Source organism: Eleutherodactylus coqui, chromosome 3 (assembly GCF_035609145.1).
Source record: "Eleutherodactylus coqui strain aEleCoq1 chromosome 3, aEleCoq1.hap1, whole genome shotgun sequence".
Taxonomy (NCBI): domain Eukaryota; kingdom Metazoa; phylum Chordata; class Amphibia; order Anura; family Eleutherodactylidae; genus Eleutherodactylus; species Eleutherodactylus coqui.
Window position 1 is genome coordinate 230,866,131 of NC_089839.1, and position 100,932 is coordinate 230,967,062.

General features: G+C 43.5%; 2 protein-coding genes across 3 annotated transcripts; both read right to left on the reverse strand.

Moving 5' to 3' along the window:
* Positions 1–462: 462 nt before the first annotated feature.
* On the reverse strand, positions 463–82,846 carry ATF6 (activating transcription factor 6). The gene is made up of 16 exons (XM_066597070.1): positions 82,683–82,846; positions 72,991–73,073; positions 71,772–71,859; positions 70,283–70,383; positions 61,189–61,315; positions 58,957–59,157; positions 56,805–57,019; positions 26,942–27,127; positions 24,742–24,833; positions 23,060–23,185; positions 22,145–22,264; positions 19,114–19,210; positions 17,054–17,115; positions 15,858–15,969; positions 11,903–11,987; positions 463–4,210 (listed from the first exon to the last, which is right to left on the reverse strand). The coding sequence occupies exons 1-16, from the start codon at positions 82,771–82,773 to the stop codon at positions 4,008–4,010; spliced, it is 1,989 nt and encodes a 662-aa protein (XP_066453167.1). The 5' UTR covers positions 82,774–82,846; the 3' UTR covers positions 463–4,007.
* A 3,569-nt stretch (positions 82,847–86,415) lies between these two features.
* On the reverse strand, positions 86,416–100,026 carry DUSP12 (dual specificity phosphatase 12). 2 transcript variants are annotated; one of them, XM_066597072.1, is made up of 7 exons: positions 99,981–100,026; positions 96,744–97,026; positions 96,193–96,306; positions 95,380–95,498; positions 91,940–92,030; positions 91,342–91,519; positions 86,416–87,741 (listed from the first exon to the last, which is right to left on the reverse strand). In XM_066597072.1, the coding sequence occupies exons 2-7, from the start codon at positions 96,998–97,000 to the stop codon at positions 87,595–87,597; spliced, it is 906 nt and encodes a 301-aa protein (XP_066453169.1). In that variant the 5' UTR covers positions 97,001–97,026; positions 99,981–100,026; the 3' UTR covers positions 86,416–87,594. The 2 variants fall into 2 exon arrangements, with proteins under 2 accessions (XP_066453169.1, XP_066453168.1); XM_066597071.1 differs by lacking the exon at positions 99,981–100,026 and adding an exon at positions 99,911–99,976.
* Positions 100,027–100,932: the final 906 nt, after the last annotated feature.

Sequence of the window (100,932 nt, forward strand, 5' to 3'; positions counted from 1 at the left end):
TACAGACTGAAGTATGAAATTCCTCCAGAGTATATGGATTAGGCTGACTGGTGATCAAACATTTAATATTGTATCCATTTGTCTGAAAGTGATTGTCCCCCTAGTGCGATTAAAAATTCCCAATCATTTTTTTACAGACTTGTTAAAAAGCCATACATTGATTTGAAAGAATGCTACCATCCAATGAGTGGCGCTGCAGAGGTCTTGCTCCATCTTCCTTATTTGCATAAATTAGAAAGTTTAATATTCAAAAACACACACAAAGTTTAAAAGCTCAAACACACTTTCCCCCACTTACAGGGTTAAAAGAATATATACACAATAAACACAATCGGCAACATGGGCTATTAATAAAACCTTTATTCTGCACGGCAAGAAAAAAACAAAACAAAAAAAAAACCAGAAAACACACCACACTGCCAGAATTACTGGTTTTGGGATACTTTGCCCCCCCCCCCCCCCCCCAAAAAAAAGCAAGAACAAAAAATGGAATAAAAAAAAAAAAAGTGATGAGAAAAAAGGTACATGTATTTCAGGATGGCATCAATAAACACTACCACTTGCCCTGCAAAAAAAAAAAAAATCCACAGGCAACATAAAACAAAAACTATAAAAACAGTTAATGGCTGAATCTAAATGGCCTCTGCTCGTATTAATCTAATGTGTATGGGCTGCCTATAAGTTCTTCATGCTTTATTTTTATAACAGACATCTGTCTGGGATGATTTAGTGAATCCTGGACCCGACTACCCTGGAGGTCCCTTCCAACTCTACCATTCTAGGATTTTTACAGTAGTTAAGGAGGCGGACTAATATATGGAAACACCACACAAAATGCATGTCTTAAGTTACATGTGATTAGAAATCATATTTTAATAAGACCTGTAGAAACAGATTTTAAGAGGCGGTAATATGACACATACGCTCCCGGGCAGAAGTGAACATCTGCCCAAGCTACAAAGTTCTGTTAGTGAAGGAAACACAAATTTGTCGGGAAAGCTCTAAGCCAAGCTAAGCAGTGGGCAAAGGGGCAGCTCAGTGCTAATGATCAAGATCCCACACATTTTATATGGTGTTTCCAAATTGTTGTGCGACCCCTGTATATCTGTAAAAACTACTGAAGGGCTTGTGCCATGTCTTATAGTTATTCCGTAGCCATAGGATAGTGGATAACGTTCCATTTGGTGGGGGTCTGACCATTGGGACCCTCACTAAGCCAGTCATAGGGGCTCCAGCACATCCTAAAGTGAGGGCAACAGGGGTCACACATGTGCACTGCTGCTCCGTTCATTTCAATGGGACCGTCAAAGACAGCCGAGCACTTGAACTTGGCCAGCTGTAAAGGTCCTAATGAACTTAATAATGGACCACTGTGCTCACCACAGGACGTATCAGAGCCTCGTTCTCTGGGTCGGTGGGGGTCCCAGCAGTTAATTACTTTCAATAGACACTAACATGTGAAACAACTTGTGTTTATAGGATAGTGTAATAACTAATAAAACTGATATTTACTTAACATTTTTGTGCTGTTAATTTCTAAAACATTATCTACCTTCTTCCTAACTTGCTATTCACTATCAGCTCTCCAATGATTGATGCTAGGTCAGCAGAACAGGGGGAAGGAGAGACACACACAGACGTGCCTGCTGGAGCTAATTGTGAGACATCTGCTGCATTTATCCACATGTACACCGCTAAATATGATAGGTATGATGATAGGTCTGTGTGTGTTATAGACCAACAGCAGCATCTGCATTTCTCTGTGCCCCAGTCTATACAACAAGGCACAGCAACCAGGCTCCTCCCGCGAGTGCTTAGAGGATTGATGGTGAAAATACAGAACACAAGTCATATAAGGGCCAGAAATGCATTTTGATCTCATTTGCACACAAGCTTATTCTGAAAAGGTAGGTACGCTTTTAGTGAATCCTACTGTAAAGCTTAGTGGTTCTTTAAAAGAGGCTAGACTGAAGTATAGGTATTACTAAAAATTGCACGTATCCAAAGTTAAATATTGTCTCAAAATATACAAAAAAGAAAAAAATTAAACACTAATAAAAAAAAGTTCCAATAAACTGGGATCCGTGTAAGCAGAATTGTGCATTAACATTTTAAAATGGGTTTTTATTATTCCTTATGGAGGGAAAAACTCAACCCTTTCCAATCCAATTTGTATCCTGGTTTTCCTAGGGGGCTTACTCTTTTTACTGCCGTTATACAGCGGCGCTATATGCTGGCTTAAGCCAGTACTGCATGAGGTGACATGTTGGATAGGCTCCGACAGCAGAGAGGCTGGTAATATACAGTAAGAAAACCCCAACGGACGTCTTCCAACATCGGAGCTGTACAGCCTTAAATCATAATGTCAATGACAGTGGATTGGAAAGGGTTAAATGTTTAGGGCATTTTATAATAGTCTAAGAGGTCCGTTAAAATTTTAATCGCCACGAATCTCAAGCTTACCTCAAAAACATATACAAACAGTTGAATATATCTGTTGCCAGGCTTACTAAACACATTACATTCCCTGTAAGATTATTATACCTTGAATTAGCAATTTACTTTAATTAAAATATAAAAAAAATCAAACTTGTAACAGTGTATCAGCATTAATTAGGACAAACCACTTCACAATTCACTACAATACACAAAAACATTTATCCAATCATATTAGAAAAAAATGCAGTGCATTTAAAAAAATAGAACTGTTCCTTCACCCCATGCACAGAGAAACAGGTTATATTAAAATGAAAGCGACCCTCCAGGTTTTGGGACAAAATGGGGAAGAGCATGAGTACCTGCTGTCGGTCTTCTCAAGCAATGTCCCTCCGATCCATTAGTTTGGGAACCTTTTTACATCTGTCAAGGAGGTCACTGCAATTTTCTAGCCGCCTAATGTACGCTGTGCACTGCTCTCTGATTGGCCAGCGCTGATCATGTGAGCAGTACTGGCCAATCAGACATGAAGTTTAGTGAACTGCTAGTCTAATGCTACCAATGCAGTGTGGTGATTAGGTAGTCTGAAGATTGCGCCGAACATCTTAGGACGGCTAAAAATGGGACTCAGCACCGGTAGATCAGAGGAGCATCAGCGCAGAAGACTAACTGCAGATAGTATAACCACTTCCTCTCATCCCAGGACAAAATTGGGTCCCAAAACCAGAAGGCTACCTTAATACACTATACAATTGTAACTCCCATACTCGAATTGTCCTACATAAACCCATGAGTAACATAGTGCAACAACATTATCAGGAGGATATGCACAATGGATAATCGCACATTTCAACCATATACTTACCGATATGGCAAAAAAGGCAGCAAAATATTTGTCAGTTTATAGAATGATATTTAACGTGACGCCCTGGCCGTCCTCACATGAAAATAAATAAATTGAGGGCAAGGTCTGATGAGCTCGTCATGGTGCAAAGTCTTGGAGTGGGTTTAGAAATCACACAATTAAAAGGCAAGTCAGGCTTTACAAACACTTAAATCTTTAACCCTTTCCACTCCACTGTCAGACGTCTAAAGACATTCTGTATGAAGCCTGCACAGCTCCAATGTCAGAAGACGTCCGGCAGGGTATTCTTACTGTATATTACTGGCTGCTCTGTTGTCGGGGACCTCTCCAGCATGTCCAATACCGCAGTACTGGCTCTAGCCAGCAGATGGCGCCATTGTATAATGGCAGAAAGAGAATGCCCTCTAGGAAACCCTGACTCCAAAATTGAATTATAAAGGGTTAAAAAGTGAAGTTGTGTTTCCGGCCAACAGATTGTTCTATAAGCATAACATACCCAGTCCCTTAGATGGAAGGAATGATCACAAATAAATACAAGTGTGATATTGGCTTGATCAGCATTGTTATCGAACGGAAGATCTGCAGGAATTAGAAATAACTTATTGCCACCACTGAAATAGATAACCTCCTGCACACATTCACACCGCCACCTCCAGACCAAGAGATTCTCCAACGTCATCCAGAAACTGGAGCGCCAGCATCTTCATTAAAGTGGAGCCTCTGAGATTGTGCTTACAACGCGGGCGTGTTCTGAGGAGCCGGAGTTGTAGAAAGGATTGGTTTGGTTCTCACGATGTTCTCTAAGGAATGGCGGGATAGTAGCAGACTTCACATGCAAAATCTGCGTGTCCATGACTTCACAGTCTATTTGCATCATCACTTCATGCTCCTGCTCATTAATCACATTGTCTACAGGGAGATACAAAATAACTAGTTGACAAGAATATAAAAACACACAAAAAAATAAAACCACACATTTCACTTCCAGTAAGGGGGAATGAACACACTTATGTACAGTATGTATGTAACTCTGAAATGCAATGATGAACACACGAAAATAAAATGCTGTGTCCTTAACCCCTTAATGAGGCGGCCTCGCATCCCCCCATTCCCCACACTTGACTTTTAAAAAAATCGTTAACTCCTTTATTTATCCATCAACGTAGCTGTAGAAGGGCTTGATTTTTGCGGGACGAGTTGTATTTTTCAATGGTACTATTTATTGTACCATATAATGTACCAAAAAAACTTTAAAAAAATTCTAAGTGGAGTAAAAGAAACAAAACAAAATTCCGCAATCTTTCGATGCATCTTGGATAAAAAGAGGAAGACCTGAGAAAACTCAGACCTCAAGGTTGGATTTCAAAAAGGCAGATTTCAATGAACTCAAGAACATCCAGCTATTGGATTCTTCCTACCCTTTTTTTAAGGACAGAAATGTCCAAGAAGGTTGGGAAATATTGCAAAATGAGATTCTCAAAGCACAATCATTAACAATCCCTAAAAGAGGGAAGAATGGGAAGCATTTAAGGAGGCCAGGATGGATGAACACAGAGCTTGCACACGTTAAACTAGCTGATATACCCGGCTTCGCCCGAGTTAATTTGCTACTGGTGTTTATCTGGTGTTCACACGGAAAATCTTATGAAGTCGTGGTTACTTTAGAGATACAGAGGAAAAACATATGTTCACCATTTTGCATAGTTCTCTGCGTTACCCAGGAAACACCATGTGGAGGCAACCATGCGACATTTCCTTTATATAAAATGACATCAGGAAGTGAGAGAATTAGATTACGTACATAAAATTTGGACACATTCTTTTGCACTTAGAATTGAATAATCGAGTTGGGACCCATTAGCTTTTCCTATTTATGACATAATCAATGCTCGTGCCAAATTTCCCGTTTCTATGACACCGGAAAGTGAGAAAATTACATTCCGCACGTAAAATTTCGATGCCAATTCTTTTGCGCATAGAATTGAATAATCGAGTTGGGACCCATTAGCTTTTCCTATTTATGACAATCAATGCTCGTGCCAAATTTCATGTTTCTATGACATTGGGAAGTGAGAGATTTAGATTATGTACGTAAAATTTGGACGCTAATTCTTTTGCGCATAGAATTGAATAATGGAGTTGGGACCCATTAGCTTTTCCTATTTATGACATAATCAATGCTCGTGCCAAATTTCCCGTTTCTATGACACCGGAAAGTGAGAAAATTACATTCCGCACGTAAAATTTCGATGCCAATTCTTTTGCGCATAGAATTGAATAATCGAGTTGGGACCCATTAACTTTTCCTATTTATGACATAATCAATGCTCGTGCCAAATTTCATGTTTCTATGACATTGGGAAGTGAGAGATTTAGATTATGTACGTAAAATTTGGACGCTAATTCTTTTACGCATAGAATTGAATAATGGAGTTGGGACCGATTCGCTTTTCCTATTTATGACATAATCAATGCTCGTGCCAAATTTCACGTTTCTATGACACCGGAAAGTGAGAAAAATACATTCCGCACGTAAAATTCGGACGCTAATTCTTTTGCGCATAGAATTGAATAATTGAGTTGGGACCCATTAGCTTTTCCTATTTATGACATATTCAATGCTTGTGCCAAATTTTAAGTTTCTATGACATTGAGAAGTGAGAGATTTAGATTGTGTACGTTAAATTTCGACGCCAATTCTTTTGCGCTAGAATTGAATAATCGAGTTGGGACCCAATTACTTTTCCTATTTTGGAGATAATCTATGCTTGTGCCAAATTTCATGTTTCTACGACATCGGGAAGTTGGAGAACTTTTGGCGAGTCAGTGAGTGCTTTCAGCTTTATATATATAATAGATAAGAAAAATAGGTTTATCAAATGGAAAGTGTGGGCATATCTAAAAAAGAATATAATGTGGTCTGCAGAAACTGTAGGGCAAGTGTCTGAAAAGCTAAAGCTCAATAATGAATTTAAGCTTACAAGAGAGGCCAAAAGCAATAAAAAAGGATTGGGGGGGGGGGGGGGGGGGTATGTCAAAAACAAAAGAAAAGTCAAAGATGCTATTGGATGCTTACAAGATGAAAATGGTGAGTTGGTTAAGAATGATGTTGATCTCTCAGAAAGTAGATGGAACACCAGCTAAACTTCCCCGTTCCATTGGGGGAATAAAAGAATGCATGCCATCTATAAGCAGAGAGATGGTGAAGGGACATATAACTAACTTAAATGAATTCAAGTCTCAAGGTCCAGATGAATTACATCCTAGGATACTAAAGGAAGTGAATCCTGCACTGAGCAGTGGGTTGGACCAGATGATCCTGGAGGTCCCTTCCAATTCTACCATTATATGAATCTACGGCACACAAACTGCAACAAAAATGACATGATAACTTTATACTATTGATCAGTAGGATTAGTACGATACCAAACTTATATAGTTTTTTTTTCGAAGTACTTTATTTCTTCAAAGGCTTTAATTTGTTTTACATTTTCTGCCGCCATCTTCTGTGCGCAATAGCTTTTATTTTTCTGTCAACATAGTTATGCGAGGACTCATTTTTTGCAGGATGTCCTGTAGGTTTCATTAGTACTATTTTGGAACACATATGGCTTTTTGATCGCTTTTTGTTGCATTTTTTTCTTGGAGATAGGGTGATCAAAAAAGTGCATTTCTGGCGGTCTTAATTTTTTTTTTCTGATGTTCATTTTGTTGGGTAAATAATGCAATATTTTCAGAGATCGGACTTTTACGGATGCGGCAATACCAAATATGTATTTTTAGGATTTAGATTTTTTCTTTATTATATATATGACAAAAGGTGAGTGATTTAAACTTTTTTTTTTGATACTTTGATCGCAAACTAAAAAGAAAAGTTTTTCCCCCCATCAGTCTACACTCAATGCCCCATAATGATAAAGTGAAAACAGAATGTTAGAAATTTTTATAAATTTTGCATTGACATAAGTAGTCAGACCTTTTTATGAGATTTAACTCTTGATCATCTTTGATATGTTGCTACACTTTGACTGGAATCCATTTGTGGAAGAATTCAGTTGATTGGACATTATTTTAAAAGATAGACCCCTGTCTATATAATGTCTTACAGCTCAATGTATTTCAGAGTCAAAACCAAGCCATGAGGAGGGAAGAACTGCCTGCAGAGCTCAGAAACCAGATTGTATGGAGGCACAAATCTGAAGAAGGCTGCAAAAATATTTATTTTGCACTGAAAATTCCCAAGAGCCATGGGGCCTCCATAATTCTTACATAAAAGACGTTTGGAACTACTAAGACTCTTCGTAGAGCTGGCTGATCCACCAAACTAAGTCATAGGGGCAGAAGGGACTTGGTAAGAAAGGGGACCAAGAACCCAATGGTCACTTTGGCTGAGCTTCAAAGATCCCATGTGCAGATGGAAGAAACTTCCAATAGTACTGATCAGAAAGCTGCCTTGTCATTATTATAGAGCTGAAAGTATTATATTATATGAGGGTGTACATATAAAAATGTACAAAAGAAATGGACACCGTTCCAGAAACATTTTCCAAAGGCTTTTCCTTTACAAAGGTAAGGATTTTTGCTGTCATACTTGGAGCATTAGGTGTGTCATTTTAAGTTATACCACAAAATCCCCAACTGAACTATGGGTGCATTTAACATGGATACAAACTTACAAGTACAGTATGGCCCAATGCCAATAGGGCCAGCAAAATGTTTTTTTGGAATGTTTCTGGAATACATAACGATAGACTGGAGAACAAAAGCGATTGCAACCTTATAGGAATTGAGTTGTTTAAGGTCCTGAGAATGCTATACTATTCTCCACAGTTATATTACTGCATTTCAGCCGTTGTGCTTTTTAACCCCTTGAGTGGCGGGTTTCCTATCACCCTGTCGTGCCCACCAGGGCAGGTTTTTTAAAATGGTCTAATCATTGAATTTCAACTAATTTTGCAGTTGCGTCTCAAGAGCCATAACTTTTTCATGTTTCCATTGACATGGCCATATGAGGGCTTGTTTTTTGCGGGACAAGTTGTGATTTTTTTAAACAGGGGGGAGGAAAAAAAGAAATGGGGAAAAAAGAAAAAAAGGGGCCATGTCATTAAGGGGTTAAATAATGTATTAACTTCCTTCTCTGGGTCATTACGACGCATGGATACCACATGTGTGATTATATTTTTGATTTTTTACAAAGTAAAGGGAGACAAGTGTTTTTATTATTTTTTTTATAATTTTTTTTTTCTTTCTTTCTTTTGTCCCTTTAGGGGACGTCCACAGGGACCCATCAGGACCCCTGATCACATTCCGGGGGTCCGATGGTGACAGCCCTTTACATGCTGCAGTGACAGCCCTTTACATGCTGCAGTCACAGACTGCAGCATGTAAAGGGTTAACACAACAGAGATCGGAGGTTTTCTCTGATCTCTGCTGTAAGAGCAGGTACCTAGCTGTCCTCTGACAGACAAGCACCAAGCTCTCCCTGCCACAGAGACCATCAGCTTGCTTCTGACAAGCCGATGGTCTCTATGGCAACCTGTAAACAAAGCAGGAGATTGCCGGCATGTCAGCAATATCTTCTGCTGGTTTTTCAAAGCCCTTGCTTTGTTCTCTGTGGGACTGTGCAGGCAGAGCAAAATGTCACAGCTTGTGGCATTGTGCTCTGCAGCTCCCATAGTGATACATAGCCCGGAAATCTTCCGGGCTATGGTGCTATGAGCAGTGGAGCTCGTCCCGGAAAATTTCCGGGCGTGCCACTCAAGGGGTTAATACTATCTTCCTTGTACGGAGAACAAAAGGCATTAACACTACTATGATGTGTGCCATTTCTCCACTAGTGTGAAGTGGGCCCACGTTTCACATGACCCATGGGTTATGTTTCAGATTGACTTCCGCACAGGAGACCTAGGATTACATTTTCCCTTGTACACCAATTTGCCTTTATAACAACGATCCACAAAAGAACCAAGTTATGTTTTACTAGAGAACTGCTAAAATATTGAATTTTTTTTTTTTATTTTTTTAAGCAAAAACATCATATTGGCTGTAAGATGTTGATAAGTTTTACTTATGACACACATTTTAGGAATGGTTATTGAAATGCAGCTATAGCCTAAATAAAATCCCTTTCAAGGGTCAACTTCTCAGGACTCTTAAAGCGTAGCAATCGGCCCATTAGAAAGAGAATGTGGCTCGTTCTAGTCCCAAGGGGTAATAATGTGATGACTGAAAGTCAGATTTCAGTCTCCGGCTGTAGCCTCGTGCTGATATTCCAGACAAGTTTTATGCACTGCAATTGGACTTCAAACATGCTAGTTCTTCTGTTTAAAGCTTTCATTTGCTACAAACCATGGACAAAATCAGAAAGGACAGTTATAGCCCATCAACACAAACCCATGAGATTTTATTTTACGCCTTTAATGTAGCAAAGTAGAAATTGTAATAATTTGGCAATTGGTTCAGGCACAACATTTAAAATGAATCAGAAAATTAACCCCTTCCCAACATGATGCCAATATATCTCTAATGTAGCAAAGGAGTGTAGGTCAGTAGCTAAGCCGCTCCTTACACAGTAGGTGCTAGTTGTCTTAACCGTTTCCAATCCAATTTCCTTGCACACTCCCCAGTTTATTTATTTTGGGTAAAAAAGTGCTTGTGGATTTCTTGGAATTGCTCGGCAAATGCATAAATACTGTATGAACTGTAATGTTAATTTTATTAGCAATTTTTTGAAAATTTTTAACTGTGTACAGATATATCAGGGGACAAAACAGAGCTCTCTCCCATCATTTGTTTATACATAGGACTGAGGCTGTAATAAGGTGGCATCCTCTACGCCTAGAGGAGAGAGCTTCTACACCAATATAGAAGGGGGTTCTTTACTGTAAGAGCAGTGGGACTGTGGAACTCTCCGCGTGAGGATGTGGTGATGGCAAATTCGATAGAGAGTTTACAGGAGGGGCCTGGATGCTTTTCTTGAGCGATACAATATTACATGTTATAAGCACTAATTACTTCAGAAGGGTTGTTCATCCAGGGATTATTCCAATTGCCAGATTTAGAGTCACAAGGTTTTTTTTTTTAACTTTAGAGGAAAATTGGCTTCTACCTCATTGTTTTTTGTTTAGTCTTACTCTGGATCAACATTGGGGGGTAACAGGCTGAACTGAATTGGCATGTCTTTTTTCAGCATAACATTACGTTACTATGATTTAAACTATATTTTCTGACGATACATTTTTTTAAATCCTTTTGTGTCCATGCAGGGAAGTTGAAGTTCTGTATCAGGAAAACATTGTGTTGATTGTATAAATATACTCGCTGATATACCCGGCTCGAGTTATGTGATACAGGCATTCATGTGCTATTCGCATAGAAAATTTTATGACGTCGTGGTTACTTCAGAGGAACCGAGGAATAAAATTAGATTCTCCTCAGGCTGCATGTACCAATGTCCTTCTGCAGAATGTGCCACCCCTCCAATTCTCATCACTATTTACCCTTAAAGGTAACACCCTTTTAAACATGCTTTAAAGGCATGTTTCATCCCTCCAGTTCATTGCTGCTTTCTTCTGCTCAGTAAATGCACACAGAGGTGACTCTTTCTTAGTATATACACATAGAGGAGCGTAGATTCTTCTCAGTATATAAATCATTTCCTTAGGCTTTAAGATTTCTGAGAAAAGAACTCATGTATTGCAGATTTTTTCATGCTTAGGACTCATGTTTATAAAGTTCAGATGTGTCTTACTAGTTACATTATATGGGGGATGAGGGGGGTCACTTACTTTTGCACTTAAAATTGAATATTAAGCTGTGACCCCTTTACTTTTCCTATTTAGGACCTAAAGAATGCTTGTGCCAAATTTCATGCTTGTACGACACCGAGAAGTTACATAACAGAGGTGCACCTACTTTTGCACTTAGCATTAAATAATCAAGTTGTGGCCCCTTTACTTTCCCTATTTAGGAACTAAAGAAAGCTCCTTCCAAATTTCGTGGTTGTACGACACTGGGAAGTTTTACATTTGATGCCACGATTTATACAGGTACGCTAAAGACAATGGCCAAACATGGTGTGCACAGAGCCTGAGCCTGTATATTTTGTTTCTCAACGAATGTGTGTAAGCCTTTCTTAAATCTATATTCTACATTCAGCCATTACCAAAGTCTGTGGCAGCATGCTTAGAACGTAATGGTTTAGACTACATGTTCTTTTTCAAGTCCATAAAAGGTTAGCACATTGGTTTTGATGGTGGGCCATTTACATACAGAAGATTTCATTACAGATTCTAGGGACTTCACTCTTTGACTCACCCTGTGATTCCTCTTGATTTTAGCATTGTGTTAGTGGATGGTTAAAAAGGTATTTCTATCCAGACTTTTATGGCATATTGACTGTCTAGATGGGTCTGATAGGTGCAGGACTCAAAGAATGGAACTGCCCCCCACACCTTTGTACTACTGTATGTAATGGGGGAGAATTACAGAAAAAGCTAAGTGGGCATCGCTATGCCATTTCTGAATCCCCAACAGAAGTTTGTGAGTTAGCTCACTGTACCACACGTTTTGCCAATTTTCCATATACACTACCTAACTTACCATTTACATTTGTTGATGGCAAAATAATTGACATCTTTGGCCTGCTGGTTTTATTCCTGTTGGTAGCTGGCAACAGCAAGTGGTCCTGAAAAACACACAAATCCAAAATATAGAATTACTACAAATATTAAAAAGAAAACCACTTAACATATTATTTAGGTTTCATGTATAATAAAATGCAACCTTCCTCTACGGATACAGGAAGACTTGAAGACTATGGACACTTTTGGGGGGGGGGGGGGTTTAATGTACCGCATTCTATGTAACAGCGCTGTTGGCAGACAGCCATGTGTAATAGTCATTGTTACTATGCAGGTAGACGGAGGTTGAGCTGTTCTGTCACCACTTATGTTATATCTGCCTTTATAAAAAGGTGTTCTCATAGCAAACCTGTGCAATCAAGGCTATGTGACCACTGTTCTATCAGGTTGTCTGGCCATCCGCATACGAAATGTCTGATGTCACCGGGGGGGCTCTAGTGCTCAGCTGCACAGTCCCAGGCTGCCTGCTTCTGCTAGTCATCATCACCGCTTCCTGCATCGCAGAACTTCTGTGCCGTTTACACACTAAATGGGAAACCACTGGGAAACACTGACTTGGAAAAGGACTTGGGGATTTTAGTTAACTGTAAGCTTAACTGGAGCAACCAGTGTCAGGCAGCTGCTGCCAAGGCTAATAGGATCAGGGGGTGCATCAAAAGGGGTCTAGGGGCACATGATGAGAACATTGTTCTTCCTCTTTACAAGTCACTGGTCAGACCACACATGGAATATTGTGGACAGTTTTGGGCACCGGTACTCCAGAAGGACATATCAGAGCTTAAGCGGGTACAAAGGTGGACAACTAATGTAATAAATGGAATGGGCGGACTACAATACCCAGAGAGGTGATCAAAATTGGGGTTATTTAACAATTCCACCAATGTTTTTTGCCTTTTCTTTCCCCTTTGCCGTCTTCTGTGCAGTAAAAGCAGGTTAACCTTATTCCACAGGACGTTACAATAGTAGAAAAGTATCAAATGTGCTTTTTCATGAAGAACTATTTTAAATAAAATAACATTGCCTTCTTATTAAGCCAATATAACAGTTTGTAGATCTACATATCTAAGGAATTTAAGGGTAGAGATAAGAGTCTATATGCCATATGGATATAACATAACTACCTTTTTTCTTCAGTTTTTAACAGTAGGTGTCAGTCTCCTCTCTGAGCTAGATGACAAACGTGTATAGACACAGGGTAGCGTCAAAAGTCTGTGTTGAAAATAGGGGATCACTAAAAAAAAAATCTATCAACGATCACATGCCCAGAAAGACACTATAGTGCGTCATATCACTGAGCAGATGGTGGGGAAGCTGCCCACCCAAGATATACACGGCTGCGGCGCGGTGTACTACGTGGTGCTGTGACGTATATCCAAGTACTGTAGAGGTCAAAGAGCATAAACATCAAGTTCCAGGAACACAGCAATACAGAACACCTTTCGGAACGAATATGCACTGCAATGAAAGACTAACGTCAACGTTTCTTTCGACCAATCTCAAGGTTTAGGCGTTGGAGGATTTACTAAAGACTGGCAATCTTAAACCAGTCATTTGAGGTACACTGATGCATGGCGGTAAGAGTCAGGCATTTCTAAAATGTGATTTGTAGAGCTAGCAAACCCTGAAACAGCCAAAATATTTCTTCCACTGCTGAGAAGGCAAAATCAGCTGTAGGAACAGTACTGTAGTAAATCACATGTGATGATAGCTCTGCGGAGATCCATCAACTAGATAACCGTTGTTAGAAGCAGAATGTCTCATATACAAAGAACGTTTACTAGATGGAGCCAAAGTATATACACAACAATCTGATATTTTGTATTAAAAGTTCTGAGTATTCCTTGCTAGTAAAAAATAAAATCCCCAGAGGACAAGAGACCTGGTCACTAAGATGTTAAAGAATGTCTAGGACAGACGGCCTAACTATGTGAAATTGTAGAGAATTCTGTGGATACAACTTTCAGAAACAATGCATAAAGACAGAATAGATACATTTAACGCATGGCAACCAATCAGATTGCAACTTCCTGGAGCGATGCGATTAGCTGCTGTGAACCAATATATATATTTTTAATTAGTATCTTTAAGCATGGGGCCGAGAATGTCTGACTTCACGCATGGAAGAAAGGTTGCAGAAACTTCTACAACTGTCACATTCGTCTGAAAGAAGATTGCAGAAATCCCTTTGCTCGCCCCAAAACCCCCCCTTCAGATGAAAGGAAACCATTTTCATTCACAAATTTCTGCAACAAGTCTGCTGTATGTGAATACCCCCTTACAGTAAGAAGGCTAAGGACAAAAATGGTGCAGACAGGGAATAATATGAACTCGGATTTCTTTTACTGCAATTGTAGAGAATTTCTGGAAGTATTTGTTTTCCATCAGTAACTTACATCCCTATGAAGGATACAATGACAGCTGAGCTCTGGGCATTCCCACAGTAACTAGTCTCCGTGTGCTGTGGCTGCAGGGTAACTACTTGGCACTATTGTGTAGGCAGGTAACATTAGATTGGGAAAATGGCAACTGAAAATAGGTTTTTATTTATAATTATGGGGATCTTACAGTTTAAGAGTAAATAATCCCATATGCCTAAATGTGCGAGTACAAGTAATGTGGCATATGGGATTTTTTACTCCCGTGTTCCTCAACATTACATATTGAGCTGGGATTGCAATGACGACACTGACCTGGCAGTTTCTGCTACTCGTCTCTACTGGATACATTATATATACACATTTTTCAAACCTGGGGATGATTTTCAATTTTAGTCTAGGTTTTATTTTTTTTGCTAAGTGAACTGATTAATAAATAAATACAAACTATAAAGTCTCATCGGTGGCTGAGATGCAGCCACTGGTAGCTACTTGAAAGAAAATGGTGAAGGCAGCAGTTGCGGTGCAAGACATAGATTTATCCTTTATTCCTCCCAAAGCATACAAAGTTTGCAAACTACACACGTGATTACAGGTTATCATCATATGTAGTTCGGTCACAGATAGGAATCGACATATTGAGTAATAGTGATCCCTTGATGTCATATAATGGTCAAATGATGGAAAGAGTTAAGCGACATATGTATAGCTGGTAACAGGCTAGAGGTGGAAACAGATAGATCTGCATCCTCAATTTTGAGATCAAAGAGTGGAAATTATTCACCTCGGCGATCTGTTTTATTTAGTGTGCGACTACGGTTACATTGAAGATATACGTAACTTACGCCTTTTTAAAATTAATCAATAAAAGTTACATTTTAGTTTTTGTGGTCCTTTCGGTGACGAGTTCCTTTTGTGTTAAATTGCCACGGTGATGGTGTAAAAATAACTGAATGAATTTGATTTATCGCCCAGTCTGATTATATGATATATGTAAAAAAAAAATATCTATCTATCTATCTATCACGCACACATATATTTTATAGTGGAGGATTAGCTCTGTAGCCAGAGACGGTGACACAAGTATACAGTTCAAACCAAGGCTTGTCATTACTTTGCTGCAGCCTTTGTATTCAGGGACAAAAACAGCTAGTAACTCTTATAGGGGTTCTGTCTATGGCCTGAAAAAATCACTTACTAAAAGCCCTTGGTAGATCCCATATAGCTTTCCTTGGAGGAGACCCACTTCCTAGAACCTAATAGACATAGACAAGATCCTTGGGAAAAACAGCCCCCCCCCCACCCCCCACTTTTCCTATTAATGTCTCACTGTTAATCCAGCCCATCCATTTACAGCGTGACTATTTACAGGGAATTAACTCATTCAAGCTGTTTAATGCATACAGACGTTGAAATCTATCTAGAGCTTGGTGGAGGCTGTTTTCGTAGTACACAATATGCAACTAAAAGCAGATTTCAGGAAAAAATTAAGTTTACAAGTTATGAAAAAAACTTTTTTCTTGAATATGTCATACTTACCCTACGAAAGGAAACAATATAAAAAGTATCGCCTCTTCTACGGATCGCTTCCAAAAATGACTGATAGCTTCTTGGTGAGGAATAATATATCTGTAACTCATTTACAGGGTTCCTAGGAAAGCGAAGAATGAAGAGATAACTGTTCAGCACACGACTTATAAGGAACAATCCCATTCTAACCAACTTACAGGGTGTGGCCGAAGTGCAAGAAATTTATGGGGAAAATATGCAGATACTTATTCTTCATTCACAGGGGACGACTGGCAGCTAAACGCTCCGTACAAGTGGGCAAAGTCACCACTAGTTGTTCGCGTAAACCATTTAGTCTACCTGTACATGGCCGTGACGGAATATCGCAGGGGAGGAGGAGGGAGCACGGACAGGTCTCCGCCATGAGCCTATCTAGTAGATAGGCTCACCACAGAGAATCGCAGCATTTTAATCCTGTGATCGGAGAATCGCTATGATTCTCCGCTCGTGGGTGTCGGGCTGCGCTTTCCATAGTTAGCCTATGGAAAGCTTTTCATAGCGTGCTCCACGGGCGATTTATCGCCACGGATCATGCTATGACCATCGTCTGTGGACAGGCAGCCTTAAACAGGCAAATATCCACTGGGGGGGGGAAAATCGCTCAAAGCTGTCTTTTGAGCGGTTCTGGTTCTGTCTAAATGCAGGGACATCGGCAGTTTTTGCACACGAGTTGTTGAACCCTGAATTCTAGCGTGCTAGAACTGAGCAATCAGCTGTTATCAGTGGAGCTGGCCGTTATCAGCTGGCTGCACTGATAAGATTCTCTCTGCCTGGGTCCTGCTGTGATTTCACAGCAGGGACACTGGCAGTCAGAGTGGAGAACACTACAGCTGTTTGCATATGCAAAGCAGCTGTATTGTTCTATTAGGGGCCATGGCAGTGTCTCACTCCAGCTGCATATCCTATAGTAGCTACTTAGCTACTATAGAGTATGCAAAGATGATCACTCAAAAACGGCACTCAAACTATCATTTGAGCGATCATCTGTCAGTGTAAATGGGGCTGAAGTGCGGAATTAGTGCTTGGTAGATGTGTTAGCAGGATCTTGCTCAAAGCAAACCCCACCTCCACCCACCCAGGAAGAGATAGCCAATGCACAAGTATTTTCAGAGTCTAGCGACCTCTCTGGTTTTAAAGCAAAATACGGTCTCAGAAGATTTCCTTACTTCAAGCTGCTCTCTGTATATTGCATTGTTACTAATTGTGTATCAGCTTTTCCATCTGATTTCTGAAATATAAAAAGCATAATACAAAACATTACACAGGTGAAAAAAAAAATTCCAACAAGCACCAAGGAGGAGGAGTCGTTCTGCAGCATGCAGTTACATCTCACGCACATATGCAAATAATTAGAGTTGTGGCGTGATTAGATGAATGGTCTTGCCACCTGAGACCCTAAAAGTAGATCCCCCCCATGGTCTATAAAGAGGCTCTTTGCGTGTAGTGGACCTCTATTTCCACTTGTGGAGCTTGTTGACAACTAGACGCCTCCACCACTGAATCAAGAGATTTCACCCTAACAGACTTTGAGAAGGGCGCATTATCATAATGCAAAAAGCTGGATAGTCATATCAACGAACTGCCCAACACTGGGGCTGTTCTGACAAGACAGTTAGGAAGTGTTGGGACCAGTGGATGCCTAATGGCACACATCCACCAGGCGACCGGGCTCAGGGTGCCCTTAACCGATCACCAGTAGAGAGGATAGTCTAATGTGTTGTCTCTCATGGCCGGGCTTCCAAGAGACATTTTCCAGCAGTATAATGTTTGTCCGTGCACACAATTGTCACAGTTCCAGATTGATCGCCAATAGAAGATGTATAGGACCATCTGGGTTACCAACATAGATAGCCTAAGGGTTCAGTTACAGCAAATGGGGGCCCAACAGGGTACTAGAGCCTCCATGCCGGCCCGTATCACATCTTGTATCCAAGCTAGAGGCGGCCCAATAGGGGACTAGAGCCTCCACGCCTGTCTGTATCACATCTTGTAGCCAAGCTAGGGGCGGCCCAACAGGGTGCTAGATCCTCCCCCCCCCCCCCATGTCATATCTCGTATCCAAGCAAGAGGCTGTACAACAAGAGTGTGTAAAATACGTAAATAAAATTTTTCGGTATATTGTAGCCTTAGTGCTCCTATCACGAAATTGCAAAGTAGAGTCAGTTGGAATGTTCGAGATGACAGATGGAGGCCACTAGTAATAGTACATATGGATGTGTGCAGCTATTTTTTAGGAGCTGCTGTATTTTTTTCAGTGAATGCAATTTATCAGTTCAGACAAAAGCAATAAAAATAACCAAATGCGCACAGCGGGAGTTTTTGAGAAATAAACACAAGTATTTCCTTTTTACTGATACCCTGTTGTCACATAATTTTACATGCAGACTGCTAGTCAGTCATATGGACATAAAGGCAAACAGAGACAGCAGATAATAGTGAAGGGGAAGAGCCTTTTACATGGGATGATACTCCTTCAGTTTCAAGAGATCCAGCGGGAATTTAAATGATCATTCAGTGTAAATGCATGCCCCGACTGAACAATAATACGTCGATGCTGCTCGTTCAGTTTTTGGCATGCAGAAAGTGGACAACAAACTGACGGATTGGCCTGTGTAAGTAGGCAGTTGTTCACTTATGTACGACTGTTTACACTGTAAATGGAGTCGGGCGGGCCAGAATAATCCCCGTCCCTCTCAGTCTCCATTCACTAGCGATAATCATGCCTGTGTAAAAGCACAGTAGCGATCAATGGGACGACCTGTCAGGCATCTGCCCCCGACGGATCGTGCTGTGTGAAAGTTCTGACGGGGCTTTGAATAATTCCGCCTCCAGTAAAGCAAGCGCTGTGATCCGATGGAGCGCCAGCCAATCACAGACGGCGCTCGATGAGCCAATCACAGCCATTCAGTGATGTCATTCATGAGCGGCGCTTGTTCCAATCACAGCGCTCGCTTTGCTGGAGGTGGAGTATTCAAAGCCCTTTGACCAGAAAGAAACCAATATGTCAGCATGGAGGACACTGCAGCTTGCCGCAGAGACCATCGCGAGGCACCGGGATGCCGCGAACCAGGTGAGTATTGATTTTTTTTTCATGTAGGTTAGCTAGGGCTTATTTTCAGGGGATGGTTTATATTTGAAGCCTCCGGGGAAAACAGGGGTAGGTCTTATTATCGGGAAAAACTGTATATACCTCATGTTGTAGAATGCAATATCTTTATGATCTCACCTGCACTGCCCTTGCTTTATGGGTGATAGGTGTTCGTCTAGACTTCGTCCTTTCAACCTCATGTCTATGGACCCAGCCACGAAGCTCTTGGTTTAACCTAATTTAAAAAAAAGTTGGTTAGTTTACACCATTCTCTCAGTTGAAGAGGAGGAAAAAGAAGAAAAAATACTTGCATTTTTGCATAAGGTATTATTTTATCTTGCATGTATATAATTACTAATTGCTTCTTTCCAACACAAAGGGCAGTAGGGAAGTCTTAAAGGGTTTGTCACACTTTAGATATTAATGTTCTATCCTGAGGATAGGTCATCAATTGATCAGTGACAGATTTCCCCAGGATTCCGCGGATCTCTGAAGCTGCTGTTCTAATGTGGAAAGTTACTTTGTTGCCAGAGGCAGACGACTCCATACACCGCACAGTGGCCCAGCGTGGTACTGCAGACTAAATTCCATTGAAGTGAATGGGAGTGCTTGCCAGGCTTACAGCGCAATGTAGAGAAGTGCCTGTTGCTGGCAATAATAGAACAATGGCCTCAGCAGTAAGTTATTGATAATCTACACTCAGTATAGGTCAATCAATCTTCAAAATGGGACAGACCCTTCAAGGTGTCTAAGCACAGAAATAAGTTGAGCAAACAATTCTCTGGTGAACAGGTGCCATACACATTTTAGTCCCTATGGGCATTAGAGTTCTTCTAACTGGCCATGTATTTTCAATGATACAGGGTAAAGGACGAACAATCTCAATGGGAAGTTTTAAGGAAAAATTGTTTGTGAATCAAAGATCATTTGTAAGATCCCCATCTGACATGCGCAGTACAGGTTTTTTTAAAATCACCTGCCTTCTCACAGATCCGCGGCATGTCCGCAGTGTCAGCTGCGGGTGTGCCGTGGATCGGACAGCTTCCACTGACATTAATGGAAGCCGTCTGTGTGGGAACCACACAAAAATGGAGCAGGTTGTGATTTGTTTTCAGGACAAAAAGGTCTACAAATCAAATCTGCATGTTTTAACCCATTTGCGGACGGCCATGCATCTCTATGGGCGGCTTGAATTGCGGATCTTGTGTGCCCCGTAAATCAAATTTGCCTGTGGGCCTTAAACTGCATGAAAAAAAGCATGTAAAAGTTTTTTAGCTTTTTAATGCAACATGTTTTTGATTCTTTTTAAAACATTAGCGTCACTTTGTACGTGCATTTTTCTTGGGGTGTTTCTGATCTAATAGGCAGACTTGAAAACACATCAGGAAAAAAAAAAAACTATATCCAGTGAAAAACTGAATTAATTAAAAAAGCCAGGGGTCCCAAAAATACTCTTTATGTAGTGAGTTTTATATTTCATTATAGACTTTCATCAACATCTGGTGGTAAAAAAAACTGTTAAAAATGCTACACAACACTGTTTGTGACCCCAGCCTTAAGGCTCCCTTTAGGCCCCCACCTATAGGCCGCTTTCACATGACTGCATGAGGTCTCATTCACATCAGCGAGCTCCGTTTTCTGCTCAATTTGGGGAACAGGGAAATCGTATTCTCTGGCTGAACAGAATCGTCTTATGATGGAACCAAACAGCGCCGAATGGACCCCACTGACTGTAATGGGTCTATTCAGTTTACAGCTCGCAGTCTGGTATTTTACAGGACACAATAGTGCAGCTTGCTGCGCCATTTCTCCCTGCTTTCTAGTGGGAATCAGCGATGGCGGTTTCCAGCAGGACCTCAGACGCTGATGTGAACGAGCCCTTAGGGGGCACATTTTTTGCATTAGTAACACACCCTTAATGCACTTTTGGGAAAGTGCAGTTTTTTTATTTTAATGCTGCAATTTTTAATACAGTTTTTTTTTTTGAGCCAGTCAGAAGTGGATAAAAAAAAAAAGATCTTATACTTCCACATCCTCAGTACAGGATCTACTTCTGACTGACTCAAAAAGTGAAATCGAAACTGCAGCTTTCCGAAAAACAATAAATACACCTATATAGACCCAAGCCTCTCACGTACTAAGCAGAGAGTGGTATGGTATCAATCAGACACAGTTTATACTATCCAGCTCTAGCAGTCTGCTACCCATTTGCCTGATCTGTTATAATTTCACTCTTTTCCAGTCCTGGCTGCGCTTCAGAATGACTCATATGTATTTCTCCAAAGTAAGTCCCGGCAAATTTCAATATCAGCTTATATTATATTAAAAATATGCATTTTTTGTATACACAGTCAATTATTTCCCATTGTACATTCTCTGGAATTACTTAGGTCATACATTTTATTACTACGGGAAGGTCAGGCGATTTTCAGAAGGTATAAAATGCACCAAGTCTTAAAAAGAAAGAAGAGAAGAAATCCTGCACACAATAAAGTGAAGCTAAAACTGTTAGTGTGAGATCAATTGTCAAATATCCTGTAATTTGCAAATCAGCTATAGTAAAAGGTTCTGCTGTGATGATGGAACTAATAAGTGATAGAATCTTGTATGTCCTGGTTTAGAAACGGGTGTAGGCAATGGAAAACTTTAAGAAAATCCCCCCCCCCCTTCCCGATAAGTCAATCATAACTCAGAAAAAGAGCAATGGAAAAAGCGGCCAAATTCTGCCTGCCAAGGAGAAAACAAGTTTTTCAGCACAGTTTGGCTGGAGGTCTGTGCTCTGCCTTTGTCTACACAAACATAAGAGATCTGGCTAATTGGAACACTCCATAAATCACAAGGATGATCCAAGAATAGTGCAGTCAATTCCCAGTCACTGATGGAAATGCATGTTCCTTCTGCACCAGAATCATGTTCAACAAGTCTTATAAAATGTTAAGAAAGCAAAAAGAGGCTCATTCCTCTGCAAATACTGACAAATAGTAACTATTTAGACAGCAGGCGCAGGTAAAAAATAAAAAAATACTTTTTAAGCATTTTAGCATAATGGGCCTACTTCTCCTGGTTTTACACTATTATACGATGAATTTACTGAATGTAGCCATTACCATCATTTTACACACTTCAATCAGTAACCAGACTTGATTCTAAAACACTTCAGTTCTCTTACCGGAGAGACTCCGTCTGGTTGACATTTGGTCGGCAAGGAGGAGGAAGAGGAGGGATGTAGATCAGTGGATCCTCTTTCATAACCATTAATGCCTTTTCAGTGGAGATGTGATGTTCGTTGCTAGGAAGTATAGAATAAAAGGAATAATGTAAGCAAGAACAAGGTGACAAAATAGACATTATTCCCCATCAGCTCATGTGTGCGCACTGTGCAACTCAACATCTTACCGGGGGAGAAGAGAAAAGCAGAAAAAGTGAAGACGCGGGAAAACAGATTTAGGTGCTGCACGCAGGCATTCAGAAGTACACCTGATGTGATACATATGGTAGGGTTTGCTAGGCTCATGTTCGTTACTAGAGATGAGAGAGTCTACTCGCTAAGGCACATTACTCGAGCCTAAGCAGAGTATCTCCCCGCTCATCTCTAAAGATTCGGGGGCGGGGGGCGGCGAGGAACGGAGGGGAGATCTCTCTCCCTCGCGCAACTCACTTGTCACTCGCGGAGGTCCCCGAATCTTTAGAGATGAACGAGAAGAGACTCTGCTCAGAGAGTATACTCGCTCATCTCTATTCGTTACATTTCTCTCTTGCAGGCCTCACTACTATGGCACATAAAGAATGGGTTCACACCTGACTGAAATCCCATGGAAATCTCGCGGAATGATCACACGGAAAGATTTCTGCAGGAGAAATGCAGCTTCAAAACCCGCAGCCTTTTGCCGCAGATTTTGGAGCGGCTTTGCCACCTGCATTCCGCTGCGGCCATCTCGCCCCATAGAGAGGGGACAGGCCACCGCGGAAACGGGGAAAGAATTGACATGCATCGTCTTAGATTTCCAACGACACAGTTGCTTTAAATAATAGGTTAAGATCTAAAAAAGACAATTCTATTTACAACATAAAACCCCTAAAACACCTTCTATCCTGCGATGACGTTTCTTTGTCCTTTGTTTTTCCATGAGAAAATTCCAGCAAGTTCCTACTGCTCGGTCGATGTTGGCTTACTTCTACATCAAATGGACCCGGGTTAGACTCCAAAACACTATAGAAAGAGGAGCATAGAAGACATTGCAATAAATACAAACTGAAAGAAACCTGTAACATTTATATATAAACCATGAAGGGACTAAGACACTTCTAGGGATAATCAACCTAGAAATGAATGCTAAAAGTAAAACAAGAGATAAACTTGCTACATTTTTAGACAGCAAGACGTTCTGCATTATCCTGAAACAATTTGGCCTCATGCACACGCATGGATTCCGTGTGGGGAATCTCCCCATGCCCGCTGCCGGCGACCCTGCTTACCTGTCATTTCTTCTGTACTGAGGATGTGCCGCCAGCATAGATGCGCAGTACAGATTTCCCTGTGCCGTCGCGGATCCCATGACAGTTCGGCAATGCTCACTGCAGAAGTGCTGCAGGACAAACAGCTTCCATTGACTTCAATGGAAGCCGTCCCTGCAAAGCCTGCTCTAAAATAGGAGCGTGCTGCGATTTTATTTTTGGCACGTTGTGTCAGCAAATAAAATCGCTTCTGTGCGTAGAGGGAGGAATGCCCACGCACCTCTATGGGCAAATTGAGCAGCGGATTGCCCGCGCCAAGTGTGGGATCCGCAATTCAATTCGCCCCGTGTGCATGAGGCCTTTCTTGCAAAAAAATGTGCAGACTACACAGAGATGAAAGGGGTTTTTCAAGCAACGCCCGCTTGTCCCAGCCGCGACCAGAGTGAAATCTGCTGCTCAGACCCATGTAGTGGCCAGCACTTGTAATTGCAGGGGCAGCTCTCCCCGAAATCAATGGGAGCTGCGCATGTAATTGGAGGCCCAGTTCCCTTGGATTTTAATGAGAGTTGCTCTTGCAATGACAAGCTTCCACTCCGACCCTGATGTATCTCGGCTGTGACCAGGGGCGCTGCCTGCAAACCCCCTTTAATTTCCTGCTGATCTGCTCAATTTTGTCTGAAGAACAGCTGAGTGCTGGGCTTCGTGCAAACACGGCAACGGAGGGGAGATGTCTTATAGTGAGACACAGGACAGTGAAGAGGTAGACATGCCTAAAATTCTCAGACATATAGAAAAGATTTATTTATATCTTTTTTTTTTTATTTTTAAGTAGAACCATATGAGAAAAAAATAGGATCAAAAAGGAAAGAAGGAGATAAGGAGAAAAAGGGTATTTTTTGTGAAATTTCTATGTTTAGTGTTCTTTTACAAATGAACACCCCTTTAACCCTTTCCAATCTAATTTGTATCCTGGTTTTCCTAGGGCGCTTACTCTTTTTCTGCCATTATACAATGGCGCCATCTGCTGGCTAAAGCCAGTACTGCATGAGGTGACACGATCGATAGGCTCAGACAGCAGAGAGGCTGGCAATCTACAGTAAGAGAACCCCGACGAACGTTTTCCAACATCAGAGCTGTACAGCCTTAAATCATAATGTCTTCAGACATCAGACAGTGGATTGGAAGGGGTTAAATGACTCCATTCGCCAAGTTTAATACACAATCTCAAAACGTACGGCCATGCTATGACTTCAGTTTAACAAGCTGTGCTTCAGACCCGAGTCTAAGACTTGGCCAAGATACATTACTCACCTTAGGGGATTAAAATTAATAATTAAAAACGCAGCCAACATCATAAGGCAGACCGCTCTCCTCTTCGGAGCAGTGACTTTAAGTTTCTGATTCTGCAGGGAGATGAACATTAATGAGAAAATATGCTCTACTAGGTCACTAGATTCTAAAGGAAAAAAAACATGTCCAATAAGGTCAAACACACCTGGTACAACTATTATCACTATTAAATAAAACAACATCATTGGTTATCATTGGCGACAGAAACTGCAAATATAAATTCTAGAATGCCTGAAATAATATGAACACGTACCGACCGCAGTCATATGGGCATGAAAACACAACTCAACATGTCTATTTTGGTGCGTATTACCGAATGAAATACTAATTAAACTGAATTGGACTTTGCCAGTATTTATGATACACGCGCATTTACTTTGTATTTGCACATTAAATCAATGGGCTGCCTTGTGTTTTGCGCAGGTAAATGTGCAGCAATTACACCTGCAAAAAAAGAAATGTTTAAATATGCAAGAAAAACTAACTAAGTCCGTGTGAACGAGCCCGTGCAGATTTATAGAAACAAGAAGAATGTCACATTTCAGCTGAGGGGAGCTAAAACATTTCTGAATTCAGTTATGTTCAACCAAAATGTATCTTTCTCTTCCCCGTAGGTAACCGACACAGCAAAATTCTCAACCAGTTACACCAACTTCATCTTGTTGGCATGGGAGCTATGGTGCCCTTTAGTGACCCACAAGTGTGCCAGTTTCTCACTCAATGTTAGAAGTACTGTAATAAATGGACTATAGAAGTGTCAATGACCCTAATGAAAGAGTGCTTGCTCTATATCTTAGCATACAGTAATCCATAAAAGGCGTCATCTAAATGTGACTTTTATAAACGTAGCTTTTCAAGGGGGTGGGGGGTTCCAGAACACAACATTTTTTTATAGGGTTAAAGGGGATTTTCTAAGCAGTACCAGCTGTCAGTGCCAGGCTACACCGGGTTCAGAGTGGAATCCACTGCTCCGATCCCAGTGTAGTGGCTGGCGCTCGTAATTGCAGGCACAGCTCTCGTTCAAAATCAATTATGAGCCCCGGACACTACACAGGGGTTGATGAAGTGGATTCCGCCGGTGTAGCCCAGCGCTGACAGCCATCACTGCCTAGAAAACCTCTTCAAAATGAATAGAAATGGATTACTCATCTACCTCAACAGCTGCAGTCCCGGCTGCACGAGACCTGGAACAAGCGGTACATTGTATTCAGTGGTGACTCTTCCATGGTCAATTTTTTTTTTTTAATGTTCGGTAAACTCCTTTACCTTCCAACTGAAAAGTGGGCCCCGTGTCTCCCCTTTCTAAGGTTTCACGTCATCCAAATCCGGTTGTGTATTCTTAGCCAAGAAGTGTGAAAGAGGATTGAAAATGAACCTTCCCACTTGTAGTAGTGGATTAGATTCTTTGATCTTTTGTTTTAATGCTCTCATTTTTCTGAGAACATCCCAGTATATGTGGCGATATTTATACAACATAACATTTTTTTAATTTACTGTTTTTAATGATTTGCCTAGTTTTATTTTGTGCTGCATGCAAAATAAATCCTCATATTGTTTGGAAACAAAAAATGTCATGGAGCACCATGCAACATGGATCAAAGGGCTTTTCCAGACTGAAAACTATTGATGACTGATCCTTGGGATAGGTCATAAATTGTTAATCGCTGGGGACCACCACTCAGTCCCCAGTGATGTGCTAATTATCAGGCTTCTTGTTAGTGTAGTGGGCCAGACATAGTTGTAGAGGACAGGAGTGGAAGTGCCATCGTTGGCTTTGCTCCCATTGAAATCCATGGGAGTTGAAACCGGCTATTACACTTCCGACACCAAGGTCAGACGTGGTAGTGTGTCGCTTCAGCTCCCATTGATTTCAATGGGAGGGAAGCCAGCTATGGCAGTTCTGCTGCATCCCCCCCTTATGATGACATCTAGCCTCGTTGTACAGGGGGCTGGGCAATCAATGCATTGGTGGGGATCCCGAGTGGCGGTCCCGGGTGATTATTGGTGACTTACCCTAAGGAAAGACCATCAATAGTTTTTGGCCGGAAAACCCATTTAATTACCCTGGCTGTCCTGAGTATTCATAAAGGTCATAGTTAGAATAAGAACAAAGCCCCAAGTTTACACAAATAGGAAGTCCAGCATTTGTTCTCTTTACTACCTCAGATACGACTTCTTCCAGTAGTTTCTGCAAGGACCCGTTTTCCTTTTTGAGCTTTTCATTCTCGGACAGGGCGGCTCTCAGTCGCATTTCTAAACCTTGCATATATTCCTTTTTCTTCCTTCTAGACTGGAATGCGGACTCCCGATTTTTAATCATTCGCTGCTGCCTCCGCATCAGGTTTGCCTGTTTGAATATAGTTGAATAAAAACTTATTGTGCTGCACGTTACATGATGTGAAGGACAGACAAAACCGGCAACAGGATTCTAACTTCTTTTACATGGAAAAACAAGGTTAAAAAGCAGTCTAATGTGCTCCATCTAATGCACCCAGAATATGCATCAGTAGCAGGTTTGACAGTCCGGAGACTTCTAGGAAACTTACCTTTGGACTGTGAATGTACATACAAGTACTTGTGCCCGTGTTTCCCGCTTCTAAAAGAATCACCTGTCCATTTGCTGCCTAATATATCCCATTCCTTGACCGGTGAGATTCTCTCCAGATAGCCAATGTTTTAAACCTCCCGTCAGCAGCTACAATATTATGGCTGATCGGTGTATATAGTGTTGAATATAGGAGCCTAGGGCTGGCTGATTTGGGCAAAAATTAAAATCTTGAATTTTTTAAACTTATGGACGATTCTCGATTTAAATCTTGATTTTTTTTTCCTAAGAAAATTGGGGGGGGAAAAAAAAGGACTATCAGAAATGATTTTCTTTCAATAGCTAACATACATCGTGTGCAGTATAATTGTGGTTACTACAATTATGGTAACTCCCAATTTATGTAGTTTTTGTGTACAGGTAACTTTTGGGTCACTTTATTATGGGTTTTGGAAGCGGAGGTATACAAATAGATGTAACTCTCACTGGGCAGTATAAAATGTTATGTTGTCCTCACTATGGGTCTGTACGATTTCGGTGATACAAAATTTCTATAGTTTTTTTTTTTTTATTCTATCACTTTCATGCAACAAAATTATTTTTCATTGAAAAACAAACATTTTGGATGTCGCTATATTCAGAGAGCAATAACTTTATTTTAACCCCCCTGTTTATTACAGCTGACACCCACGCGCAATAGCTTCAATTGGCCGTGCGGCCGATTGCAGCTATTAACCCTTGAAATGCCGCTGTCAATTCAGTAAGATCGGGGGAGCCTTGCAGGTGTCATGATAGCCAGGGGCCTTCTGAAAGGCCCCAGGGCTGCCTTAGGAGACTGCCTATCAAGTCATCCCCGTGGGGTGGCTTGATAGTCTGCCGGTCAAAAAGTAGTATGATGTAATGCTATAGCATTACGTCATACTGCAGGAGCGATCAAAGAGTCGCATGTTGTAGTTACCCAGGGGTAACTAAATTAAAAGAAAGATCAATAAAGTTTTTTAATTGTTAAAAAAAAAAAAAAAAAAAAAAAAAAAGTTTATCTATAATTAAAAACTCAAAATCATAAAATAAAAATACATATTTGGTATCGCTGCGTCCGTAAGAGTCAGATCTATCAAAGCAGCCCATTATTTACCCCGCATGGTGAACGTAATCTGAAAAAAATTAAAAAATAACGCCAGAAATTTTCATTCCCCGTCTCCCAGAAAAAAAGAAATAAAAAGCGATGAAAAAGTCATTTGTATTCCGAATTAGTACTAACGGAAACTACAGGACATCCCGCAAAAAATGAGCCCTCGCTCAACTAAGTCGATGGAAAAGTTATAGCGACCACAAGATGACCGCAAAAGCTAATTAAAAAAAAAAAACCCAAAAAACAACTATACAAGTTTGGTATCGTAGCAATCGTATTGGCCCATAGAATGAAGAAATAATGTCCTTTGTGTTGCAGTTTGTGCGCTGTAGAAACAAAATGCACTGAAAGATGGCGGAATGTTTTTTTTTTTTTTTCATTTTACTCCACTTAGAATTTTTTAAAAGCTTTTCAGTACATTATATGGTACATTAAATAGCACCATTGAAAATACAACTCGTCCCGCAAAAAGCAAGCCTTCATACAGCGACGTTGATGGATAAATAAAGGAGTTTTTTTTAAAGGGGGGAGGAAAAAAACGAAAATGGGGAAAAAAAAGGGGGCCGCGTCATTAAGGGGTTAAAATGAGGTATGATGCACAGTGGCAGGGAAACTGAAGAACTGTAAAGATACCTGTACTGCAAAGTTTGTTAGCTTTGCCTTTTGAGACCATTGATACATTTTTTTTACCCAACCCATTTAAAAGGAAACCTGTCAGGTCCCCTAAGCTCCCCGGACTACAGGAAGGAGGGTATATGGACAGACACACGGATTTCAGCAGTCTGTCAGTTATAGCAATCGGCTAGTAGCTTTGCAAATCCTTTGTTTGGAAACTTGATTGGAGATCAGCGAAGTTCATGCATAATCATTATTCTCCCCCTACTCTCTCCAGATGCCGATTGGCTGGTCCTACTATATGCACAGTAATGACCAGCCAATCAGCATCTGAGAGGAGGAGCAGAGCTGAGCTAGGGGAGTGTGAATATACGTAGTAATGACATTATATATCAGCATGCAACTTATTGCAATCTGTAATTAAAGCACAAAGACCAGACCCCATTAACAGTAATCCTGTATTATAGGCCAGACACCACAGTATAGCCCCCTTTTCTTCTGTGCTGGGATGGAAATGCATTTTATTAATATATAGGAAAAAGTGAGCAGCACTTCTCGCCTGGAATCATATTCCACTGTAAGAACACTACTTTGTACGTTCAGTCAACTGGCACAATAGTGCAGGTTAGCTGCCAACTATTCTCTGCTTTGTAGTGAGCGGATTCTGATGTCTTTTCCATACTGCAATGCTTAGAATGAATATAAATAGCGTATAGATTTCGCACATGGAACACAAAATTACTATGCCAACTCAAAGGACCGCATCTTATAACAAAGAATATCAAATTCAACCATCACAATATTCTAGTACTTAGAGTAACACACTATGTGCAGGGATTTTATTGGTACTCTAAGATCACCGAAGAGATTCACCGGAAAAGGAGATTAAAACCAATTCCGACTACTTTTGAATAAAAGCCAGTGGTGAATAGGCACAGAAATATGTAATCAGGTTCTTCTGACAAGAAAGTTAGAAGCTATAACTTATAAAGAATTACCCAAGAAAAAAAAAAAAGGACAACTGAAAAGGTTAAAAACACAGTATAGCAGTGGTATGATAAGCAGGGGCATACATAGAAGTGATAGGGGTCCTTAACATCCCCCCCTCCCCCCCCCCCCCTAAAAAAACAAAACAAAACAAAACAAAAAAAAAATTGTGACTGACTGAACACAGTCACTCAACGTGCCACACAGTGAAGCACCTCAAAACACAATTATACCAATAAGTCGCAAGGAGAGAACTTTTGCAAAACCTTTGGTTTGGTCTGAATCGGACAGGAAGTTCACCATAAACCCCAAGATTGGTTATAACACTGTCTAAGAGCCATACAAGCTCTTTATAACCAGTGTACAGGATTAGTGTTAAGGAAACTGAACAGGGCGAGTCCCGTTTTCGGTTGAACTTTAAGCAAAGTTCGGTTTGGCACGAACCCAAATCAAGCTTTTAAAAAAGTTTAAGCCGAAACAGGGTTCTACTGGTTCGGTTCACTCAGTACCAATGCTGAGGGTGAGAGAACGGCTGAAGAAGTCATAGCTGTACGTGAAAGTACTGCGCTATGGGGGTCCACAATGGTTATTGATCTAGGGATTATTCCAATTGCCATGTTGGAGCCAGGAAGGAATTTTTTTCCCCCTTAAATGGGGAAAATTGGCTTCTACTTCATTGGGGGTTTTTTTGCCATCCTCTGGACCAACATTCAGCACAAGTTGAAAAAAAAACGTGCTTCGGGATAGGAATATATCATAGACTAATGGTCTATTTACATGCTTGGGAAAGGCGTTGTGCAACGCCGAAACGCATCGCATTAATAAATAGTATCATTCATTATATAGACCATTGGTCTATCATATATTCCTTTCCCAGAGAGGGAGGATTTTTTCAACTTGTGCTGAATGGATTCTCCAGCAGCCCCTGGTCATCCAGTGGGCTGTATTCCCCAAGACACCTCTCCAGATGGCCTGGATCAGAGATTTGGAAATAGGATGATGAGCAGTTCCGGACACTAGCTGCAGGTGGATTCCTTGGGTTATGGGAACTCCATAGAGCACCAGGTGAGTACTATCCATTTTGGGTTTGATTGCACCTCCTTCCCCACACAAGGCGCTGATACCCATTTGTTTACCTCTGGATCAACATTGGGATAGTAGGGGGGGGGGAGCAATCACGTTGATTATGGAGCAGTGGGGAGGACCTCACATGTACTGAATGGTCTCCCTCCATTGAAGACATGCCATCGAATATAAAGTTGCAGCAGCCTTTTAAATAGTGACAGCAGGAATTGCTTTTTCCCAAATACAGGAACCGAACAGTCAATCTACTGTGTAAGACAGATATTGAAGGGATTGCCAAGGGAGGAGGGCAAATTGATGGAACTTTATTTTTTTTAATTAGAGAAAAGTAGAAACAGGTCAGAAAAGAAAAAAGTTATTAAGAGCCTTTATGGGAAGGAGATTTCTATATCAGGAAAGTGGAATTCATATTTTAAGTTTTAAAGGTCTATGTGAAAACTCACATGTGACTAGCTTCATAGGCTATAATGTGCCTGTGTGCTGTCTGTGCGATGGAAAGCATATGGATGGATGGAATAAACAGCTGAGTGAATAAGGCCCAAGGGCTCATGCACACGGCTATATGCAATGTGAGAGTGTCAAAAGCAAAAAAAAAAAAAAAAAGCACCATTTTCAGAGTGTGTATTTAGTGCATCGTCCGATTGGAAGATGAAATCTGGAATTTCCTGTTCCAACTACGGCAGAAGCCAGATCTGTAGTGTATGGGTATGAAATCTCTTTGATGATTTCCTCATGGAAAAAGGGGCTATACACATTTCTATACGTTATAGCGCAAAACACATTTACCTTGGGGGAATCGCGCATATGCTCCACGTAGACAAGTGGGTTTTTCATCCCCCAGATTCTGACATGGTTTGTTAACTGTGCCTGAAAGGTGGAAGGTGGCTTCATAACTAAACACTAAAGATTACATGAAACTATCGGTTTCCATTAGAGTTTGCATACTCTGATGGAAACCGATAGTTTTATGGAATCATGTCCTATGAGGAACAGTTAAAAGGATCTGGGAATGTTTAGCTTGCACAAAAGGCTCAGAGGAGACTTAATAGCTGTCTACAAATATCTAAAGGACTGTCACAGTGCAGAGGGATCAACCCTATTCTCATTTGTACAAGGAAAGACTAGAAGCAATGGGATGAAACTGAAAGGGAGGAGACACAGATTAGATATTAAAGAGTGAGGGTAATGAATGAGTGGAACAGGTTACCACGGGAGGTAATGAGTTCTCCTTCAATGGAAGTGTTCAAACAGAGGCTGGACAGACATCTGTCTGGGATGATTTAGTGAACCCTGCACTGATCAGGGGGTTGGACCCGACGACCCTGGATGTCCCTTTCAACTCTACCATTCTAGTATTCTACTCCCACAAAAAGAACGTTGCCCCACTTTGTCACCCGGTCTCAGGGCCTGTAACAATTGCAATCTGTAGGAATAACATTGCAAATATCTGCGCAGAATCTTGCATACAGTCAGCTGTGGGATGTCCAATTCTCTGCTTGCTCGGACAGTGGATTTCTGTGACTGTGTGAAGCTTGCATGGACACTGTCCACTGTTTCCACGATTACTGGTGGACGGCTGGATGATTTTTCGCTTATAGATCCAACCTTCTTTCATAAAATTGGGAGTAACACTTACAAACTCTGTGCCTACTAGGTGGATCCCCACCAAAACTCGAAAATGACATTGCACACTAACAGACTGGTAGACCTGAATATTAAGGACACTTAAGCTTCCCTGTATTCGTTGACAGACATTTTCTCTCATATTCCTCTAGCGACAACTACGGCAGAAACTTTTTTGGGCCTCATTTAGCAGAACTGTCTAACAGCAAGTCCCCTATAACAACCTATCCCAGTGCAGTTTTTATTTCACCATAGGAGCTTGAAAAATTAAAGCTTCGCTGTGGCTGGTTGCTATGGTCAACAAGAAGAGTCTTACTGTTAGTTTGGCCAAATAAAAATTTGAGTATGTTTTTATTGATATCAAATTTATGTATCCGAGTGTTATTCAAAAGGTGAGTTACGAGTGTTTCAAATAGGGAAGATCATTTGTAATAACCCTGTACTTTACTCCATTCAGCTTTTCAACAACCATGACCAGTTTCCCTGGCACATATGCTGAAAAACAGCCCCACAGCATGATGCTGCCACCAGCAGGCTTCACTGTTGGGGTGGTATTGGGTGCGTGATAAGCAGTGCCTGCTTTCCTGCGGGCAGAATGCTTAGAATTGAGACCAAAAAGTTCCATCTTGGTTTCATCAAAAAGGCGAATCTTGTTTCTTAGTTTGAAAATCCCTTAGATGCTTTTTGGCAAACTCCAGATGGGGTTTCATGTGTCTTTTACTAAGGAGAGACTTCTTTCTTGCAACTCTGCCATAACGCCCAGATTGGTGGAGGCTGCAATGGTGGTTGACAGGATCTTTGGAGCTCAGCCAAAGTGACTATTGGGTTCTAGGTCACCTCTCTTACCAAAGACCTTCTCTCCCGATTACTTAGTTTGGTGGGTCGGACAGCTCTAGAAAGAGTCCTGACTGTTCCAAACTTCCTCCATTTAGGAAATAGAAATGCCACTGTGTTCTTTGTAACTTTCAGTGCAGCAGGAATACATTTTGTAGCCTTCTGCAGATATGTGCCTCCATACAGTCCCGTTTCTGAGCTCTACAGGCAGTTCTTTCCTCCTCATGCCTTGGTTTTGGCTCCGATATGCATTGCGACCAATCAACTGAATTTACCACAGATGGACTCTAATCCAGATATAGAAACATCTTAAAGATGATCAAGAGAAATGGGAAGTCCCACAGCTAAATTTCAAGTTGTCCTACCAAAGAGTCTGAATACTTATGTCAATGCGAAATGTTAGCAACATTGTACATTAAAAAAAAAAAAAAAAATTATAATAATGAAAAAAAAAAAACACATTTTGTCTCACTTGGTCATTATGGAGTATCAAGTGCAGAATGATGGGAGAAAACTTGAAATTTAGTTTAATAATCTGCACAAGGCCATATAAGTTGTTTTTTCCCCCAAAAGCATTGCACAGCAGCAATAGAGTTTGTATTGTTCTGACCAACAATAGGCCAGAACTTGGCCAGAGCTCATTCACATAAGCATTAAGGAGTTCAGTTTTCCTGCTCCGTTTGAGGAGCAGGAAAATGGTACTTGTTAAAGGGGTGGTCTCGCGAAACCAAGTGGGGTTATACACTTCCGTATGGCCATATTAATGCACTTTGTAATGTACATTGTGCATTAAATATGAGCCATACAGAAGTTATTCCACTTACCTGCTCCGTTGCTAGCGTCCTCGTCTCCATGGTTCCGTCTAAATTCGCTGGCAGCTTGCTTTTTTAGACGCGCTTGCGCAGTCCGGTCTTCTCCATTCAGCACGAGCCGCTTCAGTGTGCTCCCCGCTACAGCTCTTCTGCGCATGCGCAGACGAGCTGTCACTGCTCGGGAGCGCGCTGAAGCGGCCATTCTGCACCATCCTCTGTTAGAGGAAGGTGCAGAAACTGGAGCTGCCCAGCGGAGAAGACCAGCCCAGCCCAGCCCAGCAGCCCCGAGAAGCCTCCCAGGTAAGTGATGGGTCGGGGGGGGGGGGGGGCTGCCGCTGCGCCGGGCTGCGCCGGGGGGGCTGCCGCTGCGCCGGGGGAGCTAGCGCTAGGCCGGGGGGGCTGTCGCTGCGATGGGGGGGGGGGGCTGTCGCTAGGCCGGGGGGGGCTGTCGCTAGGCCGGGGGAGCTAGCGCTAGGCCGGGGGGGCTGTCGCTAGGCCGGGGGAGCTGTCGCTAGGCCGGGGGAGCTGTCGCTAGGCCGGGGGAGCTGTCGCTAGGCCGGGGGGGGCTGTCGCTAGGCCGGGGGGGGCTAGCGCTAGGCCGGGGGGGGCTGTCGCTAGGCCGGGGGGGCTGTCGCTAGGCCGGGGGGGCTGTCGCTAGGCCGGGGGAGCTGTCGCTAGGCCGGGGGAGCTAGCGCTAGGCCGGGGGGGGCTGTCGCTAGGCCGGGGGGGGGCTGTCGCTAGGCCGGGGGGGCTGTCGCTAGGCCGGGGGAGCTGTCGCTAGGCCGGGGGAGCTAGCGCTAGGCCGGGGGGGCTGTCGCTGCGATGGGGGGGGCTGTCGCTAGGCCGGGGGGGCTGTCGCTAGGCCGGGGGGAGCTGTCGCTAGGCCGGGGGGAGCTGTCGCTAGGCCGGGGGAGCTAGCGCTAGGCCGGGGGGGCTGTCGCTGCGCCGGGGGAGCTAGCGCTAGGCCGGGGGGGCTGTCGCTGCGATGGGGGGGGCTGTCGCTGCGCCGGGGGAGCTAGCGCTGGGGAGCCGGGGGCTAGCGCCGGTTACCTGCTGTCTGGTCGGCGGCTGCGATGCGTCCGGTTGCCATGGAGACACAGCTGGCGGCGTCTCGGGAGCGCGCACGTCGGGCTGCAGCGAGCGACTGGGAAAGAGCCGGCGGCCATCTTGAGGAAACTTTTATAACTTGCTGAAACGCTGGAACGGTAAGTACGAACCAGCTAGAAATGTCATTTACAGGGGGGCTTAGTAATGTGTGTTTAATGGGGGGGACTGGGCAAAAAAAATAATTAACTGCTTCCTCGAGACATCTCCTTTAACTGAATGAAACAGTCTTATGACGAAACAGAACGGCACTGAACCGACCCCCAACGACTATAATGGGGTCCGTTCGATTTCCAGCATGCAGTCTAGTATTTTGCAAGAGTATACTGGAAAAAACAGTGCAGTTTTGTGTGTTTAGTCCTTTTTTTTAGCAGAAATAAGCAACCGAGCTTGCAATGGAACCTCTGATGCAGATGTGAACCCTTATACTTACAAGTATTTGTAAGAATTTTAGAGGTATACATAAATAGTTCAAAATATACACCAATCATACAAAGTTTCACTCATAAATCTTAATTAAGAGGGGTCTTCCAGGCACTGCCCATCAACACAGCCGGGATTGGAGCGATGGCCATGGCTCTGACCCCTGTATAGTGGCCAGCGCTTGGAATTGTAGGGATATCTCATTGAAATCCGTAAGAGCTGCGCCTGCAATAACCAGGGCCGGCCACTACACAGGGGTAACGTACACAAAGACAGACATAACAAACAGTATTAAAGCGGTGGACAGCTTGAATATTGGTGAGGGTCTGTTATTAGTATAGCTTGACGCCACCAGGAAGTCCTGGTGGTGTCAAGAGTGACAGCGGGTGACACCCCGTTACCTAATTGGGTGCAAAAGAAGGCTTGCCTGCAGGTCCTGGAAGCTGAGTATAACAGTAGAGTCGTGGCTCACTGGCTCCTCAGAGTGGTCGCCGCTGCTGTTGTCGCGTTCCTGGCCCTCAGCTGGCAGCAGCTGCTCATTTGTCTACGCCACTGTGATCCCCACTGCTAATGATGTTGGGTGGGCGGTCATCTGCTGCCCGGTGATGTCCTCCCCACTCCTGCTGCAGCGTTTCTGGCCCTGTGCTGCACGGCGCAGTCCTCCTCGCTGCTGTTGGACGCTCCTCGTCCCTCTGCTGGCCGCTTCTGTTCTGCTGTCCCCGGCCCTCTGCTGGCCACTCCTGTTTTGCTCTTGCTGCAGCATTCCCAGCCCTCTGCTGCATGGCGCGGTCCTCTCTGCTCCTGCTGGACGGTCCCCGGCCCTCTGCTGCCTGGTTCTGTTCTACTGTCCCCGGCCCTCTGCTGGCTGCTCCTGTTTTGCTGTGGCCGCCCGTCTGCTGGACTCTGCTGTTGTGCTGTCCCCGTGCCTCTGCTCGCGGCTGCAACGGTAGCTTACCCGTGCCTCTGCTCTCCGCTCCTTGCCTTTTCATCAGCAGGTGTTCCACATGACTGGAGCGATGCTACTTCTAAGGTGTCTTCTTGGCAGCTGTTGAAGCTGGTATGTCATGCTGCTGTCCTTCACGCTGGTGACAGCAGATCCACACCAGTGTGTATTCATTGTTGGCCGCTGTGAATGCTTACTAACCATTCACGGCGGGCAACAATCAATAGACACTCTGCTGCTAGGACCTTTGACAAGTCACAGAATGGGGAGCTAGGGGTGTGAGAGGGGCGTCTCTCCTGTCAAAACCCTAGCTTCCTGGTGGCGTCAAGATACACCAATACCTGAGGGTCCTGCTCGCAAAAGCTTCCAGACCAGGAGAAAATACATTTTATACATACATATACACACACACACACACACACACACACACACACACACACATTATATATCATACACACACACACACACACACACACACACACACACACACACACACTATATATCATACACACACACACACACTATATATCATACACACACACACACACACACACACACACACTATATATCATACACACACACACACACACACACACACACACTATATATCATACACACACACACACACACACTATATATCATACACACACACACACACACACACACACACTATATATCATACACACACACACACACACACACACACACTATATATCATACACACACACACACACACACACACACTATATATCATACACACACACACACACACACACACACACACACACACACACACACTATATATCATACACACACACACACACACACACACACACTATATATCATACACACACACACACACACACACACTATATATCATACACACACACACACACACACTATATATCATACACACACACACACACACACACACACACACACTATATATCATACACACACACACACACACACACACACACTATATATCATACACACACACACACACACACACACACACAGTATAATGTATTAGTGCTATAACAAAAGAAAATAATTATAATATATATATTAGTTTTGCTTGTTTTCAACTGATAAACAGAAAAAGATGAGTTATGACCCAACTATATATTTTCTAAGGACTCCACATTAAAAGGTTTACTCGACATTACTTGGTAGATTCTTCCAAGACAGCCTTGTAGATGGGGACACCTACTGACGGTAACTGTAAATTTTTTTTTATACCGTTTTCCCCAAATTCAGCGTTTTCTAAATTAAAAAAAAATGCCATTTATTTTCGCATTAAAGTTTTATTAGTATTCTAAAACTGAAAACCTGCGTGGTTCAGGATGCTAATGTGGCTGCGGTTTCACGCCTACTATCTCTGAGCAACTTACAGCATGGCTATCACCAAGCCAGAACTTGTTCTCCAGGTCCAGCAAGCCTCCTTTCAATCACCAGACATGGAGGGCTTCTGCTGACGTAACCCAAGAAAGGGACAATGCTACACCATGTCTCCACATTACCGTCTACATCTAAAGCATCAGTCATCACCATAAACACTTTAGCAAGTCGCATCACCACCACCTCCTGCAGCACCATGAGAAATGCCATCACAGTCCCAATTTGGTGCCTTTTCACCAAAACCAATCATCTTCAGGTTAAAACTGGCAGCAGAACCTAAAGACTTCCCAGCTCAAATGACCAAGGACATTGACTACAGACAGCATAAACATTAAAATACTGTGCTGATGCCACAGCTGAATACACAAAAGAGGAAACTGCTCAAACACATGGCACGGTTATGGGCCAATCACCAGGGGGAAAAGTGACCCGTACTCATGTTAACAATCAAACGGCATACTTTCTACATCGCATAGAGGCGGCGAGCTTTTGCTCCTCAAACAGACATATGAAAAGAGGCACGTGCTGAATGAATCCTCCCTCTGCCTATCAATTGTGTTCATGACCAGTTGTTTAACACCTCAGATGCCAAGGTCAATGCTGACCGAGACACCAGAGTGGTTTTGCAGGCAATGGGAAGCTGTGTGTGTGTGTGTGGTGGTGAGGGGAACTAGAAACTTTCCCCCCATTCCATACAAAAAAACTATAAAAACTTAGCATATTTCAGATTATTAGCAGAATATCTCAAAATGGTTCACATAAAAACTATAACTTGTTCCACAAAATGCAAGATCTGATACAGCTATACTGAAGAAAAAAAAAAAAAAAAAGTAAAAAAAGTTATAACCACTGGAACACAGGTTGGGAGAACAATTTTACTGTTCCCAAGCCGACTTGGTAGTGAAGGGATTAAAAAAAATAAAAATATGAAGCTTCAAGATTGTAAGGCCAGTCTCCCTCACGCGGATTTGAATTGCGGAATCTATGGTCGGCGTCTGCACGGATGAGCCACAGCAAATGGCATGCACTGAAGGTATGTAGGGGGGAAAAAAAAAAGGGAAAAGACAACCCTTAGGTTATTAAATGTCACCTTCCTAAAGTTCAGGGTTTTTTTGGCTCCCCAATAAAAACCTAAATGAAAGACACAAGTGGAGATGTATTATATTATGGTAACTATTTCTTCTTAGGTGACCATTTGTTGATTCATAAGAAATTTTGATAGCTTCTTAGGCCTCGGTCACACGGGCGTTTTTTGCCGCGATTTGCGGATCGCATGACTGATGCGCATCTGCAAATCGCGTGACCGGGGCCGAAAAATCTGCTCCTAGCCGCATTTCCTTTGAAACGGGCCGGAGCAGTGGAGCGCTGTCCAGCGCATTGAATTCAATGGAGCCATTCAATAGCTGAGAGCTGCCCCTGATTGGCTCAGTGCAGGGACCAATCAGAGGCAGCTCTCACTCACCTATTCATGAATGGGTGAGTGAGAGCTGCGACCAATCAGAGGCAGCTCATTCAGCAGGCAGGGATTTTAAATCCCCGCCTGCTGAATACTACTCACAGCAGTTCAGGAGAACTGCCGGCCAGCCGCGGCTGAACTCCGTCTGCCGGGACAAGGAGAGTGTGTGTGTGTGTGTGTGTGTGTGTGTGTGTGTGTGTGTGTGTGTGTGTGTGTGTGTGTGTGTGTGTGTGTGTGTGTGTGTGTGTGTGTGTGTGTGTATGTATGTATGTTTTTTACTTTTTACACATTTTTGGATGATTTTCAGGGAAGGGCTTATATTTTTAAGCCCTTCCCGAAAATTCATCCTGAGATTGCCCGCAGTCCATTGCTTTCAATGGAGCCAGCTGTATTGCCGGCTCCATTGAATTCAATGGGCAAACATTTTTCTCTGCCACAGCTGTGGCAGAGGAGAATTATTTGTCTTCTATATGTTCTCAATGGGGTCGGCGCTGCTGCCGCCGGCCCCATTGAGCGCATATAGAGAAGAACAGGAATCGCAGATCGCAGATAGGCGCGATCTGCGATTTCTGTTCTATAATTTATTGGATGAGCGCATAAAAAGCGCTCATGTGTCCGATACCATTGCAAAGCAATGGCTCTATAAAATCGGCGATCGCATGTGCATATCGCACGAAAAATCGCCCATGTGACCGAGGCCTTATTCTGTTTTTGTAAGTTGAGCCATTTTCGATTCACTGTGCGGGTTAACATCGCACAAACTTTTTTCTCTGGGTTATTATAAATTCGGCAATACAAGATATTACATTTTTTATTTATTTTTTTTAAAAACAGTCAAAATGAGAAAACGTGGGTTTTTATATGTTTGCAACTTAATTTTATCCCCTATACTTTAACTTTTTATTCTTGTCCCACTAGGGGACTTGAATATGAACATCTTCAAACATTTTTATAATACACAGTGCCATAGCATCGCTGTGGTCCAATGGGCGCCAGAGAAAGCCTCCTCCCTTAGTCAGCTTTTTACATGCTGCGATCACATTGACTGTTTCTTTGGCCTCCGCTGTTTTGAGAAGTGTCAGGCTGTTATTCAACAGCGAAGCTCCTGTGCTAGGCCCCTTATGCAGCGCCATTTAACCCTTTCCAATCCACTGTCTGACGTCCAAAGACATTCTGATTGAAGCCTGTTCAGCTCCGATGTCAAAAGACGTTCAGCAGAGTATTCTTACTGTAGATTACTGGCCGCTCTGTTGTTGGGGCCTCTCCAGCATCTCCGATACCACAGTACTGGCTCTAGCCAGCAGATGGCACCATTGTATAATGGCAGAAAGAGAAAGCCCCCTAGGAAACCCTGAATCCAAAATTGGATTGCAAAAGGTTAAAAAGGTGATTGCATCAGAAAAAAAACCCCGTAATGGCCGCCGTCAAAAGACGTATGGGCAGTTGTTACAAGCTCTTAGGCCTCATGTCCACGAGCATAATTGAATTGCGGAATATGTGTGGGGCACCCGTGTGGATGATTTGCAGTTCAATATACCCATAGACTATTATTGGGCATCAACAGGTATTTCAATATCTGCGAATGCCATTTTTTCCCCCCGGCCTGCGGATTGCACGCGCGGCTAAAAATAATGCACCATGCTCCATTTTTCTGCGGATCCCACAGGGACGGCTTCCACTGCATTCAAAGGAAACAGTCGGGTCGGCAGCACCGCTGCAGTTGACACTGTGGCTGTGCCGCGTATTCACGAGAAAGCAGATTTTTATTTTTTATTTTTTTAACAAAAACACAGCAAATGCCATGCAGAAGAAAGAAGATCCGCCACGAAAGAGACCCGTGCCACGTCCGGATAGGCGAGTAAATGTTTTTTGCCTCATGCCTGTAGGCACGGGTGGAATCCGCTGCAAGATTCCACACTCAGAATCCATGCGGGCCCGTGGACATGAGGCCTTAACAAGGGAAGCAAATTTTATTAAATAGAATGGTGTTTGCCAAAAGTTATAGTTCTTCCCATCTAGATTTTTATGGTCCTGAGCAGGCAGGCCTACATTATTTCTGTATCACACACACAGCAGTGAATGGGAGTTCTGAAAACTGTAGGCCATAATCTCACTACATGGGTGTGTTAACATGCTGAAGCTCGTTGCCGAGATTCTGAAAATCCGTTCCATACCCAAAATATGAATGGGAGGGGGGTGTAAGTTTTAAGTAAAACCCTTTCACCTCATTGCCATCTATCAGGAGGGTGCCAATAATTTGCCATGGTAGCTGGCAACCTTACTACAGCTTGTTAAAGGCAAGGTTCAATACGATAATGCAGACAGCACAATACACTGTTATCGGACCACACCGGTACCGATCTGATGACCTCGTTGCCAGGTGCCAAATTGGTAGATACGGAAGCCCATGATGAGAAGATTTGCTAGCAAATATCTATCAATAGCATGAAATCACTCCATGTTATGTCAAGACACTTCTCCAGTGAGAATCTCAATGAATTCTACTTTATTATGAACATTGCCAACTCTTAGGCCGCCTGCAGACGAGCAGTTCGGATCCGGCAGCGAGAATTCTCGCCGCGGGACCCGACCAGAGAGCCTGCAGGGACGAGCGCGTACTCACCCGCGCCTGGCGGCCCCGGCTCTTTCATGTGCCGGCTGCTGCGCAGCCGGCGCATGCGCAGACCGGAGCCGGCGGCCGGGTGGGTGCGTACCCCGCACAAAAATAGGACATGCTGCGGTTTGTTTGCCGCACGAGATTTCGCGTGGCCAAACCGCGGCCGTCTGCATAGGAGTGCGTATTGTAATGCACTCCTATGCAAACTTTCAGTGGCGGAAATCCCGCGGGAAATACCGCCGCGGGATTTCCGCCCGTGTGCAGGCGGCCTTATACAGAAAGAAGAGGGTGTATCCAAATGTTGTCAGGTACAAAGACTAGTGTTACGTAGTTTACTGTTACAAAGGTGAAAATACTTATTGATCACAAGACTTATTGACATCTACCAAATAGTCTCAAAGCTCTTAAGGCCCGTCTCAGACATAGAAATGACCTAAGTCAGGATATTGCTGTTGCATTAGACAATAGTTCTGCAATAGTTGTGTCTTCTCTGTTAACATAGCTCAACCTTATTTAATTTGTCTGTTGACTTCTTATCTTAAAATCCTAGTTCCTGACACTACAAAGCATAGGTTTTAGTCTTCTATTTGAGGGCCAATAGTCCAAAACAAGATAAGAAACACACTTATTGCATTCTGAAACTTAAAGGAGATGTCCCGCGCCGAAACGGGGTTTTTTTTTTTTTAACCCCCCCCCCGTTCGGCGCGAGACAACCCCGATGCAGGGGTTAAAAAAACCACCCGCACAGCGCTTACCTGAATCCCGGCGGTCCGGCGTCTTCATACTCACCTGCTGAAGATGGCCGCCGGGATCCTCTGTCTTCGTGGACCGCAGCTCTTCTGTGCGGTCCACTGCCGATTCCAGCCTCCTGATTGGCTGGAATCGGCACGTGACGGGGCGGAGCTACACGGAGCCGCTCTCTGGCACGAGCGGCTCCATAGAAGACTGCTGAAGACCCGGACTGCGCAAGCGCGGCTAATTTGGCCATCGGAGGCCAAAAATTAGTCGGCACCATGGAGACGAGGACGCTAGCAACGGAGCAGGTAAGTAAAAAACTTTTTATAACTTCTGTATGGCTCATAATTAATGCACAATGTATATTACAAAGTGCATTATTATGGCCATACAGAAGTGTATAGACCCACTTGCTGCCTCGGGACAACCCCTTTAACACTTTATATTCCATGACAACTGCAATATGTAAGTATTGCAATGCATTAGAAAAGTGATCACATGGTAAAGTAGTGGGACTAAAATAAAATTTTAATGCCGTTTTCAATATACAGAAAAACCCCAAGTTCAAATCCCTATTTTCCCAATGATTGTGTAAAAAAAAAAAAAAAAAAAGGCTAAAAGTCTGAATTAAAAAAAAATAAAAAAAAAATCTAAATAACATCTTTAGTTTTAATAATTTCAATCAAAAACCGGCTCTCCAGACAACTCAAAAATAAAGTCAAAGACACAACACAAGCAGATCTATAAGCAATTCACATATAGAATGTGGTAAAAAAAAATTACTTGGTCTCCAAAACTATCAAACAAATAATGATGCCTGCACACCCGGATATGACCATTCACATCACAATACAGATACATGCTGCAGCATACTACTTGCCAAGAGGAAAAAAAAGCTCCCCTTTTAAACCTCCAGCAGTTACAGTTCAACTCCAATGTTCATGAACTCCTACACAATCAATCGCAAATCACTTGTGTCAATTTAGTGGTTTTAAACATTTGCTCAACAGATCCATAGACCGGACACCGGCATGCCACACCGACGATGCTTGTAATCTATTGCTTCTCAAGCACAAGGTTAAGATCGCAGCACTTGCGGCTTGCACATTTGTACCAATTTTACCACATACTGTACGCCATATAAACGAAAAAAACAAATTCCCTCAAAAAACTGTTCAATGTGTTTTTCACCCCATTAAAGCTACAAGAAACTTTGGAAAGATTTTTTAGTACATTAAACGGTAAATAAAATTTTCCCATTAAAAAAAAATTAAATAAAAGCATGTTGCAGTAAAACAAGCCCTCATATATAGTTATGTTGATTAAAAAACAAAACAAAAAGAAAATTAAAGTTTTCTTGCAAGGGGATAAAAAACGGAAAAAAAAAAAAAGTCAACAAAAATGGCTGAGGCAGATCGGGGTTAAAATTTTACATTTTTATTTTTTTTAAATAAAAAAAAGCGACATTGTAGGTTTTACCAGCTAGCCATAAATCTAGGATTTCTTGTATAATTATATGACCCCAGAAGAACAGCATTATAATATAAAGCACACAGCTCACAGCAATAATAAAGAACACTTCAAGAAACGCCTCACAATTTCCATTCCGTCTTGAGCCAACATGTTTCCACATCAGGAGGAAGAGGTTAGTACTTTACAAGGAATCATTAACTCCTTAATATATCAAGGATATCGGACAACAGGCAAGTTATCAAGTTTAGAGACTGTATAAGTGCTTATCCGGATGCAAGTCTGTTACTGGGGACAGCCAGACAGAATTGGTCCCGATTCAGAACCAAGGAAGCCCGTCGGCTATACAACCGGGCGCGAGAAAACTGATCAGTTTTTACAAGTAATGTCTCTCATTAGAAAGCAATACATGGGCCGAGGCTTGGCTGGTGGTGTAAGCGGATGTGCAAGCTAAGAGCTCCTCCACACTAGCGCCCAATTATCCTGCCTCTGAGATCAAACCCTGCTTGGGAAGCATACCCATAGTGCCTGGAGAGTAGTGGCGAGCTTTTTAGGAAATGCTGCCGTTCCTCTTATTCAGCCGGGAGGCACAACGAGGAAGGAGGTGGTGGTGGCTGGAGTCTAGACATGTATCGTCCAAGTTGGCGCCAGAACTTCTGTTGGGACTGCGCGGGCAGCGCAGAATATTAAGCGGTTTGCTGAGAAGCGCAAACTAACACATGGCTTCGTTAACACCGATCTAGCAGCCAAGGGCAGGGAGCATACAATAGCTTCCTCCTGACATGGCAGCACAGGAACCCTAGGAGACAGACAACCAAGAGTGGAGAGGTGAGGGGTCTCCTATTAGTGTCTTTGCTTCACTAGACACACAAACCACTCGGCAAGAGTACTTACTCTTAGATATATTCCTGGTGGTTACTAAATACAATTCCACACTGTTCTAACTATCCTTGCAAGCGAATAAAGTGAGAGAGGAGATTGACAATTTTGTAAATACGGTGGTATTAAGCCAGACTTTAAGCGGCACAGGGCTGTATTAGAAATATGGAAGATAAAATCTTGACTATGCAGAGAGAAAAGCAGATATGATCAGGCTATTCTTGCTTTACTACTTAAAACAGATGAAATAGAGAATCGGCTTTGTAGAAATAATGTGCGTTTGGTGGAGGTCCCAAAGATTGGGGGATCGTATCCAGTAGACATCAGCCATTAGAGGGGACTGTCTCTTCCCACTATATGTATGCGGCTGAGGGGGTACAGAGTATCCACCAGGGGCCCCACCCAGAACAGTCCTCGTCAAGCTGTTACACTATCAAAATCGGGACCCTGTCCTGAGACAGGCCAGCGACCTTACAGATGCTACCATTGATGGCCATAGTGTGGCTTTCTTTCTGGTCTACTTGGCTAAAATACAGAAAAACGAAGCATTGTTTCAGGAGGTTAAGAGGAGGAGGATGTGTACACCTCAGCTGCAGTATGCAATTATACCCAGGCAGATTGTGTGTAGTAGCAATGGGTGCAAATTGCTTTTTTGATGGTCCCAGGGATGCAATGAGTTGACTTGGTCAGCATGAACCTCTCCTATGAAATCAAAATGGTTAACGGGACTGAACTGTTGTGCTGGGAGTATGCTCACATTAGGTTTATATACTCCTTTTCCAGGAGCACATCATATCTCCTCTACTAGTCTGCAGGAGACGCACGTTAGTCAACATCTCCTTTTATATTCATCTGCTGGACTCTTGTTAACCAACCTAGACCCAGACCCTGCTCCACCTGTCTTAGAACATGGGTAGTCTGGATGCTATGGACCAATATATACTTAATTATATATTTTTCTCAATGGCGGATAAAGTACAATTTATAACCTGAAGCATTAGGGACACGGGGGATTCAATTAAAAGATGTGTCCTCTTTAAAACCACACGCCTCAGCCATTATCGGGTTACAGAAGACGTACCTCATGAGAGACTGTTAGTGCTCTGGAGGGCTTGTGGATTGGCTAAGCCTTTTATTAAACCCATACAGGTTACTCTAGAGGGGTTAGTATTCTTATACCTAGAACTATTCTCATTAAACTGTATAGAAAAAGATAGATGGGGGGGGGGGGGTATATTTTGTCTATACTCGACTGTTTGATACAACGCAATGAGAATACATTCTATATCAAACAGCCCTATTCGGGGGGTTGTTCTCAATACAGTACTATTATTCATGGAAAAGTACTATTACAGTACTATTATTCATGGAAAAGTTGTCCAACGCTCCTTTAGTAATAATGGAGACAAAATGGCTACTAGTACTTTACAGGAGGACACCGTCATAACTAGAGTTGGTCAGATCCTCAATACGTTCTTACAGATTGAGGTGTTAGGTTTGGCATCCGATGAGCCTTTTCTTGTGACTCCCTTATCCAGAACCCTCTTTCAAGTATAAAACCGATCTTAATAAATAACCTTGTTGTTGCCTAAAGTTACTCATGAGGACTACCTTTACCAGGATCTTGGCTGATCATTCCCCCATGCTTTTGTTAATCTTGCTTAACCCTGGACACAGGGACTTCAGATGTGAAGGTTGAATGCTTTTCCCCTTCCTCTACAGAATGGTGCTGAGATACTACAATTTATTGAGAAGGGGGATCAGCTGACCTGGGATCGGTGTGGGACACACTGAAGACCTCCTTAAGAGGTACTTTGATAAAACTTATTAGTCGCAGGAAACAGAGAGAACGAGTTGGAGGAGGCTCTGTGCCAGAGAGTGAGTGAAACCGAGGCGACGCATAGTTGTATGATAGATAAGACTACTGCTGCTAGTAAGGCTGATACGAAGGAGGGACTGCAGTCTCACCTTTGTGAGATGGTTGAGAATAAGAGATTTTACGTTAAACAACTATATTTTAAAGAGGTTGAAAAAGGCGGGGCACATGCTCGCAACAGTTGTGAAGTCCGATCTATCAAGGTAACGCATTATTTATCCTGCACTGTGAATGTCGCCCAAAAAAATACATGGAAATCAATACAAAAAGAAAAAAAAGTTATACTGTACGTACTCCAAAAAATAATTTTTCCAAAGATTTTTTTTTTCTTTTTTAAAAATAAGATAGGGGCCGCGTCTACGTTTTCAAAATGGCATTTAAAAATTGTTAACTTTCTTTTAGTTCCTCTGAAATACCCAAAGTGGAGAACACATTTGACATTTTCATTTTTCTTGCAGATTTTTGATATGAATGCTTTTTTCTGTACCGCAACAGAAGTTAAACAAAGTTCAATATAGATTACCCTGCAGCTTTTAGAAATATCCCACATGGGGCCCTAGTGTGCAACATAACAAAGGACTCAAATGAAGGAGCCCCTTAAAGATTTGGGGGACTCCCTTTTATTGGGCCAATTTTTGTATTGCCATATCCAAAGAACCATCGTTTTTTTCCACCTACAACTGTATGAGGCCTAGACTTTTGAGGGATCTGCTAACATTTGCATTGAAACTTTTTTGGGGTGCAGACAATTGTAGTGGCTTTTTACTGTGTTTTTAGGAAACGAGCTGTTTATATATATTTAAGAAAAAACCAAAAACACACATTCCACACACCAAGATTCTGACATTGTATTTTCTCGTTATTTTGTTTAACCCTTATGCACGCACCCGGACTTAACATCGTTTTGTACCCGGGTACCCAAGCGTGTTACAGCTGCTCCAGAATGTGTAAACAGATACTATGTGATCCCCGAATTCGCTCTCGCTTTAAGAGGACTCTAATGGGCGTTCATTTTGCACGAAAATTCGAAATGCAAACATGTTCTGATAGAAATACAGGTATTTAAGAGTTTTCTCCCGTTTTTACTGAAACGAGCTTTTAAAATTTTTCATGATATTATCTATATTTATTCAAATATGAATACAACACATTACAAATTCTATGTCATTAGGAGTCCGAGCGCGTTCTGCAGTGTGTGTACTTTCACGTGGGGTTAGGAAACCACGGAAGAATTAACAACTGAGTTTGCAAAGTTTAACTAATTGCTTATAGCAACGTGAAATTGTCATTTGGTAAATATTTGTAATAAATCTTTTTACTACACAATTTTAATTGATTTTACGTTTTGAAAAAAAAAAAATGAATATCTAAAAGCAATTATTGGATTTCGATTCTGATGACGATAGTGTAGCGCTTGGTGATAGTGAGGATGAAGATTGGTTACCAATTGAAAAATCAAATCAGAGGACGTTACTCCAGATACTGAAGAAAATTCCAAAAATAAACAAACGTTATCGGTTAGTGATACATTAAAAAAAAAAAAAATGTCCCATGAAATGATCGATATTCTAGTGCGTCATACGAACAAAGAGGAAACTACGATTTATAACGAGTACAATGAAAAACATCCCGATAAAGATCCACGCAAATTAAAAGCTATTACGTCGCACAAAATGTGCGCATTTTTAGGTATTTTGATTTGTCCTGGCGCTAATAATTCAAACACTGATCCTGTGAAGGAGATGTGGAAGACAGCGCCGTATCCTCTGTATCGCGTGTGCATGGGAAGGAATCATTTCACTGCGATTTTACGATTTATACGTTTTGATGATTTAAACACGCGACAAGAGCGCTTACCCCAAGACAAAGCTGCTCCTTTAGGAGATCTTTGGACAATGCTAAACACGAATTTACATGCAATGTACAGGCCTACAGAACAGTTAAAGGGGTTGTCTCGCGAAACAAAGTGGGGTTATACACTTCTGTATGGCCATATTAATGCACTTTGTAATATACATCGTGCATTAAATATGAGCCATACAGAAGTTATTCCACTTACCTGCTCCGTTGCTAGCGTCCTCGTCTCCATGGTTCCGTCTAAATTCGCCGGCAGCTTGCTTTTTTAGACGCGCTTGTGCAGTCCGGTCTTCTCCATTCAGCACGAGCCGCTTCAGTGTGCTCCCTGCTACAGCTCTTCTGCGCATGCGCAGACGAGCTGTCACTGCTCGGGAGCGCGCTGGAGCGGCCATTCTGCACTTTCCTCTGTTAGAGGAAGGTGCAGAGCTGCCGAGCTGTCCGGAGAAGCCGCCCAGCTGTCCCGCCGTCCAGCTGTCCTGGTAAGTGATGGGCCGGGGGGGGGCTGCCGCTGCGATGGGGGGGGCTGTCGCTGCGCCGGGGGAACTAGCGCTGGGCCGGGGGGGGGGGGGCTGTCGCTAGGCCGGGGGAACTAGCGCTGGGCCGGGGGGGGGGGGGCTGTCGCTAGGCCGGGGGAACTAGCGCTGGGCCGGGGGGGGGGGGGCTGTCGCTAGGCCGGGGGAACTAGCGCTGGGCCGGGGGGGGGCTGTCGCTAGGCCCGGGGGAACTAGCGCTGGGCCGGGGGGGGGCTGTCGCTAGGCCCGGGGGAACTAGCGCTGGGCCGGGGGGGGGGGGGGGTGTCGCTAGGCCGGGGGAACTAGCGCTGGGCCGAGGGGGGGGGGGGGGGGGGGGGGTGTCGCTAGGCCGGGGGAACTAGCGCTGGGCCGGGGGGGGGGGGGTCGCTAGGCCGGGGGAACTAGCGCTGGGCCGAGGGGGGGGGGGGGGTGTCGCTAGGCCGGGGGGGGGGGCTGTCGCTGTGATGGGGGGGCTGCGCCGGTTACCTGCTGCCTGGCAGTGGGTGACTGGTCGGCGGCTGCGGTGGGTCCGGTCGGCGGCTGCGGGGCGTCTGGTTACCATGGAGACACAGCTGGCAGTGTCTCGGGAGCGCGCACGTCGGGCTGCAGCGAGCGACGGGAAAAGAGCCAGCGGCCATCTTGGGGAAACTTTTATAAGTTGCTGAAACGCTGGAACGGTAAGTACGAACCAGCTAGAAATGTCATTTACAGGGGGGCTTAGTAATGTTTGCTTAATTAGGGGGACTGGGCAAAAAAAAAAAAAAATTCACTGCTTCCTCGAGACATCTCCTTTAACCATCGATGAACAGCTTTGTCCTTATCGAGGTAGAACAAGACTTACTCAGTACATTCCATCGAAGCCAGCGAAATATGGAACCAAAGTTTGGTGGACATGCGATGCGCAAACCGCTTATGGAGTGGTATAATGTAGACGGGTAAAACAAATAAATAATGTTCGCAAGTTCAACCAGGAGGAAAGGGTTGTAAAAGATAGTGATTTTGTATTAAGGGTCCGGCAGAAACATTAGAATGGATAATTTTTTACTACATTTGCCAGTCGCTAAGAACTCGCTCTCACGGAATTTAACTATTGTTGGAACAGTGAAGAAGAATAAACCATGTATTCCCAAAGAGATGGCACCCTCAAGAACAAGAGCAGAATGGTCAACACTGTTTGGATTCCATGGAAGAGCAGCTTTGTGTTATGTGCCAAAAAAGAATAAGGCTGTCATTTTACTTTCTACCATGCCCTCTGATGCGGTAGTTACCGCCGATGCAAAGAAAAAAAACGGAGAGCATTTTATATTATAATACATACAGAGCTGGTGTGGACACTATAGACCAAATAATAGGCAGATATACCGCGCAATATTGTCGACATGAGTTTAGCCGCGTACATTATTTATTACGAAAATAAAAGGATTCCAAAGAAAACTAACCAAAGGCAACTTTTCTTGAGACAGTTAAATGAAGAGCTTGCAGTACCAATAATTGAAGATCGTTCTGAAAATCAGCAAGTTATCAGAAATTATGAAGCCAAATTGGCAGTGGAGAGCGTTCTTGGTCGATTTCCACGGTTTCACTACCTTCGACATCTTAGTCACAGTTAGTTCGAACTGGTCGAAAAAGTTGTGGTTACTTCTTGCCACGTTTGCCATCAAACTATCAAAAAACGTCAAAAAACCAGAAAATTTTGTGCAAATTGTAATAGACCCGTGTGCGACGAACACGCCGCAACTACGAGAAAATGTATCCTCTGCGAAAATGTTACTCAATAAGCATGTAATCAGTAATTACAATTGAATAACTGAAATAAAAGCTATATGTTATCATTAAAGAATGTTTATAAAATGTTAGTTTTCTTCCCATTTTAGAAAGTAAAAAATTCATTCATAATATAAAAACACGGATGGGTATCCGGGTGCGACTGAGGAGCGTTATTTTCAACTCCATTTTTTAAAATGATTACATACTTTAAAAATTCAGACAAAACAATATTTCCACCAAAAAAGTCAAATAATGAGGATCTAAAGCAGTTTGTAGAAATCTTTGCACAAACAAGAGAAAAATCATGAATAAGTGGCACGGACATAGGGGTTTAAACCTGTCCACCATGTAGTAAAAGCAATATGTTGTCTTTATTCTGCAGCCTAGTATGGTTGCAGTGATACCAAAATTGTATATATGTTTATTTTATTATTAAGGTAAGTAGATGAAGTAACAAATCACAATGAGGTAATTATTATGAGGAGAGTAACTATCCGGATATAAACTGGGAAGCCGAAACCTGCGAATCTCACAAAGGAAACAGGTTTCTGTCAATAACTAAAGATAATTAACTTGTACAGGACCCAACTAGAGGGACGGCCATTTTGGACTTAATATTAACCAGTAGGATCGATAGAGCAGTGGTGCAGGTTGGTGGGCACCTGGGAAACAGTGACAATATTATACTAAAATTTTCACTTGTCTTTCAATAGGAAGTCTTAAATCGGGTAAGTACAAAAATACTAAACTTTAGAAAGGCCAAGTTCAATCAGCTTAGAGATTCCCTTAAACATATCGACTGGGAGAATGACCTCAAAGATAAAAGAACAGACAATAAAGGGGAAATTTTTGAAACCATTTTAAATACTTAATGTGAGAAGAAGTTTATACCTTACAGGAATAAAAGGGTTAGGAATAGGAGAAAACCAACGTGGCTCAATAAGGATGTAAAGGGGGTAATAAACAGAAAGTATTTAAACTACTAAAACAAAAAGGCAGTGAAGTGCTAAAAGATATTACAAAAAAAAACAAAAACAAAAAAAACATAAGATTAGCTGTAAAGAGCACATAAAAGCAACAGAAGAAGATGGACAGAGTAAAACAAACCCTAAACTGTTCTTCAACTATATTAATAGCAAAAAGATTAAAACGGAAAGTGTTGGCACTTTAAGATACAATGAGGGAAAAATTGTAGATTATGACGATGAGAATACAAAATAGTTTTCTCGCCAGTAAATTCAGATTGGAGCCAGTCAAGGATTCCCCTCCTCCTCCTCCCTGAAAATGAGGAAAAATGGTTCCACCTTTTGGTTTTATTTTTTTCCTTTGTATCAACATTAGAGGGCTGACCTAGATGGGCTTCAGTTCCCTGAAGGGTCCATGTGGTATATGACCATGTTAGATAACGCCACAGCAAACAAAAATGGTTTATGGAAGGTGAGGATACAACTTGAAGCGCCTGGGATTGTTAAGGAGTGCCACGAAGAATGTAACAGGAACACAATTATTCCTGCCATGGATGGAAGTGTTAAAGATCCCGTAGATACAATGCCTGACTGCAGTAGAATTAGTGCCCTGCGATGTGACTGTGAAGCTCCATCCCGATGGGTGCAGTGAGACCACAGCTGTAGCTCACAGCGGCAATCCTGCTCAGATTTCTGGGGGGCCCAGTTTTTGAGCCCCCTGGTAATCAGCGCTGCTCATGTAATAGTCAAGAGTCTGGGAAAGCTAGCCGAAGTAGTCTTCTGAGGACTCAGACAGCATCCATCTCCTATTATTATAAGAGTTCAGAGAATCAACAAATATGACTTAAGAGGCGGATAGAAGAGGACAACTCTACGAGTTAACGTTACATCTGATTTTTAACGTTTAGGTGGAAACGTTCTTTTAGCGGTAATTAAAGGACATTTTTTACTGCCATGTTATGTTCTGACGCATTTCCTTGTAATTTAATGTGTTTCTATCACCAGAGAGGAAACCAGAGCTTTCATCATTGAGACACATTAGTTTTGTCACAGCACAAACTGAAACCCAAGTCATGCACAAGTTTATGTGAACCATGTGTCTGTTACACGCTCTGGAGGAAGAGTTTCACTCCTGACACAACTCCCTTTGGCACTTCAGAGTAAAAAGTGTTTGGAACAGTGTGGAAATGTAATAGCTATTTTTCAAGCCGTGCTACATAACCACATTTTTATGAAATGTAACATCTTGCACATGGTCATAAAATGTTTTTCAATGATTTTTATTTTAAGTTTTGAAAACCGAATACAGTAATGACAATCCTTGTACAAGGATAATCTCTGTAGCAATATAGTCAATTGTAGAATATGAAATTAAATTACAACTACAGTTTCCCTGAAAATAAGACCTACCCTGATTTTTCGGAGAGGCTTGAAATGTAAGCCCTAGCTGCCTTACATAAATAAAAGGAATACATTACCTAGCAGGCTCGGTCTAGGTTTTTCCCGCTGGTCTCCAGAGCTCCAACGCACTTTTTGCAGTCCTCAGCTGCCCACAGAAGATTACTACCTGGTTATGGAATTCATAAATCCCGCTTTCAGGAAGCGATGGCTATGATTGGCTGAGCAGGGCTCAAGAACCAATCAATGCAGTGTTTGATGAACCACTTTGATGGTTGGTTAATGGAGCACTGCATTGATTGGCTGAGCAGTCAAAAGGAGGCAGGGTTTACGAATTTGCCGAGTCGCTGGACCGAGCCCACTAGATAAGAATAAGACACTCCTGAAAATAAGACCTACTGCTCCTTTAAAAAATTAATATAAGTCAGGGTCTTATTGGTAGGAAGTTTAAAACGTAAAATAAAAAAGGATCTAAATGAAATCACATATACACACTCATTGTAGAGGGACAGTACACAGAATGGCCTGCAGACAGGCATGCTTGTGCCTGGAAAGAAAGAGAACACTTGTGGGTGTGGCAGGAAGTAAAACAAAAGTATCAGTTCCTGCCATACTCAGGGGGAACCTGTCTGCCAGCTAGAGAGAAAGGCCGCCTGCAGATGGGCAGATTTGCATTGCGGAATCTGAAGCAGGCGTCCAGAAATAAGTTGCGATTTTCCGCTTGCAGGAGAAATCGAAGCACGCTCTATTCCTGTGCAGATTCTGCATGGACAGTTTCCATTAAAGTCAATGGAAGCCATCTGATCAGTGGCCCTTCCACAATGACATTGAGGAAAGTTTGTGGATTCTGCGTCATCGCTAGTTGATGACGTGGGAAAAGCTATGATTAAAAAAAAAATGTGCAGACCATCTGCAGTATAGCCGGTAAGAAAGAAAAAGCAGGTACGTGTAGATGCCGGCTGGGCACAAGGTTGGACTCTGACCCGGTCATGTACAGTCTGCAGAGGCAGCATCAGGAACTTGGAGCATGAGGTTCGGTGTGGAGCAGCGTGTGCCAATCACAAGGTCTGGTAGAGGAGTACGGCCTCTAGACATGTGGGTTGTGAAACCTGAAATCACTGCTTGTACCAGAAGTGTTTGCTGTGATGTGAAATAAAGCTGGCGGAAACCAGAGTTTAAAGTGATCCGAGTCTCCTGAACCTGTATGCACGTGGTGCCAACCATACTGTATGAAAAGATGGCGATCCTGTAAACAAGTAACCCCCCGGTTGCCACAATATCTCTATCTATATACATAATTATTAGGTTTAGTAACCTCAAATTTAGTCTTCCACATACCTGCCATCTTACTTTAAAGGTATTCTGGATTTGTCTCAGATGTGAGGGTTATGCTACATCGGGTACACAGTAGCGGATAGATGACCATGCTTTATAAATATGATAAAACTTGAACATAAAACTACTGGCTGCGACACTTTCTCGTACGCATACGTCTGGTTAATGGAGAGTTCTCCTTATGTTAGGAGTGTCCATGCTCTTCCATTCAACGGGACAGAGGAGCAGACTGCGCAAGCGCGTCTAATCGAGGCAGAAGGCGGCTTCGGTCGGCGCCATGGAGACGGGGGACACCAACACCGGGGGGGTGTAAGTATATAACTTCTGTATGGCCAATATTTAATGCACGATGTATATTACAAAATGCATTAATATGGCCATACAGAAGTGTGTAACTTCAATTGCTTTTGCGGGACAACCCCTTTAAGGGAGCGCAACAGGCTGCACCAGTGCAAACTAATTAGCGGAGACATCAGACACTCGTTCAAATGAGTCTAAAAGGACGCATAGTAGTTGGCATCTTGGTGGAATAGCGTGCAATTCCAAATTCAATAGGGCTAGAGAGGGAGACTTCAAAACTACACAAGCCACCAAGGAGGAATTCACTTGAAAAAAAACAGTCCCAAACTAGCTGGAGAAGCGGACAGCTCCACACCATATGTAGGCGTGTACCTCTATTACCGCAATGTCTCCAAAAGTTTGTTGAGCAGTTTGAACATATTTGGGCCATACCACGCACACAATTTCATAAATAGCTGCAATGAAGGCAGGGTGGGTTGTTACAAAAATGAATGTTTTTAAGTTTATGCTTGCTGATGCAATTGGTACAGCGACTGTCACTGCGGGAAAGATATCGCTACTATATACCCAGATACAAAACTGTGTAGGCTCCAAGAATCCAGTCAGAATCAAAGTCATGTGGGAGGCAGACATTGGACCTACAGAGGACGATCACTGGGACGAAGTGCTGCAGATGCTACCCATATTATCCCCAAGGCCTCGTTCACACAAACGCTGTTGTAGCGCATTATATGTGTGTGCATCTAAATAGAACCAATGGTTTCCTATAGAACCGTTCAGATGAATGAATGCTAAAACAAAACTTGCTGTTAAATAGAGCTGTCAGAATGGCTGTAAAATCCTTTTTGAAAGTTTTCCAGCCTGACAGTAACAGGACCGCTTTACGAGTCCAGATAGAGAACTCAATACCTACAAATCTGAAAAAAAGGCATTTCATAAAGCAAGGGGAGTTTTTTTTTTTGTTTTTTTTTTAAAGCAAAAGCATAAGAAAACTTAAAAATTGCCCATTGGGGTGGAATTTATGTCAATGATCTGAACCCTTTTACACTCCTCTTATAATCATTGTGACTATGGTTATTAGATAAAACACACGTGGATCACAGCGAACAAACAATACTTCCTTACATTGGAATAAATCTGAAGACGTGTTATATGGTGGGAAAGGATTACATCTACGGTACACTTTTACCAAGTCTACTTCAAAGTAGGTGTGGACTGGAATCCTCTGCAGTCATTCGCTCAAGACCTCTTAATCTACGCTTTACATTATTGCGTTGCATGGATTTTAAGGCATCCCAAGCTTAGAAAACAAAGGATCGGCATGTGACAGATACCACATTTTGCCGTCTACTTACATCAGCTCCACAATCGGCTGTGTGCAAGGAGGTATGTAATAGTGGTTTGACAGGTGACAGTTCCCCGCTGTGAACGGCGGTGTGCGACAGCAGGTTTACGGATGGTGCTGAGAGAGAAGGGATTCTTCCATTGACAGTGACTACAGGCTGCGAAGCTACCAGCGCCGGAGCAGGAAACTGTACAATAGCAGACGGGGTTAGAAGAACTTGCTGACCTGTGGTAAATAGAAATGGACACTTAATAAAGAATAGCAAAAATGTCAATATACAGTTTTACCATTAACAGTTTCACTGCCAAGAGTATGTAAGATGCTACAACTTTAAATGCTCGCCAAAACGGCAACCTAAACTTTCACATATTGATTCAGTATATTAACCCATTTAGGACCAGCCACTGTATATATACGGCGGCTGGTCCTGGGCTTAGAGGACCGCCGATAGTAAAAATACGGCGGTGCTCTAAGTCTCCTGCTCTGCAATCAGTCAGAGGCAGAAACGGGTTATCAGCTGTTAGTGACAGCTGATAACCCGGAGCAGAAGGCAGGAGGGGTTTTTAACCCTTCCTGCCTTCTGCTTCCCCGATATACAGTGCTCAATGAGCACTGTGTGGGGAAACTGAAAGTAACATTTACTTTCAGTACGGGAGCCTCGGGGGGTCATGTGACCTCCCGGGATTCCCTGCTACTGCAGAGCTGGAGTCTCAGACGTAGACCCTGGCAGCTCTGCAGGTGACTAAAGTCACTAGAGGGGTTGCTTTCCCCTATAATTAGGGCTCCTATGGACGCCCCAACTATAGTGGGAAAGTGTCAAATAAAGTTAAAAAAAAAAAAATGTGAACGTCCCCCGGAGGTCTTACATGACGTCATGGGGGACAGATAGTAAAAACATAATTACATAAATAGGTAAAACAAAATAACAGAATAAAACAACAATACATACATAAGAAAGAGAATAACACAAAGCAGACGCCAACAAAAACCGTCGCCGTATGCGCCCTGTAAACCAAAACCATACATACTATATATCAAAACGTCCGAAATAAATAGAGGAACCCATTTCTATACTTTTAGTGTAAATATAAAAATAATTTTAAAAAAAAAACTATAAATGTTAAAAAAAAAAATCCTTTTTTTTAGCATTTTACCCCCAATAAAACTAAAAAACGGGAAAAAAAAGTCAGTGAAAAAGATATTAAAAAAAATAGTCCTATATGTCACGGAAAAAAAACCGCAGCAAAAATTATTTTGGTAGCTAAAGGAAAAAAAAATGGAGCAGTAAAACCGCCACATGGGTAAAATCCCTAAAAAGTGTCTGGTCCTTAAGGTACAAAACAACCTGGTCCTTAGGGGGATAAAGACTAGAATAGGGCGGACGGACCCATCCTTCTTGAGAACAAAGAAATGTTTTGAATAGAAATCTGTTAAAAATGCTCCTCGGGAAAGTCATGAATGGGTGCAGACTGGTCTTCATACGGAGGGGGCCTTGGGAGCCTGTGGACTGGGAAACCAGGAGGGTTGGGTCTAATGGAAGGTTTCTTCATGGGATTCTGAGTGGCTTTCTTAGTATCCACGGTACACAGACTGAAGAGCCAAACGGACCGAAATTGCGGGCGCCTCTTCCAAGACCTCACTTGGCTAGACCTGTTCTGAAATAGGTGGGAGCTCCTACCACCCATAGTTTCCAAAATAATTTGGTCTAGCCAAGTGCCGAAGAGGCAGAAACCTACAAAGGGAAATGCAGTTAAGGACCTTTTAGATGCTTCATCAGCATCCTAGGATTTCAGCCACAAGGTCCTGTGTTGCAATGGAGACCACCAAAGCCAGGGCCACTAATCTGGCTGCATCTAGGGAGACTCCGCAGAGGTAGTTGCCTGCGTGGCTGATTTGTTGCGCAATATCTGCCAGTTCTTCTGGGTGAGATCCAGAGTGCAATTGCATGGCCCACTCAGAAGTAGCCCTGCTGACCCAGGTAGAAGTAAAGAGGTCAGAGGTCCGAACTTGCAGCCTCAAAAGAGGTTTTGGCCAGTGATTCAAGTTTCTTATTGCAAACGTCAGCAAAGGAACAGGCATCCGCCATTGCTCTATGAACTCCTCCGGAAAGGGTTACATAATAGCGCTTCGGTTTAGTGAAACATTGTTTAACCCTAACTTACCAGATGGTTGTGTTGCCTGAACTGAAACCAGTGGCTGCGGCTTTGGCAACAATGTGGTAAGGGGCTGAAGAATAACACGTTTAGGGGCGATTCCTGAGGATGACTGGATGTCTGTAGAGGTAGGGACCAGCATAATTTTCGGTTGTATGGATGGCTTAGGCACAACTGGTGCAAGTTTTCTCAGTTTGGCAGAAGGGTTACCTGCAATGAGGGTATAATGAACACAAAATATAATAAAAGCTCAAAAATGGTATATGCAAAGAACTTTAAACAAAAAAAAAAAAAAACTTTACCGATTACAAAAAGCATGAAAATAAATAGAAATAATGCTGGGCTCAGAAGCAACACGCGTCTTACCACAGTTTTTACAGGTGAAACATGTTGGAATGATTAGTTTCACTAGTAAAAAAAAAAACAAAAACTGTGCGGTTGAAAGCCCTGCGATACATGTACAGAAAAACTACAATTAGAAAGTAGAAAGAGCTTAAAAATGGACTCTCAGCAGCCAGGGGAATTTTGTGAAGAACTATAATATTTATAGATCTATTGTCTCAGGGTTTTTTTATTTCTTCTTCTTTCTTACATCATTCATACTGCATTATTTATCCTGCACAAACGTTATAGTTCTGACCATTACAGATTTGGCAACATTAATTTTTACGTAGTTTCCACACACATATTTTCTAAGTATCTTTTTTAAGAGGAAGAGCAAAAAAAAAAAAAAAACCCCCACAAAACACAATCTGTAATCTTATTTTTAGCAAAAACGCTTTCATGAACATTTCTTTTTTTAGTCTCAGCAAAGGACTTGAAGTGATCCTTTGATCGCTTCGGCAATACATTGCAAAAATTCTGCTCTGGAAACTATTAGGCCGCTGTCACACATGCGCTTTTTACCACGGCGTTTTGAACGCTGCAGTAATAGCGATATAACGCTCCCATCGATTCCAATAGGGCCTTGCAGACATGATCACTTTCTAACGCTGCAATTTTTGAGCGCTGTCTGCTCTATTCTACCACATTTAGCGCACCTCATTACCCGGCACAATGATGGGGTTGCGCTAAAACCTGCTGTCAGAGGCGGGAAACTGCGTCCGAAAATGAAAGTAAAATCGCTGCCTTATACTTATCAGTTTGGTAACACGCTGAACTGGATGGACATACATGCCTTTTTTCGGACTGACAAACTATGTTACTTATTAGGCCCCATCCCTGATCCAAATGACTGAGGTATAGATATTACATATAGTTTCAAATTACATTAACCCTTTCAGATCCATTGTCAGACGTCTTCTGACAATCATTGAAGCCTTCACAGCTCCAATGCTGAAAGGTGTCCGACAGGGTATATTTAGTGTTCTGCCAACCATTATGCTGACGTGTCCCAGCATGTATTTACTGGCTTTAGCCAGCAGATGGCACAGTTGTATTATGGCAGAAACTGCAAGCCCCTAGGAAACCCTGAATCCTAAATGGATTGGTTAAAGGGGTTCTGCCCTTAGAAAAACAAAAATTCAATAGTTATCCATTCATCCCCAGGCAGTCTACTTACCACATTCTTCTCCTCCCCAATTTGCTCCTGCAATCACCCGAGTCGCCTCACCTCCAGCCGGATCGATCCTCCTCTTCCTGCAACATTACGTACATTGCTGGGATTCTCCTTCCTGCGGGGTCAGGGTACCCGGTCACTAGTGACGTAGCGTTCACTGCACATGCGCAGCCTCGGCAATAGATCGGCATTCCCAGCTAGGCAGTGAACATTATGTCATTAGTGACTGGGTATACTGACCTGCTGGAAGAAGAATGCTGGCAATGTACATAACATCACAAGAAGATGATGAGCCGGCCGGCTGGAGGTTGAGGTGACCCGGGGGACTGAAGGAGCCATGGGAAGATCGGTGGGGAGAAGATGCGGTAAGAACACTGACTGGGGAGGAATAAGTTTATTTCTTTAAGCCAATTCTTCACTGTACAGCCAGTTTTAGGGTATGTTCACATGACACTAATTTCAATTAAACAGATGTGATGAAGTTTTGTTACAGCCATTGATCTGCACAGTCACATTTATACATAATACGACATGTACATAATATTCACATGTGAAAAAATCCATTCCACGTAGACTATAGGGCAGATTCCCATTAAAAGCAATGGGAGACTTTTGGGCGTGCATTTCAACAGCTATAGAATATTAGGAACCATTGACTTAACGCTCCGGTTCACAGCACAAACCTTTGCTAAGTGGTATTGTGATTATTGGCTTCTCTTCTGGCTGATCTGGAGATCTCGGACTTCTTGATGCTTCAGAGTATAATGAAACAGGAGACATCTGGGAACCGGAGGAAATATCAACCGCCTCCTGTTGTGAATGGATTGGAAACAAAACTTCCATTAGAAACCTCAATGTTCAAGTATTTAGAAAAACAAAAACTGTATTTTCAACCTCTTAACCCCTTAAACATGGTTTCGATATTAAGGATTCAGCATAATTTTTTTTTTATCACTGCATTTCTAGACCCATAACTTTTTACCATCGATGTAGCTTTATAAGACAGCTTGCTTTCATGAAAGGAGTTGCATTTGTTATTGGTACCATTATGGGGTACATATGAGAGGTTTGTACTTACTGAAAAATCTTTTATTTGTCTTGTTCATTGGGAGACACAGCTTGGACCGTGGGTATAGGACTGTGCCGCTAGGAGGCGGATACTAAGCAGAACTGTTAGCTCCTCCTACCAGCTATACCCCTCCTGCAGGCACCAAGCTAACCAGTTTGTATGCAAGTAGTAGCAAAGTAGGATATGAAAAAGATAACAGATAGTGTAACGTATAAAACATTAAGGATTAAACAATAATAGTGGAGAACCATGCGTAACTTCGGGGAAAAACGCTCCAACAAGGAGGGAGATATCAAACTCAAGTCTGCAAGGCCTTTTCTAGGACCGTCCGGAATCCCAAAAAGGTCAGAGCGCCTGAAAGTGGACGTTTGAGACAAATAGATTCTCAGAGCGCAAACCAAAATGAGCTTATGGAGAGCATATATCCTTGGATGCAAGTATGCAGGGCAGAAGGATAGTAGCAGAATGTCCTCACTGATGTACAATGGCGACATCGCCTTTAGTAAAAAGGCCACAGAACTGAGGACCACCTTGTCCTGGTGCACTACAGTGAAGGTAGACTTGACCAAGACAGCTGCGAGCTCCGACACTAGGTGAATTAATGACAGTCAATGGCTCAATGACAGTCACCAAAAACACCATCCTGTATGTCAAAAGGAGAGTTGGGATGTCTCGCAAAGGAACGTGACTGAAGTGCATATAGAACCCAGTTAAGGTCCCAAGGTGCAACTGGAGAACGATAGAAAGCAGCAGCATGAGCAACTCCCTATATGAAAATGTGGACGTCCACTTTAAACTGGAAAAGAATAGACAGGGCCGATACCTGTCCTTTTAGGGAGCGGAGAACGCGATGACCAACTTTATGCACTCCACGAGTTTGAATAGAAACCTGTTAAATGCTCCACGGATGGAACTGGGACGATAGCAGCATAGGTGAGTAGCTGGATCCAAATTGTTGATCCGTGAAGGAAATGTTAGAAGTCTGGACCTGATGAAACAGACCAGGCATGTCCTGAAGAGATGACCTCCCAAACTCTAGCGTCGAAGACGTGGTAAAACAAGATGTCTCGCAAGCTGAAATGTTGTCCCCCCAGCCTGAGTGTCTGGGGTGAGGGCCGCCATTCATGCATAGGATTTTGTGGAGGAGGGTTTGGAGGGTCGGGGTCCAAAGGAAGATTTCTTCCTGCGATCCCGAGTGGTATTCTTGATCTCTGCGAAACGCACACTGTAGCGCCACATGAAACAAAACAAGAGGGCGCCTCTTTTGAGAAGACTTTGTTTGGCTAGACCTGTTCTGAGGCAGTTGGGAGCCCTTACCATCCGTGGCTTTCAAAATAATTTTGTCAAGCACCGAAGAGGCAAGAACCTACAAGGAGTTTTAGATCCTGCATTTCAGGATTTCAGCCGCAAGGATCTTTGTGTTGCAATAGAGGTCACCAAAATTAGGCCTCCTACTCTGGCCACATCCAGGGAGGCCTTGCAAATATATTTACCTACATGACTGATTTATTGCGCAATATCTACCATAGTTTCCTGCACAGAACCAGAAAGAATGACGCGGCTTAATTGCTTCGCCCACTCAGAAGTAGACCCAGGTAGAGGCAAAGAGGTCGTAGACCCGAACCAACCTACAGCCTCAAAAGATGCTTTGGCCAGCGATTCTAGTTTCATATTGCAGGCATTCGCGAAGGGGCTGGTGAGGAGGTCATCGGCTCATTTGCTTAGGCAAAGAAGAATCTTGAGACTCACGGCTAATGTGAAAGGGCCATTAGAGCTGCAATGTTGCTTCCTGTATTATCATCCCTTGGTAACAAAGTATTAAAAAAAGGGAACCATAATGCTTATGTCCAACATCACCACTGCCCGCCCCCCCCCCCCCCCTGCTGTGTTAGGGGAGAAGGAAACCAGGATCTACTGGTCAAACGGATCTATCTTAGAATGGAACTGAAAAAGACCCCACAAACAATAATGAGGTCCTGTTTGGTTTCTGTTCCGCCATTTCCAGGACAAACTGGCACAACAAGCTGCACCATTTAGTCTGAGATTTCTGTGGACAGAACGGAAACAAGGCTGTGGAGTGTCACTCAGAGGAAATGCACCGACTCATTATATATTCTTACTTCCTGTCCGTCGACTTCTGATCAGACATTTCGAATATAGTATTTCACCCTGCTTCATCTGTGCTATGCCAGCAATGAGCAGGGCATTACATGGGCATATGAAACATTTCTGTACATGCCAGAGGGAAAGGATGGATTTTTTTTGCCAAATATACCATTGTATTGCTTGCACCACAGATACTATTTCTGCTTGACTTGCTTCAGTAATTTTGAGATTAATGATGGGGAAAAAAAAAAAGTTAACTAGAGTGAGGGTCTCCCTTGTCACCTCCATGAGACAGGATCATGGTGTGCCAGTGGGATGTCCTAACAAGGTCCCCAATACCTATTAACACCTTCCAACTGAGGGTGTACAGAGGCAGACCAGCAGCTGATAGCAGTTTCAAAAGTGCCAACAATGGCTGCAATCAGTTAGCTCTGATCACAGCCATTTAACCTCTTAGATGCTGCGGTCAGCACTAACCGCTCCAGTTAAGCTAGTAGACAAAAGGAGAAGGACCCCTCCGTCATCCAATCAGGCCTCCAAGATCTGATTCTACTAAAGGCTCCCAGGCGTGCCGTGGATTTCTACCCAAGTCATCCTGCCTGTGGCAGGAAGTACAATATACTGCAACACTGAAGAATTGCAGTACAGCATATTGTACAAGCGATCAAATGAACGCAAAGTCTTTTGAAATATAGAAATAAAAAAATAAAAAGCCCCCCCCCCCCCCCCCCAAAAAAAAAAACATATGGGAAAACACAAAGCAATAACAAAATTCAACATAAATTGTCAGACACCTTTGCTCAAAACCATTAAAATTTTACATTGGTACCAGCTAGTCAAGCGAGGAAAAAAAAAAAAAAAAAAGCTATATTTTACACAATACCAGAATTGCTTTTTTGTCACCTTGTAGATATTCCTGCAAGAACTGAGCATTTTAATGTACCTACATTTCCAAAGGACTAACCCCTTAATGGCGCAGCTACCCCCCCCTTTAAAAAAAAAAAATCATAACTCCTTTATTTATTCATCGACGTCGCTGTATGAGGGCTTGTTTTTTGCAGTTGTATTTTTCAATGGTGCTATTTAATGGACCATATAATGTACTGGAAAACTTTTACAAAATTCTAAGTGGAGTAAAATGAAAAAAACAAACAAACGAAAAAAATAAAAAAATTAAAAAAAAGAGACTTTCCACCATCTTTCAGTGCGTCTTGTTTCTACGGCACACAAACTGCAACAAAAGGGACATGATAACTTTATTCTGCGGGTCAGTACGATTACTACGATACCAAACTTGTATATATTTTTTTTTTACTATACTACTCTTTTTTTCAAAGACATTTAACTTTTTTCAATTATTTTCTGCGGTCATCTTGTGCGTGCAATAACGTTTAAATTTTTCCGTCGACGTAGTTGAGCAATGGCTCATTTTTTGCGGGATGTCCTGTATTTTCCGTTAGTACTAATTCAAAATACATACGACTTTTTGATCGCTTTTTATTGTGTTTTTTCTGGGAGACAGGGGAACTGAAAAAGTTTATTTCTGGCGTTCTTAGTTTTTTTCGGACGGCGTGCGGGAAAAATAATGCACTACTTTGATAGATCGGACTTTTATAGACGCAGCGATACCAAATATGTAATTTTATTTTATGATTTAGATTTTTAGACTTAAACTTATTATTTTCTTTTACAATTAAAAAACTTTATTGATTTTTCTTTACTTTACTTTTAAGTCCCCCTGGGGGACTACAATATGCGATGCTTTGATCGCTCCTGCAGTATGACGTAATGCTACAGCATTACGTCATACTGCATTCTGACAGGCAGCCTATTAAGCCACCCCACGGGGATGGCTTGATAGGCAGTCTCCCAAGGCAACCATGGGGCCTTTCAGAAGGCCCCCGGCTGCCATGACACCTGCAGGGTTCCCCTGACCTCACCGCGGGGGGACTGTACGGGATCCCCGAACATCGTTCGGGGGATTTAAATGCCGCTGTCAGAATTGACAACAGCATTTAAAGGGTTAATGGCCACGATTGGCAGTTTGCAGCTATTGCCCGCGGGTGTCAGTAGTAGTAAACAGCTGACACCCGCGCTGTATTCAGAGAGGTCGCCCCGTGACCTCTCTGCATACTTACCCCAACGCTCCAGGACGTAAATGCTATCTTGAGCCCTGCAGTATAAGCTTATGGGCCCTAAGTAACTGACCCCCTGGAGTCTGGGGATGAAATATTTATGCTTACCTCCCCTACCGTTCCCCCAGTGTCAGTGCTGCTGCAGTAGATCTGCCATTCTAAGATTAGAAGGAGAGCACTACTTAGCACGCCACTCAGTGTATTGCAGCAGGTTTGAGTGCCCACCCTGGGGAATCAATCCCCTAGATCCTGCTCCCATCTAGTTACATAAAGTAATTGTGTGCGGAATTGGTGTGAACAAGGTTCGAGTATATTTGGGAGATGAGACCTTTTGATTGAGGATATTTAAGGCAATAGGATTCGAAGGGGGTGAGGGAGTATGGAGGTTTTGTGTTCCTCAATATGGAAGTTGACCAGTTTTTAATTGTAAGTAGCGAAATATTTCTGAGGATGGCAAGTCCTTGTTCTTCTGTAGGATAGGAAATGCCATCACACATTCCTTTGAAAATAAATGGTGTAGTTTGGAAAAGCCTCTATTTATCCAGTTTTGAAAAGCTGAAGGGGAGTCTTGGCCCGGTGGGAATAAGGGGTTACGTAAAAGTGGTAGGAGGGGTAGGTGAGGAGAGATCAGGTTCCCTGAATTTTTAATGGAGTTTCAAACTTTAAGGGAATGCTTTATAATGGGATTGGATATACTTGGCCTGTGAGTCGGGGGAATCCACAATAGTGAGCCTACCGTGAGGGGGTGAATTTCCATGGCCTCTATGGAAAGCCAAAGAGGGGCGTTTGTAGTGGAGTGTAAGGAGGCTAACTGGGCCACCTGGGCGGCTTGATAATATTTTGTTATATGTGGGGTTCCCAGACCTCCTTGTTGTCTATGCCTATACAAAGTAACAGAGTAACATAGTTCGTTAGGCTGAAGGAAGACAATGTCCATCTAGTCCAGCCTGTCTATCCTCCTGTGTTGATCCAGTGGAACGTGATACTCTGGGGATTGAGTTATTCCAGATAAAGCGCAGGGTCATCTGTTGAAGTGTTTTCAAGTAATGCCCAGGAACCTGTACTGGAAGAGCTCGAAAGAAATATCGGAGTTTTGGAAGGAACGACATCTTCAAGGAGTTTACCCTTCCAATCCATGATATATGGTATCGGTTCCAGCTTTCTAGTAGTTGACGTAGTTTACGAGGAGTGGTATATAATTTTGCATATACAACTGATCGTAGGAGTTGGTCAGGCTCACCCCCAAGTAGCCCAGCGACCCTGTCATCCATTGGAATGGGAAGTTGGATTGCAGTAGAGTGTGTGCGTGAGGGCATGGTGAGGTTAAAAGCCTTCGATTTTGTTTGGTTAATTTTCAAGCCGGAGATCGATCCGAACCTGGACAGCTCCGCCATGAGATTTGGGATCGTAGTATGGGGGAATGATATTATGGCAAGTATGTCATCTGCGAACATGCTAATTTTATGGCGAACCCCGGCGATTTTAATTCGTCATATCAGGGTTATTGCGGATTTTTATAGCTAGTGGTTCTAAAGCTAAAATGAAGAGTAGGGAAAGTGGGCAGCCCTGTCTCGTACCCCTCTGGATCGTGAAATTATCAGAGCAAAAGCCTTTATAGCAGACAAAGGCTTTAGGATAATTATACAGGATTCGTAGCCAAGATAGGAATCCCGTAGGGAACTTCCAGTGTTCTAATACCGAAAACAAGTATGACCAGTTCAGGGTATCAAAGGCTTTATAAACATCCAGGGAAAGTAACATTGCGGGGATGCCCCTTGCTTGGCAAATATGTGTGAGGTGTGTTATCCGACGGATGCTATCTGGAGCTTGGAGGCCTGGAATAAAGCCTACTTGATCTCTTCCAATTATGGATGGTAAAGCCGTATTTAATCTTGAGGCAAGGATCTTAGTGAGGAGTTTTGTCGATATTGATTAATGAGATAGGCCGGTAGTTTTGTTTGTCCAGCGGATCTCTCTCGGGCTTGGGAATCATGGAGATAGCTGCCCAAAGTGATGTTTGACCCACTTGTTGGCCTTCTCACATTGCATTAAAATAATTTGCTAGATGGGTATAGAGAAATGGGGAGAATTTTTAATAGTAAGTGGCGGTAAAGCCGTCTGGACCTGGGCGTTTCTTCACTTTCAGTGTTTTTATTGCATCCTTAACCTCATCTGGGGTGATTTTTGCAGCCAGATGTTCCAAAAAGGCCTCTGGAAGTGTAGGAAATGTAATTTCTCTGAGGTATGTGTTTACCTGTTCTATTGGCGTGTTTTGTGGTTGGGAATATAATTTGGATAAGAACTGTCTAAATTCGGTTATTATGGTCAGAGGGTTTGCCGTAACTGCGCCATGTTTTGTACGGAGCCATACAAAAGGGCTCACTATAGGGTGTGCTCGTAGTCTACGAGCTAGCGGCGTTGTCGGTTTATTGTTTAATATATAGTATCGTTGGCAGGACCAACATATTTTTCTTTCGACTTTATCCGTGATACATAAATCTAGTTCTGTCCTGCCTTGTGTAAGTGCTCTCATATTTTCTCGTGATGGACGTTTTTTAGCGACTTCTTCTAATTGTAACACTTTCTTCTCTAAATCCGATTATTTTTGTAACCGCTCTCGTTTCAACCAAGACGATATCTGGATCATTATGCCATGAAGTACCACTTTATGGGCTTCCCATAGGGAGATCGGAGACGCAGCGGAAGGACTATTGAGGTTAAAGTATTCCTCAATTTGAGGTGTTATTGAGGTCACTATATTTGGGTGTGCTAGTAATGAGTCGTTAATAGTCCAAGAGGTATTAGTAGGCTTTGACATTAGAGAATTACAGGTGATAGATACTGGACTATGGTCAGACCAGGGAACCGAGAGAATTTTAGACTGTGATATTTGTGACAAAAATGAAGCTGGTAGTAATATGTGATCTATTCTCCTGTATAGAGAATGTGGGGCAGAGTAGTGTGTAAAGTCTTTGAGTGTTGTGGTTGTATACGGGGCGCTGGGAGAGTTACCGCGTTTCTGTCCAGGCTCGGGTCTAATATACAATTGGAATCTCCACATAGGATTACTGTACCACTTATTAGCTTCTACTGTTTCTAATAGTTTTGTAAGAAAGTTGATTTGTCTGGAATTTGGGGCATAATATGCTACAATGGTAACTGGGACGTCCTGAATAACACCTGTTAGAATTAGGAAGCGGGCCTCCAGGTCCGATATAGCGGATGTATGAGTAAAAAGGACAGAGCGACCAAAACAGATCGTCACACCCTTCGTTTTAGACGGTCCTGTTGCCGAAAAGAAGATAGGATAATGGGGAGAGAGATAGTGTGCGGAGGAGTGGTCCGAGAAGTGGGTCTCCTGTAGGCATACTATATCAGCATGAATGCTTTTGTAATAACGAAAGGCTTTGGATCGTTTATTGGGGGAATTGAAGCCCTGCACGTTGTGCGAGATTATTTTTTTTTTTAAACAATCTTGTTTTTATTTGAGCATAGAAAAAGAAATCGTTTACAAACAGCAAGTAATTTCTTACACAAGTGCGAGATTATTTTTAAATCCATGGGAGGGTGTTTGGAAGATTATGGTAGTTAGAGATCACCCTCACATCTAAGCCCCGAGAGAGAGGGAGGGAGGGTGATGGGGTGGTGGAGGGCAGGAAGGGGGGAGGTGGGGAGAGAAAGGCCAACATATTAAAATAAGAATGCAGGTAGGACGAGTGGCTCATCCACGAAAGGCTGTCATTGTGAACATAGCAGCAACTACTATCAGAAACGGCACACAGCGTAGGTGCCAAAGAGGAACTGAAAATTACAAGATAAAAAGAGAATTGAGGTAAGGAGACCCCTTAATGGAGGTGGGGGGGCATGGGAAGAGGGAGGAGGAAGGCTAATAGGATGATAGGAGAGGGCAAATAAGAGAGGAGAAGGAGAGGAGAGAAAAGAAGAAAAGGGGGGGGGGGGGACCAGTTGTCCTACTTCTACAATATTTTTTTAATCCTTTCATTTTAAAAACGGGAAAAGGTTTTAACTTTTAATACAAGTGATTTTTTTTTTTTTTTAGTCTTCATAGTTGCACCTAAGCTGGTGATCGTTTAATTGCTTATACAATATGCTGCAATAATTCAGTATTGCACTACAATCTATTTCAGCAGGCATTCTATTAAGAAGTGCCAAAGGCACAACCTTATAGTCTGGCTTCAAACTCGTTCACTCTTCTATGTGAACTTTGCTTCACATAGAAGAGTGGGCCAATGCAGTGGGAACACAGCTACGTGCTTCTTGCACACACACCTTCTGAAGACATAGTTGATTGCATGCAGCTGAGGATAAGCCAGTAATAGTTTAAAAGCTAGACAACCCCTTTAATAAAAAAAAAACCTTCTGTATGTGTATATGAATTTGGAAGGAAGCATATGCTGGCGCATTATGGATCTACAGATTTACATGGATGCCTACGAAATTTCTTACCGGTACATATTGTGGGGAGGAGAATGGCGAGTCAGCAGTCAAAGGAGACTGTACAGAACAGCTGGAAGACGCAGGTGATAATGGTTCTGGTTTTAGGTCTCCTAGAGAAAAAAAAAAAAAGGGGGGGGGGGGGGGGGCGGGGGGAATGCATATTATTGTCCAAAATCAAAATAAATTCACAGCATACAGTAATGACATGGAAATAAACCCTTACAGACCGAGCCAATTTTAGCCTTAAAGGGTTTTTTCAGGACTCCAACAAAGATGCCCTACCCTTAGGATTAGGGCTCCCACACACTCGCGTTTGCGTTTTTTGGTAACGGGATTGTCAATGGGACTTTCTAATGTTAAAAACGCAACGCAGTGCACCAAAAACGCAAGTTGCATTGCATTTTTAACATTAGAAAGTCCCATTGACAATCCCGTTACCAAAAAACGCAAACGCGAGTGTGTGGGGGCCCTAAGTCACTGATATCAGATCGGGAAGGAGGGGCAGCTGCTTGAAATCGAAACAGCGTTACTGTAATTCCGCACCTCTTCTGACAGGCAGAGAAGATACTGTAGCATTGAAGGCAGCCAACTCACCGTACAGGGATCCCTTTCATTATATGGGGTGTTCTGAATATACTCTACTTGGGTCACACTTAGCGACAGCATGATTTTGAGGGGGATATAATGTTTATACTCATGTTACTGTGCTGGCCGACTCTCTTTAGACCACTTACACTATGCCATAGAGTGTGTGCGCACAAAGGTCCGTTCCAGACACCGGGCTTCACCAGTGGACAGCTCAGGAACAGGAGAGCAGGGGAGTATAAACCCACCCCAACCTCCCGTTTTCCGTCACCTTCCCAAACAGCATCATAACTTAAGGCTCTTATTACATGCAAAGATAATCGGTTAAACTGCCTAATGACTAAACGAATCGACAACATTTTTGCATGAAATTACACGTACTGATAATGTCTATATTTCCCTTGTTAGCTAAAGTAAACTTTGTTGAAGGAGAACTAGTTGTTTGCTCTGGTGGGCATGTGTTTATGTGAGGGATTATTTGGCCAGCAGGATTCCATTGTCTTCTCCAGGCAGAGTAAACAATGTACTCATGATATATGCAAGACAACACAATGAGTACATTGTTTACTCTGCTTAAAACACTGAACAATTTTCATTCAAAAGGAAGGTATTTTGAACGGCCTGACGCCTATTTTTTATGCCGGCTTAATTGCAGCGATAAACGACAAGTGAACGAATAGTGCATGACTCCCTGCGTTTACATGTAACAATAATCACTCACTTTCGGCCGTTTGTACTAATTTTGTATGATAAATGCTGTGTGTAAAAGGGCCTTTAGCTTATGGTGCTTTCAGAGGCGACAGGTTCCCTTAAATATCTGAGATGAGTTGCTGTTACTCCGACAAAGAAGGGGCTCATCTGATACTACTTGGCAAGAGAAAATAATGCCAATATCTTGTTCTAAGTTACATACCTGTAAACTGCTCGCTAGGAACATCCAAAGGATAAGAACTCCAAGACATCAGATCCACTGTAAAGTCAACATTATCAAAGTTGGTTTCCTGCAAGTACACAAGAAATAAAAAATTATCCCAATATTACCGACATGCTGCGGCAGTCATATACTAAAGACAACACCTAGGGGGAAGAAATGCTAGTTTTTTCCAATTTCACACAGCGCTTGCAACTTTTCCAAACACTTGTGAAGATTAATAGAAAGAACTTGGCCTCCTGCTGCCCAACAGAGTCACCATAATTTAAGTCAAAAACTGGCTTAAGTTATGGCACAAATTCATAACGGCAATTACTGTGTTCCCCCGAAAATAGTACCTACCCCGGTTTTCGAGGGAGGCTGGAAGTATAAGGTCCCCACCCCCAAAAATAAGACCTAGCCAACCTGCACATTAAAAAAACAAAAAAAGCAATACTCACCTGCTCCGCGGCGTCCCAATGTTCTCCGGCGGCGCTGCGGCAAACTGCAGTGTCCTCCCGTCTGCCATCTCAACTTCTTTCTGGTGACGGGGCTTTGAACACCCCACCTCTAGCAAAGCAAGTGCTGTGATCGGCTCATCGAGCGCCAGCAGCCAATCACAGACGGTGCTCGATGAGCCAATCACAGCCACTTAGTGAATGATTACTGAGTGGCTGCGACTGGCCCATTGAGAGCCGCCTGTGATTGGCTGCTGGCGCTCGATAAGCCAATCACAGCGCTCGCTTTGCTGGAGGCAGGGTACTCAAAGCGCCGTCACCAGAAAGAAGCTGAGATGGCAGACGGGGAGGACACTGTAGTTTGCCACAGTACTGCCGAAGACCATCACGACACGGACCAGGTGAGTATAAGGCCCCCCCCCCCCCTCACCCCTGAAAATAAGACACTGCCTCTTTTGGGGCAATAAATAATATAAGAGTCTTATTTTCAGGAAAACACAGTAGATTTACTGCAAATAAGGTGCACCAAACATAATAACTAATGTGCACCTCTCAATGAATTGGCCACATCTTTTACACCGAGACGGGCATAGAACGGTTTGTCTTGACAATCATGGACCCAGTATTGTAACTATATATCTGGAATATATTGTAATGTCAATACAGTTTCATGTTACCGTAACCAGGAAGGGGCATCTTAACTAAAAATTGTAATCTGAGGTTACCGTCAATTAAGGCAACATGAAAAGAACGAAATTACTTACATAAGCATTACATTTTTCAGCTCCAAAAACATCAATATCTTCAATATCTACTAAGTTACTGAGTTCATCAAACAAGGAAGAATCTGTTAAGAGAACAAATAAATACGGGATGAGCAATCAAAAACAGAAAAATAAAATTATATACAATTGTTCTTTAGGCTGGGTGCAGACGGGGCATAAATCCCGCAGAACTGCGCAGAAATACTGTGAGATTTCCGTGGCAGAAATGCAACTTCAAAACTTGCGCCGTTCGGCATGGGTTTTGAAACGGCCTCACTGCCTGCATTCCGCTGCGGCTGCCTCTCCCCAGCGGAGACGGTGATACAATGGACATGGCGCGGCTGTGAATTCTGCGCGGCATTTCAGTTTCATCATGGCTTAGCCACAACGGCTTCTCCACACCGTGTGAACAAGATTTTTGCAAATCTTGTTCAATTTGCTGGTTTACCTCGGGATAAAAATTGGCGGCAGATTTTCCATGCAGAGAGCCCGCATGGCAATACCTCCCCGTGTGGAGCCCGCCTAAATTTATCGAAACATGTTGACTCATGCGGTCACTGGTGGGTATGAGCCATTAATAATAATAATAATTTATAAAAAGGAATAGTCTTCTAGCATCTTTACGATAATGAGGACAATTCGCTACGTGCGGCCTGTGAGACACACGCAGCAAGAACACAATGACATTGCATACTTGCTGCATTCCAACAATCCCCACGCACTTTTACGCAATATGTATTAGCGGTAACATAGCAGATTGGTACAGCGTACTATCTGCACAAAGCCCTGTACGTAATACGCTGTCACCACACACTTGCGCAAAAAACAAATTAAAGTTATGCAATACATTATATGCCCCCCCCCCCGCCCCCCCAACCCACCCGCGAAATTTGCTTCTACAACTTAAGCTGCAAAATACAAGTCATTGTACAGCTCCAGTGATGAAAACGTAGAGCGGACCCGCCTGCAGCCCAGACCTTAACCAATAGGAAACATTTGGAGTATTATGACATGCAAAATCCGGCAGACACCTACCTACACCCGGTTCCTTCCTGTACCCTCCCCAAATTTCACAAATAAAGAATTTAAACAAGAAAGTTCGGCAAAGACGATCCAAACTGTAGGGCATCTGAAGTCCAACATCAGACAAGACTGGGACGACCTCCCTCTCCCAAAACTCCAGCAATTGGGCTCCTCACTTCCCAGAAGAGGGGATGCTACACAATGGTACACATTGGTCTCTCCCAACTTTGAGACATGTTGCTGCCACCAATTTCGAAAATTTTTAATTATTTTTTTTAATGATATGGAAAAACATTTCCCTTTTACCCAGGGGCGTAACTATAGGGGATGCGGTTGCACCTGGCCCCAAGCCCCTTAGGGGGCCCATAAGGCCTTTCTTCTACATATAGGCAGCCCAGTACTATGAATAAAGCATTATAGTTGGGGGCCTTGCTACAGATTTTGCATTGGGGCCCAGAAGCTTCAAGTTACGCCTCTGCTTTTACCTTCTGATGTGTTCTAATGCGAAAATAGTTATATGAGATTTCTAGATCATTGCATCCTTTTTCTCTTCACATTTATTTACATTTTACACAGGGCACCAACTTTTTGGGAATCGTGATTGTAATACGCATCTTTTAATACAGATTACTGCCATGTAATGATGAGGGGAGAGAAGTATTATTCTCCACCTCAAGGATTCCATCTTGAATTTATTTAACTTCTTCACGTTGTTTACAGTCCGATAAGAACCATCCGATTCCTTGACTAAAAAGTGGGGAGGGTAAAAACACCTTCCCTGCTCCTCTGAGCTTACAGGAAGAGTAACATTGTGTACGAAATCTAAGACTTCTTCCTGAGCTAAACTTCCTGGATCCTTCAACCGTTTTGTAATTACAAACCTTTCTGGAGGAGTCGAGTGAAACTCTAGCTGTAAACCCAGGCCTCTAGTATCTCTGACCCAAGCAGTCGCAGAGATTACTTCCCAGGCAGACAGTAACCCGCCTAATCTTCCCGCTACGTGCAGCCTGGCGCCATTGTTGGCCCTGCTTCCTGCCTAGCTCAAAGGAGGATGCGCCCAACAAGCCTCTTCCTTCGCCTCTGGCACTCCATTTACTCCTCTCCTTCCCCCTGGTAGGTTTTTTCTCACCTAGATCTCTTGAATGTTCAAAGGGGCTTTTAAAATGATGGAAAAAAAAGAACCCGGGAAAGACTTGTTGGAGACTTTTCTAGGATATTATCTAAAACTGGACCAAATAAGAATTCTCCTTCACTGGGGATGGCACTTAATATATTTTTAGATTGCAAGTCCCCAGACCAATTCTTCAACTGTTGAGCCCTACAGGCCAAATTTGTTAAAGAAGTGATCCTAACAGTCGGATGCATCCACCACTCTCTGCAAGGTTGGTAACAAGAATGCATCTGTCCTCTAGAGCCTTTATCTGGGATCCTAGCTGCTTTAACCAGATGATCTACGATCTGGCTCTATACGTGGCTGCAATATTAGGTTTACAAGGACACAGCTGCAGATTCCCATGCTCTCTATAGGAAGCTTTCCGACTTTCTATCCAAGGGATCTTTCACTAACCCCATGTCATCAACGGGAAGGGCTGATCTGAAAGAAACCTTGCCACATCTATCTTAAGGGCTTTATCCCAGTTTGACGAAATCTCATCTTCAAAAATGGTAATTCCTTGTGACAACTCTTAGAAAATGATTTTTCCCCTTCTTTCCCCATTCCTTCATGATCAGAGACAATATATTCTGATGAACAAAGAAGGATCTACAGTCACGTCTTTCAAATCCTTCAACTGTGATATCCTGGACAGATCGGGGCTCCTTAGGTTCCTCGATCTGCACAGTTGCTCTAATCACCTTGGGTAGTTTACCCGTTTCTTCTGCTAGGAAGCAGGGGCGCCCCTCACCTTCATCAGAAGAAGGACCATCATCTTCAGAATAAACTTCTCCTTGTTCTGAAAGGAAGCATTTTCCTTCTGAACTAGAAAGATGAAGGCATTCCCGTCCTCCATCCGATGTACTCGGCCCTTCTTTAGGGATATACTTTTGCTTAAGGGAATTCTGGACCCAAGTCTTAATTAATGATTTAGGGTCTTTACACAGAGGGAGATTCCTCAAACAGTTCGCTCAGTACATTTATGGCAAACTTCTTGTAAGAGATATAAAGCTTTACTTTGGATAAAGCACATTATTTCATGAATCATCTAGAGCATTCTAGAGACTACCGGTGGGTCTTCTCCATCAGACACCATCTGGGCAATTTTAGCCAAGCACCACCACTGCTGATCAGCTAGTCCCTGGAAGCAGGATGCATTAATTAATCCGCCTAAAGAGGTTCTGCCAACCTGGTTCAGCATCTTCCAGGCATGCCATCACAATCCCACAGGATCACCGCTCTGAATGCATATTGAAGCCCTGGAAGTGGCTTTATTCTTGCAGTCAAATCTAGAGGAAAGCCTAATAGACTGCCAATGGATACATCGATGTATAGCGATAGACACGCTGGTTCGGCGGTCTCTAACTTCTACTAATCTATTCAAGCAATTTGGAAATCTTTGTTATGTAAAGGGTCTGATGTAGCTTGTTGACGTGCTGCTCCGCCACCCTACATTGCTTATTATATAACTGTGCCCTCCTTCCTCTTCACCTCTTGCTCCTTCTGGCGATGAATAACGGGTCCCTCTGTTCATGTGGCCAGATTGCGTAATTCACTTTGGTATGCACACAGACCAATATTAGCCAATTAGGCTAATCATAAGAACAAAAAAAAAGTCACATGACGCATCATTCTGATCCTTCTTTATGAACGAGTAGAACCTGTTTAACCTTAAGAGATTCATGACCCGTGCCCGATGCTTTGGTGTACAGTTGTGCTGACAGAATACACGGTCGCCCAATAATAGTAAACCTTCAGTCCATATTAATGAATTTGTGTAAGTATTCTGCAGTGACCGCAGCGAAATCAGAAGTAGCAAATCTACACCAAATCATGCGGCTTATGCAAAAAAAAATGCTTCCAAACCTTGAACTTGTGGTTTTTTACTACGGATCCATGGGTAATTCAAGCAAAACCCTCAGCAATTGCATTTCGTTGTGAATTTTGTTCCGCCATTGAAATCAATGGGGGAAAATCCAAAACATGTACCGAGTTACTGCAGATTAAATAAGACCGGAGGTCAATCTTCATACAGAAATTCCCCATAGTGTTGGGAGGAGGGCTGAAAAACTCATCAACTCCGCTGCTACTATATTTAACAGGTAAACACCTGTACAAATTAACTCAGGCGAAGCCGGGTATATCATCTAGTATACATACTGTGTTTGCCCAAAACTAGGGCCTACCCCTAAAACAAGCCCTAGCCTGATTTTTGAGGAGACTTGAATTATAAGTCCTACCTGAAAATAAACCCTAGCTGTATTACATGAAAAAAATAGAAATACATTACCTAGCAGGCTCAGTCCAGGTCCCTCCCGCTGCTCTCCAGAACCCCGGAACGGTTACCACAGCCCTCTGTCACCCACATAGGAACCCTTCATTCATAAATCCTGCTTCTACGAAGTGATGGCTGCGATTGGTTCATCGAGTGCTGCATTGATTAGCTGAGCAGGGCAAGAAGAACCAATGACAGCTATGGCTTTGTGGAGGCGGAAGTTATGAATCCCGTAACCAGGAATTTATGTTGTATGAGCAGCGGAGGACTGCAGGAACTGTGCCGGGGCTCTGGAGAGCAGCAGGAGGGACCTGGACCGAGCCTGATAAGTAAAATAAGACCTACCCCAAAATGAGACCTAGTGCCTCTTTTGAGGCAAACATTAATATAAAAGAGGGTCTTATTTGGGGGGGAACCACAGTATATAGTATACATATGTAATACACAGTGTAATATACATATTAACTCACATTTAACCCCTTAGTGACGGCGCTATCGTAAAACTACGTCCTGCTGTCGCAGGACGTGTATGGAGGGAGGTAGCGGCGCTATCTCCCTCCATACAGCGTGGGCATCAGCTGTTTATTACAGTTGACACCCGCGGGCAATAGCCGCGCTCGCTGCTATTAACCCTTTAAATGCCGCTGTCAATTCTGACAGAGGCATTTAAATCCCCCGAACGCTGTTCGGGGGCCACGCACGGCCCCCCCCGCGGTGAGATCGGGGGAGCCGTGCAGGTGTCATGGCAGCCGGGGGCCTAATGAATGGCCCCAAGGCTGCCTTAACAGACTGCCTATCAAGCCATCCACACAGGGTGGCTTGATAGACTGCCTGTCAAAAAGCAGTATGACGTAATGCTATAGCATTACGTCATACTGCAGGAGCGATCAAAGCATCGCATGTTAAAGTCCCCCAGGGGGACTTCAAGGTAAAAAAAAAAAAAAAAAAATCAATAGTTTTTTTTAATTGTTAAAAAAAAAAAAAAGTTATAAAAGTTTAAATCACCCCCTTTTGCCATATCAATTATTAAAAAAAATCAAAATCATAAAATAAAAATCTGTATTTGATATCACCGCGTCCGTAAAAGTCCGATCTATCAAAGTAGTGCATTATTTTTTCTGCACGGTGAACGTCGTCTGAAAAAAAAAAAATAAAGAACGCCAGAAATACACTTTTTTAGTTACCCTGTCTCCCAGAAAAAAACACAATAAAAAGCGATCAAAAAGTCGTATGTATTCCAAATTGATACTATCGGAAACTACAGGACATCCCGCAAAAAAATGAGCCCTTGCTTAACTACGTCGACGGAAAAATAAAAAAGTTATTGCGAGCACAAAATGACCGCAGAAAATTGAAAAAAATTAAATATCTTAAAAAAAAAAAAAAAAAACAAGTACTACAGCAAAAACAATACTATATAAGTTTGGTATCGTAGTAATCATACTGACCCATAGAATAAAAATATCAGGTCGTTTTTGTTGCAATTTGTGCGCTGTAGAAACAGGACGCACCGAAAGATGGTGGAATGTTGTTTTTTTTCCCTATTTCTCTCCGCTAAGAATTTTTTAAGTCTTTCAGTAAATTATATGGTACAATAAATAGTGCCATTGAAAGATACAACTCATCCCGCAAAAAACAAGCCCTCATACAGCGACGTCGATGGATAAATAAAGGAGCTACGATTTTTTAAAAGGGAGTAGGAAAAAACAAAAATGGAAAAAAGCAAAAAAGCTCCGTCACTAAGGGATTAATTTTCAAAAAAATTGCTAATAAAATCATGACGGGTCATTTTTATGTGTTTTATTGAGTAATTCCAAATAATCCGCAATGCGCTTTCCCACCCAAAATAAATAAGAGCTGTGGAGTCTGTGGGTGGCAGGGAAATTGGAAAGGGTTAAGGTGGACACTAGAGATGAGCGAACGTACTCGTAACGAGTACTTACGCACCCGAGTACCGCCATTTTCGAGTACTTCAGTACTCGGGCGTAAAGATTCGGGGGGCGCCTGGGGGCCGGGGAGAGGCGCGGCGGTGCGGGGGGGAGCAGCGGGGAGCCCTCTCTCTCTCTCTCTCTCCCTCTCCCCCACACTCCCCACTGCTACCCCCCGTGCCGCCACGGCGCCCCCCGAATCTTAACGCCCGAGTACTCAAGTACTCGAAAATGGCGGTACTCGGGTGCGTAAGTACTCGTTACGAGTACGTTCGCTCATCTCTAGTGGACACCCATGAGTGTGATTTAAAGAGTTAAATGAGTCTGAGGTTTGGCCAGCTGATCTAACACTATCAGAAATCCAGAGGACGATGCACTGCATCACATACAATCTACTCACCCTGGCACAATGTGGCTCCGGGCATGAAACAGGGTATAAAAGAGGGTAGACCTCCACTTTTTACAGATTTGAATAAGTAATTGGGGCTTTCAAAGGGTTAAACGAGTCTGGGCGACGGCTCTAACAGAGAATGATGCCCTGCGTCACATATGGTTTAGCTCAACACGGCCCAAGTTTGTTCTGGCATTAAAGTGGGCAAGGCTATTTACTGATATGAACAAGTAAGTGGGACATTGCCAACAGAGGGTGATGCCCCGCAGCAACTACAATAGAGCCCAGCTGGGGCCCAAAGTGCTTCTGGGTATGGAAATTAGCATCAAAGTGGGCAAAAAACACTTTTGACCAATTTAAATACACAAGTGGAGTTTTTATGACCGGAACCGCGGTGGGCAGGCTGACCCCCACTACATCTGATGCGGGACGTCACTCTGGTCTGACAGGGTCCCATCAGTGGCCCACACCTATTTAACTCCTCTTAACACAAATCAGTCCAAGACGGCCTTTTGTTCACATTATGCCGATCTTTATGTCCCAAACCACTTTGGGCCATACCAGACTCTGTATTAGATGCATGGCATCACCCGCCACCCGCTGACAGCGGCAGATCAGTGGGCCAAGCACACTCAACGCTTTGAAAGCCCCACTTACTAAAAAGTGTCCATCTGCCCACTTCGATGCCAGCTCTCATGCCCAGAAGCACTTTGCGCCAGGTTGATCCCAACTACACATGCAAGGCCCCGCCTCTGTATGCCGACAGATCGAGGCTCAGACTCATATCCTATAACCCCTTAAGGACCAAGGGGTTTCAGTGCTAAAGACCACACACGTTTTAGGTCTGTTACCCATGTGGCACTTTAACTGCCCTACTTTTTTTTCTTTAGCTACCAAAATTACTCTTGCTGCGTTTTTCTTCCGTGACATATATATACGGCGATTTTTTTAATAGCTTTTTTCACTTATGTTTTTTTCAGTTTTTTAGTTCAAGGTATAAACACAGATAAATATGTTCTACTTTATTTTTAATTAGTATATTTGTGCAGGAATGGGTTCCACAATTTGTTTTGGATGTTTTGATATAATGTGGAGAGTTTTGGATTCCAGGGCGCGTACGGCAACAGCTCTTTTTTAACCCCTTAAGGACCAGGCTGTTTTGTACCTTAAAGGGGTTGTCCCGCGGCAGCAAGTGGGTCTATACACTTCTGTATGGCCATATTAATGCACTTTGTAATATACATCGTGCATTAATTATGAGCCATACAGAAGTTATTCACTTACCTGCTCCGTTGCTAGTGTCCTAGTCTCCATGGTGCCGTCTAATTTTCGCCGTCTAAAATGGTCGAATGGCCAAATTAGCCGCGCTTGCGCAGTCCGGGTCTTCTTATCTTCTCAATGGGGCTCCGTGTAGCTCCGCCCTGTCACGTGCCGATTCCAGCCAATCAGGAGGCTGGAATCGGCAATGGACCGCACAGAAGAGCTGCGGTCCACGGAGGAAGAAGATCCCGGCGGCCATCTTCACCGGTAAGTATAGAAGTCACCAGAGCGCGGGGATTCAGGTAAGCGCTGAGCGGTTTTTTTTTTAAGTCCCTGCATCGGGGTTGTCTCGCGCCGAACAGGGGGGGTTGAAAAAAAAAAAAACCCGTTTCGGCGCGGGACAACCCCTTTAAGGACCAGACACTTTTTAGGATTTTTCCTATTTGGTGATTTTACTGCCCTATTTTGTTTCCTTTAGCTACCAAACTTATTTTTGCAGCATTTTTTTTCCGTGACATATAGGGTGATTTTTTAAAATATCTTTTTCATTGACTTTTTCCCGTTTTTTTTTTTTGTTTTATTGGGGGTAAAATGCTAAAAAAAAAAATGATTTTTCTAACATTTATAGTTTTTTTTTTATTTAGTATATTTATGCTAAAATAAAGTACAGAAACGGGTTCCTCTATTTGCTTTGGATGTTTTGATATATAATATGTATGGTTTTGGATTACAGGGCGCATAGGACTACGGTTTTTGTTGGCGTCGGCTTTAGGTTATTTCCTTTTTTTATGTATATATTGTTTTTATTCTGTTTTGTTTTACTTGTGTATGTAATTATGTTTTTTACTATCTATGTCCCCATAACGTCATATAAGACCTCTGGGGGGCATTCAGTTTTCTTTTTATTTGACACTTTCCCACTATAGCTGGTGCATCCATAGGAGCCCCAGTTACAGGGGAAACAACCCCTGCAGTGACATTAGTCACTGGCAGAGCTAATCCTCCAGCTCTGCAGTAGCAGGGAACCGGCGGTTAAAGCATGCGGATTTATTTTGCGGACATTTTGGTCTGGAAAACAAATTGCAGCATGTGCTATTTACTGCGTGTTCTGCGCTGACGGCTTCCTTTGAAGTCAATGCAAGCCATCTGATCTGCGGCCTGTCCGCAATCGAATTGCGGATTCCGCAGGAAGCAGAAATTAAAAACACAAACAATCCGATCCGCCCGTGGACATGGGGCCTCAGTGTCACACTTTCCACTTTAACTGGACGCGTCGTGTAGGAAACACCGCCACTTTCTCTGTTTAGTAAATAGCCCACAATGGGCACTATGTACCCAGGAAAGAAGGCAGAAGGGGTTAAAAACCCACTTCTCCCTCCTCCTCCAGGTCCTCGGCTGTATCTGATAGCAAAAGACCTGATCTGATTGCCGGACCTTTAATCCCTGCTGTACTTCTGCTATTGGCCAAGATTAAAGCCCAGGAAGTTTATGGCACTTGGTCCATAAAGGGTTAATCGCCCCCTGGGTGCCCGGTGTGTAACCCACCCCCTACCAGCTTCTTCATGCCTCTACATAATGCATTACGGTAATAAGTTCTCACTAAAGCACAAGGACAGACAACAGCGAGGGATGCGAGCAGCCGGGACTACTAGAGGAACTCACCCCAGTCCAGCAGTCCGTCCAGAGGCGAGCCGCCGCCCGGCCCCGGGCCCTGCACCGCCGGGCACATCCTGGCCTGAACCTCCGTAGTCATGTCTTCTGGTTTCCGCACTCACTACTACTAATACACGTCTGCCTTCTCCAAGCAACACACAGTGACGAGCTACGGGTGCCGAGCTAGGTCAAAAACCACGCGAGCCTCTGCGCATGCTCATAGAATCGATTTCACAGGGTTGCAACACGCGCTCCCAGGAGAGGCCACTATGTGGGCGGGGCCCGCTGAAGCCGCTCTTCTATGATTGGCTGGGTGTCATCTCTCTACTGTACACGTCATCCTGCTGCGGCACAGCTGATACTGTTACCTGTCAGCCTCGTCCTCTTGGCAGGCATGTCACTGGGAGAGCGCTGTGCCTATCTGGAACTAAGAAGATGGAACAATGCCTCTGCAGCGCCACCTACTGGAAGGCAGCATTCCTGCAAGTCAATGGCAGACTTTTTAGATCAGCCTTTGAAAGTCACACCAGAATGCCACAAAGACAGCCTCCCGGCGCTGTTTGGTTCCGTCCAGAGACATAACCGTTTGGCCGCTGGTATTCGGCAGAATCCCCAGCCCAGATGTGAATGCGCTCTACGGCCTCTTTCACACTAGCGTTTTATCGCGGCTATTTTGCCATGATAAATCGCTGGTCGAAAAACGCGACCATTTGAAGCGTTGGATTCGGGCCGCAAAAGATAGCGTATGCGGAGCACATTGAGGCTGGCCGTTTTTAGGCGACGTCGGAAAAGATAGGTCTTGTCCTATCTGTTACAGGAATACATCGGCTGTTCCCATAAACTCCTATGAGAGCCATCAGGAAAGGGAGGGAGTTTAGCAGCGGTTCATGTTGCTAAAGTCCCTGCCCGGGCCAGCAGCTCCCATAGGCTGGGGAGGGAGTTTAGCACAACTAGCTCTGCTAAGCTCCCATCCCTCCCTTTGCCAGCGGAGAGGGGAAGGGAGTTTAGCAGAGCTAGTTATGCTAAACTCCCTCCCCAGCCTATGGGAGCTGCTGGCAGGGGGAGGGACTTTAGCAACATGAACCGCTGCTAAACTCCCTCCCACCTCCCTTTCCTGATGGCTCTCATAGGAGTTTATGGGAACAGCCGATGTATTCCTGCAACAGATAGGACAAGACCTATCTGGGGGTGGGGGTCATTTGGTCACGGCAGCCTCTCATCCATGCGATTTTTGACCGTGAGACGGGTGGCCAAAAATTGCCACACCTGTGTGATAGAGACGTACATCTGCTCAGAAGTAATTAGTCACTAATTACTTCAGGACGGTCGGTGGTCCCAGGATTGTTCTGATTGGAGTCGGGAAGGAACTTTTTTTCCCCTAAAATGAAGACGGGCTTCTACCTCTTTGGGGATTTTTTTTGCCTTCCTCTGGATCAACATTGGGGGGTAATAGGCTGAACTGGATGGACATGGGTCTTGCTATGTGTACTATGTTATACATGAGAATAAAGGGGTATTGCAGGAGTTTTTGTTTTTTCTATTGACGACCCCCAATCCATAGATGATCATCAGGAACTCAAATCCCCAGGATCAGCTGATTCCCGGGGCCACTGTCACTGCACCCAGCACAGGAAGCAGAATACGCTGACCACAGCGCAGTGGCCCGGGTTGGTACTGCAGCGCATCTCCCGTTGAGTTCAATAGTAGCTGCACCTGCAGTTCCAACCCGCTATGGTCAGCGCATTCTGCTTCCTGCGCTGCCCATAGGGACAGTGGTCCCAGGAATCAGCTGATCGGTGAGGATTCAAGAGGCAAGTCTCCGGCAGTCATCAATAGGAAACTTTTTTAAAGTTTCGGAATACTTCTTTAACCCTTTTCAATCTAATTTTGGATTCAGGGTTTCCTAAAAGGCCTTCTCTTTTTTCTGTTATACAGCGATGCCATCTGCTGGCTAAAGCTAGTGTGTGCACCAGAGAGTCTCCGACAGCAGAGTGGCTGGGAATAGACGGTCAGCATACCCTGTCGGACGTCTTCTGACATTGGAGCTGTACAAGCTTCAATCATAATGTAGGAAGATGTTAGACAGTGGATTGGAAAGGGTTAACCCCTTAGTGACCGGCCTATCATGTTATTTACGTCCTGCAGATGCAGGACGTGAATGAAGGGAGATCGTGGGTTTATTACACCCGACACACAGTGGCAACAGCTGCTATGAGCTGCGCAGCTAATCGGGGCTGTTAACCTTTTAAATGCCGCTGTCAATTCTGATAGCAGCATTTAAATCCCCTGAACAAAGTTCGGGAGTCCCGTACGGCCCCCCACTATAAGATCGCAGGGAGCTGTGTGGGTGTCATGACAGTTAGGGGCCTTATGAGAGGCCGCAGGGTTGTCTTGGCAGAATGCCTATCAAGCCATCCCTGTGGCAGACAGGTGCAAAAGCTGAAATAAAAAAAGAAGAGAGACCCATTTTGGAAACTACATCTAGCGGTATAATAAGTAGTTTTGTTTAGAGTTTTACTGGTATTTTAGTTTATAATATGGGGGATATGTAAGCTGTGCGGAGCACAATAATAAAGTAATAACACTAAACAAGAGAATTAATCTCCCATGAATGTGCAGTCCTTTATACGTCACACTGAAAAATGGTGTCCTTTATTATACCGTTTTGGGCCGGGCTGCACTGGATACTTGGGATAGGGGTATGGTGCTCTTCATGGGTGGTCTCCCATCCACTGCTAGACAAATCCATGAGAAAGGTTAGTAAAAGTTCTCACATGAATATATAATTTCTATTTCGACCACATGAATGCAGAGTACTACTGCGTTTCCCCCCAAAAAAGACTGTCTTATAATAATTTTTGCCTCAAAAGATGCACAGTGTCTTATTTTCAGGGAGGGGGGGGGGTATACTCACCCCGCAGCCAGCGTCTGTGTCCCTCATGATAACCTCCCCGGCTAGCCGCAGGCTGTTTAATCCTCCCCACTGTCAGAGGATTCTCTCTCTGGTAACTGGGGCTTTGAATTTCCCTGCCGTCAGCAAGTAAGCGCTGTGATTGGATCGAGCGCCAGCCAATCACAGCTAGCGCTCGATCATTCACAGCGATTCAGTGAATGGCTGATTGACTGGCGCTCGATCCAATCACAGCGCTTACCGGCTGACGGTGGGGGAATTCAAAGCCCAGTTTACCAGGGAGAGAAAATCCTCTGACAGTAGGGAGGATTACACAGCAGCCTGCCACTAGCACTGGGGAGATTATCGCAGGGGACACAGATGCCAGCTGCGAGGCGAGTATTGGGGGTGCAATAAAAAAAAAAAAAAAGTGTGAGTAGCCCAATAAAAAGAAAAGGGCTGTTGGCATTGCATATTGCACACACAACTTGTAATACCAATATGCTCGCGTGAGAGGCCTTAGGCGCCATAGTCAGCAATGAATAAGGCATCTATAGAGTTAATGGTGCAGAGTAATGATAATATGAGCCAGTTCTCAACTTTTCACTCCTTTTCTGTGTGACAATTAGGGCTCCTTCACACTGGTGAGGGCAATATCGGACCGTGACCGCCCTCGCCATCCATGTGAAACCCGTCTCGTAATGTAAAGATCTCACCAGTGTGAAGAGGCCCTTAGAGAGAATATATATTCTCTGACTGATGGGGAATACAGAGCAAACAGGTCAGTACAGAGGCTAATGCTGATTAAGGCGAGTCCAAATAGTAATAAAGTCCCAGCACTCGACAAGATGATGCCTGTATATGGAAATTTTTATTACTCTTGTGCAAAATAAATCTTAACAGGTTTAAAAAAAAACCAAAAAAAAAAAAAACTAGGAGGTTCTTTTACATGCATTTACACAGGAAGAGAAAAAAAGAAAGTATGGTGCAGATTTACATTACCAGAATATATTCCCTAGTACAGAGGTCCCCAACCTTTTGTACCTTGTGAGCTACATTCAGCTTTGAATAATGGTCGGGTGCCACATTCAATTCAAAAAAGGAAAAACATTTTTTGTAAGCTATGAGCACATGGCGACTTTAGCTATGATACACGTTACACAGCCCCCCCCCCCCAAAAAAAAAATCACAGTACGGCCCGGCTATGTTGCATCGTAAAGTAAGTGAATGCAGTTGTATTGTGACTCGCAAGTTGCCAAGACCAACTCTGATGGACTTCTTGCAACTGTCAGGTCAGGCCAACTTGCAATGCTACCTCATACACTTCTACTAGAATGCAACGCAGCAGGGTCCTAGTGTGATCTAGGTGTTGCATCCAGAGCTGCTGTGTAGCCCTAGCTTAAATGTAAGGAAATAAAAAGTTGTAGAATTCCAAACATTTGCCAATAAATATTTCACTAGTAATGGCACGGTTTGGTGCTTAGGAAAGGTCTTCACTATCAGTTGCTAGTACATATAGTCATAGCTCAGGATTCCCATGATGAGCCACACAGCAAGGGGTCGTGAGCCACTGGTTGGGGACCGCTTCCCTAATATATACACTTGTTTATTTCCAAATAGGCTTGTTAGGCTCTATTCACATCTTTGTCGGAAACGCCGTTCAGAGCCTCCGACACAGATCTGGCGTGAGATGCCAGATGGAAAAAGTCATGCATGCAGGACCTTTTCGTCCGGGAAAAATTCCGGACAGACGTAGGAACTGAATGGAGCCCATTATAGTCAATGGAGTCCGTTCGCACATTTCGGTTCCATCATGAGACGGATGTGTTCATCCAGGATACTCTGCTTCCCTGCTCCCATAACGCAGCAGTAAAACAAAATCCTTATTATTTATTAGCCTTACATATATAATGTAATATTTATCAGCTGGAAATAGGAGCAGTATCTGGTAACAAATGTTAGTCTTAACTTAATGACAAGTAATTTGGCTTATTCTGTCATATACGTAAGTGTCAGTCTGTAGGATTCTCCTCATCTTCCATGGACTGACAAGGGCTTCACCTCATCCACCCTATTCTTATGCACTTGAAATGCTGGAGTGACCCATCGACCGCATGAACACCGTTCTCCATACCAGTTGAAGGACCCCAACTTGGCGTTACACTTAGGACAGAGAAGCTGTAAATATTACAAGAGCAATTTATGTATCAAATGCAAATAAACATAGAACAAAACACTATACTATAATGAAGAGGAAGACATGCAATGTCATTATGTACAGCTAGCATTGATTAACCCATTAAGGATACAGTTAATTTTGGCCTTGTCTTTTTCACTGCATTCAGAGCTATACAATGTAAATCTAATCATTGGTGTAGCAATGCGGGCAGAATTTCTCATCCCAAAAGTGGAATAAGTCGCAAATTTTGTACAAAGTCTGGTAGATAGTCTCAGGATTGCTTCCAGGGGACGTATACAGAGCCGGCCATACAGGTTGTTTGCATATAGCTCTACCATGTGCATGAGCCATAATTGTGTCTATTATTCTAGCCATCAACCTGATCTTCATGTAATAGTATGTATTAGGGGGTATGGCCTGCACAGCAATGTGAGAGGAAGAGTCTTAGTATAGCCCCTTCACAGTATCTTGTCTCAGATCCTGTACCTGTGTATATCTGCCCCAAGACAGCTGCTAAGTTGGAATGCGCAGCATGACCAAGAGCTGTGGGGAAAGGGAAGGAGAGAGTGGAAACAGTCAGCGAATATGACGCCGCTACCAAAAACACCAGCCAGAGACAGAGGTGGCCGATCGGCTGGAGTAGTTTGCCCATGCCATCAACGTGCACACTACTGATGAGGGAGAACATTCTCGGAGGCCTTGGCTTAAACCCAATGGATAACAATGGTACTGGGTCAACATGCCCAAGATAGTGATCACACATGCTATGGAGGTCACTCCTGCCTCTTCCACTCCAGACATTATGACACCTGCAGAGATATGTGGGGAGACACAACAGGCTACAGGGGGAAATTTGACTATTAAAGTTGTTACAAAGCCAACCATTCAAGAGGAGTATGCTACCATGTCCTTCTGCAGCACCACACTGTCTATATTAATGCCAAACCTTAGAGAGGAGGATAGTCTGATTTAACATGGTGTCCATAATACAAAAGAATGAATTAAAGAAATTGAAGCCACAGGCCACCTATGGAGACTGCTGTCAAAGACTCTCTGCACCGTGGATAACCTAATGCAAAAAAAGGGCAATTTGGAAAAAACAGGCTAAATTGCAGCAATGTCAGTTAGTACCAGTTCCATAACAAGCAGAAGACCGTAAATCTGGAGAATTTTTAGGGAAATGGCTGTATTGTGTGTTGGAACAGAGACTCTGTCTCACTTATTTGCTGTTAAAGGGGCTTATAGGGTCCCGACCAGACAGTCCAGGGGCACCACCTCGTCTGATCCTAATCAAGCTTCCCTGCTTTAAAGATAGGGACACTACATGCACAAAGCAAGAGATCATTCAAGGCTTGTCACTGAAGGAGCCAAAATGTATATTTATCAGACTATTTTGGCTGAGGAACAGCAGAGCGCAGTACCTGGATGTCTAGCCTTTTCTGAACATTTCATACGCAAATTTCTATCCACCCAGATGGAGGGTTTCAGCTGATGGTACTTATGCATTTGTGATTTCCCTAAAAAAAAAAAACCAAACACTTTTCCGGCCAGACATAAGTGAGAAGAATCTCCGGTCACAGCTGCAAGAGTCAAGAAACTTTTTCTTCCTTCTTTTGTTTTCTAATCTCCTAGTGGAAGGCAGGAAGTTCTGTTCTGCTGCACTGATTCTCTACATCCAAAAGTGCTGCTGATTATCATAATGACTAGATAGCAGGAAGCAGAATGGGAAAGAAGCTATACAGCTATACTCCGCTTATTACAGTACAAAGTATTTAACCACCTAGTGGTATCTTAGGTATCGGCACTTTGTGCCAACTTAAGATTTCGAGTTGCTCTCAACCTCCGTTTAGAAGGGGAATGTTTTATATGTGTTGCCGTGTGTCCCTTTCTTTTTTTCTCTACGGTGAACAGATCTTTATGGACCATATATACTGTGGCAAAATACCAATGCATTTACACTTAAGGCCCTTTTATGATAGCAGATAGCACTATAATGTGACAGATTGTAAATGGAATATTCAGGGTTCGGGTGATGCGTCTGAGGGGTGCACTATTTGTTCATGGCTTTATAGCCATCATCCAGCTATAGTAGGTCTATCAGAAACTCGTTTGTTGAAGAATATGACATTTTTAGTACAAAAAGGAGTGGACCGCACACTGCTGCCAGTCCACATATGTGAGATAAATCAATGTCCTGGTGGACAAACCTTACCATGCTCTATATACAATGTATGCTTTATATTAGTAGAGATATATATACCCCCCTGTACTCTGGGGAGATAATGAAGAGTATTCTCCTCTATATCAAACTTACCGGTAACACCCGTCTCATAGTGGGAGATGAACTCTTATTTAGGCTGCCTTTCCACGGGCAGAGATCTGCCGCGGGAGCTGCCGACAGCTGACGGTTCTCCGCACTGAGCCTATCTGATAGATAGGCTCACCGCGGAGAATTGCAGCATGCTGCGATTTGAATCCCGCCTGCAGAGAATCGCTATGATTCCCCGCTCGTAGAAACTGTGGCTCCGCTTTCTATTGCAACGCTATGGAAAGCTTCAGACTTACAGTCCTTACAGTCCAATTAAGATAAATTCCATACAGAGAATATCGCTGAAATGACAACTTACAAGTCCCTAACTCAGGTACTATTGGAAATGGGGCTCAAAGAGGTTGGCGAACTAAGAACCTGAGAGCGAGACTATACTCATGCTACTCCTCATTGCACCATACACTCTCGTATAGACCTGGCAATCAGCTCAGACTGCGTTTCCTACATTACACACGTAGGATTATCTAGCGAGGAGTACTTTGGATCATTTTCCCATACAGATACAAATACATCTACCGTAGGAGACATTTTTCATAAAATCGTGAAACTTAGAGCACCTGAACCCACTTTGCCTACAAACAGTGAGCCATACTATACAAGATGAAATTGTAGACTGCTTTGCCTTTAATGACTATTTGACCTCACTGGCATGCATCTGAGATATTATAGAGTTATATATATATATTAGAGGTCTATTTATCAGAGACATAAGCAAGTGCAAGTCTAAGAACAGAGCGTTGACTAGGAGATTACACAATGGGAGATTGAAAGGTTCAATATAGACAATCCCACAGAAGTTGGTCTTTCCAACCAGGAAGAGGCCCGAAAACTATATAAAAGACCAACTGTTAACTATGGCGGATAACAAAAGGTTCATTGAGGAGGGTGAGACTGCAGGAGCTCTGCCAGCTAACATGGTTAAAGCGCAGGAGGGTAATTTGCATATTCTACAGCTTAAATCAGAAGCGGGGGACATGCTCAGGGATAGCTAGGGCATGGTCCATGAGTTGAGCATATATTATAGTGAATTACACTCAAGATCCCCGAATGACAAAGCTGGTCAACAGAATGTACTACAAATATATTTACAGAAATATAGCAAAAAAACAAGTGGAAATGGTCTTCAACGCTTATGCTAATGAGCAAGCCTAGTTTAGGAGCTGCTGTGCTCCGCCCAGCAATCCATTCAAACTATACCATGCTGCTTATAGATAAGGTAGCATGAAAGGGCCTACAGATCTGCTATTAGGCTATTAAACTCTAGCTTTACCTGTCCGTCCAGTACTCCCAAAAGCGCATCCTCCATCCATTGCACTGGCTCCACAAAAAAAGAAGTGCACTTTGTACCATCTGATACCTGTAGCGGTGCCAGTCTTTTATGAGCAAATGCGCCAGGTCCATCGCCTAATGAATGATTCAAGATACTTCCTGCCCTGAACAAGGAGCGCCTGAACAGAAGAAATGGGACACAGACACATATATAGTTAACACGCCTTACCTCTGTTACAAAACTTCAAGTTCAATTTAAATAGAAACTATTAAATAATATAGATGAACGAACATTAACCCCTTGAGTAGAGTAGCAATTTAAAAAATTCTTCATCTGCGCATTCCCGCAACGGTCATTGAAATCAATAGGAGCCGTTGGGTTGCAATGCATATGCAGTGTCCGTTTAATTAAGATATGGGCATTTGGGCAACACATGGCACGTCAAGCAATATACCCGCACTCCTCTATGACCTCAGTGTTTACTCTCCTCTCTGTAGGTCTGTATATCTTATATCCCATGTAGCTCACAGTTTCTAGTTGTATAGGGTACAAGATAAAAAACAAATTAGAAAGAACTAAAAAAAAACCAAACAGTAACCTGCATTTTCTGCATCTGAATAAGACGTCTTTACTTTGACCCAAAGAGGCAGGATCTGAGGCAAATACTTCACGTGGCACTTTCTGCAATTCTAAAAGCAAGTTAGACAATTACTGTTAATAAAGTTGCAAAATAAAAATGAATACAAATGAGGGGGGATTTAACCCCTTTTCACTGCATACAGTTTTGTCCCAATTTTTCAAATCTGACATGTTACTTTGTGCGGTAAAATGAAAACAATTGTTCCCGGCAAGAGAAACCAAGTAATCTTCTAGATATAACTTTAATGGCTGACAAAAATACATGATGTTATAGCGAGCTTTTGGACCTCTTCACGGTCCTTCCTCAGGCATAATGAAACAAATCTGAAGACGTATTTTATAAATACACATGATCACATGGGAGGGCACGAACATGGTAAACTTAATTTGCACTAAATACCAGAGACAGGATAATTAGAGGGCACAGGCATGTTGGTGATGACTTATTAAAATGGAAACTCTTCCTTCAAACACCTATGTCACACAGAACTTAGGCTGCCTGCAGACAGCCGGGTCGGATCCGGCAGAGAGAATTCTCACCGCGGGACCCGACCCGAGCGCCTGCAGAGAGCAGCGCGTACTCACCCGCGCCCTGCGGCCCCGACTCTTTCATGTGCCGGCTGCATGCGCAGACCGGAGCCGGCGGCGGGTGAGTGACATTTTTGTGCGGGCTAAACCGCGGCCGTCTGCATAGGATTGCCTTTGTTGCAGGCGGCTATATCCTCTTGGGCCTACTACAGGCGCTCTTCACGTCTTCTCCAGAAGAGACCACTGCTACAGAAGCATCTTTTTCTTCCTTTTTTTGCTTGTGCCTCTTCCGGTTTTTCTTTTGGGCTTAACATTCATTTCTGTCCTAATGGACTGAATAATTGAGTGATCTGGCTGGCAATGGACTTTTTATGAATGCCATATGTGGGAATAGAGTAGAGTACTGAGGGAAGGTCTTAAAAAAAAAAAAGAAAGTGGTTGGTTAAGGCCTCTTTCACGTGGGCTACAAACTCATCGCTACAAAATGCATGTATGTGAAGCCCATGGTTTTCAACGGGTTCTTTCAGGCTACAAAGCATAGCGATGATTTTGTAGCGAGATTTTGTAGCCGTGTAAAGAAGGGCCTAAGGCCTCCTTCACACGGGCGACAAAGTCACGCGATTTTGTTGCGTTGCTACAATGCTACAAATCGCATGTATGTGAAGCCCATGCTTTCCTATGGGTTATTTCACACATGAGATGTTTTGTAGCATTCAACAACCCGACACAAAAACCTCACGGGTCCGGCGATACGCCCAGGACTCGTGAGGTTTTGTAGTCCATGTTTCCCTATGGAGCCTTCCTTTCTGTTGCATCGCATGAAAACGCGATTTTCAAGCAATGAAACTTGGACAGTAGGAAATCCTACTGTCAAAGCCTAATCTAAGCCCTAACTGCAGAAAAACAAACAAACAAAGAACACCAAAAACACATACATTACCTTATGGCCTCGTTCACATGGGCGACATGGCATCGCCGCAGCGATATTGCATCACTGGTCCGTGCGATTTTGGCGCGACTTATTGGGGTGATACCACGACTTTGTAGCGCTACAAAGTGGCATGTGGTGCTACAAAGTCACGCGACTTTGTAGCACTACATGCGAGGATTTTCGGGGGAGGCTTGAAACAGCCCTTTCCCGAAAATAAGCCATAGCTGAAGAAGAAAAACAAACAAAGAAAACACACATACATCACCTATCCCCCACTGTCAGCCCGGCCACATCTTCTCCCTGGGTTCAATCACTACCATTCATCGAGCGCTGGCTGTGATTGGCTAAGCGTCAGCCAATCACAGCCAGTGCTTCCAGAAGGCGGGGATTTTTGAATTCCAGAAGAGAAGATGATCAGTGCCGGGGACCCGGGGAGAAGATGCGGCCCGGCTGACAGTGCGGGATAGGTGATGCATGTGTTTTGGTTTTTTTTTCTGCAGCCAGGGCTTAAATTTTAGCTTTGACAGTAGGATTTCCTACTGTCAAAGTTGCATCGCACCACACGAAAATCATGCGATGCAACAGGGAGGAAGGCTCCATAGGGAAACATGGGCTACAAAACCTCATGAGTTGCGGTCATATCACCAGACCCACAAGGTTTTTGTTTCTGATTGTCACATGCTACATAACATCGCATGTGTGAAGTAACTCATAGGAAAGCATGGGCTTCTCATACATGCTATTGTAGCAACGCTACCAAAAAAAAGAAAATCGCACGGCTTTGTCGCCCGTGTGAACGAGGCCTATAAGCAGTCTCCGATGCTGCAGCAGCTTCTCCCCGGGTCCCAATCACAGCCACTCATCGAGTGCTGGCTGTGATAGGCTAAGCATCAACCAATCACAGCCAGCACTTCTAGGAGGCGGGGATTTTTCAAACCCCGTCCAGAAGATGATGAAAAGAAACAGTGCCGGGGACTAAGAAGATGCAGCGGCGCCCCAGACAGTGTGGGAGGGGTGATGTATACTTATTTTTTTCTTCATCTACAGCTTATTTTCGAGTTAGGGCTTATATTTAAAGGCCCTCCCACCCCCACCCCGAAAATCTACTACTTTGTAGCGTTACAAAATTGTGGTATTGCCACGAGAAGACGCAGCGATATCGCACAGACCAGCGATGCGATAGAGCTGCAATTTTCTCGCGGGGATGCCATGTCACCTGTGTGAAGGAGGCCTTATAGAGATATGCTGGAAACTAAATTGTTCGAAGGACAGGAACCTCCCTGTATCTTCACAGACAGTATTCTACATTGTAAATAATGAGTCTTCCAAAATTGTAGTTGAGGAGGAGAAAGAAATTCATGTCTTTGTTCCAACGGGTGCAATGGCACGTGTCTGGATTGGTTTTGTCTTCTGTGAGAAGTAGGCGAGAACTAACATCTCTGTCACCGTTTCATCTATATTTTTATCCCTTGCATGTCCTCATAGCAATGTTAAATCATAGTCCAGCTGTTTGATAAAGATGCCCAGTGCCTCGAAATGCATTATGAGCTGGTTTTCCTTCCCCCACCCCCAATTTCCCACGTAGTTGCTCTGCCCACTTGTTCTTTGTTCTTGATGTTCCACCACCAGTTACCGGCTCCTTCCTTCCTCTCTAATTTCAGGTAGGTCATTAATCTCTGGTGCAGAATGCCAGACAACAAGTGCAAATCAAAGGAACAGTTAAGGAGCCCAACTACAATGTGGGCAAATCATAGATCCCACCAGAATACACCAACAACAAAAACAGAGCGGCAAGAAGCAACCAAAGTTGATCCTCCATCGGGTCACATACAGAGCCATGAAGGAAGTTTCTTCCAATAGCAGACCATGCTCAGCAAGGACTTTTTTCCCAAACGCTAAAAAACAAAAAATTTATAAACAAAAACCCTTTTCATGATTACCGGGGTATTTCTGTGTGAGTTTCTGTAAGCGATGTAGTTTATAGCTTGCACTGCTGATATCCACATCACAACCCATCTCTTCAAACAATGCCAGCTGGTTAACGAACTCCTCATTGATTCTGAAAGAAGCATATACACATTACGAGTCTGGTTGACTTCCTTGAGTAAGCTGAACTATAGAAACATATAGAACAGGGGGCCCGTGAAGAGGAGACTGAAAGGAGCGCTGGTCACACTTTTTTGCGCAGGGCTTGCACAATGAAAAAAAATGGTGACTTACCGAAGCTAGAATTTTGGCACACATAAATGTTCCCCATAGTTTATAAATGCCAGTAATGGAAGTAGAGTCATTGCGGCGGCTCCCCAATGGATTCTACCAACCCAACTTTGATAGATTGACAGGCCTCTGCCTAAATGAACACAAATCTTGTTAACGAGTTCATGGAAGAACACAGCAAAGAAAGCCACTGTTCTAGAAAAAAATAATGTGGCCTGTATCGAATTCGCCTGAGACCTCCTGGATGTTCCACAAGGTTTCTGGGGAAATGATCTATGAACAGATATGTCACCAATGGAACTTTTTAGCGCAGAGGGACTACACTATGTTTAGAGGAAAAATAACAATGCACCAATGCTAAGGTCTGATGCCAACTGGGAAGAATGATGGAGGGAGCATCACAATTATACTTTACTGCCTCAGGTAACCTGTCTTGTGCTCCGTTTCAGTATCTTTTGTAGTATTATGTCACAATCTTCTTTTTACAGTGCTCACTATCTTGATTTATGTCATGACACCTTCTATAGAGAACGTACTTAATATCAGATTTTCTGTCTTGCAATCTCTGGTAAGCCTCTTCAAATGTACATCTGGTTGTATTCATCATGTAAGCTGTAATGACAGCGGCGCTTCGGCTTACGCCAGCATGGCTGTGGAAAGAAAAACATGAGTTGGACTGTTAGTGTTGAAAACCAAGGTCATCAATAGTTGATCAGCTAGGATCTGTTGCTCCGGACCCTGACCGATTAGATGAGCAGGCGCATGCTGTCAGCGAGTAAATATACAGAGGTCAGAGCGGAAGCCTCTTTGCCACTCTCTGTGTAGTGGCCAGTGCTTGTAACTGTAGGCACAGCTCCCATTGATTTCAATGAGAGCCGTGCCTGCAGTTACAAGCGCCGGCCACTACATGGGAGGTTGGCGCAGAGACTTCCACGTCAAATACTCAGAGCGGAATGGGGCACAATTAGAATAGAAAGTATATTATTTCATGGCTGTGTGAATCAAGTGGTGTATCCCATAAACCCCATTTATGTTCAACCTGTTAGCATCAATTTCTACAGTTTCTTGCATATTTTGCCCAACCTACCAATGCACCAGCACGCAGGTTCCCGACTTTTCAAGAGCATCTTTTAAAAACTGTAAGCAATCAGGCAAACAGCTTAAGAGGTCTGCGCTGGGGTCATCCAGAAGGTGGATAAACTTCTTCTGAAAGGAGTCTGCAAGGTCCTTTTGCTCTGTGCTGTCTATGGTTAGTATGTGAGTAATGCCGGCACCCTGCAAGCACTGCACATCTGTGGCATCACTGGCACTGCCAATGTACAGGCCTGGCAGAACACAAATCATCTTGTAGTTACAATTCAGAGATTATCCTGTAAAAAAAATAAAAGTCATGAAAAAAATGTGTATATGTAAAAAAGAAAGTTTTAAAGGGAACCCGGCACACTGATTCTGCAACCCAATTTGCCAGAAACATTTTAGGAAGCTGGAGGAGCTGAACAGTTTGTCGTTCTAGTCCTAGGAGTCCAATGGGTGGTCCTATCAGTGGATGAGTGGGGAGGGCTGGCAGTGACTGAGGACCACCCATCCTAGGAGTCCAATGGGTGGTCCTATCAGTGGATGAGTGCGGAGGGCTGGCAGTGACTGAGGACCACCCATCCTAGGAGTCCAATGGGTGGTCCTATCAGTGGATGAGTGCGGAGGGCTGGCAGTGACTGAGGACCACCCATCCTAGGAGTCCAATGGGCGGTCCTATCAGTGGATGAGTGGGGAGGGCTGGCAGTGACTGAGGACCACCCATCCTAGGAGTCCAATGGGCAGTCCTATCAGTGGATGAGTGGGGAGGGCTGAGGACCACCTATCCTAGGAATCCAATGGGCGGTCCTATCAGTGGATGAGTGGGGAGGGCTGGCGGTCACTGAGGACCACCCACAGTGTTCAAAACCAGAATGATCAGGGATTTATTAAATGGTTACTCATTATATAGTTTTGTGGTCCAAGATTCAGTATAACAATTTGCTCAGCTCCTCCTACTCTACAAGTTCCCCTTATCTTGCACAACAATTTAAAGGTGACCATTTCCCTTTAATTCATAAATTATTTAGGAATAAAGTTTTGCTCACATTCGCAGTTTCTGTCAAGCTTTTAGTTGTTTTTTTTTACAGCAAAAATATCACAGTATGAAGAATAAACTTGTCATCAAATGGACCCAAAACCTGCAGGGACTCTAGTCAACTAGTGGAAGGAAGGAAGCAAAGAAATACTGCAGTGTTCTACTTGCGTAGGGAATTGCGTATCCCCGCATACTGTGGAGTATTTGTGCACGTATACCTGATCATGTACAGTGTATATTGCGCACGCTGTCATGCACCGGCTTCTTGGGTTTTTGTTAACTTTCTTCTCATGTATCTCTGTAACATGCGTAAAAAATACCATACAGACGCAATGTAAATGAGCATTCACTGCGTTCCAACGCACCCATAGAAAACTATAGGGCTGTACGCGTGTAACACGCTGTAAAATAGAACACGCTGCATTCTTTTTTACACGCGAAATTGTGCAATAAATATACACAAGTGTGAGTCGAACAATGAAAATCCATGTGCTTTCAGTGCCGCCATTCACCGCATAGATTGCGTGCGTAATACGCAATACAAATACGTTTGTGTGAGCCCAGCCTTAGTCAGGATTTGTCATTACTAGAGTTGAGCAAATGTACTCTGCCGAGCTTGATGCTCGTTCCAGCATTAGCATACTCGACGGTGATCGCTACTCGAGCGAGCATCACGCCGTGTTCGACCCCGCCTCAGTTTTGGCCCCTCCCCGCTGCGACGCTGCGCACGTCAACGGTAGTTTGTGGCGAGAGTGAGAGAGAACAAAAAAAAAAATGGGCAACCGGTTGAAGTCAGTGGGGTTCGTTACTCGAGTAGAGCTCTCGAATTTTACGAAAAGCTCGACTCGAATAACGAGGACCCGAGCATTTAGGTGCTCGCTCATCTCTAGTCATTACCTGAAAGGAGATGCAGCAAAGCCGCCATGGAAGCTATGATGCTCGTGGAAGCAGAACTCAACCAAGGGGACAACCGCAGCAGCAGCACCACCGTCACGTCTCAGACAGCTACACATTGATAAAAGGCGTCACAAGAAAAGCCGTGCCATGTTCTTACAACGTCCGCAGTAAGGCCGCTGGCACATTACATTGTTGTGAATGCAGCAGCGGTCTCATACTCCGTGCAGAAGATCGCACCAGTGCTGAACCGCAGAGAATATGAGACGAGATCTTTGGTCCAACCATGGCACTTTACTACGGTGTAAGAGACAGACGAGAGGTCTCCCAACTCACTTATCTCCCCTGTGGTGTGATCCAGGTTCCATCCTAGGTTTCTGTCCCTGAGGATGGCAACAAGGACGGAACCAGCGCTGATTTGCCAAAAAGAAAAAAAGTCATGTGAAACCAACTTTTCCCAATCCCACCTACTAGAGCGAGGCGCCGGGAAAGTTCCGTTACTCCAATCACATCATCCGATTTAACACCTTTCTTTCTCCCCCATTCTTGGTTTCTTCTCCTCACTTTCAAAAAATTGTAACTCTTATTTTATCGTCGACGTCGCAGCATCGATGGAAAAATGCCGGGTTAATCGCGGTAAAAAGCGCCTGAGAGGCAGGGGCTGCCGTCGCACGTGGCGTATGTGCTGCAGGCTATCCGACGCAGAAAGCCATAGCGAGTACGCTGCAAACCCAAAATGGCCAGATCTGCACCTAAATCGTGCGTATGGGCCGCGTTTATGATTGCGGTTCCGCTGCAGGATTTAACCCTTGTGTTCAAGGTTGAATTCCGCTGCAGAATAAACACGCTGCAGATTAAATGTGGGACGCATTCGCGCCGCGGGAAGAGGGCGCAATCTCTCCAGGACTAGGATTGGAAATGTTGCGGAATTTCCACCGCAAAATCCGCTGCAGGAACTCCGCCGTATTTACTGCCTGTGCGGCAGCGGCCTTAAAGGGGTTTTCTAGGCAGCGCCCGCTGTCACAGCCGGGGTCAGAGAGAAAGCCACTGCGCCCCCACCCTGTGTACTGGCCAGCACAGGTAATTCCAGGTGCAGCGGTCACTGCAATCAAAGGGCGCTGCGCCTGCAACATCTGGGGCATTATTACTACACCCTATAGACACAGCAATAGTAGAGATCTGAGTGCCGAGACCCCAACAGCAGGAAATAGTGGGTAAGCAGGCTGCAGGCACTGCCTGCTACAACACACCAGGACACATATGAAGGTGCACGGCCGCCGTCACTCCTACCCGCCATGTGCGGCTCTGCTGACAACTCACCAACATAAGGCAGCGGCTACAATGTATTATCTCCCGGGAGGTCATGTGACTTTCCTGTCACGTGGCTTTTGTCTCGCACGAGCCCAGCTGCCGGAGAGCGGCTGCGGGAGGGAGAGCAGCGGCGCTTCATATACTCTGCAGTATACTGACTGTGTGGGGGAGATGGGCATTGGATCTACTGAGGGCTGGGGGGATTCTGGGGACTCTATTGAAGATAGGGGTTTGTATAGAGCATTTAGGGGATTCTAGGGTCTCTACTGAGCATTGTGAGGGTGGTCTGGACTGAACATTTGGGGGGATTCTGGGGTCTGCATTGAGTTTAGGGGTAGGCTGCGGTCTGTACTGAGGATGGGGGAGTGGGGTCTGTACTGAGCACTGTGGTTCTCTAGGATCTGTTCTGATTATGGGGGTTTTCCGGGATTTTAGGCTGGGGTCTGTACTGGACACCGAAGTACTCTGGGGTCTGTATTGAGGTTGGGGGTAGTCTTATCTCTGTATTGAACATTGGGGGATTCTGGGGTCTGTACTGAGGATGGGGGGAGGGGTTGGGGTCTGTACTCAGGATGTGGGGGTTGGGGTCTGTACTGAGGATGCGAGGAGGGGTTGGGGTCTGTACTGAGGATAGGGGAGTTGGGGTCTGTACAGAGGATTGGGGGGTTGGGTCTGTACTGAGGATGGGGGGGTTAGGTCTGTACTGAGGATGTGGGGGTTGGGTCTGTACTGAGGATGGGGGGGTTGGGGTCTGTACTGAGGATGGGGGGAGGGGGTCTGTACTGAGGATGGGGGGGAGGGGGCCTGTACTGAGGATGGGGGGGGTTGGGGTCTGTACTGAGCATGGGGGAGGGGGGCTGTACTGAGGATGGGGGGGTTGGGGTCTGTACTGAGGATGGGGGGCTTGGGGTCTGTACTGAGCATTGGGGAGGGGGTCTGTACTGAGGATGGGGGGAGGGTT

What these genes read in the sequence shown, in the direction of transcription:
- ATF6 (XM_066597070.1), bottom strand. Translation starts at nt 82,773, where the DNA reads ATGACTACGGAGGTTCAGGCCAGGATGTGCCCGGCGGTGCAGGGCCCG. An exon ending in CAGCCGATTGTGGAGCTGAT is followed by an intron (nt 27,128 to 56,804) that starts GTAAGTAGACGG and finishes ATATTCAAACAG; the next exon opens with GCAAACCTGATGCGGAGGCA. An exon ending in ACGTCATCGCAGGATAGAAG is followed by an intron (nt 22,265 to 23,059) that starts GTGTTTTAGGGG and finishes TATACTTCCTAG; the next exon opens with CAACGAACATCACATCTCCA.
- DUSP12 (XM_066597072.1), bottom strand. Translation starts at nt 97,000, where the DNA reads ATGATTTGTGTTCTGCCAGGCCTGTACATTGGCAGTGCCAGTGATGCC. An exon ending in TTCAGATGCAGAAAATGCAG is followed by an intron (nt 91,520 to 91,939) that starts GTTACTGTTTGG and finishes TCTTCTGTTCAG; the next exon opens with GCGCTCCTTGTTCAGGGCAG. An exon ending in TGGGAGTACTGGACGGACAG is followed by an intron (nt 87,742 to 91,341) that starts GTAAAGCTAGAG and finishes TAATATTTACAG; the next exon opens with CTTCTCTGTCCTAAGTGTAA.